General features: G+C 43.7%; 3 protein-coding genes and 1 long non-coding RNA gene across 6 annotated transcripts; 1 reads left to right on the plus strand and 3 right to left on the minus strand.

Annotated features, from left to right (window-relative positions):
- Nucleotides 1–2,855: 2,855 nt before the first annotated feature.
- Nucleotides 2,856–39,929, minus strand: LOC130195459 (uncharacterized). 2 transcript variants are annotated; one of them, XM_056416992.1, is made up of 6 exons: nt 38,800–39,929; nt 4,964–5,054; nt 4,468–4,533; nt 4,234–4,281; nt 3,391–4,158; nt 2,856–3,295 (listed from the first exon to the last, which is right to left on the minus strand). In XM_056416992.1, the coding sequence occupies exons 1-5, from the start codon at nt 38,929–38,931 to the stop codon at nt 3,809–3,811; spliced, it is 687 nt and encodes a 228-aa protein (XP_056272967.1). In that variant the 5' UTR covers nt 38,932–39,929; the 3' UTR covers nt 2,856–3,295; nt 3,391–3,808. The 2 variants fall into 2 exon arrangements, 1 of the variants encoding a protein (XP_056272967.1); XR_008832066.1 differs by lacking the exon at nt 38,800–39,929 and adding an exon at nt 5,205–5,348 and having other exon boundaries at nt 4,234–4,533.
- Nucleotides 15,032–91,917, plus strand: LOC130195453 (A disintegrin and metalloproteinase with thrombospondin motifs 20). 2 transcript variants are annotated; one of them, XM_056416985.1, is made up of 39 exons: nt 15,032–15,214; nt 15,390–15,754; nt 19,313–19,481; nt 28,594–28,847; nt 32,018–32,101; nt 32,613–32,737; nt 32,838–32,878; nt 33,192–33,297; nt 36,023–36,169; nt 39,838–39,979; nt 40,352–40,456; nt 49,279–49,424; nt 49,692–49,873; nt 51,375–51,511; nt 51,727–51,844; nt 54,890–54,985; nt 57,224–57,390; nt 57,545–57,674; nt 58,665–58,791; nt 58,899–59,109; nt 60,323–60,487; nt 60,672–60,842; nt 61,813–61,932; nt 62,934–63,038; nt 64,645–64,809; nt 65,374–65,643; nt 67,209–67,370; nt 67,747–67,923; nt 79,011–79,178; nt 82,794–82,973; nt 83,815–83,985; nt 84,769–84,975; nt 85,149–85,278; nt 86,419–86,513; nt 86,597–86,691; nt 86,812–86,945; nt 88,455–88,546; nt 88,816–88,920; nt 89,181–91,917. In XM_056416985.1, the coding sequence occupies exons 1-39, from the start codon at nt 15,124–15,126 to the stop codon at nt 89,268–89,270; spliced, it is 5,745 nt and encodes a 1,914-aa protein (XP_056272960.1). In that variant the 5' UTR covers nt 15,032–15,123; the 3' UTR covers nt 89,271–91,917. The 2 variants fall into 2 exon arrangements, with proteins under 2 accessions (XP_056272960.1, XP_056272959.1); XM_056416984.1 differs by lacking the exons at nt 88,455–88,546; nt 88,816–88,920; nt 89,181–91,917 and having other exon boundaries at nt 15,041–15,214; nt 86,424–86,513; nt 86,812–86,937.
- On the minus strand, nt 70,753–77,646 carry LOC130195460 (uncharacterized). The gene is made up of 3 exons (XR_008832067.1): nt 77,358–77,646; nt 76,505–76,553; nt 70,753–72,956 (listed from the first exon to the last, which is right to left on the minus strand). It is a non-coding gene; the product is annotated as an uncharacterized LOC130195460 (long non-coding RNA).
- Nucleotides 91,918–108,260: 16,343 nt separating the features above from the next.
- LOC130195490 (uncharacterized) lies at nt 108,261–109,857 on the minus strand. The gene has a single exon (XM_056417035.1). The coding sequence runs from the start codon at nt 109,653–109,655 to the stop codon at nt 108,654–108,656; it is 1,002 nt and encodes a 333-aa protein (XP_056273010.1). The 5' UTR covers nt 109,656–109,857; the 3' UTR covers nt 108,261–108,653.
- Nucleotides 109,858–144,179: the final 34,322 nt, after the last annotated feature.

The following is a 144,179-nucleotide window of genomic DNA, read 5'->3' on the forward strand; positions in this document are numbered from 1 at the left end:
GTGAGTGATGGATCATCGTCAAATGTATTCCTTTTTTTAAAACGTGCAATCCCCAATTCCAGGTTTAGATGAAGTGATCTGGAAAGGGACAGAAGGTTATTTTTTTACCAAGCTGTGGAACCACTCTTGTACAATTTTATAAGTTTCATATTCACATCTGTTTTGTTTTTTTGCCAAATCATATCCGTTATCAAGTCACGGGACCACTTGATACCACTGCAACTCCACATGACTGCGTAGAGAATGGAAGTCTTCATCGTGGTTGTGTTTAACCAAGATTAGATTTGTGAATACCGGATCTTTTTGAAGTTGCGTATTAGATAGTCCGATTTGACTTTGACTTTCACTGCACCAAATAGAAATCACAAACTACTACGTACTGCACTGGGATTGCACGCACAAACACACACACACACACACACGCAGATAACGTGATTAAATAAGCCACGGAGACTGGTTGTCTACATATGTCTCAAGATAAGGTGGAAGTGGACAGCTGACTGCCGTTTCCTGCTGGCAGCAGGTAGGCTCGGTCTCGACGAGAGTAAACAAAAAGCCAAATGGACCTCGACAGCCTTTGAACCTCTGATTCGATAATCAGTAGAAAAAATAAACGTAGAAACCCGATTACCTTTCTTGTGAACAGCCTAGTCTAATAGTGGAACAACCCAACGAGACTTTCAGTTTCCTCGTCTCGAGGTCGATGGGTTTTGTGTTTTGGGCTCGAGCTCTGCAGCTAAAGACATTTTGAAGGTTTTGTTCCGTAACATAAAATGCGTCAGTAAATATCAACGCACCGACTAATCCGCCTTCACGCGCTCACGCCACCGTGACGTCGTTCGTTCACAGCCCGAAGTTAACTTTTTACTTCTGCTGATTGCAGTCACGCTTCAGAAAGAAGCGCCACAATAGCCCTCATTGGTCCGGCCTCCTTCGGGATGCCTCCTGCCATGGCCCTGCTGATGCCCCCCCCACCCCTCCTCTCTACCTCCTTCTGTTTCATGGATTGTGGAGGTCTGGATCGTAATCCATGCCTACTACTAATTATTCATACATTCTGTCGTATTCATTGTAACGTTGTTCATTCTGTACATCCTGGAGAGGGATCCTCCTCTGTTGCTCTCCTGAAGGTTTCTTCACTTTTCCCCCCGTGAAAAGTTGTTTTCTGTTTTTTTGGGAGTTTTTCCTGATCTGATGTGAGGTCAAAGGTCAGGGATGTCGTATGTGTACAGATTGTAAAGCCCTCTAAGTGAAATTTGGGATATTGGGCTGTAAAAAATAAACTGAATTGAATTAGATGGGTACAATAGCTCCTGTTCTATTTCCCCCGACCATTTTTTTCATCCATGCACCACATTTACTTTTAGAGTGCTGGACATGCTAAACTTTTTTATATAAATCTTGAATATAATGCATGTTTCAAAAATGTTTTTGGTGGAAACATGCAGTAGTGTATTTATCTTATATTTCTAATGTGAGTGATTTCCACTGGGTTTGGGGCGTGATTTTGTTTGTGCGTATACTCGTGTCAGTGAGTTTAAAAAAAAGTATGCTATCCTGTGCTCAGTTTAACGCGTGCGTGTAAGTTTAAGTTTGAATTATGCACTACGGTCCCGCACACAGTCATGTGCACATTGATGACATTAAAACGCTCTGAACACACACATGACGGACACTCAGAGACACCAAATAACTCTTTTCAGTAACTGCATCTGTTGTGTGTCTCTCTGGCTCACTCGCCGACACACACACACACACACAAACTGTACTCACTCGGCAGCAGTGGGACCGGGACAAAGAGACCACCAGTGTGCAGTGTGAAATCTCAAACTTCCTTATCGAGGAAGGTTCTGACAACACTAATTTTAGATGTCCTAGTATCTCTGAGTTATCTGTGGCTGAACGTTCCCCGGGTCTCCTGAGAGCTGCCATCTTCCAGTCTGGGAGCACCAGGACTTCATCAAGGGACACCTTGGCACGCTGAAACCGTCCTGTGAAAGAGTGAGTTCCAGAATGAGCACAGTGTGATGTTGTGTGTGTGTGTGTTAACGTTTATCGGACAGTGTGGCATCCAACACTCGGCAGGAAAAATGTCTATTTTATTTTCAAAGTGTTGAACTGTTGCTTTAATTAAGGCTCTGAGTTAAAGACACAGGATGTGGTTCCAAGATACATTTTTCTGGTCATTAGCAGCAATAACAAAAATATACTTTGCGTGCGTGTGTGTGTGTGTGTGTGTGTGTGTGCTACACCTTTGTGCTACAAGGTCCTAATCCTGCTGTAAGGGAATGAAATGAGGCGAAAAGCTTTTCATGAGAGCGTCGACTAGCAGCGAGCTCAGTGAGTGTGTAAAAGGATGAGCCTGCTTTACAAAGACTGACAGTTAAAGCCGACAAATGATCTGCCATGCCCCATTTTCACTTGGTGGCCTCAAGTAATCACGATGATGATACGTATAGTAGCTTTTGAAAAGCTACATGTCATCGTTCCTTTTCTTATGCCAGTAATCTTAGTCATCGGAGGGAGTGGCACTTCATTCATCGATAGATTATTTAGTTTAAGACGATAAAAGCCTGGTTAATTAATTGACGCATAAACAATAAAAGCAGTGGTTTGAGGGGATTTGAACTTGGCTGTCGTGACCGTGCACCTGTTTTGTGTCTGAAACATTGTTTGCACATTGTTGGTGCGACGCGAGAGGAAGTTATTCACTGTGACACAATGTCACACTTCTAAACGCTTCTTAGAAATGCCTTCTCTTTTATTAATACAACACAGTAAAATATCTTGAATATGAATTACACATACAGACTTGACTGCCCATGCAGTATCTAAAAAATGATGGACTCTTATGTAGTTCAAAGATTTATTGAAAAAGAATATACAGTATGAAACAATACATAACTCAAAGACTTAAGCAATTGGGTCTCAACAAGCAGTAGGACCCGCTTTGGGCTGTGGCGTGTCAAGACTTCCTTTACTTGGGTGGCCCAGCAGAAGGCCTGATTTATGCCGGCTAAGCATGAAGTATGTGCACGCACACAAAAGCAAATCAATAGCATTTATTCACCATTTCTGTCTCCACTACTTGCTTATTACTGACATTACAGTATTTTACGGTTTCTAAAATTCCTGTGGTTGAATATAAAAGATGGCCAATCAGATTTCTTGGGTGGCACGTGCCACCCTAGGACCTCGCATAGCCCTAGCATGCGGTGTAATAACACTATATTCCGCTTGATCCAAGGAAGCGTACGTCTTCTCTTCACACGGTTCCGCCTGTTGAGTCTTAACCCTGAAAGTGGAGAATATAAAATGTAAAAATGTAATCCATTTGATTTCTGGACGTTAGTATTCGGGTGTGCGTTCAAGGTAATTTCACATTCTCACCGTCTGTAAGTGCAGCTGATCAGGGTGGCGAGGAGGGCCAGATTCACACTTAAAGACACGCCAGCTATTATCCAAGGAAGGGCTGCATCCGAATCGGGATTCATAGCGTCAGACCCATCGAAAGAAATTCATAGTTTGAACTTTTATTAAAAAACAATGTTACCAACAGCAGGTCAACAGCAAGTAAACATTTAGTGTCATCAATGAAATCTCTAAATCCTCTGGCTACCATTCTAGTATCAAACAACACAGTAGTTAATGTAGATAGTTTAAAACACTTTTACATGAGTGTCTACCACTCCTTGCCCTTTGCTGCATCATGCTTATTTTGGTATTTAAAAAAAGCAGCAATAACTTAAATTTGCCTTGCAACAAATAAGACATTCTGATATGAATCTTTAAAGTGTGAACTGTCTTGTTATGGATTTTCTTTAGAGGTAAAGTCTTGCATGGTGGCAACAGAAACAGAGAGGAAGCGGATATGAAAAAAAAATACTCCGTTGTCAGTGTAGTTCCGGAGCAGGATCACAGTACGGTTCTGGCCCAGTTCGTTAATGCTGACGCATTCGACGTCGTTGTGGTCGGCAGCGAGCATCGTGATGGTGCTGTGGACGGTGTGGCTGCGGCTCCAGCTGGTGACTGAGTAGTTTGTGAGAGAGGCACAATGCCAGTTGACCAGTGGGAGAGGATTCCCCCGACTGATGCACACGCAGACCACCAGCTTCCCTTTCACCATGCACTGGGCACCATTTTGGATCTGAGGCGGAACTGAAAGAAAGAAAGAAACGCACTTCAGAAATTACTTTTATGACCAGTATGGAGACGAGTTGGGGTTGGACTTACATCTCACGGTCAAGGTGAAAGTGTTCTTGACAACCATGCCATCATAATCTGCCACGCATGTGATGTTGGTGTTGTGGTCCTCGGCGATAGGAATGAGTTTTAATTTATTAACAGCTTTTGGACCAAAAATAAAATGCATCGACTTATTGCCATGTAGCAACATAGATTGTCCATCAGCTTTAGTCCACTCCCAGTGGAGCTGTGGGTTTCCACTGCACAATGTTTCAGCCGTACATGTCAGTCTGCCGGTTTGTCCCTCCGTCATGTCAGAAGCCCACACGTCTGGTCTGTTGGTTGGTTCTGAAAAATAAATATAAATGCTAACATTGTCTCCGGTTGCGAGCTACTTTCCTGTCAATGAACTGAGCTTTTTATAATGTGGTGTTTTTTTTCTTCAGAAATAGCTCAAAATGTTTGTAAGATAAATGTATTTGCTTTCTTCCTAAGTGTGAGATGAGCATATCGATACCGTTCTCATGTCGCGCATTAAATAATAAAATGTTGAACTATTCCTTTAAGTTACTTAAAACAGCAGAACTATTCCTTTAAGTTACTTAAAGGAATAGTTCTGCTGTTTTATTTAAAATGTTTAGGTTGACAGAATCCCCTTGAATGTGTGAACCAAAAGGAGTTGTCAATCAATTTGAATGCAAAATTACAACAATTCCCCAAATGGTTTAATGTGGAATGTATTCATATTTAATATATTTGAAGTAAAAATTCATCATACCTTTGCCACACGGAAACTTGGTGCTCCCAGCCTGAAAAAAGAGGCAGAGAATCACCGTGAAGATCAAAGCCATCCTTGTGTTCTGGAGGAACTGGGAAGCAAATGTTGATTAAATATTACATTTCATTCTCAAAATATATTTTCCACTCATTGTATTTTAGCACAGTGCTGTTATATATTTTTAAACATACATATCAACTATTAAGGAAACTTAGTGTTTGTCTATAATTCATGAACTCACCCTGCAGTCCGCACTGTGATCACTGTCGTACTCGAGATACGATAATATTTTCTTGTTAGCAGTCGGAAGTCAACTTTCCGAATTCTCAACTCAACAACCATCTGAAGCTGTTGCATCTCTTCACAGTTCACATGGACTTCTGCTATTTGTTTTTAGTGGTGCACTCTGTGCTCGTCACAGGAAACACCGCCTCCATTTATTTCGCTGCTTCCTGTGCCGTCTCTCACACAAACACACTATAGGATGGCAGAATGGGACATGGTCACAACAGGAGAGATCCTCCTTTAGTTTCTTTCCGTTCTACAGTACACGTTAAAATGTTGATCAGCCAACAAATACTGCTGCCTTTTTCAGTTCAGTAAAGATTGAGATCAACCATTGTGGAACATCCTCATTTCTGAGGCTCATGGGGCTGAGAGGAAGGAGAGTATTTGTATACACTGTCCGTGAGCTACATGATACAATGATGAGCAGTACTCTGTTTTTTAACGTAACAATCATACCGAAAAAAGGTTACGAGACCCCGAGGGAACTGACTTTTAAAATGAGAATCATCTTTTTTTAATCCAGTGTAATGGAGGACTTTAACTTAATGTGTGTCCTGAGAACCAGAGAGCTAGTTTATGTGTAACGCAACGCTCCAAGTGTAGGAATGGAGCATCGAGATCAAGTAACCCAGAAAGCAATCGCAGATTTTTCTCACTCGACCTCGTCCAGTGTCTGGGCGTCCGTGCAGGAAGTGAGCCCTCCCGCCACACTCTGATTGGGTGGCGTTATCTGTTTCCACCCCATGTGACCTCACTGTTATTTTTGGTTGCTGGTCTGGTCACAAAATAGTGCAACAGTTGTCCCAGCCTGTGGCCTCTGGGGATTCAAAGTAATCCTGTAAATGCTCCTCTTCCTTTCAAACAGGTGGATATCAATTATGAAATGACATAATGTGTCTGAGCACTTGTAAATGAATGCAGAGCTCGGTTATGTGCACAAAAAGGACAAGTGCTGGTTTGAAAACCGATCCTCACCAGAGTCGATGCCAAACCTCATGAGAGTAGTGGGGGAACAGGAACTGTAAGTGTGTGTGTGTGTGTGTGTGTGTCGTGTATATAAACAGAATAGATGTCATCTCGAGGGCGGGAAGCCTTCAAGTTCGAAGCCAGTGGTGTAAAGTAATCTCTGCGATGTATAAACGTCACCTGACCCATGCCAACGGATTGAAAAGAGAGGGCGGTGAGGTGAAAGAAGGAACTTATGAGGGATAAAGAGAAGACCAAGACAAGAAGAAGCTATCATTTGGGAAACCAGTCACTGTATTTCAGAATCGGCTTTATTGGCCATGAATGTTTACACGTTGCTCTCCTCGTACAGTTAATATCCAAATAAACAAGATAAATGTAATAAAAGAAATTGAAGACAACAGCGTAGTAACATTAACATTTAACACGTACGTACAATGGACTCTGTATTTCCTAAATCTAAGATTTAGAAGAAACTATTTGAATGTTTTTGAAGTACAAGGAGAAACGCTTTACTCTCTAGAAAAAGATGATCCACTTACCAGCTCTAAAGTCACTCGTTAACATGCTGTTTCTCATTGGTTTTAATCCAGACACAAACAGTCATTTACAAACATGATTGTTTGATTTAAGGCAGTTATGTGCTTTAACTTTTTATTTGCCACCAACAGCTGGACAAAGTCTCCTGTTCATCGAGATCGGGACACAGTCGCTCTCTAAACTACACATTGTCCTTTCTCCATCTACAGTATCATTGAGTACAGATGAAACAAACAGGTTATGATGTATTCATTAGTATCAGAGCTTCCACTTGCTTCCAGTTATTATGATAAGCATGGCTAATCACTTTCTGGCTTTTGCTCTATTCTTCAGACACAAATATAATCTTTACAAGATAACTCTAGGAAAGACAGTGACTCATTTGTTTCATGTATCCCAGGCAGCCCGTGGACTTCTATTAATTTCTATAATTCTTGAAAACCAACACAGGAGTCTATTATTTTCTCTTGACTAGTGTAGTCCATCGCAATATAAAGTCTGCATTGGGTGTAGTCGAATTTAAACTATTATGGTAAAACTGAAAATGCACACAATACATATGAACTAAAGAAATGCAAAACTACATGTCTCATTTCATTACCGTTTGTTACTCAAAACTATCTCTTGACAATAAATCCTCCACATTGTCACGACACATCTGTATTCAGCATGTATAGAAATAAAAAAACAATTGTATGATTTTTATCGAGTAAAGCACAACACTGGCCAGAAATATTTTGTTTGAAAAGAGAGCTCATAGCAACAAGGTTCTACTTCCCCGATGACCTCACATCCATGGCTCCATCTCCAGAATCGTATGTGTACACTAAACTATAAGTGGAAGATCCAAGGACCCCCCCCCCCCCCCCCTTACTGGACTGTCATCAAATCACATGAGTCACTGCCCACTTGGAGTGCACAGCTGTTAATATCCCAAATACTAGGCAGCTGTCTCTGGTATGGCCTGTGCCGATTATCACGGGCCGGATTAGTCCACTATGTGACACGTAGGGGAAAAGGCAGAGTGAAAGGGGTCAGCGTTTTGCCTCCTGGCCATACTTTGAGTCAAACCTGATGAATGCAGGTAATTGTGTTGCGGGAAGTTCTGGCATTTAGATGTTAGCTGGACACATCAAACTGAAAAGTGGATTCATAAATATATATATTTATAGGGGTCTATATGTCTGCTCCCATACAAATGCAGTAGTAATTCCCTGTTGTAAACACTTGCTGGTGAGAAAAATGTCAGAAGAAATTCAGCACCCAGTATTTCTCTGGTGGGGATAGATGCTCGATTTCCTGTAGACAACTGCAGAAACCTAATCACTCGGAGAGGAGCCGTGAGACGTTGAGTCGTGAGTGGGTACGTCCCGTCGGTGAAGCGCTCGCATAGCTCCTGTATTTATGAGTGTGGTGTCTTAATACAGTTTGTGACACCTCGAGTCAATTTAAAACATGATGTCACTTCGCTTGCTGTTAGTCATCTCTCCATTTTAGAGTAATTGATGCAATCGTTTTGAATTTGGTCTTCATGACGCATGATCTTTTTTCACACATTTCCCCCGGAACCCAAACATACTCACTTTTGGACTAAGCCCCACTTTTCTCTTTGTAAACCTATAATGTCAAATATTTGTGCTGTTTTTACAGTAACATTTCTGTATTCTCAACCGTTTCTTGAGTATGCTGTGTACAATACATTCTTGTCGATTTTCATTCTCAGAAAATATAGTAATACTGACTATCTTCAAATACATACTGTCTATATATATATATATATTCTTTTTTTTAAAAACTTTTTTTTGGATGATAAATGCAAAACCCATGAGGGGCCCAGCTGAGAATTCACAGTTACAGATGATGGATTTTGTAACAATGCATAGATATTTCAAATCAGGCAATTGCTTCCAAACTTCAACGTATTTATTGGCAGATACCGTTTACATATGGTGCAAATATGATCTGGAATAACACAGAGAACAGAGAGCAAAATGGAGGTTGGTTCTGGTTGTAAGACACTATTTTCAAATGGTAGAAACACATCACTGACATAAACAGTACTTTACAATCGGGGACAAAAAATGTGGAGTACCAATGGGAACACACTGATAATGAATGAATCACTAGGAACAAACTTCTCCAAGACAATGTATTAACACACCACCATGTAATCTGTTCCTAGACGTTAGAACATTGAATATGAGTCGTGCCTGATTAACTCTGATGCAGCAGAGTGGAGCATGGAGCGGGTCGGCGGAGACCCAAACTTTCTAGACAGAAAAATAACTGGTCAGCATGGCAGAGCGTAAGACCCAAATTAATTTCCCAAATGTTGGTGACTGAAAAAGCTGAATGATCCTGAATATTGGACTTCTGTTTGTCAGGTGGCCAGAAACAGGACCCCAACCGGATTGGTAATGTTGCTACGCAGCTCTACTGGGTGTGTAAAAGCGAGCCATAACGACTGCAAAAGGCCTTAAAAATACAAACCTATGATGTTCAGTTCATGGACATCTGCCCTCAAGAGACAATAACAAAGATGAATACATACGTCATTAAGATTGACAGTTACAGTATCTGTGATCTAATTGTTGGGTTCCTTCACGATGTATATTTTCTTCAATCCTCAGGAACTATTTGTGAACTCAGCGATGCTTTGATTATCATTTAGTTCTCAGTTTGTTCCTCGCTTGGTCCATAAGTAGTTCCGCAAGTACTTCTTTGTCCCATACGTGGTAACGTCTAACTGATCATTTTCTCTTCACTCAGCAGGCTTTTGCTCGTGATGTAACAACCTCAGCATTACGGTAATAAACCCTAAACCCTCCCATGAAAAGATACATGATCTGCATGTGCGACGGCAGCAAGACCACATCATATATTTACATGACTCCATTCACCACATAAAATATATAGCCTCATTGTTTTGTTCCTTTCGGGCGAACGGTAATCTTTCTTGTTTTCTGTCAACCTTTCTTGTTGTTTTGCCATAATATGACGATTCGCGGTGAGACGCTGAGAGAGCGCTGCTTTGACATTGTTTTACAGCCGTCTGCAGGCCTAAAACAGACAATGCCTCACTCAATGGGAGCAGGAAAGAGGTTCACAGACCACTGTGTTTAAAGGGCACTCGGAATTCAGCGGCTTATGAAGCCTCGTTGCGGCGACGGGGGGTGGAAGCCTCTTTAGAGGGGGGGGGGGGGGCTGGGGGCCTTAATCTGCAGTGCAAGCCAACACAAGTCTCAGGTGGCCGAGCTCCTTGATCACTGCACCATGAGAACCACCTGAACGGTCCTACAGGGGGGAGGGTGGGAGCAGAGATAGGATAGAAAGAGGGGGGGGGGAGGCATGTTATGGTAACTCCTTCAGTGACACAGTAACCTGCTTTATACACCCCAGTGATAAAAAAAATTAAAAAAAGTATCCTGAGAAGATTAAAGTCATCGCACCATGCAGATTATAAAGCAACAGGAGGAGTTTAACCCTTGTGTTGCCTTAGGGTCATTTTGACCCGAATCAATATTACACCCTCCCCCCGCCTTTGGGTCATTTTGACCCGATTCAATGTTTAACCCTCCTGTTACCTTTATATTTACTAACATAAATATAACCTTTCTTTTCAATTTCGTTGCTTCTGTACCTGTACTCTATGCAATGACAATAAAACCCATATCATATCATATCATATATCATATCATATCATATCATATTTTACCCTTTGGGTTCAATTTGACGCCAGCAATTACAACCTCCAGAAAATTATTAGAATTAATATTGTTTTCCAAGTTTAAGTGTGAGGCACTTTATGTTTGTTTGTTGACTACCGAAAGAACACCGACATTAAACATTGAATGGGGTCAAATTAATCCTAAGGCGGGGGGAGGGTGTAATATTGATTCGGGTCAAAATGACCCTAAAGCAACACAAGGGTTAATCCACGTATTTATCTCGTTGCAACACAACGCCTGCTGCTGCCTACGGCGTGTGTGTGTGTGTGTGACGTTCGAGGCTATTTCCCTGAGCTCTGCGGCCCGTCAAACACGACGACAACAAGGCGCTGTGACGGAGTGCCGTTTGCATCGGTCCCCCTCCCGTGAGCAGACTGGTTCTCCTGTCGCACATGCACACAACGCGGCAGAGGCAGCCGCGGTGCAGAGGAGCGTCCGCTGAAGGCCCCGGTGTGGATCAGGAGGAATAGATCGCTGTTATGACTGCGGAGCTCAAACCCAGTGAACCATGGGAGGGAGAGTGGCTCTGGAGCTGTTTGTTCTCTCAGGCCTGTGCTTTGCTCAAGTTTTTGGGTAAAGTAGAAGAGGGGAGGGGGGTTGGAGCCTAGATTATAAACCACCTGACATGTCAGTGGACAAGCTTCCACTGCTGCCTCCAGTTAGAGTGTACAGTACAGGCCGAGGGGTGCTTTGTACGGGGATTCTCGGAGAGCTCTAAACATATCTGGCTTCTGCTGTTGAATTTCCTAATTTGGATGTGGTTGCAATGTGATATTAGTTAGTGTGATGACATTACGTTTTGTTTCAGCTGTGTTCGTAGGGGTCAAACACCTTTTTTAATCCTTTGTCGAGTTAAGTTCCTGATGTATCTCCCTTAATCAAACATAGCAGAGTAGGTTCATTGATGGCAATAATGGAGTACAAGCACTGTATTTTAGTTATGGTGCAGTGTGAAACAGAAATAAATGATGAAGTGCAGAAACATTGGGGGAAATAAAATATGTTTTTAAGCTGCTGTCTTGTACAAACTGCATACAAGCCAAAAAAGCAAGAACACTGCCAAAGAAATTAGCCATGTTGTGCACAGTGAAAATAAAGTATTAAGGGAGGATAAGGCTTGAAATGTCATAAAATGGGTTGTGGTCAGCATCATAACCGACAAACGTCATAAAATACAATGTCTCATACTTGATGCATGATTGCTATTGATGCATCGTGGTTTCCCACAATTGATTGCTCCCTTAAGGTCACAAACCCTCGGCCGCATCTGGGTTTTTTTCCCTCCAAGTACAGCGCTCTGCTTTAGCCATTTATCAGTCAAAACACTAAGTGCACCCAGGTATAAAGACATGATGGAGCAGGATAAGAAGTGCTAGTATCATCGCCATAATGCCTCTTAATATTGTCGGTACGGGACTGTGGGAAAGAGCAATAATAACTCGTGCTCCTTTCACCAAACCTCAACCTCCCCTTTCTTCTGACCTCATCGGCTCAGCTGTGACCACGGGCCAAGCGAGAAGAGACCCAGTCCAGAAGATATCATTGCAGATTGGAGGCATCTGAGGTAATTACTTTGTTATTACGACCATGTCATTTATTGTGAAGTAAATGGCATCAAAAATGTGCACAATTAGAGGCTACTGTGGCCATAACTTCCTGTTGGACCTGTACGCGATGAAAGCATCATTGGCTTTATATCTTTTGATTTTTGATATATATTTTTACCCGAAAGGATTCCACAATGTGAAACGGCCTGAAGCAGAAACTGACTCATGCGCAGGGACCCGACTGTACATCTGGCAGAAATTGGGGATGTTTTATCCATTAACTTTGGCATCTGTGGAGAATTAATGAGTATGCGGGTAGCTGCACTAACCCTAAATCGGCTATGGCGAGAGTGGTCACATGGCTAACTTTTAAATGTCCCTACGGTGATAAAAGCCAGTTGGTGGCTGGCTGGGTGAAATTAATTAAAAGTGATCGCTCGAGGCCTTGGCACCTGTGTGCCATGCAGTGCACCATCCAATAGCCTCCCTGCAGTGGCTGTTACAGGCTGAGAAAGCTGCACATCTGGGGCTCATCATTATGTTCACCCCCAAAAAGGTTCTAGATAAGCTTTTCACAGTTATTTGCTTCCAATATTTTGAAAAACATATATTTGACAACATTAAAAAAAAATTTGTTTTATTATATACGGTCAATATCGCTGCCTTTTTCTTTCAACTGGTTTTACATTTGTCAAATCCAATGTTCTTTCTTTCAATCATTTTATTTTACGTTTGTACAAGTTACACCAGACAATCAAAACCGAATAAATAAAAAATTGCAAAACAACCAACTATAAATTCAATGTTCTCACGTTGCTCTTGATGATGAACCAACAGTGACAACGGTTAAGTGGAATGAATCGCCTCCCTGGAGGCCCGGAGGCCGAGTGGAAAACACATCGGGGAGGCATCAGATGAGTTACAGTGGGGAGATGAGTTACTTCATCTCAGGAGCTCTGAGCTTCAGATGCAGCTTCAACGCTGAGCTTTTCAGTCGACTCCATTCTTTTATAAAAAGTCGTAGACTGGAGGAAAGTGGAACATGTGAATCTTGTCGTTTTAGAAGCAAGTTTGAACTGTTTCCAGATGTCTGTGAGTGTGATCTCACTTGTTAAGGGTTTATTATAGCAGATGTTGACACATTTAGATAGAGACCTGGTTGGATCGCGATGAGGAAGCTTCTGAGCTGCATTTATCTCTCTATAGCAATAAACCCATAAAATGGTCCAATGTTAAAAGAAACAAAGCATCAATTAGTTTGAGGGTTTCTCTTATATATGTTAGCTGCAACTTCAGCGGGGACAAATAAAATATTCAGCAAAAACACAATGAGATTGATGTGGCAACCACCGACCACACTGTGGCTATAGCTGAAATGTGTCCATGAACGCACTAAGTTCAGAGAGAGAGAGAGGGGGAAATGGAGAGAAAAAGAAAAAAGAGCAAGAAAGAGAGACTTTTAAAAAGTAATAGCCATGACTTGGGCACTAGATGTGTTGTGTCAAAGAAAGAGCTCACAGGAACCAAAAGTGTTTCCGGTGAGCCCACCGCGTCTAATTACCCACAATGCTGTGACATTAGTCTTCAAAGGATGCGGAAAAACTAGACTCCTTTCACACGTCCATCAACTTTGCGGAAGACTTTACGTGCCCAAATGATTAACGAGAAGCTGACCACATCGCGGCCAAGGGAGTGGAGCTTCATCCAATAGGTGACAGTGAAGAATGGCTCATAACTAATTATTGTTGTGTTTCGCCTCATTTCCCACGAGTTAAAACAACATACTAGGTAGTAGACAAATCAATATATTAATGTACAACGCAGTTAAAACTCAAAATATAAAACTCAATTGGTGAAATTAACTATGGTCAGTATGCAGTACACTATCACAGACTTGCACTGGGGATATTGCTGCAGCAAAATATGCATATTTTACAATAACACGTATATTGGTGTAGCCTGTATTGAGACTATTATACCACTAGAGATATGCAAGAGGATGTTAAGCAGATCCCAGCTTATTAGGTTAACTTTCATTTGTTTATAACGCTCTTTACATTACATGTCTGCACCTCATAATACAGTGACCACTAAAACACAGCGCTTCATCTGAAGGGTGTTTTTATTTCATTTATTTCTATCCTGCCAATGGAAAAAAAAGGATCATCAGCTTGAGTAAACACTTCTCTGCCAGTTTCAACACGAGCTGATGATGGTAAAAGTGCCAGTCCGGAAAAAAAAGAAAGTACTGATGTTATTATATGCGGTCTATTATATATAGGACGACTCATACCAGATATGTATACAAAATCATCTCGGCCAATATATCGTTCTGGTGATAGTCTTTTGGATTATATATTTTGTGTAACACTATAAACTCACAATTTACTCAGACACCTCAAACAACTTTCACTAAATATGGCAACGTTATTCATTTTCACATATTATGATATAACATAAATGCATAGTATTTTATATCATCAATAATCACGATCGGGTACAAACCTCAAACCCAGAATTCAAGACGATCTCTCAGTCCATTTTTCATTTCCAGGCTTTTTTTCCTTCCTGACCCTGGAGCACTCGCGCCTGCCCCATGTGTGGTGGTCGAGGCGCCGCTCGCCATTGGCTGGGCGGCTCGTGGGGGCGTGGCCTCGCGGGTGGAGAGCGCTCAGGGCGCACACGGGGTGTTCAAGGGATGGCTAAGGGAAAGCGTAGCCTACTTGACACTGATCCCTCCTTGCAGTATAGGCTGCATTTTTCTTCTTCTTCTTCTTCTCCCATCAGGCAGCGAGTTTGTTTAGTGGGGGGTGGGGGAGGGGAGGAGAGGATGAATGTGTCGTAAATAGTTCTCGCGTTTTCCAGAAAGGGGCCGTGTGGATATGCGTTAGGTGTAGCGATGCGATGAGGCCAGTGCACTTTGCAAGACTCGCGCTGCAGAGAGCCTCCGCGGAGCCCGCGACCTGTTGCTGACAAGCCGGGGGTGGGGGTGGGAAGGCAGAGGGGAGAAGGGGGCAGCCGCTCGGGAGAGACAGAGGGGACTACTTGCCTTGGGAGACGACAGCCGGGCTTCCTTCGCGGAGGAAAAATCATGCAGTTTGCAATCTGGCTGGTTGGACTAATGTGTCATCTGTCAGCGCTGGTCCGGGACACTTTGCAACACCGATTGCATCCGAAACAAGGTAGTGTGTGTGTGTGTGTGTCTTTTTGTAATATGTTGCAGTTCCAGCATGTACAATGTGTGGGTTTTGAGAGGGATGCACGGCGCGGACGTGGGTGCTGTCAGCGTGCGTTTAGCCTGGACGCCTATAGCTGCTTTTCTCCCTTTAAAAAAAAAACACGTTGTTGTTGTTGCAGAAAGCTTCATCAAGCAGCTGTCATCGTACGAAATCATCACGCCGCTGCGCGTCAACGACTTCGGAGAGTCGTTCCCCCACAAGTTGCACTACAGGAGGAGGCGGCGCAGCCTGAGCGGGGACCTGTCGGGTCTGCGGGTCCACTACCGGATCGACGCGTTCGGGGACCGCTTCCACCTCAACCTGACCGCGGAGTCCGGCTTCATCGCCCCCTCGTACACCGTGACACACTTGGGAGCGGAGCAGCGCAGCGACGCCGCGGACTCCCACTTCCACGAGCCGGGCGACATGCGCCACTGCTTCTTCCGCGGCCAAGTGGACACCAGGAGCCAGTACCCGGCCGTCTTCAGCCTGTGCACCGGCCTCGTGAGTATGAAGCGTGGAGCTTTTAATTTCTTATTCATTTAGACGCTTTAATCGAGCGATGCTGACAGGTCTTCCACCCACATGCATGTCCCCCATAAACCACAAGGAAAAAAAGTGCAGTGTGTGCGCGTGTGTGTGTGTGAGTGCGCGCGTGTGTGTGTGTGTGTGTGTGTGTGTGTGCGCAACAAGAGCAAGTGTGACTGGACAAATGTCACCGGGGAGGAGAGAGCGCACGCAGCTATCTGTATCTTTAACGTCTGTGGGGAGATGATGTCTGTTTGGGCATCAGGGTTGTTGTAATTGTTTTGGTGGATTTGGTGGTGGTTAGAGAATGAGTTTGGTGTGACAGCAACCATCTGCGCTACTGAAGTGCCCTTGAGCATGACACTACTTTGACCGGCCCTGCTGTGTGTGACCTGCACTGAGATATAGGGCAGTGGAATTGAAGAGCGTGAGTGTCACTGTCATGGCTGTGCTTTGACTCTATCAACCACTTCTTCGCCGGCTATACAAGAAACCCCTAAATCCTCACATACAAAACAAAAAATCAGCAGACGAATGGTCAGTTAATTGATGAGGTGATCGACTGGAATGCCAAAATAATTTATGAGTCTCAAACGCCGAACATATGCTGGTTACGGCTTCCCAAATGTGCCGACTTCTTTAAATCACTGTAAGGTGAATACCTTTTGTATCGGAGACTGCTGGTCTGACAACACACGCTATGTGAAGATGTCACCTGAGTTTTCTGGGAACTTGTGATAGAAGTTTTATTTGTCATAGTTGTGTTTCACTCTTCAGAAGTAATTGATTTACGGGGGGGGGAATCCAATCAGTTGACATTATAAATCAGTCTAAAGCAGCTGTTTGCTTGTTGATTGCCCTTTCATCATATCTTTCAGATCTTATGGGGCTGTAATTGGGTAGTAATGAGTTTATGGTCCCCATTATACCATTTGAAGAGCCTAAAGTCATTGAGTTTGCAGACTCCTGTGTGAGAGAATCCGAGAAGTGTTGAAGGGGATGACTTCATGGGTCACATAAGGTTACTGGTCCAGGGGGCAGGGGGTTGACCTCGGTTGCGCCAGCCGGATCCTGCGTGGTTGGGGGTGTTTGGCTGGACTCGGCAATGCTGACGGCAGGATCATCCCCTTGGAGTCTCCCTCCCCTATCACTGACATCATCCTTATTTTAGATAGGTGCCCTCTGTACTGTACCAGGATAGCCTGTTGATCTAGTACATGCACAATGCATAACGTGATTGTACTACTGTTAAGACTTGGCATAATAAAACAAAACATGTGTTGTGCTCCATGCCATTGGGGGTTAACTGGCATTCAGTGTCGCTTTGGAGATCAGAGACCACCACCAAACCACCCCAAAGTTTTTTTTCATGTTTATATAACAATTTAAGGCATGACGTATGCTGGAATGATCAGGGTAATAAGCCTTTAATTGCCCCTCTGCACCAACTTTGATGTATGACTCGCTTATCCAAACATGTTTGCATCCTTTTTCAAGAAATCTTTGTTGCTTATCCGCATCATCACTCATTGAGAATGACAGGACAATGGAGACAGCACCAGAGGCTATAGGGTCATAAATGTGTCCGTATCTGATCACTGGTGCTCGATGGCCATGCACATTTTGTTAGGTTGAGGTCATTAAGGAATAATTAAGCCCTAAAACAAAGGGGGTCATTCTAGTAAAAAAAAAAAGCAGGTTCCCCTTTTGTCTAGAGTTGCTCAAAGCTGTCCCGAGGGGGGGGGGATCGGGTAGGGAGGCGGGGTTGAGGGGCTTTTTGGCCTTTTCAAAGTGAGCTGTGATGGCCAGAAGAAAAAAGAAAAGGGGAGCAATGCTGCGAAGAGGAGACAACTGCCAATGGAGGTTGCGAGGAGCTCGGGGTCCGCTCGCACCGTGGGAAATGTCCCCGAAGGAGCCTAATGGAAGTGTGCGGTGAGTCAGCCTTGTCCCGAGAAATAAGGCCGTCTTCATTCCGGCACCAAGTGATGCACCTCTGTGTAAAGATCAGGCTCATGACACCATTATGTCCAGTCGGCGATTGACTGCCACTGTTACCCAGCGCCCCCTCCCCCCACACACTGTGTTTGAAAGCGCTTTTTTTTGGTGGGGATTTGACTGAAACAGATGTGTGCCGACATCATTTCTTCCAATGCCACGGTGGCGACCCCGCTTCAAATAGGAGTCCCTCAGTTGTAAGGTCCAGTTCAGCACTCGCTACTGAACAGCAGCCATTGTGTCCGTCCAAACTTTTTGCCAGATTTGCTGCTGAGCTAATGCTGGGAAACCCTGAAACTTTGCCCCCTCCATTGACTCAACAGAACATTTGTCTGTTCAGCCTTCAAATTAACACCACATGAGAACTTCAGAGGGGCTCGACTATAATCGTCTAATTAAAGTGAACTCGCCGTGGATGGGGGTTTACAGGAGACAGGTAAACATGGCAGAATCACTCATTGCATACTAACGCATGTTAGTTTTTAAGCTGCAAAAACATCACAAAACACACACGCCCTGACCGGGTTCTGTCAATCCTCGGTGTGATTAATGCATGAAGCGGTTTGACTCATCCACGCTGGCCTGTCAGAACTGAATGATTGGTCGTATTCCAGGAAAGTCGGAGGCACATCGGAAACATGGAGGCTCTGAGCGCGGTGTTTCCTATCCGATGTCTTGTTTTCACAAGCTTATTATTACACTGCACCGCTGCACACGCGTCGCACTCCAGGCCTGTGGCGCTTTTGAGGAAGTTCGGCGGCATACGTGCACGCCAGCTAATCCTTCACCCTTTGAAAGGTGGCGTGGAAAGGCACACATACAGTTTGTACATGTTTCCCATATCCGATTTTTGTTTTCCATTGTCAGCCGTCCATCACTCGCGGCGGAAGGTTATGGAATAATGCTGCCGTAAAGATAACATTCCAGTGTCCAATGTCCTGTTTAAGTGTGCGCATGAAATTACCAGGCAAACACCATTGTGCCTCATGGCTGAGTGAGCGAAGAAGCTTTGTGAGGGGCTGAGCTGCCAAATCAATATTAGCATTCCTCTGTCAGCAGCTCTGTCCACGTATGATGTCACTCGTCCCAGTGTCAGGTCGGTCGGGAGGGGAGATGCATTTTCACAGTCGGAGCAAGCCCTCCGAATATCCCGTGCATTAGGGGTCAAATTATTGACTGGATCATGACGACTTGCTTATGAATTGATGTATAAAGGGCTTAAAATATCTCACGAGTGGTTGTTCTCATGGTTACAATTGCAACAATGAGCGATAGTGATTGTGATATTCTCTGACCTTTGGGAGTTATTTCCATGTGTCTGTCAAAAAAAAAAAAAAAAATTGCATGGAAGAAATGTGCACACTGGTACCCAAAGGCAACACAGAAGGACTGCAATTATACTGCAACCTCTTTGAATGAAACTATGCCTTCATCTGTAAGTGAAACCCACACACATACACACATACGGTGCTGTGAGCGCCGACTTCATACCAGAGCCATCAATGACGTCCCCTTTTTCTTTTCTTTTTCCTGCTCTAGATTGGAACATTTACGACGCAACACGGTGAATACTTCTTGGAGCCGCTTTTAAACGCCGCGGGGGAGGAATATGACGAAGAGCACAACAAACCTCATCTCGTCTACCGGCACGAGAGGAAGAGGAACGTCTCGCATACCGACAACCACACAGAGCCCTGTGCTGCCTCAGGTAACAGACTACAGACGACGGCATGAACGTGACCTGCCTGTAACCACCGTCTGTCTGACTTTCACCCACAAACACTGACTGTACCTCCCGATGACCTGCATTCACTCTCTGAGCCAGAGCAAGAAACAATGAATCCTCAAATCAAGATCTTTAGCTTGCGGGATTACCCAAAAAGTTGTTTTAGCGGAGAGGTTTCTTTTCCGGCATTGGGAGGCTGCTTGAAAGTTCCCCCAATTTCATTAGAATGTTTACGTTTGAGGCCTTTGGGTGGTGGAGAGGCCCTGAAGAGAAAGCGGGCCGGAGTCCACCGCGATGGAAGTCGCCTTTGCAGGGAGCTCCATGGGCGGCCTTTGTGCCGTGATGCAATAAATCTTGTATGTGCAGCCCACTTGATTTGCTTGTTGTCTGAAACCAGCCATTGTCGCCCGGTGGCGGCTATTGTGTGTGGCGGCGGTTTAAAGAACTTGGAGTGACCTGATGGGCGAGGTCAATACCTCCTTAATATGCTTTGCCCTTTCACTCTCTGTCTGTGTGTGGTAAACGGAGACGGAGAAATCTGGAGGGTCTCTCAGCCCCCCCACTCTGAGGCACTTTTAAGTATATACTCCCCCCTTCAGAACCGAGAGTGGAGGCGTGGTGAATGACCCTGACTGGATCTCCCAAGAACCTCCATATTCATCATTGAGTCTCAGCCAGCTTTGATATCCACTTCATCGTGAATGAGAAACATCCCGACTATGAGCCGGAGAGGGTGTTCAGCTCGACATAGCAGGGAGGAAGTTGCGTACATGCACGAGACACCTGTAGGTCGAGATCAAAGGGCTGCAGGTAAACAATAAGCAGCAGGATTCAAAGATCCAGTCGGGCCCGGGTAGGACTGTGAGGTGTCCCCGGCTGCGGCTCCTCCGCTTTATCAGATAGGCCGCTCTCCAGATGCGGTGATAAATGTGCTCTTTGAAGGCCGTACGAAGCCAAGACTAACAGGCCCGTCCTGTCTTTTTATGGGAAGGAGCGCAGTGCACGTTGCTACTAGCCGGTTGGATGTAAACACTGGCTTGGCACGTGTTGTTCAGCGAGCAAAACATTTGTAGTGGGTGCTCCTGGTCTTTGATTTTGGGAATTTGCCTCTTGGCTTTGGACTTTTAAATATGCTTGTGTTAAAAGGTGTTTGAGATAACATGCAGCATACATTTAGCTATGCTCTCTTCTCTGAAGGTCTTCCTTTTCTCTTGTGTCCAATACACGCCACATGTGTACGGTTCTTCTGTTCTTTATGTTCTGACCCGTGTCCCAATATGGGGCTCCGTCCGGACCACAGCCCGATTGCGGAGAGTGAAAGAAGTGTAGAGAAAGTAGAATCCTTGTTGGCAGGGGAAGAGATCCCAAAGCTATTTTATGAAGATACAATAGTAGATTATGAGTGTAACCAATAAAATGTACTGTTTTTACAGGTGGATATAAACCAGGTATACAGAGTTGCCAGCTGGTACTGGAGCTACTACAAGATGTTTCTCACAATACAACATGTTTAAAATAGCTTTCCTTTCATAATAATGCAATACATTTAAACATCACCATACAAAAGGACCCCAGAGACGAATCCACAGCTCTCGGACGAACAATACAAGCCTCTGAAAGGTTGATTCCTGGCGGGGCTGCATTTGACTTCAACTGATGAACCGATAACTCGGTTAACAAAGAAGATGCGTTTGTCTACAACAGTTTTATATTTCAGTTCAGTGCATTTCTGTCCTCAGTAGAACCATCCAAAGCAATTTAATTTATAGTAATTTAAGAAACAAAAAAACTCAGATTTATCTCATCATGTCGATGATAGACTGCAGAACTTGTGGAGGGAGAGGGGGGGGGGGGGTGGATTCCTTTCCCAGTATCTCCTCTTTTTGAGGAGCTATAAAAGCACTCTTTGTCAGGGTCAGTCATCTTATGGCCCTCTCTCTCTCTCTCTTTCTCTTTCTCTCCACTTTATGTTCCCGTGAAGAGAACTCTCGCCTTAAATCAAAATTGGTTGTGCTAAGGGGTTTGGCAGGTTTGGTACTTTGAAGAGGTCTGAAGCTTTATGGGCCTTGTCGCTCTGAAGCATGCTAACTATCACGGTCAATCCGAACACATGGGAGTGCTGAATGGCCAACAAAGCCTTCTAATCTGCTCGCCAGACAGCGTTTTGCCTATTTAGTGCCCGTGATTGATTATTATTCTTCAGCTGCTGCCTTTGCAGAAGAAAACATCATTTTGAACATGGCGAAGATGAAACGAGCTGCGGTTTTTTTTTATCAAGCAGCCCTCCAGGGAACAGAATGTATATCACCACCGAGATACCTTTTGTGAGATAAGCTTTTCCCCCAGGAATGATGTGTTCTATTTCTGCTTTAATGCACTGCAGACAGAGCCAGAACAATAACGGGGACTTCTGTACGTATTGAGGCCGTACGACTTTTCCAGAGTTTGTACAGCTCGTGTTGAAAGGAGAGGAAGGCGTTGTTTCAACATGAATACAACAAAACAAGGAACTTTTGTTTTGTTAACTCTGCGCTTGTCATCTCTGACATGTACGCATACATATGCCGTCACCACAGAAACTGAAGTGCAATGATAAGAGCTTTTAAAGTGTTACATTGAAGGAAAATGAGCTTTTGTTTTTGCAGCCGTCATGACGATTCCTTTTCTCCTGATGCTTTTCCCCACCGCGCGTGTTCATTCAGTCGTATGAGCAGTTAAATGGATGTGAGTTTAACTTATAGTAAAAAAAAAAAAAAAAAGAAGCGAAACGTGAGAGTAAATCAAAGACTCTGAGCATTTGATTTCATCTCACTGACGGACATTTGGAGCAACTGTGTCAGCCTCCTGCCTGTGGACAGCCAACCTGGGTGGCTTCCCTGCTGTTTAGAATATCTCCAGTGCAGATAGCTGTTGAGTGGGTGATTAATGTTTTAACGTCACAGAGGGCCTTGTTGTGCCTGGTTCTGGCTTTTAAAAGCACCCGGGGGAAGTAGCTTACTGGGCTCGAATCACAACACAGCTCCGACCTTTAATGACACATTCTACGGGGTATCTGTCTTCGGGCTGGCATGTGAATCCCTGCGTCGTCCTTCGATATAGATAGCCACGGGGGATGAGGGTGGCTACAGATAGGGGCAGATTCTTCCCGCTCCGTCTCTTCCCCTTTGCTCTCTAAAAAAAATCCATGTGAAGACAAGCAAGAGACGGAGGTATCTCTTCCTCGCAGTCGCTGGCTGTGTGTCTGCAGTCGTGGGGTGTCATATTTTGTCTGAATTGGAGATAGTGAATGGCACACAGACGGGCTTGACAGCGAACGTTGCCGGCCGTAAACCCAAACACCGGTGCTCCAGCGCTCCAGTTCTCCGGCGCCGGCTCTCTCGCGCTTCACCCGATTTCCTGACGGCTGACTGAGGGCAGCTGGGACGTGATTGGCTTTGATGCGGCGATACTTGGCACACATGGCCTCTGTGCCCCGTCCGACCCTCGACACAATGATTGTGTAGGATTCCCCCCTCGGTGCCCGCTGTGTATACATGGTAGTTCAAATGCTAGCATCGGGTTTTTTGGTCAATGGGCTCATTTACATGGAAAATGCCCTCCCGCCCCCGACCCGGGGTTTGAACCAGCCGACTTGAATCGCTGCCCGCGCTCCCTTTGCGCTTTCATGTATGTGAATGGAAGCACTTGTTGGCCTCACTTCCCTCTTTGTTTGGAGTCACTGACTGGACGAGTGGATGTGACCTTGAGTTCTCCCCCTCGTAGAGGTGCGTGGTGACTGGACTTCCCGACTTGTTTGCTGGGCCTCACTCGCAACTATGTACTCGTTAAGCTCTTTGTTTTCCTCTCGGCTCCGGCTCTCGACAGGGGTCAGGGAAGGTGGCCGGTCAAGGGAGTGATGGACGGGTGTTGATCATTCGGACAACCTCTCTCACCTTTAGGGTCTTGGCTTTAGATGGTGCTAAGCTTCTGAAATGTCAGATGGCTCCAAAAGGCTTAGGCTTGCTTTGTGCCCCCTATGCCCCCTGGATAGACTGGACGTCCCCCCATTCCAGGAAGTACCGATTGTTGCCATGCACAAACAAAAAGGGTTGTTTTGGGCCTTTTGTGTGCATCTATAGATGTGGTTTGCATGTGTGTCAGGAGTGCATTTCATCTCCCTGGCCTGTCAGTGGACCAAGGCTCCCGCTGAGTGTTGGGAATGGCTGTGCAAAGCAGTCCAGTGGGATGGAGAAAGGAGATTCTTTCTTCATGTGTTGGAGCCGTCCTGGCCAGCGCTAAATGTGCCCGTCGGTTTTGCTGCAGCGCTTGGCAGAGGCCCCAGCCTTTTCCTCAACTCCCACTGCCTGCTTTTTTCTCTTTTACACCTGCTTCTCAAAAGTAGCTTTTCTGCTTTTCGATTGGCCTACATAGAAGAAAAGATTTCATGACACTGCATGATGACAGCGCTAATAATATGGCCCATTGCACTCATTGGCATCCTATTTTAGAATAACAGATACTCTGGACAAGGCTGGGCAACTACAGACAGTCTATAACTTTAATAGCTGCCATGTGTCTGCTGGCCCTGAGGCCTCAACCCCATTGAACCCAATGCGTTGTGTTGTCTCTGGAGTTCCCGTGACAGATTCCAGCTGGGGCTATTTTCTGCCTACTGTCTACTGTCTGGCCATTCTTAACAGATGGGGGCTGATTGGGATGGAGAAAGCAACTTGAGTGACAGTGACTGACTGCGTGGTGGCATGGGTGGCGTTCAGAGGTGAGAGGGGGTGACAGATGAACGACAGTTTCCCACCGAGGTGGACCGGGGAGAGGCCGTGCTGGGAGCTGGCCAGTCGCCTGTGGCTCTTGCTGTTTATCATCCGAGAGGCCAGAAATCACTCGCAACTGCAGACATGCTTTGTATTTGTCAAGGCGGAACTTTTTGCCTCTGGGTTTTAAGTAGTTTTTGGGGATATTTGAAAATATTAAAATGACGGCGACTGCATTGGAGGAACATTGTTCACAGTTATGTCCATCCTCTATGATAACATACGCACCTATGTACGTTCTGAGATCGAGTAGCATGGTAACATTGCAGCTTGAAAGTACATTTGAAGCGATGCTGTTCCCAGGAGTCAATCAGTGCAACGCCATTATTACTGACGGCCAGACTTTAGAAAATATGATCCAAGTTGTGATGAACTGGAATTATGTTTTAAGTGCCTCTGTTTGTGTTCTCGTTAGATGGCAAAGTCAGGTGCTATGTTAATTGTTGGTTTTATGATGCTGTGGTTTTCAAAAGCCTCTCACCTTAATTTTAAACCATAAATCCATAGTCATCCCAAAGTGCTTTCCCTTCGCAATAAATAACGACTAGAAATGAGGAGCCCTGTTTTCCAAATAGTCTTAAATCACGTCGGCAGTCAAGCACTCGCATATAGTGTCCTTTTAAGAAATTGCATTTGGTTACCTCCACCGAGGAGGGGACGTTTCAGCCCATTTGAGAAAGGTACTATTATTATAACAGCAGTTGTTGAGGATATCTGGCTCTCAGTCATCCATAAATCATGTAATCTACAATCTGTGAGGATGAATTTCTTCAAATCGGAGAGTCAGAAACTCTCTTTGAGTTTGAGTGTGCCGAATGAAAACACTCCAGGCCCCTGCCCATCGTGGGATTCCTCATCCGTAAGTAGTGTTTTGTCTCCACAGAGGAGGTCTGCTACTCCAAACACATTCTTCAGCTCACGACCGTGCTGTCTTAAGCAAGTCTGTGAACTGAAAACAACAACTGAACTCTGAGAGCACTGTTAGTGTACAAAGCCCACCGTCTCCCAAATGAGGTCAAAAGCCGTGCCACTTCACTTTAAAAGCCTTCTTCAGCAACAACAATTAGCTGCCTTTGCTTCTCTCTGTCTCGCCACAGAATCGCACTTAATTGTGCCTCTGTCTACAGGAGTTTCAACATGTTCCCCCCCTTGAGTCTTACTGTCAGGAACCAGAGTGTATGACCTCGTATAGAACCGGGGCAGTACCAATACTCGATGTAAAGTATACTGTCCATTTAATTGGCACCCGGGGAAAAGGGCGCTTTAACTCCCAGCGGGCCATTGTAAAAGAATGTTAATTAGTTCGACAATGAAATGTGTGTTCCCCATTGTTGGGTTCTTGGCATTGATACTTTTGACAGAGAGCTGAAGGAGAGTCAAAGAGCAACTCTTTGATCTAGATTGAAATCTCAATGAGATCCTTTAGGACCGGCTGTGTTTACATGAATGGGCTCCAACAGAAAGCACGGAAATGCTTCCATACTTATTAAAAATGTTCACGAATGAAAGTAAATAAGTGGAGACACACACATGTACACACATGTACGCGTTGGAACCAATGCTGGGATCTTGATATACGTATGAAACTGTTCACCCCTAAATGTGCGGGTTGCCTGCGGTGTGATTGGACACGTTACTGAGTCGATGCGTCGACATTGTTTATGATGTGCTTTGTGGTTGATTATCTTCGGCACGCAAGTTTACAAGTCGAGCAGGAGATTGAGCAGAAATGTGAAAGTGCTGGAGTCAACCAAATTATAATATCTATGAAAGCCTCCACTCCTCTCTGCTCCTTGGATTGTTTTCTGTTATGAAGAATTTATGAACTTGTGTTTTTATTTTTGCGAGTGTAAAAATGTCTCACGTCTCACATTTAGATGTCTGGTAAAAGAAAACTCAGACGCGGATGGATGTGTAGGTGGAGGCTGACTTGATGCCCTGACGGAGATGTCATGTGTGTGTGTGTGTGTCCGGCGGGTCAGGGCAGTCACCCCTGTCTTCTCATGGTGTAAGTAGCAGCTCACTACCGAGTGAGAGGGGGATTTGGACCTAAGGCGATTTGGGAAAGGTTGTGTGTGGCTAATCTTCACTGATTCAAAGGCTATTACAACAGGGACCATATTTCCTCCTCCTCCTCCTCCTCTTCTTCTTCCTCTCTTTTTTTTTCATCTCACACTCGCTCTGAGACTTAACACCAATTTCTGTTGATGTCGACGCTCTTCTGTGCTTTGATAATCCCTTTGATGTCGGACTGTCTGCGGTGATGAGTCTGTTTAAGGGGTTTAGTGTCGTGGGTTTTGGCGTTGGAGAGATTTTTCCTGGAAAATACAAAGCTCTATCCTGGCCCAGCTGCCCGGGCGGTGTGCACTGACAGTCTTGGCGCTGACTTGCATGCTGGCACCGGCGTGGGGCCGGGCCTCACGGCAGCAAGAGTTGTGCGTCTTCGTGCCAGGGAGTCACGCTCCGCCTCGTGTGCCCACTGGGGGCATCACTTGAATAATCTCGGCACGCTCAGCAAGTTTACTTTTCTTTTTTTTGTTGCTTTCCTCTGACCTAACGGTTGGACACAATCTGTCTCTCTGTTACTGTCTGGAAAGATTGAGTTTACAGAAGACAATAGAAGTCTTCACTATAGCCGGGTTATCCAAAGTTGAGTAGGTTGTTTAGGATGACGGACTGCAAACTATGCGTGGCTCGTAAATACTGACATTCACACAAATGCTAAATGTCATTTTATGTTTCATTCATTCCTCAAAAATGTTCATTCCCATGAATATCCATGTTTCCTTCAAAGCAACACAAACACTGGAGAATGCTATGACGGTTGATGTGAATATAACCGTGCTGGGTGCATTTGGGGCACATCAATTTAAGTATGTGGATAACAATAGATGGGAAAAATACCCCGCCCATTTTTTAGAAAATTACAGTAATGCATTTTAGTCACAAAGGAATACGAGCTTATCAAATAACTACGACTGTGCCTTTCCAGCTGTCTGTGTATTTGCATGATTTACCATTCACTCCTGCTACATTTATCTGTCCCATTGTCGGGTAGCCTCTTCAATTCGTTCTGTGGCTGAGAGATGGCAGCCACTGCTGCAAGTAGTCCTTTTTTACACCACATCACATATGGCGAAGCATTGCTGCAAATCTGGACAACACAATAGCTTGCATGCGTGCAAATACTCGGTCCTCAGATGTTACAACACAAAACTGTTATTGAAATCCTTCCAATGTTAATAAATAGTTGATTGCGGTTGAAACATGTTGCCGTTTCCAAATACGCAGATGATTTTTGATGTGTTTGTCATTAACTTGATCAATGGTGTTGAAGAGATTTCTCTTCATAAAAAAATCCGTCAGTGTGTTTTCCAGCGCGGGCTGATTTGCTGGTCAGTTACAGAATAATGCCGCAGCTATTTGTCCCAAACTAATTTATGATTTCATGCTTTCATTACCTTTTTAAAGCAATTCGAAGCTTGCCTGTGTGGAGACCAGAAATCCCCTCCTTCTCCCTGTGGTTTTGCCAAACACTTTTCAAAAGGCGACAGTCTTAGGAAACACATATGTGTACATGTAATTAAATCCACCTTAACCCCTGCAGATTTGTCTACATGAAACAATCTCTGAACGCGTTCTGTGTCTCAGCCTCTATCTACATCTTTAAACTTCCCTCTGTCATGGTGAAGGAATCCACTGCTCATGGCCAGCTCAACACATGCACTTCAGCTGAGAGTATCCACAGTATATCTTCTATGTGGCTGGTGGTGAAAGTGTTGCTCACACAGCCTATGAAGGGACATGTTTCAATCTGGCTTTTCCTAGAATCACGGTGGACCACATGTTTACTTAATTTTCAGATGATACGTTTCCAGGCTCAGAGAGGTGGGATAAATCGAGTATTTTTTATATCCGGCAAGTCTCTGGGATTTTCTGTTTTTTTTTCATGCATATTGCCTGACCTGGAAACCCGTATTCTCAAAGCTCACCACTGACCTCGTGTCTCTTGGTACAATTGTTTCCCCTAGCACTGGAATGATTTAATTTATGATGGATTTTTTTGCCATAGAAGTCCAGCGTGCTTTGTTATGTCATTGGAATTCAGCTAAGCTAAAAACCCTCGGCTTTTAACCGTATATGTGCCACGCTCTCTCCTGAAATGCCTTCGTGGAAGAATTTTAGTCTTTAATCATACAACTCACCCAAATGATCTTTATTTTAAATGATCCAATAAATATCTTCCTCTCCACGTCATCACTCACCAGTTTTCTTTCTTCAAACAGAAAACTCCAAGAAGCCGGTTGCTTTTGAGAATATATGGAGTATGGGAGAGGAGCTGGACTCTCTCAGAGCCACCATCGATGATCAGCACGTTCACGACAACAGCTCCACCAGCACGCCGCCCAAAGCCCCACGCAGACGCAAGCGCTTCCTCTCCTACCCTCGCTACGTCGAGCTGATGGTGACGGCGGATGCCAAGATGGTGCGTCACCATGGGCGCAACCTAGAACACTACATCCTAACAATCATGTCAGTAGTAAGTGAAACAATGTTTTCTAAAAAATATTTTTTGTCTCAATGTTGATATGAGTTTGGGGAAATGTGTATACACCCACGCTCGTGTGTCATTCGTACACAGATGGATGTGCATCATCATTTTGAATGGTCTCAAAAAACAAACGTGCATTTTTACCTTCGCATTGAAAATGCGGAAGGTTATGTTTTGAGCGCCGTGTATTTATTTATTTATTTATTTGTATGCGTGTTACTCGCATAACTAAAAAAGTATTAAACCGAATCGCATGAAATTTGGTGGGATGGTTGGTTATTATCCGCGGACCATTTGATTAGATTTTGGGATCGATCGGGTCAAAGGTCAAGGTCATGAAAAGGTCAAAATCTTCTTTTTACCATAGCGCGGTCAATTTTTATCCAATTGGCATGCAACTAATGCCAAAATGTTCATAATTCAATGCCCAATCTTGTGATATGCGAAGGTATGCGCTCTACCGAGTGTCCGTTCTAGTTCTACCTGCATTGGTGTCTAGCCGTGCAGCTAGGCTCGTTTTTGTCGCGTCTGTCCATGTTTCCTGAGACCTCCTCCATTGTAAAGACCTGAACACAAGAGAAAGTGGCACAGCACAATTCATCCTGTCTTCTTTGTGAAATAAATGATGCTTAAAGCTCTGACATCACGACGAGTTTCAGGCTAGTTGGTTAACTGGCCAGCTAACTGCTAGCACGCCAGCCACCTCAGAACATGCTAATGCTAGCCTGTTACCGTACATTCACGTTTTATTGTCAGGGCTCTCAAGTGTCACGCATTGAGCGTGAGACTCACGCATTTCGGTCTTAAGTCACGCACTCCCGCCACACATCGTATTTCTCACGCTGAAAAAAACTCTCGGCTATTTAATGTTTTAATGTGCCGCAGTGCGCCAATATGAGCTGGCCGCGCTGCCCTCACCGTGGAGGAATCAAGCGCTCCCCTGGAGTTCTGCTGTGAGGAGCCACTTATCAGCCAATCAGAAAAAAACCCGTATCTGTTGTATCTGGGTAAGATTTAATCCGGCAACCAATGAAAATAAAGCATCCTGGAATTGCGCGCGACTGACTGATATCCGAAAATTTCGTTCTGTGTGTGTGGGGGGAGGGGGGGGGGGTGCTGATGGAAATGTCACTCTTGCCTGTCTTCAAAACTTGAGAGCCCCGTATTGTGGACCAAAGTTGAACTCAAACTGATTATTTGCTGGCTACAAAATTTGAAACGCAACAAACATCCGATGGAGGGGAAGTAATTTATTCCACACAGTTGGAAACATTTAACGCAAATATTCCAGACTTCATTGCTCTCAGGAACGAGTGAAAACAGTGAAATATTTAAATTTGTGGCCAAAATATCAGAAACTGACACCTCAAAACCTGCAGCAAATAAAACCCAAGCTGTCTCATAACGGCATAACGGAGGCAAGATGTGTTATGAAATTTGGTTAAGAAATATGGAACTAAATCCCCCGGTCCAGGTCTGTGTTTTTCCAGCCTCAGATGTTACTCTTTGACGTTTTGGTCGTAAACCCTAATGTGACCCGAGCATGCTGCTGCTTCAACGACAGTGGTCCAGTTAATTGGTCAAATCCTGACTCAGCACCTTGACCTCATTGTGAGCCCCATATCTGACTGAGAGAGCAGCCTGGAAATGCAGTCAGTAACAAATTGACTGTCTCTGCATATATGAGAGTAGTCGTGTCAAAGCACGATAGGTTATAAATTGCAGTGGACTGTGTGTACCTTCTGCTTTGTGTCTCGCTCTAGGATGACAGACCGCTCAAAGCACTCATTGACAAACGAGGGAGTAATGATTGTCCGTAGTGTTAAATAAGTTTGTGAGGGTTCAGTCTGTGTTGAATGTGCCAGCCCAGTTTTTAGTGCCATGTTTAAAGTCAAAACATTAATTCTGCTCTCTTTAAGTCTGCAGAACAGTGGTTTAGACATATATACACACACACACACAGCAGCTTGGATTTTAGAAATACGTCATCACAGGGGTGTAAGGAGATATTAAAACAGCACATTGACAATCCATTTAAAGTTGACATTCAATTGATATTAGATTAAAAACATTGCAATATAGCGCCCTGCTTTCAGTATTGCATTATATTGAATAACAACAAGTGTCATGATGATACACATCACGAGGTTGTCTCTGCCTCATGGAGCGGAATCTCTTTTCTTCACATTATAATGAATGTTTTCCTTGATCCATGAAGATCTCTTTCTTAAAATCAGCCCATTTTTGTCATATTTTCTTTCAAAAATATCAGCCATCCTTAAACAACGCACAACATGTAGCAACGTGTGTTATCGAACAACGTGAGCCTTGAATCCTTTTCATGTAATTTCTCCCCAAAGATTCACAGAAGTATTAACAATAATACCCTCCCCCCCGTGTCCTTGATGGTTTGGCCCTGCTGACATTACTTTGTACCGTCAGAGCTTGTTTTGAGCTCACGGGCTGAGTGAGATACTGTAGTGGTGGTCCGTCGTAGACTCCCTTCTGGCTCTCGCACTGATCACACAATAACATACGTGAGGGCGAGAGGATACAGAACAATGTCCTGTGTTGCAGCTGGACTTTGAGCATTGCAAAGGCAGACTCCCTTTGCCCACACTGGACAGGCCTGCACCACGTTCGCCTCCCCCAGGCTAAGACAAGCTAAATGTTTATAGTGGCCTAATGAGTTCCTGTTAGGAGGCCTCAGGAGACTGCTGGCCGACCGTGACAGGGGTGCACGAGAAAGGCAAGACAAGTGGAGGGGAAAGACTACAGAGGGAATGTGTTGCTGTCCTCACAGAGGGGCTCTGTGCTTCAGCTTTACTGGGGGTTTTACGTTTGTTGCTGGGTCCAGATTTCAGTTGATCTTTTCCATGCCAAGGTCTGTGGGGGAATTGGTATTGGTTGTATTACCCTGTTGATTTAACATACCCTGAAGGAGACTTTTTCTTTTGTTTCTTGAATTAACTGTTGCTATTTTGATTAGACCTCATGGAGCTTAAGCAGAAAAAAAACCAAAAAAGCAATCGCTGTATTTTCTCACTCCGCGTATTGAGTGAAGAGAAGTAGACTTTCAGACCGTCCCTATCTGTGCTCTGGTTCAGGTCAGTGGAGGTTTTGCATTTTTTTGTCTGTGTGTTTTGTCTTTGTTACAGGTAGCAGCAGTGTACAGGGACCCCAGCGTCGGAAACCTCATCAACATCATGATTGTCAAGCTCGTCATCGTCCACAATGAACAGGTGAGTGCCGGGCTTGAATGCTACCTGTATCAAGCTCTCCCCGATATGGCTGACGTCAGTGCAGGTGTCCCTGGCCTGGCCTTTTCTCCGAGGGGCTCGTTTTGAAAGGACACTGCCTGCCTTGTCAGTTTCAAGTCTCAAGAGAGGTCTCCATGGAGGACAAACAATACTATAGTGAGGCAGCTAGCCACCTGCGAACCAGAGGTTGCCTGAGAGACTCACTGTAGTGGGTTTGATTCTTAAATAGTTCAATTAAAGGGAACTGAAATTGTTTGGAAAGCCCTAAGAGGGCTCCTGATCTTAACCCATGTTGATTAATGAAGTAAGTCAAACTTTATCATGTCCAGTATCTCCAAATTACTGAAATTAGATCATAAAACAGGTTAAAAAATATGAGATATCCCTATTTTTATCCTTTTTATTTTTTTATTTGAAGATTACTCGGCTACATTACAATATGTTTTCCCGCTTTTTTTTGGTCACGTCCGCAATGTTGTTTCACCAAAAACAGGAAGGGCCCACGGTGAGCTTCAATGCCGCCACGACGCTCCACAACTTCTGTGTGTGGCAGCAGACCCAAAACTTCAAGGATGACAGCCATCCCTCGCACCATGACACGGCACTCCTCATCACCAGGTACACACTCGTCTCCCATCCTCGCTTTTCAAAGCCAATTTGATAAAACGAAAACCCGAAAAGTGTCTCACAGCGTTGCGTTTGTTTTTACTTGTTTCAGGGAGGACATCTGCCGCGCCAAAGATAAATGTGACACGTTAGGTAAACTTTTGCCTTTCACTTTTACAAATATATCTCCACCTCAAGCCCTTTCCAATTAACTTTTCGCTCCTGTAAGCACCGCTCGTATACTGTGTGGTAATGACTTTATGACAAGCTGTCAGCTAATACTATTCTAGAGACAGAACAGAGGGTGAGAAACAAGGGGATGGAGGGAGCTACTCTCTTATAGAATACACATTTTGATGGTTTCTTTGCCTTTGGCGATCGAGCATCAGGAAATATTTTTCAAACGGTTCTGTTTGTGTTCATGTGCATGTGTGTTTTTTTTCTGGGTGTCTACGTGTCCCTGTAGGGCTTGCAGAGCTGGGGACCATGTGCGACCAATTCCGGAGCTGCTCCATCAGTGAGGAAAATGGAATTAGTGCCTCCTTCACCATCGCTCATGAGCTGGGCCATGTGTAAGTTGCAGCACAGAACACACACACAGACAGACACACACACTCACACTCAAACTCGGCCCTCGCAGCGTGCTTCGACTAACAAAAGCCCTCTTATCAAGAGACGTAGGGCGCAGCAGTCACAGGTGCAAAACATAATAAAGTGAAAACTGGACTTTTAATAACATGCCAGCCTTTAATACCTTCCTGTACAGCTCCAATAAGTTAACCCTTAAGGTGTCGGAGCTTTGTCTTGAGTGGACGACCGCTCGGATGAAACTCATTGTGGAGACGTGGCACAAAATGCAAGGTTGCAGGTTTTCTGTTACTCTATGTACAGTAAATACTTCGTTGACTTTATCAGACGGAGCAAGGCTAAATATTCTGTTTAGTATTCGGGAGCTCGCTGGTTTCCTGGTATCAGCCGCAAAGACTGATAAAACCGCCCGAGGATGTCACAGTGCCGTCATATGTATCTGGTGTGTTCTCTCAACACGCCTGTCTGACTGATTTTTCACAACAAGCTAATAATTCCACTTTTGTGAAGTGTAAAAAAAGACTCCTATGTATCCAAATGACCAAGCCGTGCACTTTCATCACGGTATCTCTCTTATGAGAGGTGTGTCTGCCAAACATCCATTAGACGGAATTATTGACTAATGCGATAACTTGTAATCCAGTTCAGTTAAATGAGGTGCAATTAAGAAGCACTGCGAGCCTGAGATGTGAAGTGTAACGCGCCTGCAGCTTCTTCGGCGAGGGCATGTGTTACAAACAAATTAAAGATGAACCGTGGAAGCGAGTGAGAGATTTTCTTTTCCGGTCCGTGGGTGTCGGCGACTGAACGGGATCAGTGTCGTGTGAGCCAATGGTGAAGAATGAAAGATATTCTTCTTCCTCCTCTGTCTCCGCTCACACATTCTTCCAGTGGAGAGAGTTGTCACTGAGCTCCGACTCTGTTGATGTGCTGATAATTGCTGTTCCTGCAGACTGCGCTGTTTGCTCCAACTCGTACTTTACTCGATATTTATGGGCATTTCAGCTCAGAAATACGTCGTTGTCGTACAGAAAATCCCATTGCATGACGGCATGGCATGAAGGATGGACAGAAAACAAAGCAGCTTGTATTGTTGAGAGCTCTCACTATACGTGAGTGGACCCTAACTCATCACATTTCAGCCTGGATGATAATAATTAAGTGCTGGGGTAGGATCCATCCAGCTGGAATGGACTCCTCTATTGATCTGGCCCTTGAGGATGCCCAACAGGGAGCCACAAAATATCCTGACTTACGACCTAATTACACTAAAAGGGTCTCTTCTCAGGATTTTCAGTCCATATCCTCATTTCTTCCCATCAGATCAGGGTCAACTAAATCTTCATAATGTGTGAAAAGAGTACAAGTTGTTTGTCACAAATACATTTTTACGATAATGAGAAAACCTAAAAAGAAGAAAGTAGCGAGCTGTTTGTTGTCATTTTAAACTTGTTCCAAAGAACAGTTCGTAGTTAACAGTGCAAATACCATCTGAGCCCGGTTTGATGTTGTCGGCATTAGCCAGCAGCTCGGTGTATGTGCAGAGCTCATTACTCTGCCAGGGGCTTAATTATTCCCTGGGTGTTTGCCTTCAGGCCCTCGGCCCCTGTAGGGTGGGCCTCATGCCAGCATTGCTAGTTCTTGTTCGTGTGGCGGCATGGATTGACCCTCGGCCACAGTCTAGAGCCCAGGACTGGCCCTCATCCTGTTGTAAACATCTTAGACATCGTACAGCTGCATGGGTCCCTGTGTGTGTGTACATAGACATGTACTTATGGTAATACGCCAAACCGCAGCACAACACAGCACATCTGCTTTGGTCCGTGCTATTCTGGACGTGATCAACTTGCTTTATGAGACGGCCAAACTCCATTCAGCGTGCCGTAATTCATTAATCTGCAGATGCCATGCTGTGTTCTTTAAATTACACAGCTGTTTCTCTGTGAAGACTCTTGTCTTAATGTTTATAACGCTGAAACAATCTGCTGATTAACTGATTAGTGAATCAACAGAAAATTAACTGCCTACTACTTTGATAAGCTTGTAAGCTTTAGAAGTAATTTATTATAAATAACAAACATTTGCTGGTTCCAGCTTCTCAAATCTGAGGAATTGTCATTGTTCGTACTTTTACATGTTTCAATTCAAGTAACATTTCCTTGCGTGTGTGTGTTGATGCACATTGTTTCTGCCCCTATTGGAGGTATTAGAGGGGCATGGCCATCAAATACTGCAGATGCCCTAAAAAAGACAAAAATGGGTCACTGATAAAGAGGGGTGGCTTCAAATATATAAGCTCTTTGAGAATGTCAGAGGGTGACCTTTGACCTCTCTGATGTGGTTCTCACTAGCATGTTGGCCATGATGATCAAAGAATGCTTTTTACCTGAAAAGCCGCACCAACAACTGGCCAGTAGGAGTTTTATTTAAGCCTTTTTGTTTTTTCTACTGTATACAGCTTTGGGTGAGACCAAAACATGGGTGTATATATAGAAATAAAACAAGAAAAAGACCGATACAGAGTAAGCTGTGTGCATGGTGTTATTCACACGCGTCTGTGGCGGCCCGACGGGTCTGAATGTAAATCCTGTGACATGTATCCTCCGTGTTACGGCTGAGCCATTAAGCAGCTGATAATCACTGTGTGTATTCCCTGTATCCCTCTCGACCCAACCGACCCCCCCTCTGGTTTTTCCCTCTCCGCACCAGGTTCAACATGCCTCACGATGACAACCCAAAGTGTCGGGAGGCGGGCATGAAGCACCAGTACCACGTCATGGCTCCCACCCTCAACTATGACACCAATCCCTGGTCGTGGTCCAAGTGCAGCCGCAAGTACATCACGGAGTTTCTAGAGTAGGTACCTGCTTACCTCAGTTTTAAACCTGATTTATCATCGAAACATTTCAGAAAAGTATATATATTTCTCCTCCAATCTCATATTATCACGTCCACACTTTGAGTTTGCCATTAACTTTCTCACTTGTTGTGACGTGGCCGACTAAACAAACTGCTGCAACGTCTCTCGCGGTGCTCTGTCGGCAGGTCAGTGCAACGTAAACTGTGTCGACTTGTTATTGCCTGCTGTTGAAAGAGTATTTCCTGTTTGAATCCGAGGGGTCTTCTCCAGATGACCTGAGCAATGGATCTTCTCGCAGCCCCTCGGCCGTCTCCCCCGCGCCGACAGGGCCGTGCTCTCAAGACGCCGGGCAAACAGTAATCCAGTCACTCGCCTGCTTTCCACACACGAAACCCCCGTAGCACGGGGCAACGGCTCATTCAGCAATTCCTAACCTGCGCTGTGGTCACTGATCCCGGTGAAAGGCTTCCCTTTAAGATGGGAAATGTCAGTTATAATTATATCTTCCCAGGACACGACCCTTCAATCTTTGCCTCCTTTCCTCTGTTAATTGTGGAGGCCTTCACAAAGGACGGCCTTGTTGACCACATGCATCACTGTCGGGCAGCGCCTCGTATTGGAGCTTTACGGTTGTGTTTAACAGCGTTTCCAGCCACTATGATTGGGCAGAACTTTCGCTTTTATTAGTTGGCACGGTCCATGACAGCTGTGGGGGTTTTTTTTCCTCTTTTTTTTCGTGGAAATTACTGCACCAAACCAAGAGTGCGACGTAAATATGAAAATGCGTTCATGATACACTTCAACATTTGTTTAACCATATGGGATATATATCAAACAATGCAGGTATGAAGAGAGCGTTTCAGTGTGGGAGCCACAGCGGTGGGAAAAGACCCACGAGAGCGTCATCCAAGTGCTTTTGAAATCCGTCCCCGGGCCGACAAAGAGGAGCATTGATTCAAAGTGCTCCTTCTCCAGCACTGGTCCCGCTCACTGGGCCAACCGATGGTCAAGTATGTCAGTGTTGTGACTGGCCATTCTCCCTGAAGAGCAAATTCAATCTGCACAACTCTGCTACCAGTTAAAAAAGAAAAGAAAAGAGAAAGGCCGCGGCGCCGCTCAAACGTCCCCCCTCGTTCAAAAGGATTCCCCCCCCCCCCCCCCCATTCTATCCCACTGTTGCTGTAATAATGTGCACTGAACTCCTGCACCTGAGCGCTGATGAAAAGCGTCCTGCTGTTGTGCGGCGTTATTTTTGCATCAACTGCTACATAAAGCAACCATTCATTTCCCTTTCTCACAGATCCGTTTGATTTAAGCCTCAAAATCCAAATATAAAAGTAAAATGAAAATCTTTGGCTGTTGCCACACACTAATTGTTGTGTTGGCTGGGTTTTAAAACCACGTAATCAGTGGTAGGGGGCAAGCCCTATCATTTTCCATTACACGCCTCAAAAATTAGCCAAACTGCTACTTTTATGAACTTCCATGTGAAGTACATTTTAAATACTTAATCCGACAAGTGAAAATGGTAAGAAAACTGGACTAATAGATGTTGCCATGTAACTTCCACAGTGGATTACTTACGGTAATACAGTTACACGTTTACTGAAAAGGTTTGAATATGCAAGTGAGGCAGGTTTTTACAGAGGGAAGTTCAAGTATCTCTTTTTATCACAACATACATCTGAAAATACTGTCAACAGCCATTCAAAATACATTTTCGCCATGTTTTTATCAATACAATGTTGTCATGGTGATATACTGTATGCACAAACCCCTCATTTAAAAAGCTTTAAAGAACACAGATAGGAAGTTACAGGGTGTAAGTGCTACTGAAGTGGAGGTTTCAGGGTAATTATTACCCTGACACCTACCCAGTTGATCACTCACATTTAGACAAATGTTCTTTTTGCAAATATGCAAATGAGGCAATATCTAATGCAAACTTTTTGTAAACTCAGGATAGATCTACAGAAGTCAATAGTGTAGTAAAATAAACACCTGGATGTGTATTTAGGAAGTTTTCTTTCCACTAGTCTGAGAGAACGACCAGACGTAGTGTGAAAGCAAAATAGCCCTAAATCTCCAAAAAGTGCATTATAAAACAATATTTCTGATGAGTGTCTCGCCTGAATAAAATCAAGATAGATCTTTATTGTCGGGATGCTGCTCCAAATTCAACTAAACCTCGGTCATTACCCTGTCCTATATCTCTCTGTGCTATAATCGGTCCACTCTGTCAGAGACAAAACTCAAACATGACCGCATGGCTGCAGTTTACTTGGAGCCGTTTGATCAAGTGATGCTCCGAGTCGTTTCCTCTGCAAAATAACATCAATCTGACATCGGAGTCGTCTTCTCGCACTGCTTGCGGAAGGAAACCCAGTATGGCGTGCATGGAAACTATTATTGTTTAGTCTCTTTTACGACGAGCGCACAACAGCCCGCTAAAAGTCATCTTATAAATAAACTGACTTTCAAGTTTCCCCCAATGGCTGCCAGGTGTGCAATCTTCTCTCGTGCCAGAGAGGAATTGCTTCGCTATCTCAAATCCAAACGGCCAATATTCTTTTTTCTTTTTCGTTTCATTTTAAAAAAAAAATAATTACAAAATGACCACACTGACCCTTTCTTCCTCCGTCTGTCTGTCCGTCCTGGTCTTAATAATCATTCCATTAGGTTCCAGATTAGACAGATGACCAACTGATGAAAGATGCTGTAATATGGGAATGTCTGTAGGCTGCTCCATGGTTTTCATTCACAGTCTCCTCCACTGTGGGTTTATTCCTCTCATGCGATCTCTCCCCTGACTGTTTGCTGCAGTTTATGACATTATGGAAATAAACGTGGAAAGAAGCAAGTCACCGTAACCGTGGAGAATCCGGTGTAAATATTGGCCCGTCACGTTAGCCGGCCCGTGCGTGGAGCAGGTGTTTTAGAAGCGGATCAAATTTGTCCGAGCGGCGCAGGCATGTTGTGTAATTGCACATCAATACGCGTCTCATCAGCCAGTCTCCTTTCTCAAAAGTAAACAAGAGATCCTTTTGAGCTCCGCTAACGTGTTTGACTTTGTGCCTTTTCACCGGCGTGACGGCCGACGCCTTTACACGCAGGACGTCGGCGCAAACATTCGGTCCAGCTGTGCTTTTGTTGTCTCCGCTGCTGCGTCGTGGCTCAGGGTGCGGCGCCGCGCACTCTGTCATTACGCCGCAATGCTGGCGCTGGCTACGATTTATGTAACTTAATCAGGTGCTGTAGGATTCTCCAAATTCTGCTTTTTTTATCCTTCTTCTGCACAGATAAAAACGCGGACGGCGTGCAGAATCTTTTCAGTCTGTGTCAAAACGCTTTTGTATTCAGTCCGTGGCGCCGGACTCCAGTTTCATAGTGGCAGCATTTACTCACAGGCCATTGAGGGGAAGTGATATCAGTCGCTCTGTTGGGTAACTTCACAGACCACCCACAGGGGGAAAACACATCTGAGGATGGTTTACTTTGCCCTCTTATGAAAGAGATGACACGTTTTGATACTTTTTTTGGGTTAGAAAATACTGGATTATCCTGAAAATGTTAAAATGAAAGTGTGGCTTGTGTGTGTGTGTGCGTCTTCTATTAATATTTTCTTCATCTACTGTACCCGCATTCTTACTTTTTGTTTTTTCAGCACCGGCTATGGGGAGTGCCTCCTCGATGAGCCCGGAGGCAGGACGTACGAGCTGCCCACCCTCCTCCCTGGTCAAATCTACAACGCCAACAGACAGTGTGAACTGATGTTTGGACCCGGTTCCCAAATCTGCCCTTACATGGTAAGTTGGCTCGCTATCAAAGCGAGCAAAACCACGCTTTAAAAAAAAAATGAATTAAGACTTCAGGTGGAAGTAGATCTAAGATAGTCGTCGTCTGCTCTGAGATACAGTTGTCCATGAAGGCCAACAGATATGAAACCAGTCAGTTATTTGCATTTGTTTTGTATTTCCTCTTAGTTGTAATATAGAGTAGAAAAAAGATAATCGGTAAATGGCCACGCAGAATGTATGGCATGCATTTTCGACTGAAATACTGTTTGAAGAAACCAAAAAACAATCACACACTCTTTTCCCCAAAAGCTTAAGAGTGTCACAGTATGAACAATCTCTTTTGCTGATATGGCAAGAAATCAAATCTGTTCCCCCCCACAGAAACAGTGCAAGAGGCTCTGGTGTACCAGCGCAGAGGGGGACCACAAAGGATGTCGCACACAGCACATGCCGCTGGCTGATGGGACCGACTGTGGAAATGGAATGGTGAGTCAGTCCACATGTGGATCTGTGTGGATTAATGAACCGATCATAGGCGGGCTTTTTTTCCCCCCTACATTAACATGTTTTATGACACTTGTCGCGCTGCAGTTGATGTTCCAGGCCTGTGGGTTTGGGGGCGTCGGCTTAGCTCTCAGTCCAGCAGCACAGTTAAGCTGTTGGAAAATTCTGCTGAACTCTAATCGCTCCTTCACTCACGCCTAAATAAAGATGTTCTCCACGACTTCTTGTGGGAGGAAATGCATCTCACAAAGGATTCCTATTTTGCTTTATTATTATGACCCTGAAGTAGTAAAGCCCACCCATCGAGTATTTGAAGTCGAGTCGAAAAAACACAACACATGATTAATTGTTTGCAGCTACCGTGAAAACAGATTTTATTTTTTGCTTCGAACACAAATTATGGATCGGATTAAAATTTCGGTTTGGATCCGCACATTGCAACACTGAATGTATTTCATCTTCCTGTGTCCCTCTGCCTCGATCCAGTTGAGACTAAATGCATTGCAGACACAAGTCAAGCCTCCCATGTGGGGCTGCTTGGAATTCTGATGCCTTCACCCTCCAGTTCACCTCCTCTACCAAGAAAAAGGAATAATTTATCATGCATTACATTCTGGTTGCAGAAACCCATGTAAATGTGGTCAGGTGATGGCCCCAGTTAGAAACTTGAAGCTTTACCCTCTGTGTTGTTACGGGGCCCCAACCCCCATTAGCCCTCATGTTCTCCTCGCTCTGGGATGCTATGCTAATTAGAGCCGAGACGGCGGGTCAGTCACTGAGGATACACGGAAAGAAGGGCTGCAGGGCAGGGGGGCGGAAAGAGAAGGAGAGCAAGAAAGGAGAGAGAGAGAGAGAGTCTTGAGAGGGAAAGGTGAAGACGTGGGCCCTTTGAAAGAGGATGCCACCCGCCGTTCACAGTTGAGTCACCTTGTTGTGAACCCATGACCCTAAAACCTCTTAGAAAGGCGGGTGAGTGGGTCAGTGGTCAGGCCGTAACAGAGCCGTGGCGGAGGCCGGCCAGCGCTCTCACAAAAGACCTCACATCAGTGATTCTGCAGTGCAGGAGGTGGGAGAGAAGGAGGAGGAGGAGGGAGGAGGAGGAGGAGGAGGAGGAGGAGGAGGAGGAGGAGGAGGAGGACGTAGAAGGGGATGAGAATTTGGTGAGCGGCATGGTGTTTAGCATTCGGAACATGCATGAGGGAAGGAGAAAGAGAAGGAGGGTTCTCTACTCTCTTTAACCTTCTGCCCTCCGGGAGTCTTTTTTTTTATTTTATTTTTATTTATTTTGTATTAACAAAAAATGTTGTTTTACAGAATATTTGGAGTGAAATAGCATTTACAGTTTGTTTTGCTGAAAATATTATTTTACAAAAGAAAATATACAAATGTATAACCTTGTAGAAATCACCACACAAGGATGATGGTTGTTTTTTTTTAACATAAGATGAAAACAAGGAGAAAAAATACACCAAAAAACAAGGCAAAACAAAACAAAAACATTACACAACTTTTTCCCCGTCCCACCCCTCCCCTTGTATGGCTCTCAGTTTCCTTTCATTTATACATCTACAGTCTCTACACAGTTTACCTACACCCATCCGTACACATTTGTATCTACATAAACCAATACAGCACTCACAACAAAATAAAACCAAAAAATAAATAACCTGCAGCGGGCTTAATTTGGCGCCGGTCTCACACCACCACGATCAGCCGAGTCCAAGTCTTCTATCCCTTTTTTTAATATCCTTTCATCTGGCTCCGTCTCCCTCCTCACCATGTTAGGTCCGGGATCAGCCCCGTCTAGGGAGAAGAGGTTAACGGGGGATAGCTAACATCTTAATCCAACTACAACAACCGGGCTAAACTGTAATGGCCCTGGGATCGCAGCCCCCACACCGCTCTCAGCCCGTATGTGGGAGAAACCTGAGGAGTCGTGGTGATGGTTTAATCACAGCGAGTGCTTTGCTTTAATAAGCTGCGAACCCGTAACCCAATTTCAGCTGACTTGGCTAGATTGAAATAGATGTTGGAGCCCTGTAAACATTGATTAGGTCATTTGCCGGTTCAAAGAGGGCTGGACATTCAAAAAAAAGCTCTAAGTATTATTAAGTTACATATAACTACTTGTAATACAGACCTACTTATAGTCAAGGAAAGGCTGCAACAACACTTGCTTGTTACTTTTTAACCACATCGATGCCAGTATCCTTCCCATCTGAACGTCTGTCGATCCCCAAATCAAATTGAAAGGTAAATTCAGGGATCCTCCTCTGGGGAACACGGTCTGAACAAATTGTATCCAAATGCAACCAATATGTGTCAAAAAATCAAACAATGCTCGTCTCATTGTAGCGTTAGAGGAAAAGGGATCCTCAAGGCCATGAGAAACGATCCTCATGTCTGCACAGACTTTCCTGGTGGTCCATCTAATTGCGGTTGAGATCAGAACCAACCAACAAATGTCCCTCCAGCCTTATAAAACCACAACAATAATATGAGATCCTTAGTAGTGTAAAAAAATAAATATGTAAATGACCAAATGCACAAACGGTTGTCCTTTATTTCGGTGTGTGTCTGAGCGGAGGCCCCGCCTTCTGTTTGTGGCGCTGAGGGCCCAGTGTCCCCGTCATGCAGGGGGCTGTTTGAAGTAGCGCGAGTTGAAAGAGATTGAGACCCTGCACCGACAGTCAGCTGCCCATACAAGAGCTCTTTTATGTGGTGTTGTGGCACGGCGTGTTTGTGTGTGTGTCTCAAAAGTCTGACAATCTACAAAACCCATATCGTTCTTCCTCCCTCTCTTGCGTCAGCGTTGCGTTGTTCCTTCTTTGTATCTCTCGGTTGACTCTCTTGCATTTCTCCGTCTCTTCTCAGACGACTTCGGTGCAACGATCGCGCCTCTTCTGCCGACTGCTTTGCTCGCTCCTTCTTCAAAGAAGTCATGGGGTTCAGGTCTGAGGCTTTACAGGGTCTCGGGTCGAGCTTCCTGGCTCTGAGGTGTTTGCAGAGCCCGGAGGGGGAGTGTGTGTGTGTGTGTGTGTGGGGGGGGTGCCCGATCTGGAGGATTACAACTATGTATCTATCTATGGGGGAAACTAGCAGCAGATATTGTCTTGGTAACCACAGCTCTCCTTTGAAGATCTCTTTGGAAGCATGTCATTAGACCAAAGCCCGCCATGTCGTTCACGCGATGACGCGGGGAAACGTCATCTCTTGTTAAAAAAAAAAAAAACCCAAAGTGGGTTTTCTCACCGGCCCGGCTGTCACCCGTTGGGACCGCGTTGTCTGCACAGAGTTTTTTGTTCAGTTGGGTTTATGAAACAGAGTTGGGACCGCATTGGGTAATTGAGGTCAGTGCCAAAAAAGTGGGAGAGAGAGAGAGAGAGGCGCGTCCTCTGGAGGAAGAGTGCAAACAAGTTTGTTTGTATCCAGCTCAGCTGAAATCGGGCAACGGGCCCTGCAGGGTTCGTGGGTCGTGTTCTCCCCCTCTGTTCCCTTCTCTTCTGACTCCCTCTGATTCTCCACTTCGTCCTATCTCTCTCTCTCTCGCTCTCTTCCCCGCTTCCTCTCTGTTGCTCAACAGTCCCTCTCACAGGGCGCCGCAGTGAGTAATGCGGTCACATGACCTTTGGCGGCGCGTCTGTCATCTGGCTCAGTGGGCCGTGCACTAACCAGGGCATCCCATCACTTGTTGTCTATAAATACCACCACCACCCTCCCTTCCCTCCATCCTCTCTTCTCTTTTCTCCCGTACTGCCCCCCCTTTTTTTCTTCGGTCGCTCTCTCTCTTCAAAAGGATCCTGTGTCTGTGTGTGTGTGTGTGTGTGTGTGTGTTTGTGGGATTCGACTGTGTGTGCATACGTGCATGTAGTACTTGTGTGTGTTGCATCTATATTTTTGCAGAATGATCTACATTTATCGTAAAGACATGCACAGTTGTGTGTGTGTGTGTGTGTGTGTGTGTGTGTGTGTAGATTAGGGGCGAGTCAGCATGGTCAATAAGGGCCTGTCGAGCCAAATCCGGGGAGCGCTTAGCCCTGAGTCCACATCCCCACCGCCGCTGCTCGGTGGGTGGCGGAGGGGGAAAGCCGCGGCAGAGCTTGAATAAACTTGTGTTTTGTTGCCAAAGTCTTTGTTGTTCTCACGTGTGACCATTTCACTGTCAGTTTGAACGAGGCCTCGACTAAAATAAAATCTCCCTTGACAACTTTTTGGGGGAATTTGTTGAAAAATGACAAACGTGATGTTTTAGATTTCATTCCATTTCAGGCGAGTGCTGGCTGAGCTTTAATTTACACGTAAAAAAAAACAAAGCTTCACAGATTCTCTCAATATAGGGCTTAATTGAGTTGTTGGTGTAAGTTAACGAAATGGGAAGTTGTTTTTGGATTTCCAAAGCATTCCTCTGAAAAGAATGACAACCTGCTCTGTTTTCAGCCAATTAGATGATAGTGAGATAGTGAAGTCTTGAAAAGTGGAGCCGGGGCAGAACGGAGTTTGCTGGCGGAGGCGGAGAGTGTTGGCTGGAACTCCCTGGCAGCCGGACAGACTTGTCGTATGATGCGGGGACGGGGTGTTTGTGTGCAAGTGTGTGTGTGTGTGTGTGCTGGAGTTTGGGATTGTGAGACTGGAATCAGTGTCGCTCTCTGCTAATCTCTGGATATTTCTGTGGATTTGGGGCGGATTGTTGTGTTGACGTTCGCATGGAATTACTGTGTCCAGTAGCCAGTGAGTGGAGCTTTCTTTGCTGGCCGTGGCGAGGGAGGAAGATGTATCTGCACAATTAAGGTGTGGTTTTAACATGAGTTTAACATACGCAGTTATTGAAATCAAAATAGTGCATGCAAGGTTATGGATTCAATGCATATCGGCAATATCTACTTTATATGTTGACTATATGTCAATGTAGTGTTTCCAATTTTCTTTTGCCCAAGTGGACCAAAAAATAAAATAGGTTTAAAAACAAAACTAGAATGGGCACTCGGTACAGCACATGCCTTCGCATATCACAAGATTGGTCATTGAATTATGAACATTTTGGCATTACTTGCATGCCAATTGGACAAAAATGTATCATGCTATGGTAAAAAAAAAGATGTTGACCTTTCCATGACCTTGACCTTTGACCCGATTGATCCCAAAATCTAATCAAATGGTCCCCGGATAATAACCAATCCTCCCACCAAATTTCATGCGATTCAAGAAGATTTTGACCTGTTCATGACCTTTGACTTTGACCCGATCGATCCCAAAATCTAATCAAATGGTCCCCGTATAATAACCAATCATCCCACCAAATTTCATGCGATTCGGTTCAATACTTTTTGAGTTTTGCGAATAACACGCATACAAATAAATAAATAAACAAATACACGGCGATCAAAACATAACCTTCCGCATTTTCAATGCGAAGCTAAAAAGCAAAAAAATCGACTAAGTTCGACTCAGCTGGACGATACACTTTTCTTCTTATAGGTGAGGATTTTGTCCGTTTTATATTGAAAATAATTATATTGATGAAGGCTAGTTCTACTAGATTACAAGAGCTAAGTGTGTCTGTACAGAGCTGTTGATGGTGCACGTGAATGGAATGGGTGGAGGGGCGGCGGTAGACTGGAATAAGAGGAAACAAATTCCAGTGAGAAGAGAGGTTGGTTGGGGTCACGGTTGCATCATGTCGTCTCTCTCGCTCTCTCTTTCTCACCATCCCCTCCCTCGTGTCATGTCTCTTCCTGCTTTTTTCCCACCTCTTTCAACTCAAAGGAAATATGAAACGGGGGAAACATGAATGCCTTGGCTAAAAAATAAATCTGTATAAATCCAGTCTGTCATAGTAGATGCCATTTGACTCATTATGAGTGCACACACATAATGATGGACCACTGAATAGCTTCATGGTCTCTCTATATTCTCTTACCTGCAGGTCAAGTTATTCGATTAGTAACAGAGCGCCATGACTTATTGCAATTCAACAGCGGTGGTCCATGTTGCACAACAGGTGACCTCAGATGTTTCAGTTTTTCTTGCAGTCCATCTTAATTAAGCATTGTGGAGGTTGACTCATCCCCCCCCCCCCCTCCCCCACAGAGCCATAAGAATAGACACCGCAACATGAAAGGTGAAGCCTTTTGGAAATGTCCGTGTTAAAATGAAAGAGCGGAGGAGCTTTTTGAATCGGTCCTCTGCCTTCTCATTCCTGCAGTGATGTATGGCCTTGTGTTCAGAAATGAGGTGCTCTCTGCAACCGTTTCCTGGCAATTACAGGGCAACTAACTTCCAAACCAGCCAGCGGAGGAGCTCAGAGCAGATGCTGCCGTCCTGAGAGACGGTTTCCCACTGCTGGGGGTTCGTGTGCTGGGGACTCCTCTCTGTGTGGCTGACTGGGAGAGCGCAGTGGCTCAAAAGTATGGCTGCAGTTTGTGTATGTGTTTGCAGACATGCACTTGTTGAGTTGGTGAGCCAGCGTGCGTCTTTGTGGAATTCCTGATTTGAAACGCAGCTGCACAGCTTTTTCTCACAAGACCTTCAAATGTCGCACCGCATTCCCAATTGAGGGCACGTTTTGACAATCTTTTCCCGGAGTGAGTCTGCCGCTGTCCTTAATGCTGGTTTGAGCTTTGCCTTTCACCCTCTGCGTCTTCCAAGTCTGTGTTTATGCACTTTGGAAAGAGAGGCTAATTGGAATTGAGCGTGGCCCCCAGATGCCTCCAGACTCTAAGCAATCACTCTCACGCTTAATGCACATTCACAGGTACACACACACACACACACATGCATCATCTCACACAGATGTTTTTTTTCTTCTCCTTCCACTCCCCCCTTTCCTTCTTTCTTCTTTTCACCCACATCACCTTTTCAAGCCAAACAAAACGGTTGTAAACACAGGGTGGCAGCGGGGGGAGTGGAATGCCTCAGAGGCTTACACAGGCGTTGGTCCTCTCTGACAGACAGTCCTGCTTGTGTTTGACAGTTCCTCGGGTTCCTGCCGCCTGGCTGCACTGTGGTGGTCGGGGGGGGGGGGGGGGTCGGGGTATATAAGGGATGCCCAGGTCCCGGTTGACAGTCCCTAAGCTAAGGAGGAGGGAAAATCCGTGTCGGCTCAAAGGAAACCGCCGAGTAAATGTTTTATGACAAATCTTTAAAAGTTTTTCTTTGACGGTTCCATAAACTCTGATTGTTTAGCTCTTTTGTCTCGAGGCGGTTCCTCAACCAACAAGAACCCTCGTGGCCTTTTTTTGTGTCCTTTAACCGCATTCCTTTCAGTCACTTTTATTTGAATAGTTCTTTCCAAATCCATTGTTTGCGCTCCAACAACGAAACTGAAACCAGGTCTGCATTATGTAACCGTGTGTGGCTTGTTTAGGAAAGACCCCGCAGCTGCTCACACCCGTCTCCACAGACTCTACATTCCAACTGCAAACTGGGCCGGGAGAGGAGAGGCGGCCCGGCCACATCTTCCGTTTGTTTACAAGTGTTTGTCTGCATGACTTTTGCAGGTGTTCACCAAAGGTAACGGCTGAAGCGGACACTGGTCAGATTAGCTATTGTCCAGCAGATGACTGGATGCCCTCCCTGGTTTATTAGCGCAATGATGAAAACCCACTGAAGCGGATCCCACACGGTTCTGTTCTCAGGTCGCAAGAGTCTTTATTTATCTGGAGAATGAGTATCGTGTCGTGGAACGGGCCTGTGGCCAGTTGAAATTATAGGGAGTTGCATTTCTCCTCTGGAAAGAACTGGTAATTGAAGTAACAACGTGTGCATGAACCTCACAGACCTGTGGGAATGAGGTGTCCTCCTCCCCGGGCGAGAGGTTTAAAAGCTTTGTATCTGAGCAGATGGAGACAGCCCAACAGCAGAAGGGAGGTCCTGATTTCCAGCCAGTCAGAAACGTTGTTCTTCTTGTTATCACAACTCTAGAGTTTCCTTATCGCGGTGCCACTGCTCCCCGTGCCTGTGTGCCCGGACGGCTGGCTACGTACCCAGACAGACGGCGTCTTGTCCTGCATTCTTTCAGTGAACAGGACCCTCCGATATCTTTAGCCACCGAGGAGGGGATTCGGTTACACACAAAGGGAAATGGGCTTGCCGTGCTTTGCTTATGAAAGCAGTGTTGGCGCTTCTTGGCAAAAAGGTGCTTGGTGGGTTCACACTGCTTGATACCGGGCGCCTTATTTTCTATGTCAAAGTGGGTCTGCTCTACTGTGTGAAAGATATTATGCAATGCTGTATTCACACACCCAGCTACGAAAAAAATGGCATTGCAAAAGGTTTTTCATTTTTGTGAAGTGTCTTGGACATTTTTGTGTTTCAATGTCAATGACTTCAGGCTTATTTACCCCTGATGAGAAACAGAGAGCACGCGTGGAAAACAGTGTGCCTTCATGCAAATAATAACATCCTCTGATTTTTAGAAGAAAAGAACACCCCCAATTAAATGATATATTTGGTTTGACATGAAGGAAGTATCCCTCCCCACATACTGTGCATTTCAGGTTGTGGTTTTCCCTCATTGACACTTCCTGTCTTCCACTATCTCTATTTGTGTCTGTATCACTACCGTTCCTTCCATCTCCCATTTCTCTTTGGACAGCTTGAGGAGTTGGACGCCTTCCTCAAGGGTAAACAAAAGCCCGATTAGGATTTATAAAAAAAATATATATATAGCTTGAGATCTAAACAGAGGTTGAAGAAGCAACAGATGAACCCCGCTCACTTTTATCCTGCAGTCTGTGTTCGTCTTCAGGTCTGTAGCAGTCGCAGTCATGTGTTGTGTGTGTGTGTGTGTGTCTGTTCACATGCAGTACTGCAGACACGGGATGTGTGTAAACAAGGAGCTGGACCTGAAGCCAGTCAACGGGGAGTGGGGGCCATGGGGGCCCTACAGTGTTTGCTCCAGGTCCTGTGGTGGAGGAACCCGGAGCAATGGCAGAGACTGCAACAAACCCGAGTAAGAAAGCATCCGGCAGTCATGACAATCAAACTGATCACAGACTGTTGATTTGTGTTCGACTCGTGCCTCAATAAGAGTTGTAAACAAGTGAGTTTGAAAGTAATTCAGCCAGTCGGAGAGGGCTTGGTTTCCTACGTGTGAAGTTAAGCGTACACAGTGTGGGGTTTGAAGTGATAAAGTCAAACGAGGAACCGACACGGCCCTCTTCTGAATTGAAAATAATTGCCGTGCTCTTGCGTTTTTCCCGTCCCGCGTTTGCTCCAGGCCCAGAAACGGCGGGAAGTTCTGCGTCGGTCGCCGGATGAAGTTCCGCTCCTGCAACACGGATCCGTGTCCGCGAGGACAGAAGGACTTCCGCGAAGAGCAGTGCTCCCACTTCGACGGCAAGCACTTCAACATCAACGGCCTCCCCCCCGCCGTCCGCTGGGTCCCCAAGTACAGCGGCAGTGAGTACACCGATGTCCTCCCGGAGCGCGCCGTCTGAACGCTCGGCCTGAGCTGCGACATCAAAGATGGATGCTATTTACATCCGAGTGTACGGTGCAGTTGGAAGCCAGTGTGTTTGGTGCATTCAACCAAACCACGATGCACGTGGGAGGCATGTGGAGACCGATTCAAGGTTCAAGGTTTTTTATTTGCCATCTGTGCCTAGACCAGCAGTCCAGACACATCGGAATTATTTTTGCAGGGTTCTCCGAGTAAACAGAGGTACAAAAAAAAAACACTATAATAATAATAATAGTAACCGTAATAATAATAGAAATATGAAACATACACTACCGTTCAAAAGTTTGGGGTCATCCAGACAATTTTGTGTCTTTATCAAATTAATTGAAAATTGAATAGACAATATAGTCAAGACATTGACAAGGTTAGAAATAATGATTAATATTTGAAGTATTAATTTTGTTCTTCAAGCTCAAAGGAAGGCCAGTTGTATAGCTTATATCACCAGCATAACTGTTTTCAGCTGTGCTAACATAATTGCACAAGGGTTTTCTAATCAGATATTAGTCTTCTAAGGCGATTAGCAAACACAATGTACCATTAGAACACTGGAGTGATAGTTGATGGAAATGGGCCTCTATACACCTATGGAGATATTTCATTAGAAACCAGACGTTTCCACCTAGAATAGTCATTTACCACATTAACAATGTATAGTGTGTATTTTTGATTAATGTTATCTTTATTGAAAAAACAGTGCTTTTCTTTGAAAAATAAAGACATTTCTAAGTGACCCCAAACTTTTGAACGGTAGTGTATATTTAAAAAAACACTGTACAAAAAACACACTGTACATAATGTGGTAAAGTGTATGCAGTATTTACAGGATTAACAGTATTAAGTACAGGAAGTAGTGAGTAGAAAAAGACAAATAAATAAGTTGCCGATGCATGCGACATGGTGACGTCTGTGTCGACTGCACGAGGGGAGAAGACGGACGAGCTTCTTGCTACTTTCTTTGTCCGACCTTGTGAACCCCACGATAAGAGTTGAACGGGTTGAATCTTCTACGCGAAACGACGGCAACATTAAAGCAACACGCAGCCCTTCCATATGGACCTCCTGGCAGCTCTCCTTCCCCCAGACAAATCTCATTCCTTTTCCCCCGAGATGGGCCGCTCGGCTCCACGAGATGACCATCTGGCACGGACCACCTTGCCTAACTTCCAGAAAGTGACTCATCTTTTGTAATTGATGCTACACAAGCAAACAGGCCGAGCCCCGGAGCCGGCGGGCTGTCGGATGCTGAAGTGATTGTTTTAAACAAATTTGACGATTCTATAGCAAGAGCTATAGGTACAGGATGAAATACGTGTTCTTCATCAGCACGTGCAAGTCATCTTGAGGCGTTTCATCTGGCACAGGATTTCAGTTGTATTAATCTCATGAGCTATATTGCAGCTTTTTCACCTTTTTGAATTTGATTTTCTCTCCGTGCAGTACTCATGAAGGACCGCTGTAAGCTCTTCTGCCGGGTGGCTGGGACGATGGCGTACTATCAGCTGAAGGACCGCGTCACCGACGGCACGGCATGCGGGCCAGACACTTACGACATCTGCGTTCAAGGCCTCTGCAGGGTATAGTGAACCTACGTGCACACACACACACACACACACACACACACACGCTTCAACATCATGTCAGCCAAGTCATGCTTACACAACATTCACATTTTGTGACGAATGAATTTTGTGATTAATGGAAAGGATGGAGCTTGAGTTTACAATCCAAGCGAATATTTTTTAAGTCGGTTGTACATCAAGTCAACAAATCCTTTCCCTCGCTTCTTCAGCAAGCCGGCTGCGACCACGTTCTCAACTCCAAGGCCAGAAATGACAAGTGCGGCGTGTGTGGCGGGGACAACTCGTCTTGTAAAACCATGGCGGGGACCTTCAACGACGCCCAGTATGGTAAGTCGACGCTCAGATTAAGGCGTCGCTATGAAACGGACTGCATGTCAGCACCTCTCCGATACGCAGAAGAGCTGAGGAAGACCTCAGTTCCACGTGGCTGCAGCGCTGATGTCATGTCTGGTTATGTTTGAACGTATTGGGCTGTATTTTCAGCTACGATACGTGCTTCGGCCGGATCTGGGAGAAGATGCAGAGCGTCAATCTTCCGCAGAGCTTTAGAAAACGGAATAACTCTCTCGGGTCTTCAGAAAGCGAAGCACAAACTCGACACCCTTTGAACTGTCCGGCATAATGCCGGTGCCTCGGCGTGGGCCAACTGCTGATTGCATCAAATCCTTTTCTTTTTTTTCCGGGGGTCTGGGCAGCGAAACAGCAGAAGCATTTACATAAAAGCCCTGGGAGTGGCCTTCATCATGTTTACTCCGTATTAGTTTGGCGCTGAGTTTGAAGCGTCTCTATCCATCTGCTTTCTTTCTGCCCTCGGTGAGCTGTTGGGGGGGGGGGGGGGGGGTAAAGGGTTTGAGGATTGTATTGAGCCTGGACCTGGCACTGAGCTCAGCCCTGGTAATTTGGCCTGACCTCAGGAAACTCGAGCGGGAGTGCAGCCCAGCCAGGATACCCCCTCTGCTCCTGGGTCTTGGCCTGTCTTTCTGTCTTTCACCCTTTTGTCCTTTTCTTGTTTGATGTCTCTCTATTTCTTACTTTCTTCCTTTGTCTCTCTCTCTCTCTTCACATCAAACCAGAGTGTTTCTTTTTAGTTTGGTTGGGGATAGTCGAAGTCGATTCACATCTTCAGAAGTCAATTGCACGTTTCTGAACGTTGACCATTGACTTGACGCAGCATTTGAACATATTCCTTGTATGTTTTAATGTGTCAATGGTATTTCTATTATTGCCATTTTTTCCGAGTATTAAAACACATATAAACTTGCTTGCTTGGTCTCTCTATCTTTATAGATAGATAGTTTTGACCTAAAGCTGACCTGAGATGTGGGCTCAGATTTTCTATTTTTTCTGGTTTCTTTCCTTGATTAAAGCAATGAAAACTTTCAATGGAAACAAGAAAAACTAACTCTAGGGTTAAATGTTCCAGAATGGAAAACATTATAATCTAATCACAGTAAATGCAAAGCAAGCAGATGTTTGTCATCAGCTTAGTCAGGACTGTCTGACAACTTGCATCAGGGGGAGCTTGTGACGCCTTCTAATTCTCCCCTGCAGGCTGTTAATACATCATCTTCTTTCTTGCTCGCGGAGTGTAGAGGGAAGCATGTTTGAGGTGAACACCGGCGTTCCCGGAGTTCAGTTTCTTTCCCCCAGGGTGCTGTGTTTACTGTTCATCCCTGGGTCACCCTGTGGTGGCAGAGGATTGTGTGTGTGATCATGTATTAAGCTGGGGGATCTCCGAGGCCTCAGATGGCATGTTTTCTCAGAGCATTTTTTTTTTTTATGAGCTTATCCTGTCTCCAGTATTTAGTGAGGGGATTTGACATGACACACAAAACAGTAAGTTGTGTACAGAATGTTTGGGTTGTGGTGAAAAAGGTTGATTGTGGAGGAATAAAGGTGCATCGTAGTCGTCGGAGTAGCTTCCTGTTCAGTATTAAATCAAATGGAAACGTCTTTCAGGCACGGTTTACATGGCTTATGATGACTTGTGTGTGTGGATTTACGTGGCTGATGAGAGGTAGATATGTAAACCAAGTGCTGCCCCCGAGTGGCTCAAGGTGTCAGGCTAACCGTCTCGTCACACCAACACACACCTTTCCTCTCTTGCCTTTCAGGTTGTTCTTTTGAAGGCAGCAGTGAGTAGTTGGAGGGCCAATTTCTCAAGCTGAAATCTCATATTGAAACATACGATGACATTGTAATTCACAAAAGAATATGTTCTCATTCATCTGATTGAATAGCAGTTAACCCTCCTGTTACCTTAGGGTCAATTTGACCCCATTCAATGTTTAACCCTCCTGTTACCTTTATATTTCCTGACATATTTTACCCTTGGGGTCAATTTGACCCCAGCAATTAAAACCTCCAGAAAATTATTAGAATTGATATTGTTTTCCAAGTTTAAGTGTGAGGTACTTTATGTTTGTTTGTTGACTCCTAAACAGCCCTTTAAATATATAAAAAAGTTGATATTTCTTATATGTTTGACACAGTGAAAAACAGCCTGGGGTCAAATTGACCCCAAGGTAACAGGAGGGTTAAAAGGTAACTGTGTCTTTGAGTTGTGTCTCCTTTTTTCACCAGAAAAAGGATAGATTTGTTATTTATCTTGAGATTAGGAGAGAATCTGTAGCAACTACGCTGACAAGAAGAACCGGTCGTCTTTTGATACTCGATATGAGAATTTCTTGTCTGTACCAAAATGTTACATTTAATTTCAAAAGCTTACCCTTGCACATTCATATTTTTTTCCCTGCAAAATTAAAACAAGATTTAATTAAAAGAAGCTAAAATCATCAAATGTTGAATGATGTCTAAACTGTCATCAAATCTTGAAGAGTATTTAAATACACAACAGTAGGATCAAAGTGTAAGTAAAGAAGAGTACGAATCTCCAACAGCATTCAGTGTCGTATGGCAGTTTTTAACACAAGTTCATAACAAGTGTTTATCTTACATCCCCTGCCCGCTGTTCAGTCTCCATCTTCACGTCTTGGCTTTCACATGCTCGCTCGTTTTGTGTGTTAGTTTATCATGGGACAACAGGCGTCGTGTAGTAATTACAGGCCAAAGGTAGGTCAAGGCAATAATTACATATCATTTCACGGTCGGGCCTCTGAGACTAAAACAAGGCCTCCTGCAGGTTATTTGAGAGGACTAGACCTTTTTTTTTCCTTTCTTTTTTAAGTGTGATATTTAAATCCCCAGTGGTTGGAACCGGACTTCCCTGACTAGGATTTCGGTGTAGCATAGTGAAGCTATTATGGAAACCACGGTGGGACCACTCACGGCTGTTATTGTGGCTACTTTGTTCCCTTTTGAGACTTCATACAATTAGTTGTGACTCTCTTTCCCTCCACTTTTCTTCTTCAGGTTACAACACGGTGGTGCGGATCCCCGCCGGAGCCACCAACATCGATATCAAGCAGGTCAGCTACTCCGGAAAGTCAGAGGACGACAACTACCTCGGTGAGTGTGTCAGCGTAACGATTGTGTGTGTGTGTGTGTGTGTAAGCGTAACAATGTGGTTTTACGCAACACTGTATCGAATTGCAGGTTTTCTTGGGAGAATCAAACCAAAGTGGAAGCAGTCCAGCCTAATAAGATGTATACATTACACCCCCTTCAGCTCTCATCTCATAGGTCAATGCCATTATCCCCTAACATGACCATAAAGCACCCAGGCTTGGTGACCCAGCGCTGTAGAGGCAGGCTTTCAGTGAAGGAGGGTGAGGGAAACGTGGGCCAAACTGTTGTCAAACTGTTTTCATAAAGGAAAGGAAACTGTCATTTGTACTGAGTTTATATGGTGGAAACTCGGAGGGGCGTTGGTCCATCTGGTCGTGACAGAGAGGGTTGCTTGGGAAAGCAAATGGAGTGTCAGCCCCTGAGAAAGATAAATGAGACAGCAATAGGTGCTAATTAGAGGCATGTGGAGCCCAGGCCGCATGAAAGTGGATATAGGGGTGTGTGTGTGTGTGTGTGTGTTCTGTCTGCGTATGTGCTTGCATGTGAGAGAGAGAGAGGGAGAGAGACACAGACAGAGAGGGGGGAAAAAACGCTAAAAAGAAGTGTTGCCTATGTTGTCAGGGCGGGCGCCCATTTCCCGATGGTTCAATTCAGGTTCAAGATGTTTAAAGTGAGATTGTCAGAAAACACATCTGGCCGGGGCCTCGTTGCCATGCCGCTGTGAAAAGCTTGACTCGCGCAGCTGCTGAGAGCCACAACCACACATTGAGCGAGCGGTGCCCGTCTTACACATGGCCGGTATTTGAAGGCATCTTCTTGGAGGAGATCACCGCACTCATGGCTTAACTTTGAAGCTCTCTCCTGTTGGGCTTCAGAAAGCAGCTCAACGCTCAACTGTCTGATTGGTTTGTTACCTTCGCATTGAAAATGCGGAAGGTTATGTTTTGATCGCCATTTATTTGTATGCGTGTTACCGATAAAAAAAAAAAAAATAAAAACCCATCGCATGAATTTTGGTGGGATGATTGGTTATTACCTGGGGACCATTTGATTAGATTTTGGGAGATCGAAGGTCAAAGTCAAAGTAATGAAAAAAAGGTCATCTTCTTTTTTTTACCGCGTGTCAATTTGTGTCCAATTGGCATGCAAACTACAACATGTTCATATAATTCATCAAATGATTTGCTGTGATTTATGTATGGTATGCTATTTATTCATTTTTTTATCTCTTTCATATTCACCTTTTTCAGGGAAAGTATAAAACATATCCATATTTCGTGGAGCATTTGGAGATTTTGTACTTTCTTTTTCTATTTTTCTAGAAGCGCATTGTGGCGCAAAACCTTTTTAAGACCCACTGCTTCTCTCCTCGCTGCTTTCCCTCTTATTTTTCACCCACATGTATCAACACACACAGGTATTGAGGACAGCCTGTTTATCTTGTCATCTGCCTCCAAGTCACATTGACTCATTTTCTCAAAAAGGTTTACATTTTTTTAAAAAGCCTCCAGAATAAGCTGCTCCTTGTTCAGCACCGGGCTTAAAAAAAAACATGAATCTGTCCGTTTGAGTTCATTTGGTGCTTGTAGCTCTGTGGCTGCGCATGTTTTAAGGCTTTTCTTAAAGTCAGTGATGACAACTATAGTTTATAGAGTATTTACAAAGCCCCACGGTCATCCTCGGGCTAAAGATAACTAGCTGGCATCCAACCATGTGTATTACATGTAAACACAGTGGCTTTTCTTGGAACTTAATCACATACATTGCTTCAGCATGCTCTTTCAGATCATAATGAACTGCATGTTTCTCGGGACCTTAATGTTCAAGAGAGAAAACGAGAGCGAGAGAGAGAGATCATTTTGAGTTTATTTGCTCGTTTGCCAACTTTGTGCGTTTATCCATGTGTTCCTGTGTGTTATTTGCGTGTGTATGTGTACGTACTTGTTTGTATTTGCAGTCAGCTGAGATCTTTTGTTTGCCTTTTAATGTCCGTCATTACGAAGAGTCACGGAGTCTAACTCCAAATAACTGCAATTTGGTGTCGCCAGTGTTTCAGCACACTGCAACACTGGCTTTGCCGAACAATAGTTTGGCAGCTCAAAGACAATTTACTTAACTTATAGACTGAAATAATAAGTGCCATGTCTCATAAACATTCCCCAAATCTGCGAGAATCAAACATTTCTTTATTGTGCGGAGTTGTTGTTGTTCATGGTTTGTGTCCATGTCTCATTGCAGCGTTATCTGACGACCAGTCCAACTCCCTCCTGAACGGGAACTTTGTGGTGGCCATGTTCAAAAGGGAAATCACCTTCAAGGGAATCGTCATCGACTACAGCGGCTCGGACACAAAAGTGGAGCGCATCAACTGCACCGACCGCATCGATGACGTGCTGGTTCTGCAGGTCTCGAATGAATCCATCCCTCCTCTTGTTATCCTGTTAAACCACAACACCGAGCGAGATATCCGTCGATAAAGTGTGATATCTGGGTCGGATGTAGACAAAATAAGGGCTGTTAAGTCTTTTGACCTTGGCTTTCCCACCATTGTTTCCACAGGTCTTGTGTGTGGGAAACCTCCACAACCCAGATGTCCGGTACTCCTTCAACATACCCATCGAGGAACACAGGGAGCAGTTTGTGTGGGATCCTTCAGGCTCCTGGCTCGAGTGCAACCGCATCTGTCAGGGTAAGACCTCAGCTGGGCTCCCGGATTCACACACACATGAAGAATGGGATTGTTTCTCTTTGGCTTTAGTGGATCTCAAAAAAAGCTTTATAAAAGCAAGACAAATATCTGGAGGATGTTGTGCAGTTCTGAATGAGATATTCCATGTGATTTAAGGCCCAAGGTTACTTCACAAATTGGAAAATGTGTTCTTTGGGAATAAAGGGGGTGTCCAACTCGCAAGCAATTCTACAGCTACTCATGACGTGGCGGCAACAATCACATACCAGCGATGGTCCAAAAAGAAACAGGAGGAAACAATTATGCTAATGAACGTATAGAACACACACAATGAATGTTGTTCTTCTGCAAATGAAAGAGACCCTCATCCGGACTTTGCACCGATGTACGAGTGAAACCGTGTCACATCAGGACTTTGACTCCCTGTTGAACTCCTGTTGCGAATCCCCAAGTTATTAACATACACTCTAAAACAAGTGGGACATTTATATGAACCATGATGTGTCTTTGAGCTCTTATTACACGACACAGTATTACATGGACATGGATACATAAAAAGTGTCAGGGCACATTAGGATACATTTGTCTCTTGCATCACTTAAACTCACCTCTGGATTTAAAAATACACACATGTATCCTTTTCTTTCATAACCCCCCCCCCCCGGCAACCCCGATGTGACCCCTGGCCCTCAACCCAACTTAGCCCCTCAAATTTCTCTTTTAGAAGCACGCTAGTCAGGCCCCCAGCGGGTCAGAGGGCACAGTGGGTTCCAGTAAAGAGATGTATTTGTGGGGTGTAAATCTGACATGGACCCCCCCCCCCCCCCCAGGCTGCATGTTGAAAGACTGGATGTCAGAAAGCTAGTCAGACTTGTTAAAGGTGAAGAAATGTGATATTTAGCCATCGAGATGTCTGCCAGATGTTTTCTGATGTGAAACCTGCTTTTGCCCACGTGTCTATTGTGTGTGTGTGTGTGTGTGCGTGCGCAGGTGAGCGAAGACGAAAGGTGGTATGTGTGCGTAAGAGTGATCACCTCGAGGTATCGGACCAGCGCTGTGAACATTTACCTCGTCCCGTTGCCGTGGCTGAGCCTTGCAACGCCGAGTGTGAAGTCAGGTGAGCATGAAAGCACAAAAACACACACACACACACACAGACACGCACACACGTGCACCCACAAAACAAATTTCACAAACAGATGTTGACACCTCCAATCCCGCAAGGTGGCACGTCGCCGGAAAGAGCGAATGCACCGCTAAGTGCGGCGCGGGCTACCGCAGTCTGGACGTCCAGTGCATGAAGTACAGCCTGGTGAAGAGGCAGAGCGACCGGATGGAGGCCGGCGCCTGTGGTGACGCCGGCAAGCCTCAGACCCGAGAGGCCTGCCACGGGGACTGTCTGCTCAAGAGCTGGCAGTACAGCGCCTGGTCCCAGGTACAGACTAGTTACAGGCATATTTAATCAATATTTATGTGTTATTTATATATTTCTAATGCCTGATAATGTATTTACTGTGTACAAGGTGCCAGAAACTACATTTATAATGATAGTTTTTTTTTTTTAAACAGACACTGTGGAGCAAAACCTTCAAATTCAATTTAAAATAATTAATTTTGGCCTGTTATTGTTCACTTATATCTGTTTCTTCTATCAGTGTGAACAGATTCCCTAAAATTCATAGGAAATCCATCGTAAAAACGACATGTTTAGCCAAAAAAAGGCTGACAGACCACCGGCGAGGGGGCAGTTAACTGAGGAGTGATGGTTGGAAACATCTGTAATTATAGAAAGATAATTGCAGAATGCAGTCCTGATTGGCCAGAAGTATGATTCAACTTGAAATGGTTTTGACTTTTCAGCTTTTTGAGTGAGTTCAGCCTGATTTCATCGGGTTGTGTCGGCTACTCGCTTCTGATTAGCTGACAGATGGATTTACAATGTGAATCAAACACACATATTTGGGGTTGGTGAATCAGTTTCATAATCTTCGCATTCTGCGGAAGGTTATGTTTTGATCGCTGTGTATTTATTTGTGTGTGTATGTGTTTGTGTGTTATTCGCATAACTCAAAAAGTATTAAACCGAATCGCATGCAATTTGGTGGGATGATTGATTATTATCCGGGGACCATTTGATTAGATTTTGGGATCGATCGGGTCAAAGGTCAAGGTTAAGGTCATGAAAAGGTCAAAATCTTCTTTTTGCCATAGCACGGTCAATTTTTATCCAATTGGCGTGCAACTAATGCCAACATGTTCACATGACATCAAGCTCCCCACACTCTCATGCGGCGAAGGTATGCGCTCTACCGAGTGCCCGTTCTAGTTAAAGTATATTTTCATCTCAGATGTTTTAGGGGTTGTGTCAATATAGGAAGAAAATGAGCGGTATGCTGGATATATCTAATAATGGACTATTATTGCTGCATATTTTTTTTTGCATTTGTATTCCTGTGTATTTATTATTTTTTTGCAATGCATAAATAAAGTATGTTGTACTTTCCAAACAGGAACAAATCTAAATGATTTGGACAAATATTTCTCATTTCCACTCTTAATTTCATTCCCATGTCATCATCGGAGAAAGGTCGCCGTCGATGAAGGCGTGTTGCGTGTGCTGACCGTGTTCCGTGTGCCCTTGTCTGCAGTGCTCCAAGACGTGTGGCCGCGGGAGCCGGAGCAGAGAGTCCTACTGCATGAACAACCTGGGCCGACGGCTGGTGGACCGGGAGTGCAACGAGTACCAGAGGGCGCTCACGGAGACCTGCGGAGACCAGCCGTGTCCCAAGTGGACCTTTAACGAGTGGAGTGAGGTGGGGAACTCTCATGCACATCCAACACACACACACACACACACACACACAGCCAAAGCAGCAAGAAGGTTTGAATGCGTCTTCGTCAGTCCTTGGAAATGGGCCGCGGATCATCAAACTTAATATTACGGAATCTTTCCTTTACCTTTTCGACCATCACCCCCCACTCTTTGCCCCCCCTCAGTGCCTGGTGACTTGTGGTAAGGGGATGACACACAGACGAGTGTCCTGCAGCTTGGGAGCCGGGGAGGAAAAGCTGAGCGAGCACCTCTGCGACCCGTCCAACAAACCTCCGGCTGTGGGGAGCTGCGAGCTGCCCGTCTGTGCGTCCTGGCAGGTTGGCGTCTGGGGAGCGGTGAGTCCTGCACACACACACACACACACACACACACACACACACACACACACACACACACACACTGATCAGACATCGACACACTGCGGCGAGGCAACTTGATGCAGTGTTTCCCCGGAAATGAGCTTCATGTGTTGCTTGCTGTCTAGGATCCTGACTCGTATCTGTTACTCTGTGTGTGTGTGTGTGTGTGTGTGTGTGTGTGTGTGTGTGTGTGTGTGTGTGTGTGTGTTGCGTGTGTGTGTGGCAGGGACGGTGTGTATTTCAAGTGTGTCTATTTAAGCGTGAGTGTGTAACCAGATATACCGGCAAGTTACGGAGGAGTGTGCTCTGAGTCCAGCTGCCATTTGCTCCATGGTGCTTTCACTTTGCCCCTTACATCCTGTCACACTAAATATGACACTCACACACACACACACACACACACACCTTCATATGCATTCAATCTTCTAAGTTTCCAAATATGTCTATATAGATAGAGTCCTGTTCGGGCGAAGCACACATTGAATGCCATTCATGGTCTAGTTTATACGTGTAGGTCTAATGCCCCGCCACCTGTTTCTAGGAAGTCAGATAGTAGTATTTACAGAGCTGGAATATATCAGCTCCTCAATGCCTGTGTAAATATAATTTGCTGCTCAAATAAACCTACGCCGTGGCACTTCCTCTGCTCTCGCGTTGTACCTGAATGTGGCACGAGCGCCTCGTATGCGAGTTCAGATTTGGGTAAAGGGTCGAGTTAAGACTATGGGTGTGTATGTGGACGCATATGCTCATTAATGTGTGTGTGTGTGTGTGTGTGTGTGTCAGTGTGTCAGTCTTACCCAGGAATCTTGAACCAGGCCCCGTCTACGATATCAACCTTGACATACTTAGATAGAGTCTGAGATGGCTCGCGGTCGACCGGTCTTCTCTCTTCTTATGTTTACATGCGTGTGTGTGTGTGTGTGTGTGCGTGTTTGTCTTCCAGTGTACAGTGACCTGCGGCCATGGCTACCAGATGAGAGCCGTGAGGTGTGTGTCGGGGGGCTACGGTGACACGGTCCACGACAGAGAGTGCAACGCTGCAGCGAGGCCGAGAGACAATCAGGTGAGAAGAAACGACGACTCGTTCTCTTTTTCAGACCAAAGGTTATTTTCACCTCGATGTAACGCGTCCAATAAGATTAGAGGTCGCTGTTTACAATAATACGGTTATAAAGAACTGCGAATGAGTAATGCAAGATTTAAATCAGTGTTGAACAAAAAGTTTAGGCTTCATCCAATGTTATGTTCACCGTAATATCAATCCTAAAACGGCAACACGTTTTTTGCCACTTGGGGAAGTGGAACAAGCGGCCAACACAAGATTAGTCCATCATTTTTCATTTCCGTCCGACATTTCCTTTTCACCTCGTGTTTTTAGTCTCCACTAACTCCGATGAGGGAAATTTCTGGTTTCAAAGAACTCGATGTTCACCGGACAGGTAGCGTGCCGTAGAGCCGCTCGGCGAGCAGCTGCCTGCTGCGGCCGGAAAAAAGAGGCGGGGAACCAAAAGCAAAGAGAGACTAAAAGGCTTTTTACGGCTGAGCAGAACTGCAAAGGGGATTCAGCCACATGCATCCAGTTACTGTCGAGCGCTTGTCCGTCATTGGTTGAAGGCCGCGAGCCACTCGCCTGCATCGCGTCCTTTAAATTAACTCTTTGACGATGCTCCTACGACATCAAGCACGTGACCTTCCACGCACACTTTTAAAAGTTTGTTCGTATCAGCAGCTTCTTGCTTCGACCTCGACGTCTACATCTGCGTCCCGGTGGATGCGCATGGGGCTGCACCTGAGCGCTTTAAGGGGCTCCGAGACACTGATGGACAGACAGTTAAACTCGTGAACTTTCAGGCTTCTGATGTCTGTCTCAGCTGTTGGAATGGAAGTCACCAAAAATATTCAGGCATTGCATTTTATTTTATTTTATTTTTTACACATCCTCAACCTGGATCTTTTGAATCCAAGGGCGTGTGCGGCATATTTTTTGGGGATATTTACTCCTTCAATGTTGGGGATGCATGACTCAAGGGCTCATTTGACTTTATTCACGTGCTTTTCTTTTAGGACTGTGAGATGCAGGCGTGTCCCTGGGCTCCGGTGCAAAGCACACCTCGTCCTAACAACTCGGCTCAACTCCTGACCCAGTGGCGATACGGCTCCTGGACTGCGGTGAGGACACACATTTGGGTTTATTCGGTCGACAGTCTCTGGGTTCACCTTATGCACTCAGAAGAATATTCAAAAGTGACATTATTTGTTGAATGGAAAAGACATTATTGTACTGTGTCGTTCATCTTTCTGTGTGTAGCTTGAGAGAACTGATCCGCCCGGCTTTGGATTCTGACTTACCTCTCAAAGCGTGAACAATAAGAATACTGATGAAAAAGTTTGTATAAATATGTGTCGTGTTTCTGTGTGTGTAATAGAAGAAAACCACACTCCAGTAATGAAGTCTCTCCTGCATTTATTAGATCGACATTTTAAACTTCATTGCATATCCCAACCGTCCTTCAGATGGCACATACTGTACAGGATCATGATCCTCTTTGGCATTGTCTATTTTACCCCCTGCTGCATCCACACACACACACGGGCACACACACACACACACACACACAGGCTCCACTGTCTGGGCTGAGAGGCCCCTCTGTCTCTCTGATACTTTGCATTGTTACTCGTCGCAAATGAAAACCAGATTTCATCTAAACACGAGTCTACGGTTTCTCAGATTGAACCCCGTCTGTCAATCTGGAAGTCGGTGTGAGCTCACATGTCAAAGAGGCCAGCGCCAGTGTGGTCTTACAGACACACACACGCACACACAGATTATACACACACACACCTCGTGCACACGTACACATCCATACAATCCCCCCCCCGAGCAGCGGAACTGCCATCCTCTTTAGGGTCATTGATACGAGAGGGGTATTAACATGCCTGTTGGAGCTGGAGCCTTTTTGATTGCATTAGGTATTCATCCCCCTGTTCTCTGGGATGTCCCGTTGACACGGCAGGGGCACAGCTACAATAGAGTCACTTCAGGACACCAGCAGCATTTGAAGTTATCGTAAACGCCTTTGTTTGTGACGCGAGGTCAAGAATCCACAAACACGTCGCCTCATCCGTCACGGAGGGAGACAAGTCAGTTACTTACTGCGATGTCAGGAAGTATACCTGAAGTACAGAGGAGGAGCATAATATTGCGTAATCCAGAAGGATCCAGGTGTATTTGTCATCAAGGCTGTTCGCTTGAAACAAGTGTTCATTCAATCGAATCATCCGAATACCAGATATTACAACTTTCTTGAATTGAGCTTTTTTCCATTTGGCTTGGAAATATTGTCAACCCACAGAAAGTGACCAAGCGTTTTCTCACTGCACGTAACCCTTATGACTCGAAAGCATTCGGGAGGCCGACATATTGATTATGCATTTATTGATTCGTTATTTATAAGAAACAAAAAGCTCTTTGGTAACTTCAAACTGAACATAATTGCAACTTAACAATGCCACTTCATCGTATAAGATATCTGGGTAATTATCTGTGTACTACAGGTACAATAGACCCATAGATGCGTGATGTGTACCGTACACAATCTCACAAGCAGTCACCTTTGTGGTGCATTGTACAAACAGTCGCACAACTATGGCAGTTGATGTTATCAGTTTAACAACCGCACAACACCAAGAATGTGCTATTCCATATCAAACAAATATTGACCTCAGCTCTGCGTGTGTGTGTGTGTGTGTGTGTGTGTGCGTGCGTGTCCTCCAGTGCTCGGTGTCCTGCGGCAAGGGGAAGCGGGCGCGCTACGTCAGCTGCAGAGATGCCCAGGGAGGAGTCGCCGACGAGTCCCACTGCACCCACCTGCCCCGGCCCCCGGAGTCCTCGGCCTGCTTCAGCCCCTGTGGCCAATGGCGGGCCGGGGAGTGGTCTCCTGTGAGTAACAACAACAACAACAAAAAACCCGCTGTGTCCAATCAATGCAGATGTTTTCCACTGCGGAGACATTCAGATCTCGACCACAATGTGAAAAAATCACCCTGAAACAAAATGGGCTCCGAGTCGAGTGAATCGAGGACAGTTTTTACCGTGGGTGTCGCGATGACGAGAGAAAGACCAGTGGCGGGTTTATCTTTTTTTAAATGTCAAAGCCAGAATTTAATTTCTCAGAGGGCAAAGTCTGAAGTTAATTCAGTCCATGTCATATTTAGTTCTCTACTCCAGCTGTGTTCATAGTTACTCGTGGGGGGGGGGCTTCATATCTCAAGGCTTCACATCATGACGCAATACATGGCAGGCAATCTGCTCCAGTCACATTGTCACGAAACATCCCGTCAGTTTAGTGCACAGATCTCATAACAATGCAAACCATAAAGTCGAATCTACCGCTCATGCAAGACGTCTACGTTTAGGGGTAGAAATCCAGAACTCGAGAATTGGCAAAATTAGAGTAATGTTACGACATCTGTATTCTGTAACACCGCGGCTCTCCGTCCCCAGTGCCCAGTGACTTGTGGCGTTGGAAGAACCACCAGGCAGGTGATCTGCTCCAACTACCACCAGCCGGTGGACCAGTCCTTCTGTGACCCGGATGAGAAGCTGGCGACGGAACAAGAGTGCAGCGCTGCCCCGTGCCCCTCCATCTCCCACCGCCAGCGCATCAACGATCAGCCCTACGGATACCCCCAGGACCCCGGACGCCATCCCGGACACAGCAGCTGGAATGTGCCCTCGGCAGACAACCAGTGGAGGACCGGACCCTGGGGCGCAGTATGTTCAGCACATCGTCTTTTTTTTGGGGGGGGGGGGGGCAGGACATAGTTGTGCATGAGCATTTTGTCTGGCGGTAGAATCAGTTGAGTTGTAGAGTCTGGATTTCTTTGGGCTGAAATTAATTTGGCAGTAACAAACTCAAATAGTTTAGTGGGAGTTCAGGCTTCTAATTATCTTAATGTCCTTGGCCTTGGATCAAATTGTCCAAAAAAGCAGGCTGCAGTTAATTTCTTTTTTTTGTGTTTAACTGTGTTTGGTATTTTAAGGTCTGCAAGGAATCCTAAAATATGTGCATTGCTGCAGTTAGGGTTGTGTAGTTGTGTTTGCGTGATGTTATTCCGGCCTGTGGACCCAGACCTTATCGCAGAGAGATATTTGGGGATTTACATGGTCGGTAGCACCTGAGTTCATTACTTGTTGATTCTTACCACTAATCTCATCCACAATCACTCGTTAATCACTTTTAGTTGATTGAATCTATGTAGACATTATATGGAATTTGCTCTTTCACCCTGAATTTGTGCTTTATCTTGAGGGTACGCCCAGTTTTTAAAAAAAATAGTAGCACAAAGCATGTTGTATCACAGAGAAACTCTGCTCCATGCTTCAGGATAATTGACAACATTTTGCAACAACATTTTATTTTTCACCTAATCACCTAATAGGCCAAATCAGTTATTAAATGTCTCTTTCTTCATCAAAACCTGAATATTTTTTACTGTGAAATTCTCTTTTGGAGATCAGTTTTTTTTCAGATGACATGTGTTTTTCTGGGTTTTTTATTTATTTAGTTTTTCTGAAAGCCACAAGAAGAACATTGCTCTTTTTTCCAAACCCCCACCAGCAGAGCCATTCATCCCAGTGCCCTGTTCAGTCTCACATGGCGCACATTGACTGGAAGCTGTTCAGGCTCACGTACCGTCCAGAGCAGTGACGGTGGGGATGTGTCTAATTGGATGCAGAGTGCACCTACTGCTCCGTGCACGCCCGCGTGGTTCAGTGTTTGAGAACGACCTTCACGGAATGATATTTTCCATCTTCAGAAGATCCTTTTGAACGTCGCACCTGGGATTGGTCTCTTTGCTTTGGTACATTTAGCAAAACAAGCTTGTGATGTGTATTTTTGTTTTTGTTTGTGTGTGCCAGATTTCTCTCTGCTTCGTGAACACTTAAACCACCGCATTTAAGTTTAAATCCGTGGAATCTGTAACAATTATGACCACACTATAACATGTTAGTTGAAAGACGAGTGTTTCTGAGCTTGCAACCACATCCCGTGGCCCCACTCGGCAAATAGAACTCGCTCAAGTGTCACACATTGTGACTTAGAAGAACACTTCAGTGATACAAAATCAAGAGGTCATATATTACGGATAGATTGTTGTTTCAAGGAATTTTTATTTTTGTTGTTTCACATCTGTGTTCGCCAAAAACATAAGCATGAAGTCCAAAAATCCATCTGTGTTTTGTTATTCATAATAGGCCTTTTATGCATAAAGTAGGTGTTGTATCTCCGTGCGTGCGTATGCATCATCCTCATCGGCGCTCCGTGTGCTCGGCAGTGTTCCAGCACCTGTGCGGGAGGTTTCCAGAGGCGAGTGGTGGTGTGCCAGGACGCCGACGGGCGCAGCAGCACCTACTGCGATGAGAGGGTCAAACCGGCCGAGTCCAAGGGATGCGACTCCGGGCCCTGTCCTCTGTGGAACTTCGGCGTCTGGGGAGAGGTGAGCTTACAGTGACAGTTCGAAATGCAGGGTTTTTTTCTGATCCGATATGAGGTCCTGGGACGGGGATGTCGTGTGTGTACAGATTGTAAAGCTCTCTGAGGCAAATTTGTGATATTGGGCTGTATAAAATAAACTGCATTTTATTTTATTTTATCGAAGTTGATTTCACTACTTGTGAGCTTCTTTGAATCTCCCACACGTTTTGTATGTTCTTCCTTATTGTCTGGTGGTCCTCCTCATCTCCTTCTTGTACAAAACAATGGGATGTGTTCAGAACCACCCCCCCCCCCATTAAAGCTCAATATAAGACACATTACTATATAGTTTCTGTATTATGTAATAAATACATTGTTATTTTGTTTGCTCCCCTCAGTGCACACAGACGTGTGGCGGTGGAAGGACGACCCGCCTGGTGGTATGTCAGCGGCCCAACGGCCAGAGGCTAAACGACTACAACTGCGACATCCTGGACAAGCCGCCCGACATGGAGCAATGCAACCTGCAGCCCTGCCCGGGCTCTGCCTCCTGGCACCGCCAACCATGGAAGCCGGTACGATAGTACTAACTCGTTTTCCTCCAACACTTACCTTCCTCACTGAGGGCGCCGCACTGTGAGTAGATGTGGCGTGGGCTAAAATGACTTCAGACATGTGTCCCGAAGGGGTTTTTTTTAGCCTAAAAAACTGTGGGAGATCCTGAAGTGAGCGGCGGGTATCGAGGGCCACTGTTGTTTAGCCAGCGCCAGCCCACCCAGGTCGGCCCTGCAGGGGCACAGTGCTGATTAGAATCAGGAAAAGAAATACACAAAAACACAATGCTGCTCCACTGAGGGGATCATTAAAAACACATGAATCCCATTTTTGAGCCAAGGCTCCAGATTAAGACCTATAAGTCAGAACAGTGTTGTCCAACAATGCCATATATCATTAAAGAGGCAGAACTCTAGAAAATATTTATTTCATATATGAGGCGTGAAGTAAATGTTCTTTTTTGTTGTTGCTTTCTTTTTTCCCCCCTGTATCCGAAGTACACAAGTGTATATTTGTGTATAAGAGTTAATATTATGACCTTTTATGGAACAGCAACAAATGACTGTCGGTGTATTTTGTATGTGTTTCTTTGTACAGTATGATTTTATTTTTCAAGTAGCTAGTTTTGGTTACTGAATATTTTATTTAATATTTTTGCTGGTGCTCTTGGTCAGACCTCTCGTATCTCTCTATGAGTAAATACAGTTTGTACAGAGGAAAATATTTTCAAAACATGTTCCATTTGTGTTTTTGATCATGTGTTTTTTTACTAAAGTTGAAATGCAATTTAAAATGGCTTCATCTCTGTCAGGTTAAACTATTTGAAATAATCTACATTATCACAAAAGCAAATAAACCAATAAACAAAACATACAAACAATATCCCAACATGTTACTTAAAATGCCTTAAAATGCAACGGGGTTGAACAAAATAAGCATTATAGGAAAACATTTTTCTTATAGATATTAATTATTTTAAGTATTAATAAAGTATATTGGATAATATATGATGTAGTCTTCGTCACATAGGAAAACAGGCATAAATGCTTATAAACTATTAAAATACCTTTTGTCATATGTCACAACAACAATGGTTTGTCAAAATGTATCATCCAATGTGTTGATTAAAACGGTGGGAGTTTTGGATATAATCCTAACGTCATATCTGTGAAAGGAAGTCAGTTGTTCTGCAAACAGCCACATTAAAATGCAATTCATAATCATATTGTTATTCATTATGATAAGGTGCTATTAAACTTTCTATAACATTTTATAATGGTGCATTATCAGTATCGTGAAGATAGAGTGTCATCATATTTCCAGACTAAGAATGAATGAGTTTATTCTATTAAGGTAGGCAGCATCAGTGCAGCCTATTAAATATAATACAACACGGTGCAGTATGTCGGGGTTATCATTGAGCGGTTCTTAAAGCACACAGATACCTCCTCCTTTTTAAAGTCAGAGTCATTTGTTGCTGTGTCTCTTTATTCCTTTGGCCAGTTTTTGTATTTCTGAAGGATTTTTTTTTCTTTTCTCAAATTAAACTTATTTATTTGTTTACAAAAGATTATTAACTGTTGCAACTTTAATGTTTTGTTCCAGTTTCGATCGATGTAACACTTTACTTGAATTATTTGTCATTACACACGAGCGCACACACACACACACACACGTAACCTGAACACTACTGGTTGGGGCCTTTTTATATAGTAATCTTAAAGAATGCCTGCTGGCCATTTCCATGATATAACTTACATATTGAGTCCCATACATGTTCAGGGTATGAGGCCAGCTTAGTTTCTAATCCATACTTAACACATTATACTCCCGGGAATTCTGGCAGATTGAAAACTTTTGTTCTTGGAAGTTTACAGGATCACAACATCATAAACATCTAAATCCCCTTGGCACGGTCATAAGGTTTCACGTTGCCGCGGCGATGTAGAGGCGTCCTCCGAGGTGTGTCGGTACACAATGACATCACCGATGGGCGTGGTTATCGATGTAACGAGGCAGTGTAGATATCACTATTCAGCCGGGTATTAAGTTACATTTTAAGGATAGTTCAGGGTTTAAAAGCGCTGTGAAAACGTCGAACTCGATCTGTGCAACTGTAAAGCTCGATGCAGGAGCTGCCGTACTTTTGCCATATAAAGTCTTGAGTATGTGTTGAACTCTAGGTCAGGCACTGTGCGGATTTGCAGATTCAGGCTCTTCTAAATATAACATGTGAGCACCTTGAATTATATTCCGCTTAAAGCAACGTGACATTATCATGACACATATTCCAGGTGAAGTGTTGCAGCTGGCTCTAGATTTACGGCCACGTCCTCTCAGTCCGGATGTGTGCGCTCTCCTTTTTTTTCTTTTTTCTTTTGCTTCTCTCGTGTGTCATTCTCAACCCAGACTTTCACTGCAACCAAGACTCCTCAGCCATGGCAGTTTCACTCCCCCCTCCTTTTTTTTATTTTTTTTAAACCCCTGTGGTGCAAAAAATGCCCAACTCGAAGGCGCAATTCAATTTTATTTTTCATATTTTTGGTTGGTTGTTGTTCTTATTGCTATTTATTTCATTCACATGCAAAAAAAAATACGTAAACATGTTGAATTAGCTTTTTTCCCCATTGTAAAGATTATTAAAGAAACATAACTGTGGAATTTGTGTTGTTTCTAAATGCAATATTTTGCTGGCAAACAAAACACAGGTCTGTGCCTTTAACAACCTCTGTTCTCACTCTCTGCTCGGGAGGAAGAGCTCAAGGTTATGAGCACATGTAAAACCTACGGACGTCTCTCTAGGGAACTCGATGGGAAAACAAAATAAGAAACAGTTCACTGCATAAGAATAACACTTGGAAATATAGTTTATTGCTTTCAGTTGTTGATACAGCAGTATACAGTAGTTTCATAGTCCACTAATATGCTGTGGTAAACCATGGGCATGCAATATATACAGGTCTTTGCACTATTATAGCGTGCTGGTGAATTACTACAAACTCATAGAAAAGACTTGACTTGTCGGTCATTATGTGGTATTTTGGTATTTGACCCTCAATTGACTTCATTCTATTTAGCCCCCCCCCCCCTTTTTTTATAACCCTTCTATAATAATTTAGTCTTTGGGGGCATATTTAAAAGATCTGTAATACTTCACATACCTCTGCATAATGTCATGTAAAAGCGCTGCAGGCCTTTTCCTTTTACGCAATTTAACATTTCATGTTCTAACGTCCCTGGAGAAAACAGACGGTGCGCAGTCCTAATCCAACTTTGCCGCTGGGTGGCACATCTGTTTACGCTTGCATTATTGGAGCACTCTGTAATGCATTTGGCAGGAGACCTGCAGAGTATTACTTTTACTACAACAATAATTGGTATTAATGCGTGCTGGCAAGGTTTGTTTAGTTGAGGAGATCCAAATGCAAGCCCTGGAAAGCCAGTATTTACAGAACACTGCTGATTTAATCATTTGATATTCTCCTGAGGTCAATCTTTGAATTAAAGCACATGTGAGAAGTAATATTAGGCGGAATATTCGAATAATGAAGCGATTCCAGTGACTTTAACACGCTCTTCGAGCAACTCGAAGTAGACCACATCATAATATAGCTACGTATAACCGTATGAAGCAACAGTGAAACACTACATTGATTAACATAAAATGGTTAAATCAGAGGATAGCAATGATTATATAAGTACTTTCACAAATATGTCCTCTATCACATTTTGCAGGAGGCCTCTGTGCCATTTAAACAATGTATTGTAATGCCAATGTTTAGGAGCTGATGATCCAAGATTCTTGCATTAAATAACTTTGTCAAAATATTTCTCATGGCTTCAAATTGCATCTTACCTTATGTAATGGCCTCTTCGGTTAGGACCCTCAAAATATGTTTCTAAGCCAAAAAAACACACTTTTACAGCAGTAATATAAATCACACCCGTTTGCAGTAGTAGCTAATTAATTAAATCCTTTAAATCTAAATATATATCAAATTCTCAAATACATTTCACAAATTGTCTACATTCTCCCTAAATATCTCATATTATTATTTATTTACCCTACAAATAGCATTACTTGTAAAGCAGCCACGCCTTTGTGCTTCAGCTCATGTTTCAGAGGTTGGCTACATTCCTGGAAATAAACCAAAATACTGTTTAACAAGGAAATAACTTTAACATTGATGATGTACTACCATTTTACAATATTTCTAAATGTGTATTGCTGCCTGACAACATTTGATTATCAATAGTCATATTTTTTTTTGCCGTTCAATATTAGAAGGACATTAAAAAAAAATGTTTCAATGAAATCAATAAGAACCATTTAAAATGGTATTAAATCAATAGTTTAGTTTATCCCTCAAAAATATTCTGCTGCTATTTTAATCCCTGGACCTTTAAACATTTCTTTGAGACACCTTCAAAATGAATGAATGATTGCCAAAGCTATATTAATTTCCCAAACACTCATAATCAAAACACATGTGTCATGTATAAAGAAGAAAAGACACAAAACAATTTATTGCAGATATTTATGGTTTCAGACACAGTGCAACATATACGACACAACAAGTAAATGCAAATATCATGAACTAATAACACACCTTAAAATAAATCTCAACGTGGTGTGTGCCAGTCGCAACAATAATACATGGGCGACCGAGGCATCATTTGAGTGATTTATGCCTGTTTGTTGCGAACCAAAACAAACCGTTTCCTGTCGAGAGGGGCTTTCCCATGCGGGGGGATCGCAGTTGAGCATCTGTGACCTAACCACGCCGCTTCAAATGAAACCCACATGCACAACATTGACATACTTGACCTTGGCCTCGGGGCAGTGGGCAAGAACACTCTGCAAACCTGTCACCCTGGGGTCAGTTGGCCGTGACATCATCGGCCTCGTGTTTCCTGATCCTGCACATGTGCCAGTGGAGTGTGAGCCGGCGAAGCGGAGGCCAGACGGTCCCCTGTGGTCCTCACGAGCACGGCTCTTGTCACGGCTTTGATTTTAAATCTGAGTCGTAGGGAGATATTGTCTCAATTCGGCCTTTAAGAGAAAGCACAATAGTTCAGTTGCTGGGTTAAGACGCTCTGGGTTAAGAGTCTCGCACTAGGGCCGACAGATTTTGGCAAACCATTAACGCTTTGGAGGCAAAAAAACCACTTTAATAATCTTTTTTTTAATATATATATTTTTTATATAGCGCTTCTCAAGACACTTTTGAGAGTTATCTACAAATTCTGAATATATCGATCCCGGCATGGCTTTCTCATTAGGAATTGAAGCCTCTTTTGGGTCAAGTAGTTGAAATACACGAAGATAAGCTTCACATATTATCTGCTATAATGTAGATTGTGTTGGCCAGAACTTGCACAGTCATCCTCTAAATGTCTTGAAGCATCACGAGCAGTTAAATGATGATATTAGTGCTGTCCCCGTCGAAAAAAAGCACCATCTGGAAGTTAATCCGAGTTCACTCCGAACCACAATGAGTTTGTGTAGGGCATTGGAGAAAATTAATAGATGAGCCCATTGAGAAAAGGTCGATGTTATTTTGTGGGTGATCCAAGGTGGGAGCAGATGCAGTGAGATGGAATGAAAAGAGACAAGCCCTGAACGTCTGGCAGCATTTAGATCGCTCTACCCGGGGCTCAGAGGGAACTTGGCCTCACTCTGACTCGGGTTGAGTGGGCCTGCTTTTCCTCAACTCGTTGGTCAAGTTTTATAAAGTGGTTGAAGGCCTCTAGGAGCCACTTCATAGACTCTACTTAAATGGATATTCTTCTCACAGGTTACCACATCAGACTTGATGGGGCCCGGACCTGTTTGGGCCCGTCGGCGCTAACACGTTGATGGAGTCAAATGGAGTTTGTGGGGGGACTCGACGTCTCTGCCAAAGAGCTTTTCCCCCTCTTGTTGAAGGGACAGTGATAGATTGGATGTTCAAGCCCACTTTAAGTAACAGGGGGATAATAGTCCTTAATTTAAACTTTAGCATAGGGCTGTTTTAGCTACTCTGAAAGAGCTAGAGATGAAGCGGTACTTGTATCGTACTATTTGACTGTCAGGTCTGTTTCTCATGGTTATATGTTGGCAGGGCTACTGGTCCACAGATGTTCAGGAATTTTATTATCTGAAACAATGAAATGTTTGCCATTCTTGCTTGAAAATTTGATTAATTTAACAATTGCCAAAATGATTGCTGATACATTTTTCTCTTGACTTGTTTTTCCAGCTCAATACAAGCCTTTTTTATTTGTATTGTTATTATTACGCATACCTTCAGGACTCACTTCAACTTGTTGTTGTTCTTTTCATTTGTTAAAGTGACAAAAGCTGTCTCGGATTGGCGGTATTTTGCATTACGAACCGCTGCATTATGCATTCGGGTGGACTGAGACAAATCTTCATGCTGAGTTCAAGGAGCTGAAACCAAAACCTGATGTTTATTTCTGACGTTTCAAACCCTTTTGCTCTTGTTCTGGAAATGTGTCGACCAGGCAGTGCACAGCAGGAATCATTTTGTTTTTTTCTCTCACTGATAAAAGGTTTTCGGGTTCATCAGATGGAGACATGTGTCCACTGTCAAGGCCCAATGGACTCGGCTGAAATCAGACACAGGTTTAGCAGAGCTTCAGAAACAGACTCAGTGGACAAAGGGATGTGGGTGGTTAGGTATACAAAGCAGTAGCGATTTTGCTGAACACTGCACTTTGCACTTCAATACCAACAGAGCCCTCTATCGCCTCTATAATGCTATGAAAGGAATCATGTAACTAATGCTTTGCTTGTGCATATGTGGTTATGAGATACATGCATACCAGGTGTGGATTGCTCTCTTTTAACTATATAATTCTCTCCTTGCATCATTTTATTGATGGACTTAGACTCTTTTTAACTACTTTCTAAGTTTCCTGTTGGGTTGCTGTATTTTTAAGTTCTATTTTTTAAGTTTTGTCATCAAATCCCGCCTCCCCAAACCCACCCACCCACCTATTCCTCATTTCCATCTGCAGCAGAGTACAAATTTGAGCGGTGCTGGATGTTTCAGGATAACATAGTAATGGAAAAAAGCTTTCAGTGGAATGTTTAGACAAGCGGGAAAACTTTTTTTTGTCATCTCGTTCTGACTTATGGTTTCTTGGTGTATCTTTCCTGAGTGGTGTTGACTTAAAAAGGAAACCGTGTTGGAGAAACTGTATATGCCTACTCAACCGGTTGTTTATTTAACTCTTGAAACATGGCAAAGTGCAGGAACTGCATTGATGGAGACAGTGACATGTTTCTATAGCATGCCATCTCCTTTTCTCAAATGAATAACAAAGAACAATCTACACCTCATATCTCAAATTCCTCTGTAGTGTAGAACCAGATCTGGATTTTTAACCTGGATATCGAGGCATGTATTTTTTTTGTTTTCATGTTTTTTTATAGCTCCAATCGCGGTAAAATGAATAAAGGTAAGCGTGAGGCGAGTTGGATCTGATCATTTCACTGCTCCTGTGCGTGGTTTCAAACGAGCCTGCATAGCTATTATGGCCTGATGGATAAAAGATCTATGACTCTTGACATTCCTCTGCCCCATGACGCCGCTCTTACCAGCTGTTCCCATGTTTACAACATGTGTTGTTTTGACTCCTGTCTTTGAAACGGATAAAAGAAGAAAAAAAGCGGCCTGAATGTCCTCGTTCCCTCTTGTCTCCTTCTCCGATTTACAGTTTAATACATGCACCCGAGGACATTGCGATAACGATTAGCTATCGCAAAAGACATGACAATGTCGTGAAGGGCATTCGGTTCCCAACTATTACTCCAGGCATTGGAGTGCAGATTAATGAAGATTGAATGAGCATGGTTCACCGTGGATACCGTAGATCTGTACTGTATCTCACGACCTTGACGAGATGTAGCCCAGGGTACGATTCTACTTCACAGTTTTCACTTGCAAGTTTGTTCTTGCTCCGGGTCAACACAGATCTCCTTTGAAGAGTCTGTGCAACTACAGTTACCAGATGCTTGGTATTACCATCCTCTTGCATTGCGAGCGTGCTGCAATTGGATTGGAATTCGACCTTGGCTCTCACATTTTAAGATATGGTCTCACTTGGAACCACTAAATATAGGACACGTATAACAACAAGAAAACTAATTTGTGGTCTGAACTTTATACTTAATGCATTATTTATTCTAAATGTTCACATTAGTAACTTGGCTTTAGTCCTGTTTGCAGATGGTGTTCCCTAATACAATATCTTTCATCATCAAGATGATGAAAGATACGATGATAGATGATGTTTACGATGGTCTTTCTGATTTCTGAGCCCCGACATAGTTTTCAAAACACTCAATTATGGACACAAGTGTAATTATAGTTAGCACATTACCACAGTTTCCATGGGATCATTAATCAAACACAAGCACATTTACACACCAGGCCGTTTTGATCCGCGTTGGCTTTTGTGGAACCTTCTCTGCGTGAGGTACTGCTCAGAATTAGCTGCTCCGATAGCCACGTTGGCTGAGTGACAGATATTTAAACTCTCGTCAAGTTCCTCTCGGATGCCTAACAGTTTCCATGTGTCCTATTGGCTTACCTGTTCACAGACATGCACTGGGCGGGGTCATCTCCAGGTTGACGCCTCCCTGGCCGAGACAAAGACATTAACGCTCAACAGAAAATGATCTCCTATCAGTCTGATTATGCGGGTAGAAGTTATCTGTCGGAGACATGTCTGTACGCACGTTCCATCACGTTTTGTTAATTTAGTCAACGTCTGACGTCTGTTTAAAACTCCCCGGGCTCTTTCAGAAAAGGCATGAATTAGCTGCCTCTCGTTTATCACTCAATTATGTGATTATGTGATTTGTTCCAGAAACTATCAAATCAAGAAAGCCACTAAGTATAGAATCATTTAGAGCTGCCTGTTCATTACGTATCAATTATATCTTTCTCTGGAGAAGTTCTGCTCTGCTTGGAACAAACTTGTCTAACACAGAAGCGGTTGAGCCGTCCCATTTTATGGTAATCCACATAACGGCTCGAGGAACCTCAACGGGATTATATGAGCTCTAACGCGCCTAATCATGTGAAATTAATTACTGCGACAACATGGGCGGGCAGGTCCGTCTCAAGCGTATTTCATTTCCCTTGTGACCCATTGATGTATGTGTTTTTCTGAAGAAGTTCCTCTCCTTCATGTAAAAGTGAGAAGCCCAAAACACTTCAAAGCACCAACATAACTGAATATCACGTAGATATAGTTCAGATGAAGTACATACACCAAAATACTTTCATGTTACAACATATGCTTTTTTAATCATCCGGCACCAGCCTTCAAAGGGACATGCAAACATCCATTTTAAATTTGACATTCCGCATTCCCGCATTATTATTATATCTAAAGGAGAATAAAGCATAGGCGTAGGTGATAAGTGGAAGAGTCTTACCTGAGTGGGTGCTGGTGAGTGAAGCAGCCCAGCTGTGGACCGAGGAGCAGGGGTCCCTGAGTCCTTGCCCTCTTCTTGCTCTCAAGAGGTGAAGCTGTCCTCTGGTCCCACAAGCCGTGCCAGCTCTCTGTGCTCCGTGTGACCAGCCCTGATTAACTAATGGCTGACAGATGAGGCTGGCAGGGTGGAGGGAGGAGCACTTTGCCATGCAGCGTCTTTTCTCGCACCGCTAAAAACGCAGATACAGTTCAGCTGAGGGAGCACAGCCCGTTTGTGGCTGCGATTTCCTTTCTTCCTCCCTTTTTTTCCCCTCTTTTTTTTCTTTCCTCTTCCACCCCCCCCCCCCCAACCCACCCACCACCCTCCTGCTTTTACAGCAGTAAGGAGGGGCCAGCTCTCCGCCTCCAACATGTGTTGCCGGTCTCTGCTCTTGTCTGAGGTAGAGCAGGGGGAGTTGTGTTATCATTTTTGAGTGCGTGTGCAAAGCGGGTGTGTGAATCCTCCCGTGCTCACGACTACTCACTCGGCTCCGGCCCTCGGCTTTGATGTTTCTCCGTCAGCTGAGGCAAACCTGTGTTTAAAATGCCTCCGTAATTGACATGTGTGTGCAGTGTCAAACCAGTGGCCCCCGCACCACACTTAAAAAAGAAAAGGCCGGAGGTGGCTTTGTTGGAAGGGTTCCAATGGACACTCGATCTGTGAATTATTTTTTTTAACGTTCAATAAACGCCTTTCAGCAACGAGAAACTGAAGAAAGAAAAGCCCAAATCCTCAAGACGTTTGCAAATTGAGGATTCCGCGTTGCATCAGCTGTAGAGAGATCAGCGCTACGAGCAAATATACTGTGTGTGTTTGGCGTTATGCAACATTCTGACATCATAATTTGAGCACAATGCAATATTCTGTTTATTATCTGGACTGGAAAATATGCCAAGACAAAATGCAACTCTCCTCGTCTTGTGTATTCGAAATCCAGCACCCCATTTTTAGAGCTGCTCTGAATGGGGGCGCTCACTCGTCAAGAAGAAATAGCGGGCATGCTAATTGCCGTCTGGCCTCACGAGGACCGAATTCTGAATATTTCCATCGACAATCTCAGAGCCGTCAGGGTGTCACGCACCGTCTTCGCCCGTCTCTCTCTGGCTTTCCCAAAGTATTTCTGGTTCATTCGTACCAGACGACGGTCTTGCCGTGTGCATGCATCTGTGTTTCGCTCTCCACCTTCTCTTCCGCCTCGGCCTCGACTTCACGGCAGCTCTTTAAAATAATTCCTCTGTTTACAGGTTCAAATCGAGTGTTTGACAAAAGCTTTTGGGCGAAATCCATTTCAGTCGCTCGGTTCCATTTGTTTGCGGTGCGTTCACTTGGCCATGAAATCCAACGAGGGTGCGCCGAGAGCTCTTGTGTCGAGGTCTAAAGGGTCTTCATGTTGCGAGAGAAACATTGAGTTATACTCCGCATGCTACGGCTCTGCTCATTCCCCTTTGGTGTCTACGTTCTGTGGAGGGGGGGGGTCTGTTGTGCCGTTTTCTAACACCTCTTTGTAACCATGACTGTGCTCCCCAATCGGTAGAGGTCGAGCGCTGCGTTCCCCAGCAGAGCTTTGCTAACATCCTTCCTACCCATCCCCCTTCTCTGCCCATCCCTCTCCAGTGTTCGGTGAGTTGTGGCCGGGGGACCAAGCAGCGAGACGTCGCCTGCGTTCACCAGAACCAAACCGAAATAGAAGAGGAACACTGCGGTCATCTTCCTCGGCCGCGGACGCAGAAGGCCTGTCGGGCGCGGGGGTGTCCCGGTTGGAAGGCCAACAGGTGGACGGAGGTATGTTTGCTCTTCTTCTTCCTCCCCATCTCCTCTATCGCTCCCCGTTGGGGACCGCTCTCACAGTAACTCCCGCTAGCAGCTGACGCACAACCCCCCCAACACAGCTGACGGGTCCCCAGAGGTTGCAGATGCAGGACGTGTACACACAGCAATCACCACTCGGGGTATTCTCGGTTCCAGAGTGATGTGTCTTTTCAACAAGTGTGAGCTAAACACAGCAGGCGAGTTTTGTAGAAGTGTTTATGCTGTGCACCCGGCGTGAAGATAGATACAGGCTTAAATGATTCAGACCAAGTGTTGGAATGATTGTGAAGATGAATCTGACATACAGCTTCTCCTCAGACCACACACTGACCGGCATGTTTGTAAAAGAATTGCACGCTGCAAGTCGCATGCTTTGCATGAAATAATTAGGGGGGGGGGGGGTTGCTCGAAAATACGCTCTCCTAATGGAACACAGGAGCATGGAGATCCGGGGTGCGGGGCCTCCCATACAAATGAAAGCATGATGTGAAGAACGACACATGTCCTGACGCACAGCCGGTTTCTGTACCACTGCACACTGGGGGGGGGGGGTAAAGGCCACGCATAGGGGTGTCGCTAGGGGGGGTGAAGGCACAGTCAACGCGGAGCCAACCACACAGCCACGATAGCTGTCAGCGGAAAGAGATGCACGCAACACAGCTTTGGCTCAAAGTCACGTCGAGATCCCACGGGGACGAAAAATGCGCGGAGCCAAATTCATCTGGAGCCGAAGAGCCGACTGAGAGGAGGACTGCCGGGTTGTCCTTTGGCCTGCTCTGTCAGATTACTCTGAAGAGCAAGCGGACACCATCTCAAGACAAAGAGCTTGCCCTGGTTGCCTCTCAAAGCTGCAATCAGGGCTTGTTGTTGTTGGCCATTGTTGCTCGGGAAACATCTGGAACTCAGAAACTGACGTGTTATCGACTCATACGTTTATATTTCTAAGTCGGAGCCAGAATGAGCCAACCCAGTGTAGTCGGGGAGCTGCGGCACTAAAACTATGATTAAAAGACACCGTAAAGCTCTTTAATTATGTGTGGGGTCGACATTGTTAGTGACCACAATCACAAACAAGTCATGTGAACCATTGTTAAAGACGCACATCGTCACAGTGTCTATCTTCATCCTCACGGGAGGAGTCACATGGCACATAGTTGACTATTCATCCCGGTCAAGTTGAATTTGCGACTAGGTTGAGCAATATTTCCTGAAAAATTTGATAATTATACATAAGATATTCTTAAGGGCAGCACGGTGGGGTAGTGGCTAGCACTGTCGCCTCACAGCAAGAGGGCCGTGGGTTCAATTCCCCGTCGGGGCGGTCCTTCTGTGTGGAGTTTGCATGTTCTCCCCGTGGCAGCGTGGGTTCCCTCCGGGTTCTCCGGCTTCCTCCCACAGACCAAACACATGCAGTCAGGTTAATTGATGTCTAAATTGCCCATAGGTGTGAATGTGAGAGTGAATGGTTGTGCGTCTCTCTGTGTGCCCTGAGATGGACTGGCGGCCTGTCCAGGGTGTCCCCTGCCTTCGCCCTGTCAGCTGGGATCGGCTCCAGCGCCCCCGCGACCCTAATGAGGATGAAGTGGTATTGATAATGGATGGATGGATATTCTTAAGATCTACCATATAGCTCCTGCTTGCCAAGTAGCAGTTGAATCCCAAAAAGTCAAGACCCACGCCCTCCTCCTCCTTCCACAAGTCTCTCTCTCATCTGGAAGCAATCATCTTCCTCTGCATACCACCAGCAACCATAACATTTTCAACTCGGGCATAAATACATGTTTTATGTCTTAATATCCATGCATGTGACAACTTTGAAACCTCAACACCCACTGTTAGTTATTCCACAGCGACCCGAGCCGCTCATTCACCTCTAAGTGGGGGTGTAATATACAACATGTTAGAGCACTGCCTATTGAGCCAAGGACACAATAATATTATCCATCATTTGATGTGCACTCATATATTCAGTGACATATTTTAGATTGCTGTCACAGAGTTTTCTCATCCGATTTACTTTAAATTAATTTCTAATTTGTGTCCCGAGCTATGTCGCAATGCAGATAGAGTTGTGGCTTTGTTCACACATGTTTCTCAGATATCCGATTCTTAAAATATTTGCCTCTCGTGAGGGGAATGGCATTTTGTTTGTGTTTTTAAATGCATGATAAAAAAAAGAATATTCCTGTTTCAGTGAATAATCCGCCGAAATAGGGTGTATCTCTTCAGTAGAATACATTTTGTTTTGTAGATTATCGGATGTAAAATGGACAGTTTGGTCACCTGTGAGCATCACGAATACAAATCCATCAAAAGCCATTGTCTCAAAGGTGGATAGATTACTTCCTGTGCAAAAGAAAAACAAGGGGGAAAAGGCTGATATGGTCTGGTGGGACTCAGTCACCACCACGATGAAATCATATCGCATCTGATAGAAGGACTGCTCGTCTTTTGGAGGATTACAGAATCCGGTTTCACAGTGAACATTTATGTTCATGTTTTGTAGGATTTTTCTTTTCTTTTCTTAAAGCCATTTTTGGGTATTTTAAGGTCAGATTTCCTGTTGTGATTACCCCTTCATATTCAACCACACACACTCCGTAATGATAACACACAACCACAGCTAGAAACAAACAACGTAAATACATCTGGACGTTTTGGTGAAATTTGATATCTGCTGAATAATGCACAGATTATCTGACTTTGTGAAATGGCTGAGACAATAAAAACTGTTCTTTGAGGTCTTGAGGAGAGAAATCAGGCTGATCAGTTCAAGCCTTCCAAAGCGCTTCCTCCGTATGCAGGTATGCTTCTCAAAGCACATCAAAGAGATGTTTAAGATAGACCTCCGTGTGACCCCAGATATACGTCGCACAAAGAAGCGACAAACTTCCTTTTGGATCTATTAGGTACATTGTTCAGGGGCATCAAAGCGGTACAACCGACACTGCAAACCACACAAACATGTGGCAACACAATTCTTCTCTTGCAAAACGACAACTTCAGTTCACAAGCATTAAAACACTCCGGTACTTAATGAACACACTCAGTGATTTTGCTAATGTTGCCTAGTTTGGCCTGCAGTAGTTCATCTCAAAATACTTCACATTACTGAGTCATTTCGCTGACTTTATGACTCTTTTTCTTGTGCCACCGTGTTTTAGCACATCAAAGATAAACAATTAAAAAAGAACTATCAGACTTGTTTATTTTGGGCCACATTATTCTTCGTGTTGCAGTACCGTAGTTAGCCACTTGGAAATAATTGCCGCAAATACAGACGGACGAAAGTCAAAGCAGCAGAGGCCGCAGCATCCTGACTTAAACTGCCAAAACACAGGATACTACATTCCTGATTATGCACCCTGGCCTTCGAAGCGGCCGCTTATTTTAAACCTTTCTGTCGCGCCGTGGAGATATCTGGCTCTGCGAGACACGACGAGCAAACTGAACTTCGGGTGTGACGTGAGCGGAGGGAGAGAAATGAGGTTGGCTTGGTGTCCGAATAAGGATACTTACCTGTTATATATCCTGCTAAGATGCATTCACTGCCCTTTTCTCATTCTGATGTGTGTTTCGCTTCATCAGTGTTCTGTCACCTGTGGGGTCGGAGTGCAGAAGCGAGACGTTTACTGCCGACTCAAAGGCACCGGTCAGGTCAGGGCGGATCTGTGCGACGCTCGCCAGCGTCTCGCCCTCGTCCAGCCTTGCCAGTCTGAAGAATGCCTCCTCGCCCATTACACTTGGGTCGCCGGTGAATGGGAAGAAGTGAGTACTGACTCATTCTCCTTCTTTACAAGTTCACCACGAACAGATGTCTAACCATCTCATTAAGGTTTTTGTTGGCTGAGATCTCAGCTCTCTCGCTCTCTCTCTGTACTGTTAAAAGGACGACCTGCATGTACCCCTTCTCTCTCTCTCTCTCTCTCTCACATCAATCGCGAGGGCTTTGGTGATAACCATCAGTCGGCAAATCCTATCAAACCTCTGAGCACCCGTGGCCGTCATCCCTTTTGTGCTGCTGGATATCGCTGCTCCGTGTCACGCGAGCAGATTGCTGTTTTCTTTGCTCATCGGTCTTTAATGTCCCGGGCTTTGTCCTCGACTGTGAGGCATAAAAAGAGGGGGCACCATGTAGGGACATAGCGGCGTGTCCTCCCGCTGCAGAATGTTTGCAGTGCTCAGATTCCCGTCTGCGTTGCCTCAGAGAACCGTCCCGCCTTCTGTCTTGTCACAGTACGGCCATGACTTTTTTTTCTTCTTTTTTTCATGAATAAACTTTAAGAATCTTGTCCATATCGTGACTTCTAAATGATCCTATAACCCCTTACGGTCCCCAAGGGAGAACAGCTTAACTTTTATCTTTTTATGGCAGCATTTTGAACCTGAACACGTGTTCGGGTTTGCGCCTCTTGCGAGCGCTAATCTCGGCAATGCCACACAAACACTTAATTTGCTCTCCTCGTTTCAGCCGCCAAATAATGAGACGTGTTTATTTGGAGAGCTTAGGAGGCGAGCGGGAGTCTGAGGAGAAGTCAAAGATGTTGTACAACACTGCCCCCCCTCTGCCAACTCTTCCTCACTCGGACTGATTTCTCTTCCCCCGTAGTGTAATGCGACGTGTGGAGAAGGCACGAGGAGCAGGAAGGTGGGGTGCATGGGCCCGGGGATGACACCGGTCCGGGAGGATTACTGTACACCGTCGCCCCGGCCTCCATCACGCCAGGCCTGCGAAGGCGCCGCCTGCCACTACGCGTGGATGACGGGGGAATGGTCACAGGTAAGGAAGAGAAGAAGCAATAAAGACCGAGCGTTGTTCTACGACAAATACAGCGGAGAAAGACGACAGTGGGAAAATGCTCATTTAAATTTTCAGAGCCAAATGTGACCTCATCGGTTTGCTTGTTTCATGAAAAGTTGACATTCTGGGGATATAAAGGATTTATACATTACAATCAGTTTATATTTCAACTGAAATCGGCCTAGGAAACGGAAGAAATCACGGACACTGAGTCAGACAGTATATTCTTCATTATTTCTCAGTCACATTTCTATCATTTGGGTGAACGGTGTGACAGACCAAAGTTCTACTTAAAAAAACGAAAATAAAATATGGTTTTAGACATTTATTTACATGTAGCTACAATTGTATTCATATATTATGATGCTTTTGTAAACCCCCAACTTTTGGTAAACTAATTTAAAACACTAAAAGCAGTTTGTCCACATGGGAAAAGGTACGTTTAAAAAAATCGAACTACAATTTTCAGATTTACGGCCGTATTATCTCTTTACACTTTTGTCTTAGGACTCTTGTGCCTCATTATATCGAGAGTTGAGATTGTTCTGCAATTGTTTATGCAAAACACATGAATATATGTCATATGCAAGTGCCTTTAAAAGATAAATTTAAAAAATATTGTAAAATCGAGAAAATGACCCCAGAGCCCACAGGGAGCACGTTAGTATCATTGAGGCCGATAAGAAAAAAATCACTTTTGTATTTGACCTTCCTGCTCTGTGCACACATGTCCTCATATGTCCTTGTGTCCGCGTGGCTCAGTGCTCCGCCAGCTGCGCGGTGGGCTACCAGCAGCGGTTGGTCTCCTGCTCCGCGACGCCCTCCTCTCGGGCTCGGCGGCCCTATGCCGCGGCCCGGTCCTCTTCTACCGGCACCCTCTGCGCCGAGCCCCACCCTCCCGGCTCCCGGCCTTGCCTCCTCGGGGACTGCCCACACACGACCTACTGGAAAGTTGGCCCGTGGAGCAAGGTGAAACCCGAAAAGCAAATCCTCTCGAGCTTAATTCTCTACTTCCACAAAACAACTTGTGCGTTCCGATGATAGGCGGCTTTGGCTCCGGCCGCAGCTTATTTAAATCGTTGTTTTTGCTGCTGTGGGATTGAATGTTTCTCTGTGTGTGTGTGTGTGTGTGTGTGTGCCAGTGTTCGCAGACCTGTGGGGCAGGAGTGATGGAGCGCAGAGTGGAGTGTGTGACCTCCAAAGGTCAACCATCCAAACATTGCCGACCTTCAGAGAGGCCGGAGTCTCAAGCTGCATGTCAAGCCAGAGAATGTGAGTGGAAACCCACTCCCTCTTCTTCCTCCCCCCTCTCCTCTCCTCTCACCCGTAAGAGGTATTTTTAAGCTGTTAAGTACATAACTCTAAAAGTCTATCATCTGATCCAGGGTAGTGGAGAGTCGTGCCTGCAAGCAACCAGGAGTGTGTAGAGTGATGCTATGTAATTGACTGTGCTGTATATGGCAACCAGCACCGTGTCTGATTGTGTTTTTGCTTCGTTTGAACACATTAAGCGGAACAGCGCCCTCCACTTGAAGCCTCTTGGAGTGATTTCTTATTGAAACAATAAATAGGCGGTTTGCAACATCGTGTGAAATGGCCAGTCTGTCAAAAGGTCCCAGGGGTGTGTGCGCCGGGCGGCCGAGGCAGCCTTCATTGTGCACTTGCGAGCTCGGCAGAACCCCGGCAGCAGGCCAAAGGTCGTCGGCTCGGTCCCCCCACGTTTCAGATGTGTTTTGGCGTACTTGCGCATTGGGTTGTTCATTGCCGACTTGGCTTCGGCCAAATCAGGCACTGGCGAAATTAAAACGATATGCTCGGGTGACAGCCAGTTCTGCGGTCAAGTATGAATGCTAATCAGCTCGAGATGAGCTCCACAGCACTCTGGGAAACAGAGGAGGCGACACAATGAGGTGTTTACGGTAGCTCTCATTTAACCCTCCTGTTACCTTTATATTTACTGACATATTTTACCCTCGGGGTCAATTTGACCCCAGCAATTAAAACCTCCAGAAAATTATTAGAATTAATATTGTTTCCCAAGTTTAAGTGTGAGGTACTTTATGTTTGTTTGTTGACTACCTAAATAGCCCTTTAAATATATAAAAAAAGTTGATATTTCTTATATGTTTGACACAGTGAAAAACAGCCTGGGGTCAAATTGACCCGAAAGAACACCGACATTAAACATTGAATGGGTTCAAATTGACCCTAAAGGTAACAGGAGGGTTAAGAAGACGAGAGCCAGGATGCAGTTGCTGCTCGTGTAGATGTGTTTCATGCATCGTACAATCCGTCGCATTACATTTGTTGACGCCAGAGCTGCTGACCTTGAGTTTCTCTCAAAGTTTCTCGTTTCCTTGCAGTTGAACTGAAACCTCTCCTTCCTTCCTGCCTTCCTATGTCTTCACCCAGGCCAGTTATTCGCTTCGTGCCGAGAGATCCAGATGAGGCTGGGCGTGAAGATGGACGGGGAATACCATCTCAAAGTGAAGTCCCGGATACTACAGGTATGCCTGTCCTGTCAGAAATGTGCTCCTCCCTTGGCTTCCCCGCAGCCTCTCGTTCATTGTCTCAATGTGCTTGGCTTCAGATTTACTGTGCCGAGATGCACACCGATTTCCCCAAGGAGTACGTGACCTTGCGCAGCGGTCAGACGGACAACTACTCCGAGGTGTACGGGCACAGGTGCGTACCATGCAGCGACGCCGGTCATGTGACCTGTCGATCAGAACGACTGCGCTGCACGTGAATACGGTGTCTGCCGGAGCGTTCGGTCTCCTGATGCTTCTTGTTTTTCAAACGAAGGTTGCTGAACCCCTTCGAGTGTCCGTTTAACGGCAGCCGGAGGCGGGACTGCGACTGCAGGAACGACTACTCGGCCGCCGGGTACACGCTCTTCCACAAAGTCCGTCTGGACCTGAGCTCCCTGAGGATAATGAGTGAGTAACTCCTGTGCGATTGCCTTCCTCGGGCGACTGTAACGAGACATCGGTGGCGTTTTAACCCTCGGACGCCGCCGTCGTCTTAGTGCTTCGCACCCCCTCGTCCCAACGCTGCATGCGCTGCTCTCTCTCTGCGGAGGTCAAACCGATGACCTTTCAGCGCTCGGCGTACACGCCGCCGGGCGAGGACTAGAAACCGGGCCTCTCGGGCAGATCCACGTGAGCGCCAGAATAAAGGAATGCGTGCAACGTGCAGACATGCGTGCCTGCTCTGAAAGCACGGACAGATCATGTGCGGCCTCGCACATTTCTTTCTTTGGCGAACGCGCGCACACACACACACACCCGTGCATGCAGTTGCATCACGGTTAAACACTTACTCAGACGAGCGATCACACGTTCACAGACACGCAAATATACTCACATCTTCAGGCCAGACGTCTTTGCTCGTTATTGGCGTCTGCTCCACCTTCCCTGTTGCGTCTGAGTATGCCTTTGATTTGAGTGTGTGTGTGTGTGTGTGTGTGTGTGTGTGTGTGTGTGTGTGTGTGTGTGTGTGTGTGTGTGTGTGTGTGTGTGTGTGTGTGTGTGTGTGTGTGTGTGTGTGTGTGTGTGTGTGTGTGTGTGTGTGTGTGTGTGTGTGTGTGCTGAGGGGAAGTTGGATCAGAACCTACACACTCATCCTCCCATCCTCCTCGTCTGGTCTGGGTCCTGACAGCACATGTTCCCACCCCCCTCTGCATGATACTCATTTGGCTTTCAGGCAGAAGAGAACTGAGGGGGGGGGGGGATAATGAGTTCAAGATGAAGGGAAGCCTCTCGTGAACTTCATAATCATTTTATACAGGCCCACGTGGGGGGGGGGGGGGGGGGGGTTACCGGTCATGTTTTTCATGTGTGACAATGCCGGGTAAATGATAATGAACAAGAGAGTCGCGGAAACAAGGTCTAGGTTGAATCGCAGGTTTTTAAAATGTAAAACCGAGATTTGATTGACACATAACCAGATCCTCACACATCTGCTGTAGCTCATCATGGATCTGTTTCCGTGTTCAGTAAATCATAAACTCAAAGGAAACGCGTCTTTTATCGAATGTTTTATTATGCATTTTGGACGAAACATTTAGTTGGTCAATATATAATTGATACACCAGATCGCAAATATGACTTTGAAGGTCATTCATTCTGTGATATTTAAATGTGGAATTTCACAATATTTCGAACTTTGTAAAGGAATTTGCACGGTGATTTTGAGGTTTACACTATTCAAATATTCAAAAGCTCAAAGGAAGAAGTGTTGTGTTGTAGACTGATGTCTTAGAAAGAGAGAAACATCTGGCGATGTGACAGAAGTAACATCAACCCTGCTATAAAAACGGACTTGCATAAACTGCAACTGCAGATGCTCTGTGTGGTTGTTTACCTTCGAGCAGCTGTCTAACCGTCTATGTTTACTTCTGCTGTTGCACATCGTGACTCTAGATTTGTATCTTTGCTGTTTATCAGTCACGGACCTCCAGTTTTCCCAGACTCTTCTTGGTCGACCTGTGCCCTTTGCTACGGCGGGAGATTGTTATAGTGCAGCCAAGTGTCCCCAGGTTGGTGAAATACTTCATATTATAAGCTCATAGAAATGTTTCATGCGTCCCATTTTGTTCCATATGTGTGTTAGTGACCTGAAAGTCAAAGAAGAGACCTCTACACATGTTTTCTCCTATAAGCCCCTGTAACACCATGTCCTGGGCAATAACATCATTATTACTCTAATAATGACTCTATTCAAGCTGCTCACCACATAGTAGTATGCATGTTGGCCCTTCCTTCAGCAGTATAAGAGCAAAAACTCAAATCCGATGTGTGTTTTCAGGGCCAGTTCAGCATTAATCTGATCGGCACTGGTCTCAAAGTGGCTGAAGAAACCAAGTGGACGACGCAGGGAAACTATGTTTCCATCAAAGTTCACAGATCTGAGGTAAGAGGCTCACGGGAGAATTATATAACGGATGTCTTCTCTATGCCCGAGGCTATTTGACTCTTAAGGAATGGATTATGTAATAAATAGTGTTGGAATTGGGCTTCATGTCGGGAGATGGTTGAAATGTCATCGGAATTTCCGTGTTGTATTTCTGTCTGATTCACTAAAGGGGAATCCCCAATGACATTTATGAAGTGTCCATTCTCCGTGTAAAAAGCTGCCCTTTGCCCACTCTTTCCTTTCTCATTTGTCCGTAGGACGGAGCAAGAATCTACGGCCGCTGTGGTGGTTTCTGTGGGAAGTGCATTCCCCAGGTTCACAACGGCCTACTCCTTCAAGTCCACTGAGGGCCATGCAGGGACCAAACTCCTGAACTATTCTGAAGACCAGCCCAGAAACATGCAATAACAGTGATTCGTTGGACCTCGTCGTCATCTGTAAGTGTGGTGGTGGCGGAGCATTTAACAGCGATCATCCTACTGAGACATACCCACTTCCCAAATGGCAGCTAACGCATACAAGACCCTATGTCCAGTCCTGTGCAGTGCTACAAGGCCACTGCCTGGTCCTTCATCCAAACGGCTAACTTTGAAGAAGAGCTATATCTGCATGACACCAGTGTTGCAATCGCTATCAAAAACGTCTGTGCTTTGGAACCTACAACGTTATTTTTTTTTGGACACTTTTGTGCATAATACAAAGGGATAAAACATTTCAAAACACTGGGAAAGCAACTACAGGAGAAACACGTAGTACTTTAAGTTCCTCATATTTGGAAAAAAATAAAAAAAGGCCTACAGCTATCCTGTGAAGTGAAGCATAATCTATGAAAGAAAATATGTCTGGTAAAACACATTTTTACAGAATTAACTTTCAATCAATAAGACAATGTAACAATTGATGTACTGTATGTTTGTATTAACCGATGCAATCCTCTGGTCAAAGAAGTGCGGGATGGTTGTTGTATTTTACAGTGTAAAGGTCATTTGGTTAATTTATCAAAAAGGAAGTAATACAAAAACATTGTATTTTTTAAGACTAAAAACTTCAGATATTCTTGGCCTTTAAAAGGCTTAAAGGAAAGGTTTGACACGTTGCTATTTTATCTCTACTTCTTTGTCTGGAGATATCACTCTGTTTACGGTAAATGTAAAGTGACCACCAGCAGCCGCTCAGCTTAGCTTCATCGACTGGATACAGATAGCCTGGCTCCGTTTCAAGTTACAAAAGCTGTGTACCAGCAGCTCTAAATGTCATTAATTAGCATGTTGTATGTCATATGTTTAATCTGAACCAAAACCATTTAGTTTTATTGGGCTGCTATTAAAATATTATGTGCGGGACCAACTAAGATTACCACTGTTCCAAGTCTTTTTGCTAAACTAACTGGCTACTGGCTGTAGCTTCACATTTAGCATGCAGACACGAGTGTGGCATTAATATGATCATCTTCCGCAAGTAAGTGAATCTGTGTTTTCTAAAATGTTGAACTTTTCATTTGGGGGCGCAAAACTTAAAGAAAGAGTAAGCTAGCAACTAACTACTGATATGACCTGCCTTCTGTCCGAGGTCAAACTTTAGGAGAGCACGAGGAGCCTTTAGAACAACTGCAGATCATTTTAGTTTTCAATGTTATGTATTTCTAAAGTGTCTGCTGTCATCTGTTGCCAGGTATTTCACAAAACTAATACTGCGAATACACTGACTGACGTATAACTGTCACATAGAGACAGAATAAACACCAGCGCTGTGAGGAGGAAATAGCTGAAATATTTCAATATTTCCTGTCGTTTAAGTACATTCTAAAAGTCTTTTGTGGCTTTTTTAAACTCTGAGGATTGTTTTTTCTTTCTAGTGACGCCACATAAACACGTTATCTGTTACACCGTGACACAGTATCAGGTGTGAAGTCTCATCTAACACCCTCCGTTGGGCCTACTGTAGGTACCTGCAACTCCTACCTCTTACAAATATCCATACTCTACTGAGATATGCGTGGTAATATATTTATGTTGACCATATTTATTCTGTAATGACTGTAGATATGTTCTATGTTTTAAGGTACAATGACTACTACCAGCAGAGAAGACATTGTCGTTTTTTTGTTCTTTGTCTGCTTTGCTAAAAAAGTATTAGCCTACTACTATATGTCGTGTTTAACCACTAACCTGAAATGAGGATCTTTTAAATGGTGCTTTAGAACTACTGGAATTACTTTTGATCTTCAGAAGAAAAACACTGGCTTTTGTTTTTTTTGGCAGATGTAGGATCTGCCTCTAATGCATGTAACGGTCCTCTCATTAATGTAGCTGTAATCTAGCTGTAAGGTTGCCAGATATGTCAGATATACCCCTGCATGAGGAAATCTGCCCTTCAGTCGTACCCAACTCATCACAAGTGACTTTCAACATGACCGCTCCAGCTACCAACCTAACATGCTGGTACACTGACGTGAAGCTTTAACCAAAGTTAGAACGTAGATGCAGATGTTTCTCTTCTCAGACAATGCAGCTTCTTTTTGATTTAAAGGATGGCTAAAAAATAAATAAGTCAATGAGCAGCTAGAAAACCTTTGGCCATCATTTGTTTTTATGATGGGCAATTGTTCTATGAGGTCTGTATCAGAAATTTAAAGAATACTTGATGCACTATGTGCCATACATGTTGTAGAAATGTAATCCTTTTTTGTAATAACCGTTAAGATTTGTAACTTATGATATATGTGTATTTTTAATATTCCTACTTGAATTGTAAACAGTGTGGTATATTGAATGGGCATTAGTACTGATAGAGAAACGGTGTGCTTGTTTGCCATGCTTTATCCAAAGATGTTTTTAAGATTCATATGTACCTACAGTATGTATGTAGCATGTGTAAAAGAAATGAATGATTGATTCTGGTGCTATGCTTTCTAATCGTTCCTATACTGTATGTCTTGCTACAATACTAACGCTGTTAAAAATAAGTAATAATAAAAAAATGCTTTTCAGCTGACTCACAAGTTCATTTTTTATGTGAAATATCTTAACATGGATTTCCACAATTGCTTGTAAAGACATTATCCTGGTCCCCAGAGGAGGAATCCTATTGCTTTTTGTGTTCCCTTGACTTTTCCTCTTACGCCATCATGAGGGTGACATTTTAGTATTGTGTGGAACGACTTGCTGGATTAAAACCCGCTACAAATACCAATGTTCCCCACATTAATATCACTGGTGAAACTCAGCATGAAGTCAAAACACAGCAAACACTGTTCTTGCTAAACATTAGCACGTTAGCCGGCTGTTGTTAGCATTTAGCTAGCAACCGCTAGCATGGCTTTAATCTTTAGTCTTAACATAAGATTACTACATGCTTTAACCCTCCTGTTACCTTTAGGGTCAATTTGACCCCATGCAATGTTAAATGTCGGTGTTCTTTGGGGTCAATTTGACCCCATGCTGTTTTTCACTGTCAAACATATAAGAAATATCAACTTTTTTATATATTTAAAGGGCTATTTAGGTAGTCAACAAACAAACATAAAGTACCTCACACTTAAACTTGGGAAACAATATGAATTCTAATAATTTTCTGGAGGTTTTAATTGCTGGGGTCAAATTGACCCCGAGGGTAAAATATGTTAGTAAATGTGAAGGTAACAGGAGGGTTAAGAAACATAAAAATGATGTGTTTGAATAATAATTAGTGTCCGACATATTTTTTATTCACACATTTCACTTAAAACGATTTAAAATATACTACTTTGCCGTCATTAACAACATAGAATCTTTGAATATACAAATACTGTTTATTTCAAAAGTTTTACCGACATACAACTTGTCTCCTACTTTCCTGAAAAGCCCATTTAAGGTTGCACATCACACTTGTGTAAGTAAGTTGCATAATGGACCTCAAGTAGTTGTGATGTCACCCTGCACTCTGCTCCAGATCAGATCTTAAACTATAAGCACATTCTCAGGTAACCAAAGAGAAAATCCCCGTTTACCACAGACCAAAAAGACCCTGCACACATCATTCTGGGCAGTGAAGGTCAAACATCCAAGTGATGTCACAAAAGGAAAATGGTTTTCAACGGAGGGGGCCACATTACACTGAAAAATTGTTGTGAGTAAACCCTTTTTTCTTTGTTATCACCACAGCAAAGTTTCTTCAAACCACAGGGAGGCCATTTGATTAATAAAGACGGGCAGCAGGTCACACTGGCTGGGTGCTTGTGCTCACCACATTGTGGCTCCATGTGGATTCACTTAGTGGTGCAGGTTGCATTTCCACAACACAAGCTCAGCTCTATTTAGGAGACATATAAACAGAGCAAATACCTTTAAATCCACTTCTCACCATAGTACATATTCTTGAGTTCTGGAAACGGCTCAAGCAGTCAACTGCCCGATGGCTCACCGAATTGATATGTCAAATGAACGTGTGAGGTACGTTTTGAAAACGTCACCAAGAGGTGGAAAGTACCATTCCACCAAGGAATGATGTCACCAAATTGAGTGAGAGATAAAGGTGCAGGTACTTCAGGCTGTTAAAAGGCAGACTGTTAGTAACTCTTTCGGGGCTCATTGCACTGAGATAACTTTGTACATTAAATGAAAGCAGATACTTCGGATCCCTCAAGAACTGCTTTGATTTCTTGCCAGAAACGTGCCTTGGTTCCTCAAATCTAATCTAAGGATTTAGAAAATGTCCTGAAAAACGACAACAACTCCCCTCAAAAGAAGTTTTCCGGTGGAACCAAGCTGTGCTTAGGCCCTTCCAGATTCTCCAGGTTATAGACAAGTTTGATAAAAAGCTGGCCTGTTTGCTGTGAGCATAAACCAGACACCTTTAATGACTTTGCTGAAAAACACAAACCTGCTCAGAGAATCCTCATAAAAGACTCTAATGATTGATGTTTACCATGAAGTGCTTTGAGGTAACGGGGCAGACATTCCACTGCAATCTGCAGCTGCAACCTGCACGACAGAGTGAATCCACAAAAACACCGTTCACCTGGTTCGCACCGACGTACTGCGGCAACACACTTAATCGCTCAGGCACATTATGTTTGTTTATTTACTTTGTATTAAACTGACCTACATGCCAGAGGTTTTCTGTGTTGTTGACAGGTTAAATTGCAATATCATACCTGCCGTTAAAATGTGTACAGTAGAATCTACAGATGTTATACAACTACTACAGCAAAATGACAACCACTTAAAATACAGGTGTGCGGCTAACTGGTTCACATTCAGTCCATCTAATAGCCGCAGGATGACATTATCGTAATATTTCTGGTGATTTATGTTCTGCAAGATATCTAACCAATGAAACATGTATTTATTTTAACTGAGAAAACAGTGACCCCTATTGTGGTAAACGAGATAGTACATTCCCTGTGCCTGTTTGATAAGTGGGTTATATGCTATGCTAAATACATCATGAGTTTCTTTTATTGTTGTTTCATAGGATTATGATCTGTTGAAGGTGTTATTGATGTTCTGTGTAGACCAGCTGCTCAATCAGGGATACTGCAAACAGGTTAGCATCAAGTTGTCTTCTTAGCGGTGAAGAGCTGAGCTTTGATGTAGGAGGATATAGATCAGATATTTCTGCAGTAAATTACATGGTATTATATTGATCAAATGACAGGAGAGATAAGGGGGAAGGTGGCAGTTTGCGTAGAAACTTTTATTGTGTTTTTTCTGTTGTTATAGTTGCTTTTTGCTCCAGTTTAATTTATCTTTCTTAATATAATCTTACTTGTTTTCCACATCTTTTATAAGGTTTACCGGTACAGCATTACCTGCCACATGGTGGAGTGGGGCGACATTTAAATAGTTTGTCAGCTGTGTAGCAGGTCTTGTAACGTGCAGTTGCATTAAATCCATCACTGCTAATTGACCCTGGAGCCTTTGGACGAGTTACGACCCCAATGTCGTAGAATGACATTGTGCTTGTATATTAGCGTATTATGTGTTTGACACTCTCTCTCTCTCTCGTTATCTCTCTCTGCTTCTCTTAGGTGAACGTCTGAGGTTTTAAGGAATGTATTGTTCTCATGATGTTCATTTTTGTTCGAGTGTGTAGACTAATCTCAGGTTGATTCTTATAGTTATATTTTATTTGTTATGCTGCCGTTAGTACATCGTAAAGTTAAAATATCCCTTTGAAACTATAGCTCAATATTTCTACACTGTCCCTTTTACTGGGACACTTGAATAGAAAGGAGCCATCGTTAATGTGATTGGAAACACCTGTGCTATCCAGTCAAAAGGTCTGCTTGACTATTGATTGAGATATGCATATTTAACCATTGTAATGATTGTTGCTGGTAGTTCTTGGATGCATGTGAGGAGTAAATGTTTTCTGAATGTCGGACCAAAAGAGCATAGAGCTGGTGATAAAATACAGGCTGAAGTGGTTTGTTAGCGGCATTATCTCACAATAAAGAGCATTAAAGGTTTACGATGGGGCTCCTGCTGATTCAATAAGCAGGTTAAGGTTTAGCACAAGGACAGTACCAGACATCCTCAGATTCTCCACCTACAGTCGACTACGGCCAGTCCTGGTGCTGCCTGATGGACCTACTGAGTATCCATTAAAAAGACTGAAAGAAAAAAACATTATTTTCCTCTTTCAATATGTGATTTGCTGTATTTTATCCTTACGAGCTCTATTGAGAACAATGAGTTTCTGTGTGTTTCATTATACAATGTAGAGCTTTACCACAGCAGACATAAAGACTTATGACTGTAGGAAAAGCACAAGCTTTATTAATAACATTAACCACGGCTCCGTTATATTTGCATCAATGAGCCGTGACAGTGTGCAGTGATCCAGCACCCTGTCACCAACGCAGGTCAGCCATCGCTTACGTTATTGTTTTGTGCTTCTCTAACTTCTGAAATGTTAACATGCCATCTGTAAAAAGACATTACAGGGATTTGCAAGAAGATTAATTATGTTTGAGTTCATATATTTGAAAATAGCATGGTCTTAATCACAGTCTTTATGAATTTACTTTAAAAGGAAATTGCAATTTCTCTTAACCCTTGTGTTGCCTTAGGGTCATTTTGACCCGAATCAATATTACACCCTCCCCCCGCCTTTGGGTCATTTTGACCCGATTCAATGTTTCACCCTCCTGTTACCTTTATATTTACTAACATATTTTACCCTTTGGGTTCAATTTGACGCCAGCAATTAAAACCTACAGAAAATTATTAGAATTAATATTGTTTTCCAAGTTTAAGTGTGAGGCACTTTATGTTTGTTTGTTGACTACCGAAAGAACACCGACATTAAACATTGAATGGGGTCAAATTAATCCTAAGGCGGGGGGCGGGTGTAATATTGATTAGGGTCAAAATGACCCTAAGGCAACACAAGGGTTAACTTCTCATTAAAGTTCAACACAGTAGCATTTGCTTTCAATTGAACTGGACATAGTAGTAATATGGTGAGTGCATCTCTGTTGCCGACCAGGAGATGGCAACAAAGCACCACCCGACCACTGGCTGGACGTCCTCCATTGTTCTGTAGCTGCCCATGAGACCAAAGACACACACAAGGTAATGATCATGCTTCAGTCTTTTGTCTTTTAGTAGTTATTCTTATAAATGTCTTTCATACTGTTAACCATGTGTCATTTCACTGATATGATATTTGTGAGGTCATATTGTCAGAGTACAGTGTTCTGCATAAACATGATTTATGAGTGTGCATATCATAAGGGATTGAAAGATTGGTTACTGGTGGATAATGCCTTCCAATTTGTTTGTTTTTCTATATTCCAGCCTTTTTTTAAAGCTTCCCTTCGGAGCTCTACTGTATCGAGGCCTGTATAAACAGCAGTGAGCAGAACCATCAACTTTCTAGTTTAACTGTTCTCAAAAACAAATGTTCCCCGTGGGAAGTCTCAGCAGTACGAGAAGGTTGTTTAGGCAAGCTTAACTCCTTGTGTACCTCACACGTACACACATCTCCCACTCCCTGCCATCCCTCACTCTCTTACTAACACATCCATCTTATCGTGGAACAGTTGGCCTTGAGCCGTATCATTTTCATCTTTTCATGCATAATGTCTGCTTTAAAATCCATGAAAAGTACCCGGTTATCTCCCCTGCCGAAGCCGTTGGCACTTTGCCCCACGGGCTGTACAAACTGTCCCGTCAGCCTGGCTGCCAGCGCTTTTTGAAGGAAATAGTGTCAGCTTTGACTTTAACTGGCTCCGATTGAATGAGGTCATTTGTAGGTATTGTGTTACATGTGTAGAGTGTCCATTTTGTAACAGCTGCATGCGATGTGTGGCCGACTGCAGCCCTGGTCCAAAGCTGACCGCCTTCTTTACCGCACATGGTCGAGCAGTTTCGTGTCCGTCAAGAGACCGGAGGAGGTATGAAGGGGGTGGGGGGTTGGTGTTGGACCCCAGGGGTCCCCATGAATGTGCCAAGATCCCATATGCACATGTGGTGTGGTGAAAAAATGGACTCGTATTGTTTAATCCATGAGTGTGACAATGCGGCGTGAATCACACTTAAGCATCGCGGTGAACAGACTCTCAGGATGTTAATATCTGCTCAGGGGTCTTTGTGACGACGGACGATATCTGGCATGTTGAAGCTATTATTCAGTTTAAATGCTCTTTGTTTCACAAGCAACGCGGTGGTTCTCACAGTGAACAAATCAAAATAGGCGTAAAAGCCGAGTGACGGTCATTTTGGAAATGCACACGTTACGACCAGTGGCAGAGTTTCCCTTGCAGAACATACTTTCCCCCATTGTAAAACTTTATGCCGCTTTCGCAACCTGGGAAATGTTGCCCGATGTCAGCGCGAATGAGGCGAAGGCGAGACGCGGCTATAGCCGTGAGAAGTGGTCGTCGAAGAAAGACACTGGATAACAAGTTGGGAGGGGGGGTAATTATTTTTAACAGCTTAACACTCCAATCGAATGAGCTTTCTGGAGATTTTTATTCTCTGTTGTGGCTCACGTCACCAGGTTATAATGAACCTCATGACAGAATGCTGCCTTTGTTCGCCTGCTGTTCACACTAAGCGAAGAGGCCCGTGAGGCATACAGTACAATTTAGTTCCTCGCACACACACACACACACACACATACACGCCCTGTCGTTAGCTGACATAGACAAAACGGCATACAAGCAAAATAAATCCTCCCCCATACAAATAAATACAATTTTCTTTCTTGTGGAGGCTTGACACTGTGTGAAAAAGAAGAAGTGACAAGCTATTCAGTGGAAAAGTTTGCAGAGCTTGTAGAGGAGACATTAGCGGTCATGAAGGAGTTCTTGTCGAGATAGCTCGGAGTAGATTACATTTTTTCCCGTACCCAGTTGTTTTCCTTCTGCCGAAGACCAGAGATATGTTTAAACTAGATGAATTAAACTTAAAACAATGAATAAATGAAAAAAGAAAAGTCTTCAGCATCCACAATGCAACTAAAGTGAATGATGCGTTAACCCTCGTGTTCTGCTCGAGGTCACAGACACAGGCCCGAAATAACACCGAACATTGTGTTTTGATTTTTTGAAATTTGAAATCCTAAGAAACAAACTGGAAATGGTGCCCTCACTTCGAAGCTAAAAGGAGTGCACTGTTTTCATTAGCAAGTGTGTATATAATCAACCTCTCTCTACCATTTTAACTGCTTGTATACACCTTTTTAAATGGTAGATTGCTAAACACATATTCCAGGCTTAGAGGCAGTAAAGAGAGCAAAGAGTGATCAGTCGGATCAAACACTGGAAAGTAAGACCATTGGGAAGGGATTTACGTCCCATGTTGCACTGATCCATAAACCTAAACGTTGCGGGGTCAACTCCCATCAATCACTTCTCTGACGGTCCTCTGCTCTCACAAGCCACTCTTTCTCGCTTGCGCTTGACTAAATACTAGGTTCTGGTTTCTCGTACCCGAGAGTTATGCAGACTACCCCTCATCTGTCAAGGGCAGATACGATCTCTGGACAAGAAAAATGGGAAATTCCTAGACACCTAAACACTCAATGAAAAACCCTCTGTTAAGATTATCAGTCTTTTTCACATGAGGGTGTGATCTTATTTAACCCACAAGAAAGGCCCGCTATTGTCAAGCCATACTTCATCCTTCATACTTCAGACCTTCAAAACCCCAACAATGTCCTTCCCCCCTAACACATCTCCACCTCTCTGTCTTCTTGCTTTAATCAATAAGAGCCAGTCTAAGTGCTGCTGTCTTGTCTAGCAGCACTTCCTGTCTGGGCTAGAGACAGTGAGTGTGTCCAGTTATCTCTTTTGTATACGTCTATATGTGTCATTATGTTACACACTCAAATATGCGCGTCTATTAGTGTGGCAAAGGGGCACTCCATCCAGTCCGTCTCATGGTGGTGCTACTCAAAGACAGACACAACCACTTCTACAGACCAGCACAATGAGAAGCTTTTATCCCACTACAGTCCCTTACAAAGCTCTCCATTTAGAATCTGAAGATGTTTTAATTTCATCACCGAGTGTGCAGTTATATTATGTTCAAGGACTGTTTTGGCCATCCACAGTGCCTGTAATAATGAGCAGAGAGATGAGGATTTCTGGGAGCAATAGATTAGTATTATCGTATTTTATGAACTTCAGTTAAGGATGAGCAGAGAGGCTCTTTAACGGTCCATAGACAACACATCTTTATTCAAAACATCTCTGCTTTTGAAGCAGCTTTTGATTTATTTGTGAAAATGCTGAAATAAATCTTGACATGATGAAGCGGACAATTTAAGGAATGCATCAAACTCTGTATGCATCTGCATTGGTGGCTGGCATTACAGTCGCATAGTAGTGGCTTACTCAAGCCTCCAGGAAAACCGTTGGGCTTGGAAGCGAATTCGACATATTTCGGGTCCGTCATATTCATTGTGTGAAAGCAAGTTCTGGATGTAAGGTGAGTAGCTATGTGCGGCTCTTTAGAGGATTTGTGGAAGACAAATCCATTTACTCAAGCTAAACTAATTTCCCGACAGTCATAATGTTCCCCAAACTCTGTCGGCCCTCATCCTCAAAACTTCCTATAATAATAGGCCTATTTAGAAATAAGATAAATAAAGCATAAATCAACCAAACTTGTATTTGTTTCCCTTCTCTGGAAGTCATTGGTTTTTTGGTTAGATGCCTGAAATGAGGTCTATAGTTAAAACAAGCTTAACATATGTAACATTTTTTTCTGCAATACCTTTTCTCATTAATTTTGCAGCATTTACTTTTGAGAAATTGGCCTACAAAACATCATTGTGCTGCCAAGGTTGCCTTCACAGCCTCAGTGTGTATACTTGTGCTCTGCTGATTGCATTAATACTTAAAACATCATCAAAGTAGTATTCGTCATTGAAGATTATCCTGCTGAACAACTGTGTAACTATCATAAATGTCTATTTGGCACGGAGCTTATCATCATTGACCATCAAAATCCAATGGAAAAATCCCATTGGCTTTTAGTAGAGTGACCGTGTCATGACTCGGAGTTTCTGTCTCGTTTTGTGTCTTATTTTGAAGTCCTTGTGTCGCCTGTCTCCCTGTGATTGTCTGCCCTGGTCCTGATTGTTTCCTTCTGTGTGATTGCTGGTCCCGCCCTCATTGTGTCCACCTGTGTCTCGTTCCCCGTTGTCCAATCACCTCCGCCTGTCTGTGTATTTAAACCCTGTTCATCTCTTTCACGCTGTGGCTTTGTACCGTTTGGTTTGTGTTTGACCTTCTGTGTTACCTGTAAATTCAGAATTAAATATTGGTTTGGCAGAAGTTGTCGGCATTTGGGTCTCTCTCTCGCTCCCGCTACGATAAACACCTAACAGAGTATGAATCTACTAAGTTCAATGGTCGGCCTACACAAACAGGCCATCCCTGCAGCACTTGTCATTCAGCTGACACAACGGGTGGTTGTCCATGAGGAACCGGATTTTACCTCTGAGCTCTAAAAAATGACCACGCGTTTGTAAACGGCACATGCACGTGATACTTGAGTGGGAATATCTGGCGTGTGAGGACTGCATCTTTCAAGGGGATTAACATTGTTGCTTTAAAAAAAAAAAGCTAATATCCAGTCATCTGCATAGATGAACAGAAACAAAATACGTTTTTGGATCTCATAATCCGACTGCTGTGACGGTATGTTCTTATAAACAAGGATTAGGCCGACTCCAAGTGGTGGCTGCTCTGAAAAGTCCACTTCCAATGTCCCCGTTTTGCACTCGGACATCCCAAAAAGTAAATGTGTCCTGGAAGAAAGATCCATGAGCTTCTCACGTGCCATGATGGCAGCAGGATCTCTGATTGAGTTTTAGCACTCCATATGGTACCACAGCTCAACAGCGTAGGCCACACCACCCAGCTGCTTGCGACACATTTATTGGCTCACAGTGCAGCGTCGGTGGCCACTTAGACCAGACTGCCTGTCAGTCGCCATAAGGACGCGATAAGACTCGAGTCAATTGGCCCAAAAGACTTGTTAGACACATGATTAGATGGATTGTAATTAAACAGCTTGGATCAACCCTTCCATGCTTTCTTTGTAAGTCGCTCTAATCATGTTGTAGTGCATACTATGTATGAATGCAATATAGAGACGTTTTATTGTTATATTTTCTATTTATTTGTCCTCTCTGACTACTCCTGACCGCAGACGGCTAAATAAACACTTTAAAGTGGCGAGTAGGTAATGCTGCGTTGAGGACTAAATGCAAAGACTGAAAAGACGTGTCGCATACCAACATAATCTCATGGAAAAGGCGTATGCATAGCAGAATATTTTCAGGACATTCTGCTTATCGTGACTTTTTTCACCCAACTGTGGCGAAATGGGCACATTTGAGTTTAGGCAAGACAACATTTCGAATTACATTTATGGTAGGGCTTGAAATAAGTATGTTAACTAAGTACAACAAACACGTCACAAACATTACACGCGTACCGTCATAATAACTCCAACACCGGGACACAGACATTGATCTTGAACACTAGCCTCCTGGTTGAAGTTTTTTTAACTGGGTTTATTAAATAAGGGACAGTGCACATTGATAAAACATTGCAGTAAATGTGCCAGAGTTAGCCAAGAGGCTATTTTTCATCTGTAGTCCCAGTTAGTGTGCCATGGGTCTTCTTGGTCACGTTTTAATACGATGCAACTTACTCTTTTACATTGTGTACATGATCAAAAATGACGAGCAAAAATCAGGAAATACGTTAATATTTCAAGCGAGTGGATTAGTCATTTGGTCGGGCTGCTCAAACAATATAAACGTAATTCTTTTCTACTCATATTTGATATTTTTATGTCTATTTTCTTATATTTTCTTGTCTTTGTCAACTTTAATTGGTATAATTATTTCTTTGTTTTCCTTAGTAATTCACTCAACTGTTTTGTCTCCATGGCAACAGTAAATAACCTGCAAACACACATTTTTCCAAAGCTCTTATCTATTTGGATGGTAAATTACTTTTCAACTGTACTTTCACGTGCGAGGCCACTGCAAGAAACCTTGTTGTTGTTCCCTTTTGAGTAAACCAAGGCCACACAGAGCGGCCATTGGAGTGTCGCGTTGATGCTCTGCTCCGTGGCATAGCCACAGCAAAACCCTGTGATGGAAGCCCTCTGTCGCACCCTCACGCTTCTCTCGTCTTCAACTATTGTTGCTCGGCCCGTCACCGACATGCTGTTATCGCCGCGTGAATCCACACGCACAATGAGGCTTAAGGGATCCTTTTTTTCTGGGAGGAGATAGGCCCGTAGACCAGGACAAAGGCTTCAAACTATCCATATCATCTCTTCTGGGTGTTCCTCAAAAGGTATTATAGTTATCTGGGAGAACCATCTTAAATGCTTTTGCTGCACATGTCAAAGCAAAAAAGTCTTATTGTACAAAATACACATACATTACGCTGTAAGAAAAACACAAACATTTTTAGTCTTTTTGCAGGTTGCAATTTTGTGTAGGCGCACACACGCCTCATATGTCTAAGAATGTTACAGAAAGGTTTGATCTCTTTATGAATGTTGAGTCTGTGCACACAAGATGCTTATTAAAGCAGGAGGTGTAATCTTTCTTCCATCTGATTCATATCAGATGCAAACCCATGATGGGTAATTTGGCTGATAGAAGCATTTTTATTACAGAGCTCAGGTTGTAGTGGAAATGATAGGCCTGCTTTACAGCATTTGCGGACTGGAGTTTACCCCTCTCTTTTGTCTACAGCTGATTCTACTGGAATGTTTGTTTAGACTCATCCCCTAAACGAGAGCTTCACCTCAGCAGCTCCCAAGATGGAGACAAGCTGTCAGATATACCTGGAGCCAGATGTAGAGGTTCTACATCCATGTAGGGCTAACTGTGGCACCTATGGTTCCACAATTATTAAGGTCCATAAACAGAATAGTTTGGAAGCAAATAATGTGTGTGTGTGTGTGTGCATATGTATATATATATATATATGTTTTAGTCATGAATTGTAAGTGTTATTCATCTAACAAATGGACACCGTGAACCACCTTTATCAATGTATCCTTTGCACCACTGCAGAGACCTCTAGCCACAGTCAAACCAAGTGAAGCAATAGAGTACAATAAAACTAAAATGAATGCTAAATAAAGACTGGCTGGGGAAACTTATTAAAAGAGAGGGAAGCTAAAACAGCTGTGAATGTGAAACTTTCACTCCTATTTCTTCTGATGACATAATCCATTTTAGGAATGATGGGGGAGATAGCGGGAACCTCCTGTAGTTACAACGGGCCTCACTGTAAGGTCCTGTTCTGCCACTCTCGTCTCGTTACTGTCTCATGTCATACACCTGTTTCCCCCCCTATATATTGTGCCACGCTTTCCCTTGTGTGTTGCTGGATTGTTGTCTTGTTTCCATCATCTTATCTTTCGTGCATATTCCTGATTCTGCCTGTTTCAACCCTGTCTGCCTGCCCTGAACCCTGATTCTCTGCCTGCCCCTTTTTTGACTTTTTCAAAAAAACAACCTTTTGGCTCAGTAAAGTGTTTTTTTGTTAATCCAAAAAAACAAAACACAAAAACAAAGTTTAAAGTGGCATAATATATAGGGGGGGGGGGAACAGGTGTACGACATGAGATGGCAAAGAGACGAGAGTGGCTGAGGGCAGGTGCAGGGAATGAAACCAATCAAGGAGACACAGTAGACACCGAGTAAACAGAGTAAACACAGAACAGGACTTTACTCATACACAAATAAATCTGGGCTTAATCAATATTTTCTTAACTAAATAGGTCAGTACTCTGCGTTCAAAATTAGAACTGCCTCGGACCATACAAACCTTCATGCATTGCATATTAAAATTGCGTTCATTAAAAAATACTTTAGACGACAAGATCAAAACCATTATTTACTAATGAATTGGCCATCTGTATTGAATAACTTTGAAATTGACGCCCTTTCATCCACATCATTACCCATACAATACTATATAACTGACTGACCCAGTCCTGGCTGACAATGAATCCGAACATGTCCTTATCGACAGTTTAGGTTTTCTTTAGCCCGCAATGATCGGCTCTCCTCCCATTTTCTAGTGCTGCACAATTGTTCACGTATTGAATGAGGCCCATTGTCCTCATGAAGCATCTTACTGGTAGCTGAACAGAAGACAGCACTGGTATTTCCGCAGCTCTAAAGTGTTACTCCGTGTTCCCAGAGGACGCATACCGTATCTTCATGTTTTCAGAAGTGTCTGCTGGTGATGCTCGGTGTCTGTCGACCTTGGTGCTGTCGCATTCCTTCATTGGCTACAAATGGCAGCAGTGCTCCCCGTCTGTGTCTTTTCGCAGCCATTTCGCTTTTCTCACGCCAGCCTCCTTTTGGCTCGGAGCAGTTGGCGATAGGCATTAAACTGACATTTTGGGAAAATCATTTCCCCTTTCTGACATCATCAGTGTGGCCTGAACATTGATTATGTCCATCTATTCTTTCTGTACATCGCCCCACGTTTAATTTCCTGGCCATCCGAGATGGTGCATTTGCCCCTCAAGAGGAGAAGCAGTACACGGAGAAGTGGCCTGTTTTGCGTGTTTATATTTGTCCTCCATGAACTCAATTTGAATGACCTATTTTAGAAGTGCGATCATTAGAAATAACTTTGGGTAGATTATCGGAAGGTATTGATTTAGGTTGAATCTGATGTGTTAGGCTTGTGTGCAATGTAAATACGATGCAAGACTATTTAAAAGTGTTCTACCTGAAGTTAGGTTTTGAGGGGATAGCTTTTGTGTCTTAGCATATTTAAGGGAGGGAATGGTTTAAAGTAAATTACATCTGCGTATTGGAGGCTGTATATAACCTGATGCCCTTGGCTATTACGGGGGAAAAGGAAACATTACTGTGTAGCTGTGTGCATGTGAGGTTATGTATAATCCAGGTTACCTTTATTCAGTTCAGTTAAACTTTTTGTTTGTATTGTTTGGTTCACGTGTAGCATATTTGTTTTGTAAATAAACATCTTTGGTTTTTCGACAAAATATCTCATGACTGCTTCCTACCACTTTCCAGAGCCACTCCGGTCAGGCTTCACCACAGGCGGCTGTGGCTCATGGGGAGAGCGGTCGTCCTGAAACCGACGGTTCAATCCGTGGTCTCCACATATTTCACATTTCAAAGTGTCCTTGAGCAAGACCCGGTTAATTACTAAGGATGAGTTCAAATGCAGAGACCAAGAAAATGTCATCTCTAAATATGTTTCATGATGTTTGTAAATTTCTCCACATCAATAAAGAATTATTACTGTTTACTGGGTTAAGAACAGGTTGCACCCATGGTGGATGTATCATAGGACTCAAAGATGGCACCAATTCACTTGAATGAGAATTGGCGCATAAAAGGTCTAGCTTCTGTGTTGTGCAGCCCGTTGAACATACATATTTCCCCAACTAGCCACGCCCACGCGTTCCTACTCCGCCTATGGACTTTAATTTGGGATGTCACGCAAATAAAAAAATTGCTCTGGGAACATTTTACAGATATAAATTAATTTTTATGGATTACAAACGAATAATCCAAAAGCATTAATATCCATATGTTTGCTGTTCAAGGTGTCCTGACGGTTTTAATATCAGGACTTAATAATAATTTTTCTTCAATGCAATATTACGAGTGCCCACTGGAGCACATTTGCACCCAGGCTGAGTTACTCTGCATCATATTAAAAGCTTGTTTAATACATCTGTGGTTGTAGCACATGAACCAGTTCCTAAACAAAGATTGATTGTTTTGGTGCAACTGCTACGTAGCTAACTGAACCAATGAACTCGGCTAAAGTTAATTTGCAGCATCACAAGATTACTTCCAAAAACAACATGATAGGATTTACTTTCTTTTTAAATTTATTTTTGACTGGTCCTTCTTGCTATTTTTTTTTTTTTAACTAACTAGCAGTTATTAAAAACCATGGACCAACTTCACATACAAACTGTGTAAATATATTTTTTTAAAGCAAGCCCAATTCAGAGGTGGAAGTAAAATGTCCCTTCAAAGACACACTCTATGTACAGTGAGATTAGAGTCAGATGTTAGAAACTCCTTCCCACAAAGCACTGTGTTGGCCTCAGCCATCCAGTGTCTGGGAGGTGCTAAACATTGCTGACGTCTGGAAAGTATTCTGCCTCCATTAAAAGTCTGAGGCAGCCTGATTCCTCTACAAATTTATGAAAGTGATTTGGTGTGTTGCAGACGGCCACAGACAAGTCGCATCTAAAGTGAAAAAGAAAACGTGAGATGAACTGATGAGGAAGATCGAATAAATAACACTGGCAACAGATGGTGTGAAATCGATTCTTAATGGGACATTTGAAAAATAATGTAGCACTTTTTAATACAGTGCTAATGTGTTGCGCAAGACCACAACACAATCACTCTACACATCTTCCATGTAATGCATTTTAAAAGCTATTACTTTAAAACACAGTCAAAGTCATCATATCTGTTTGGTTCTCAAGACTAATTGGCAACATGGCTTTGTCAATAAACTTGTGACTGATTGGGCCTTAACTCACTCACTGCTTTGTATGCTTTAAGTTTCAGAAAGAGGACTGAGGTCAAGGAGTGCTAACTTGGTTCAAGAATGTTAATAGGTCATAATCATCTCTGTATTTTCAGACAAATCTGATAAAAAGGCCACTGCGCTGGCTGACCTCCTGATTCTCTGATTTGGTTTGTAGACTGCTTTCCCCGGACTCGGCAACCCATGATAATAAGAGAACTGGAATAAGAATGATCTGACATGAGTACACATACTTTCCATGGGTAATTGACCCTTTTCCTGTAGATCAAAAGGCTACATCCTCTGGACTCAAAGAGCCACTGATTGAACACATTTCAGAGGTATTTCCCTTTCATTTCCAGGGCAGATCTGGCAAAGGCCTATGAGATGTGTGTCATTTAGTTGTATCTTGAAATATAGTCCTGTGTGTGCCTACGGTAAGCAATAATACATTATATACACATGTATGGGTTGGTCTGTCTTTGTGGTGCACTTTTTTGGCTGGTGAGGGGAAGTCATGCGGCCTGTTGCCAGCCAAGTCTGTGTGTTTCTCAAGAAAGACATGTGGCATTGTTCCAGGACCAGATACCAGCTTTACTGCCAAATCCTTGCCGGCTGGACTGAAATGTCTGCCGTGTAAAGAGAGCAGGAGAGGAGCACGGCCCGACAAAAGATGACATTGGCTTGTAAGTTTTAGGCGATGACCAGTTGGCGATGACGCTTATGGGGATTCCATTATGTTGCTGTCACACAGCATTAGGCGGGACAGCTAACACTTTCAAGTGTGGATTACCATTTAGCCATTGGAGATAATAGATATTTGCCTTAGCTAATCCATTCCTCTATTGATTCCCCCCCACCCCCTTTTAATAACTTCTTGCAAGCAAGCACATTTTGAGAAGTGCAAGAATGCTGACGAGTAAGAAGCTGGAACAAAAGGCAGTTTTTGGACCCGGAAAAATATAAGATCATTACAACAACCACATTTCTTTCAACCGCCATATGTTTAAACTACAGAAAATATTGCAGAAACTAAATTGATAATCTAGAGAGAGGAAAGTGGAGAGAATAATCGTCATTCAATACAATGCTTCAATGAGGTCAGATGTGAAAAGTCAGGTCTCGGTTGTATTTGTGTCCATTACGTCATTGTTAAGATCCAATAGTTCTCACACAATACTTAAAACATATCTTTTTTTACATTCATATCTTTTTTTAAATATTCATCTCTTCAGTTCGTAACAATCAATTTTTGGCTGAGTGCAACACACAGGCTTAACGCTTTTGGAAAGTGTTGAAAGACACACTAAATCTGTTGGTTTGGTCATTTCATGCTTTTATTGCTTTATTTATAAGACAGACGTACATTGAATCTGCAGACAAGTCATAATAAAGCTGATAGGTCCCCTTTATACTCCCATCCAACCATTTACCCCCACCACTATAAAGGCAAAATTGAAAACATTAACAATAAAACCTTAACAAAGATCAGCCATGAAATCACATTTAACGTTTCTGGGTAAATAAAGATGCTACTATTTACAATTCTGCCTCGCAGGCCCACAGTGTGTCATGATATAATATAATTTCAAATTGGGAACAGAAACAGAACATTTTATGAAGCAATTTATTTAATTTTGGTTTGTTAAAAAAAGCACGGACAAAAAAAATAAAAAAGTTCCAAGGACAGTAAGAGAGGGAGGTAGACTCAGATGTTTGGCATGTGGGGGCTCTTCGTCCTCGGCTTCGGCACAGGTGACGGTTCTGCTGCAGCATCTGTGGACGGCTGTGCGGGCCTGTTTTCAGTCTGCGCTTCAGGCTGGGAAACCTTCTCGTAACAGGCTACGGGGGAAGAATTGTGTCTCAGGGGTGGAGAGTCCTCAGTTGGGAGTATAGTCTCATACTCTGAGTCAGGCACTCGCTTGTTTAGAGAAAGCATCGCCATCTCCCCTCCATGCCTGCGTCGCATTTGGGTTTTGATGCGTATGTGGCAGATGCATAACACGATGATTATGATGAGCATAAACAGAATCAGACCCGCTCCTCCCGCCAGCACTGCGACAAGAGTTTTGGATTTAAAACAGATTGTTGGTGCTGGTGGTGGACTTTTACAAGTCGGGCGGACAGTGTCACTCTTTTCCTTGCTGACTTTGTTTTCCACACTACATGTAAAGCTCATCTCGCCTTTCAGCCGAGTCAGCGATATGCTCAGCGTTGGCCTCGTCTCGCTGGTTAAGGTCTTTTCATTGAGTGTCCATGAAAACATCCAATTCTGAGGTTTAGCTACGTGACAATTGAGATTAACGGCACCAGACTTGGGGTCACACGTGTAGACGAGTTGAGGTTTTATTACCTTGTCCATCACACAGAGACGACCACTCCATGCCTTAGCCAGTGTACCGTTGGGATTCAACAACTGCGCTTGGTATACCCCTGCACTTGAGTATTGTAGGTTCTTCAGCAAAAGAGATCCGGTTGCAGATAAGTCCTCCAACTTTCCAATGGACACTTTGCCTTGTCTGTATAAAATGATCGTGCGGTTATGAGTCCATCTCAGCACATGTGAGTTTACCAGTTCCTCGTAGACAAATGGCAGAGTCAGACTCTGTCCAACTACGGCATGAAGATCACAAGTGTCTTTGTTTGCTGCTGTGAGGTCGATGAATCCCGACAGGATGACGACACAGAGTGTGGCAGCAAAACGAGCCATGGTACACAGGAGTGGACAAAGGTGTCCGTATCACAACCGCTTGACCGCCTCTTTGGTTTATCCTTTGGTCGTCGAGAAGCAGTCCCGTCAAGAAGAGTCGTTACAATGTATAACTGCCCCAAAAACGACAGACTTTGAGTCCTTCAAGAGAAGTGAATCTTGAGTGGGAAGGAAACTTTGTTAGTCAAGAGTCTGCTTTCGGTTCTCTGAAGATGACGAAAAGCATCGTCACTGACGTGTTCAGCCCACGTGAGGAAATCTTAGGAATATGTATTTAGAATTTGCTGCAACAAGCACGACCTGATGGCAACACAATCGTGGTTAAAACACTGCTAAATAAACCCGAGTTAAGTACGTTTTGCTGTATTGTGAAATGCTTGTCTACATCCTGTTTCTGGTTTGTTAATTTGAGAGTTGTTGAGGCTGACACGCATGTATAAATGAGGAAAAAATAACAAGAAGAATAGTAAAGAGTGAAGAGGTTTGGAAAAGGGGTTTAGGCTAAAGACAGCAGAATATATATATATATATATATATAGTCTGTTCTTTTCAATAACTCATAATGAATGTGTTCTGCTAACAGAACACAGGCCCAGTTTAATATATATCAAGTTAAGATACAGACTATATTAAGTTACCAAAATGAAAAGATATGAAAGGAGTTCCAAGATTTATCATCAGTCAGTTATTTCCCTGCTGACTTTTGCATTATTCATCCTGGTTATTGTTTTCAAATTAAAACAAATGGTTTTTATTTGTCACCTCTAAATTGGTTGAGACAGGGCTGCATTTTCTGATAAAGAAATTGAAAAATGAGACGCCACCACTTCTTTTAAATATCTGTTGCAAATGCTTTTGTTCTGGTGCCTTCAGTGGAGCTACTCAACTATAGAGTACGTTATTAGATATGGGGCGAGGCAGTCAATTAAAAAATGTAATTAAGTAATTTCAATAAATCTCCTCATGAGAAAAGAGCTGTTCTACAGAAAGCCTCCCAACAGTATTTTACTTTTTAACAAACGATAAACAATGCTGCTGCCAGACCTAGTAGACCTCATTTGGCTCGGTGGTTTTAATCCAAAAAGTCCCCAAGTGGCACATTCTCTCTCGGTTTTTAATTTGCTGGATCTGAAACTGTTGGCATTTTTTCACGCTATTAAATCAAACAATTTGCTCTTGAAATGTACCTCAATCATCATAATTAAGTACGCTCTCTATAAATGTCCTTCCAGTAAAGCAGAGTCATTGTTCAGTTTCCATCTAGAAATACCCTTGTCATTTGATAATTCATGGCTTCTATAATTCAATACTAGAATGAGTTCATTTTAAACCCCACAACTATAATTTCATGCAATTAGCAGTGATTCACAAACTCTCTGTAACTCTCAGCACTTTCTAAGATAGCCATAGCACAGACATTACACTTGTTCCTACCCTGAGGGAATGGATTGATGGAGGGGGGCGTGCTGAGAGCGGAATGCAGGGGAATCATAGTTATAAATGTTGTAAAGATCTCCAAGAAATCTCCTCGCCAGCTCACAAATAAGAACATGTGTTTAATCTGCATGTGTGCTGAGCTGAAAGCAGAAAGTATATGCAAGAAAAAAGCAGAACAGACATGAGCTGGAAGAGTTTAAAAATCTAGCGTTTACGTCTCAGCAACCCCTGCAGTTTTGTAAATCGGCCATTAAATAATGGTCCATCTTCCCATAAACTGTTCTTAATGGTTCTTATTTATCTTATTGAACACTTTTCACTTATAAATCACTGCTGTAAAGAAGATTGCTCTGCAGAAAACCAACCTTCTGAATTTGAGTGGCTTCAGGAACTGAACATCCAATAAAATGTGCATTGTATAACATTGTATGTGCAAGCCAACTTTCATCTTTAACTTATTTATTTCCATATCTAACTAGAATGGGCACTCGGTAGAGCGCATACCTTCGCATATCACAAGATTGGGCATTGAATTATGAACATGTTGGCATTAGTTGCACGCCAATTGGATATAAATTGACCGCGCTATGGTAAAAAAAAGATGTTGACCTTTTCATGACCTTGACCATGACCTTTGACCCGATCGATCCCAAAATCAAATCAAATGGTCCCCGGATAATAACCAATCATCCCACCAAATTTCATGCGATTCGGTTTAATACTTTTTTACTTATGCGAATAACACGCATACAAATAAATAAATAATAAATACACGGCGATAAAAACTTTACCTTCCGCATTTTCAATGCGAAGGTAATAAACCATTTATAAAGAAATAACCTTCTCTATTTTCCCCAAAGGTAAAATGCCAAGAAATGTTCCTCCAATGTCGAGTGGACACACAACCTCATAGCAAGTGTTTCATTTCAAATGCAATGTGCTGGAAGAGAGCCACAACAATGAAATGTATATCACTGTCCTAATACTTACAGTCTGCCCAGTACAAAGATAAATTCTAGAAAAATCTAAATCAACCACAGTCTCCATCATGTTAAACTCCAAATGTGTTTCCCATTCACAATCCATGGAAACTGGTGTTTCCACCTCAAAGGTCCTCTAGAAAAAAGCTTATCAATGATGAGGCTTCTTTAGTGACATTATTTGCACAATAGTGCATTTTATAGTGAAATATAGCAACACACCAGGCTATTGGACTGGAAGCTTTGGATTGGGCCACATCTGTGATTATCTGTTCCAACTGTGTCCTGATTCTGTTCACCTCTGCTCCTGCATTTTGTGTTTCCTCTCTTCTAATATGCAGAAGTATCTCATAAAAAGAGGAACCAAGCTGTAGTAAAGATAAACTTGTGTCTGATGCCATCGTGACATCATGTGACACAGAGCCAGATGTCGAGGCAAGAGTTTCCATGTTCAGTGTGCAACAGCAGCTATTGTTGGAGCTCTTGGAGGCTTTAGGGAAACAATAGATTGGATAGGCCTAGTTGGTATAAGTAATTATCCAGGGCATTATGAAATGGTGTCGCTTATGATGACTGCAATCATTGCCAAGGGCTCCCCTTCAGTCGATATAATTTCATGCAAAAAGTCCACTTTGTGCCTGATGTCAACTCAAACCCAACCGTTTTATCATCCGTTCTGATCCCCTTCTGTAATATGCCCTCTTAATTGGCTACAAAGTAAGGTCTGAATAGACCGGGCATGGGTTAATTGGCCCCAGTTCCGGGTCCCTGAAGCCTTCTGGCAGGGAGACTGTCTGCCGAGCTGATGTTTAATTCAGAGTCTCAGATGGAGGCGTAGCAGCCTGGCTGTGAGATCCCTGACTCACACTTTCACCAGACGTGGCCGTGGCTCTGTATGGACCCCGGGGGGGGGGGGACAAAGGGGGTCCGGCTCGCCCCTCCTGCTCTTCAAAGTCAATATCTCTGGGGACAGTAATATCGCTCCGAGCTTTAAAAGTACTTTGAAGTGGGTGAACAGATGCTTTCTATGGGCCATGGTCACACCAACATGTAGAGTTAATCCAACTTGATAGATTGCAATGCAGGCAAAGGCCAAGGTCACACTCCATGACAAGTCACCAGAACCAGATCGCTTGTATCGCTTGTACTTAATGTCAGTCTGGAGTTTTGAAGTGGTGCTGGCACGCTACAAGATATTTCATTGGCTGTAGCTCCCTGACAAGCTCCCCAACAATTCAAATTATTAGGCATGCTAGATATTTGGAATTTGTCTGCAATGCACTGGCAAACCTCTCGAATGCCTCATCGGGTCATTCACACATACCGTTTCAGCAAAGATGTGGATTTGCCTCTGATCTAAGGGATTTGGTCCAGGTCTGGTAATGGAAAACCAGCGCTAAACTTCTTGTGAACGAAGCAGATGATAAGCTTCGCATACCCTTTTGACATTTGAGGACAGTGGAAGCGAACATATTGTGTTCATTGTTCATCTAATTTAGGATAACCTGCTCTCCAAAAGTATAAACTACGTCACAGAGGGGGGAGGTTTATAGTCAGTCGCAAGACAGTAATTTTGTATGATAAATATATTTCTCGAAGAAATGCGGCGGGCATGCTGCTGGCTAGCTAACTTGTTACCGGTTAGGTTTCCAACGTAGTAAATGTATCCCCGAGCTATTTCACGATGAGGTGCATATATATTTCACAGAATAAAAAAAAACTGCATCCTTTGTTTTCCTTACTTGAAATTACGGAAGAAGTCACACCCTCAGGCCAGCAATTTGCAACATGGAAATTCATGACCAAAGATCATTCTTAATATAACGTATAAGAAAATTATTCACCATCCAATACTAAAAGTAATCTCATCGGATAACAATAATGCACATGCTAACAATTTTAGCCCTTTCATTTGCATGCTTCCATTCCATCGTGTCATTCGTTTGAAACCCGAGTGATAATGGACTAAACTTGTATCCTGTTCACTTAGGGGACCAAAATAACTGATTATTCCTCTTTAGAAAAAGTAAATAAATCATGTGTGCTACCAAGACTTCAAAAATAAGAACTTTTGTTCTTGGCTTGGGAACCTTTTGAAGTTTGGTCCTTGGCCAGGCCTTGAGCAAAGTCGGCTTAATCCAAAGGGAAATTGTACATCCCATTAAAATGTTTACCTCCGCCTTGGGTACCGTCCAGGAAAAAAAAAGGTCCTTTCCATATGTAAGGTCTGCATTCACCACAGCCTGTACCGTTTTTCTCAGTGTGAGTTATTTGAGAAACCGAAATGTTGTTTGTGTCTTTGACACTGCTGCAGTTTGTCATGTAAAATGAGCTCTCCCTATCTTTGACACATGCTACAGAAGTACAAGGACACAATTTGTCAGGCTTTTAGCTCAAGAGCAGAATCTTTTCAGATGTACATCATATTTATGTCCAATCTCATCTGGCAAAGCTCCATTTCATTTCCCCTATTCTCCCTTTCTGCATGTTTGAATGCTTTAACAGATCACAGTCGCTGCAACTTAAAGTCTCTCCCACTACTTCCCCAAAATGGTTGTAGAGACAAAAGCCAGACCTTTTTTTTTTTGACAGAGTTCAAGAGATCACCATTTATATTTCCTCTTGCATTACACGGGTCTCTGAATCGTCTGGTTTCGGTGGTGCTGGTGGATACTGCGCTTTAAACACAACAGAGGCTGGGGCTTATCATCGTTGATGCCACCGAGGAGGAAGCCGCTTATATCATTTGTTTTGCTCTGGCCCAGCTGTTTTTGCTCACTGGGTTGACCAGTTATCTGCTCATGCTGAGAATCTTTGATGTATGCATAAGAGGGGAATCACTCTGGCACCGATGACCCCAAAACCCACCTCCCAACAGACTGGTAGAGTTCAAGTTCAAACAACCGAGGAAGATTGTTTTTGTTTCCCCTTTTCCTCTTTTGTATGGCTGCAGGGCATCTGTTCTCTGGTGTCTTACTAGACAATGAAAACTGAGTAGGATATTTAGGCGAGACGTTTAGTGGCTGACCATAAGCTCCGAACATGAATGACTCGCCATTATGTTAATGTAGTTCAACCAGAAAAGTTACATTCCTTCCTCTTCTAAGTTTACACAAAAGACAAGCCCGTAAAAACATTTAACGCAACATGTGTAGCTCGTCTAATGCAAACACGAGAAATTGTGTTAAAACAAGGGTTGTTAAACAGCTGCGGCGAATGAACAAACACTTGTTTTCAAAGATTACATCATTGGTATTCGCCTGAAGGTTATCCTGTGTTCGGCACTTTGATTTTATGACCAATGAACTGTTAATCCACCACAGATGAAGCATCTAACTGTTCCAGGGCTTTTCCTTTTGTTTTCTGTGTGCTAACAATGCTGCTAAAACTGGATGTTATAATAAAAGGACATTCTTCTGCCAAGTGATTTGGGCTTTTGTTCCTTTTATCTCTCCTTTTATTCCCCTGGCTCTGCACTTCTTCTGTGTAAAACGCATTCTGTTTTTAATTGAATGGCTTTGTTTATCATTTTATATTACACAACACGTGTTTACTGAGCAATATCCATCAGATCTGTAATGTATGTAATTATGTACCTGCAGATTAATGCTGTGGAACTTTTCTTTAAAAAAATGAAGAAAAGACACACGCAACTGCACCATGGGTGATAGTGATAAAGGGTGTGATGGAATAAATCAGGATTACCTGTGATTACATGCTTGTATATCTGTTAAAATGAACATGCTGCTATGCAGAGGGGGTCAGACTAGTCCAAATAGACACAGCACAGGGCTGTAACTCACTGCACAGCTGGAATAGCAGCCTGACTAAGCGCAATGACAAATGGACAGTTTCATCATGTTGACAACCTACAATTGTAAGATCTATTAAACTCAAATGTCTGGGACTACTGCTTTGCCGGCAAGCGAGCTGAGAAAATCAGAAATTCTTTCAAAATGGTCCTTCTGTAATTTGTACAGTTCCTACCATCACCATTTGTTGTTTCAATAAACAGTGGAGTGCTCTTTACATTGGAAAGGTAATTAAAATAATCCAGTTCGTCTTCATTCTCGTTGATCTTGAGTTTTTCTTTATGTATTTATTACATCATTCCCTCTTTTTTTTTTTACTGAGCTAACGTATAATGCCAACAAGAGCCTGGTGGCTTTCAGGTGCTTTTTAAACACCTGCCCACTAATTGGGAGTGGCGTTTATAAAGGTGAGTAGTTCAATGTTTTTTTTGGGAGGCCTGAGACAGACTGTCTTACTTTTGAAACAGAAGGAATTGTTAAAGGGAAGAAAGATTTCTAGCCTCAATAGTTTATAAGTATTTGGTATAGAGATACATGATGGATTAGAGCCGCTGATAGTTTGACTCACTGTTGCAGAGGGACTTGGTATTAAACCAACGCAAAGCTCCCTTTAGCCTGATACCTTGGTGGTGTCTTTCAGTTAATTACATTTTGTTGACAAATGTACGTATGCTACAATATTTCTCAACACTTGACACTTCATCGCTATTTATCTATAGTGCTTTTAGAAAAAACATTTATCGTTGCTTTTATAACAGTGGAATTGTGATGACTACATTTGAATTTATGTGAACACAAAGATATTGAAGATAAAAAGTGAAGCTATTTCCTGAGGATTTAGATGTGCAAAAATCGACACATTCATACACAAGACACACATAAAAGTGGCTGAAATATAGCACAGTGACAGGAATTTTTAAATGGTCTACAATGCATGACGGGTCTGGCAATGCCAGGAGCTATGTCTGTATGTCAGACCATTTATCAGGCTTGATTCCTTTCTTCTGCCTCCGCCTGGCTTGGATTAGGTCACATGACGACAGGATGCCATATTCTCCACCTTCTTTGAATAGCTTAAAGCCTTTGATGTGGGTTTCAGATGTGAGAAAAGATCAAGAGATCAAAAAACCTACTCGCATCCAGAAGATAAAGCTGTCGGTCATGTCTTTCAGTTGAATCTGACAGATTAATGGAAAGACTATGTTCTTGGTTTGGTGATAATGTTGCAAGGATTTCAGTGAGACGAGACAGTTTGGCTTGTGCAATGGAGGGGTGTGGTCAAAACTGATCAAATCCGCGAAAACAGCTATTTACATTCAAGACATTCTCAGCAGAGGGGATAAGCCAAAAGGAAACCACTAATTCTGAAAGTGATTGTTCTCCTCCCAATGCTTTGAAGTGTCTGGCCGATGTCTTCTTATGTCTGTAATGTGAGGACAACAAGGACGGAGCCTTTCCAGAGATTAGTTTGTATCGGGTTCAACATCGTCTAACCCTCTCAATCTTACTGCTGGCAGACATCCAGGCTCTCCCGTTTTTGTTTTTTAAATCAAATCTTATTTTCTCATTGGTTTCCACAATGAGGTATTTCAAAAGTTCAGGGAAATCCAAATTAACTTTCGTGACTAAGGTGAATCAAGATTCAGAGGAATTGTCTAACAGCCGGGGGAAAAAAGGAAAATGTGCTCTAACCAAAATATTTACTTAAACTTCACACAAATGTATTTTGTCTTTGATGGTTTATATTCTCAAAAAAGCTAATCTGCATTTTGAGGTACCCGACACAATTTTTATCATCAAACCCACAAAGCCGTCGAAACGTCTCCTGTGGAGTACATCTTATCTGAGCAGACCAGAGATTCATATAGCACAAAGCTTAATGTCAAATGATTTTTGAGAAGGATATGGTGACCAGAGAGATGGGTTCATCCTTTCTATTCAGCCGTGACACTTTCATCTAGGTTAAACAGCTTACCGCACCATGGTGTGGTGCCCAGCCCCTGGCAGCACAGACTTGGCTGTCTGTGGATACAAAGAAAGATAGAAAAGGGGGATTTAATTAAATGCAGGAAGAAGGCCGTTCTGTCAGTTCCTTGTAATCCTCCTGCTCTTTAACTCATGGGTTGTAATCGCGCCGCAGCATCAACCTCGCCAAACATTCCTTGAATACTGCAGCTTCTGTGTTTCGTTGGTGGATAAAGTTAAAAGACGGAGGAAGAGCCAGTTGGCTGCATGGATGGCTTGAAAGAGGATAGTTTGTTGGTCCTTGGCCCAACAGAAAAAGGGAACAGTAGAAGGACATGGAACAAACTAGAATTGGGAGATGTTGTTGCCTGCTCTAGCGAAATCATTTTGAACCATCAATTTGAAGAGTTTGCCCTGATCCATACATACATGCTTCTTGAAGATGTATATCTAAATTGATATGGACATCTTGTTAACCATTTGTCCCGGTAAAGACTCTCATGAAGCAAAAAGGAGATAGAGATCTAAAAGCTACAGATTTTAGACAATGATACCTTTTGATTGACAGGGGGGCGTGCAAAAGTCCACACCAAGCAAATTCCTAAACATATTTCTGCCTTGTGTTGTGCCAGAAGGACCAGAGGTACAGTAATGGTAGGTATGGGAGAATTCCAAAGTGGGTTGTAACAACAAATCACAGAGATAGCGGGCGCAATAGTAAATCTTGTCACTGGAGTGTTGAAAAATGTGACAATACTGTCCAGCGGAACGATAAGAGTCTCACTGTAAAGCCGGCACATGCCATGGGGGAAGAGGCCTTGGAGCTATTGCTAATCTAATGATACAGTACACTTTTATAATGCTCATTTGACAAAAGTGAGTGCTAGAAAGAGAGGGAAAGTTTGTTTCGAAAAGCATCATTTAGAAAGGTCACTGCAGCAACACAGAATATTTCTGCCTCACGTAAAATGTATGTTTACAGCAGATGTTTTACTGTAGTTGCAGACATTTAACAAGTACATTTGTATTCAGGTAATCACCTGCCATTTATCGTCAAAACTAATGAGTGACATAGAAGGAATGAAATCCCTCTCTAATCTGGAATGATACTGTAACATGTGTGTCATATAACCTACCTCAGTGTCAGGCATGGCCGCTAAGTATAGCTTACCAACCCCAGGTAACATAGAGTTCAAGGATAATCTGGGGATAGCAGAGGTTTTATAAACTCTGAGTGTGCTTTGTTTGTGATAACATTCACAAAAGCCTTGACAAAATACCACCTATAGTTACAAAATCGGCCTACAGCGATTTAAAGTAAATTGGTGTTTTCTTTTACGCAGTGTCAAAGATCTCAGGATACTCAAAATACAATCAAATTTGTCTCGTTTATAAAGGCTTTGCAAAATGTTGGCCGATACTACACTGCAAGTGCGGAGGCATTAGCTCCACACTTGCTATGATTCCAGGTCTTTCCATGTGGAGGTGTCGAGGACAGCTCGTGGAACTTGTGAGATGTGGTACTAGGAAGTGGATGATAAGCAATCAAATCTGATTGGCCAAATGAAGGACGAATATACTGGAGAGCAGTAGATAGGGTTCAGCACATCTGCTGAATAACCACCCGAGTCTTATTACCAGAGGGCCAGATACCTTTTTCTGACAAGGCGTCCTTTAGCATCTGTATGTGACGTATCAGGGTTTAAACAGACAAGATTAGACACTCAGAGCAAGTGCTGAGGAGGTCTGGTGACGTGGAACCAAGAGTGATTAGTCCGCTGCGAGCGAGCAGGACAAACGCATAACCAGAGGACCTTCACTCGGACGATTTCTGTTCGGTGTGGAAACAAAACTCGGCGTCGACTTATTTCAATAGACGATTCAAGTAGTTTTATTGCCTAAATGTATCCAAGTACTTTTGTGAGACGTCAAAACATTAACCATGTGTTCACTGCGACAATAGTGGAAGGTCATAGTTTGATACATAGGGCCAACGAGTGGGTTGATGCCTGGGGATCCGGACCAAACGTCTGTATTCTATGAGTTGGGATGAGAATGTTTTGGACGAATGGAATATGAAGCCAAATGCTTGTTTTGGTCATCAACCCAGAATTTTACTTTTGCACCCACATGAAATTTGATTCACATTCCATTATAATGCTTGCATACTAGGAAACATGGTTTTTTAAAAACATTTGTCATTGTATTATGTTCTGTCTCTAGCTAGGATGGAAGTAACTTTTTTCCAAATGGTCATTCTTGGAGATGGAGTGAAATGTCTGACATTCTTAAAAAAAGGGCAGGATGCGTTGAACCCCACCAATCATTCACTGAAAAGGTATGGCAGGATAGATTTTCAGACTGATCCAATAAGCACTTTGAATAAAATCCCCTATTTCTTCCCCCCAGCATGACAACTATTGCAAGATGTTTACTCATGCAGTCGCTGATAAACCGCTGTCAACAAACACTTTCTATATTTACATCCCAATTTTGCCAAACTGTCAGCTTTTTGTGGCTTCTGTGGGCGCGCCGGGTAAATATAGAGCTATTATTTACATATTTCCCGCCAGTCATCTTTGTGAGTTTATCCAAAACGCTGTTGGTCTGCTTGTTGCTGATTTGATTTCTGTTGATATGAACAACATAAGCATTTTCTTCTGAGGATCAATGCTGCTCGGCCAGCTGAAAGCACTCACTCCAAGTGGAAAACATTCTTGGGACTGAATCATTTTGTGGCATAATCAGACCCGACGGGAGTGTTGTTGATTATGCCGATGCTGCGTATTCACCGACAAACCCTGCCGAGTCGGGATTTTGAGGGGCGACTCAGAGATTTATAGGAGACAACATATCTTACACAAGCATATTTAACAGAAGAAACATGCTCCACAAGCTGGTTGATTAGCAAGCAAACTTGGCAGGATGTATTGAACTCAACACAGCTGGTGGCAGTTTAAGACCCAGTCCTGCTTTGCACAAACTAATCTTGAAGCATAACATCAAAATGGATCGCAGGGTTTCCCCTCAATTTTCAGTGTCCTGACCCGGTGAATTAAGCCTGCGAGCCGGTGAATCAGTGGCCTGACCCTCACCACTCTAATAAAAGTCAAATGGTATCTGGCTCTTAAGCTCGGCCATGCGATCCTTCCCACTTCCATGTTTACAGGTACGTTGACCCTGCTCTGACCTTGCAGACATTTGGTGAGTAGCCTTAGTTTACATGAGGTCAAGAGTGCGGAAAGGAAGATGGGTCAAAGGTCAACATGTTGATTTCATGCTGTAATTTAGACTGTCACACACGTATTATGATTAGAGACAACTATAAATTTATTTTAAGCAAACTTGTCTACGATTCTTTTTCTTTACCGCGGCTCAGAATGGCCTGTGACCCACCATGTGTAAAACTGTAGTTTATCTCTAAGCAAATGAATTGAAATGAAAAAGATGCTGTTACAGGGTCCCACATGTGTGTAGTGTTACAGTGCTATCAATAGATTAAACCTGACATTGATCTATGAAGGAGAATTTACAATACACATGTACAAATGTGTCAGGTATAAATCCAGCTTTAGATGTGTTGTTCAGCCAGAAAATTATGGAATTACAACCGTGACCATATTTTATCATTTTGTTTTTTAACATTTAAAGTTCCATGATGTCATATCATTTGTGTATTGTTAAAATTAATTCAACTCATTTTGTAATCAAACAAAGCGTATATCCTCCTAAAATAAAAAATAAATAAAAACAATACATTTACAGCCCTTGAGAGGAAATCTTCTATTTACAGGAATAAGGCAGCGCACTTAGAATTCAATTAGATAATCCTTTGGGGATAACATATCACATTTACAGTAAATCTGTGATGCATCTACAACAAGACGACTCAACCTGCAGCTATTTGGGGGGAATTGTCTGTCCCCCGGGAAAAACAATAAGAGCAAAGCACCGCACTGAGATATCGTTGCATTTGAACCCGATCTGAGCAGCTCTCCTAAGACCTACCCACCCACAGGCCAACAGTCTCCCACTTTGGCCCACCCTGGTCACTTCCTGTTGGGCCACTCCTCTCCCCTTTAGTTGTGGGGGGAATGCTGGATCTCAGTGGAGTCTAGGAGAGTTGTACTTAGGCAGCCTTGCATGGTGTGATTGTGGCAAAGCTTGAAGAAGTGGAAGTGGGTTTGATGTTATCAAAGGTCCTGGTCGGTTGGGGTCCGGTGGGAGGGGGGTTTGAGTTGTCTGGAACGTGGGCAGCAGCCCTATGTCTAATGACCCTCTGTCGGCTGGTAATTGTTGCCTTGGCTTATGCTCGAGACTTTGTGCGTTCCAGGAGCCAGCAGTCATGATCAGAGTTGCTCTTAACCTAGCAATACCTTAAGCCCCTCAGTGATAAAAAAAACAAGGCCGCTCTGGTTTCACCGTGGATTAAAGCAGCCGTCCATAGCTCCGGTTACTTTATTGATACCCCGCGCATTGCCTTTAGCCCGATAGAACACTGGAATTTCCTCGGCCCGATCAGAAATCAAGTCCTACCTGGATCTGAGCCATGTTGGTTTGCGACTCCTATCTTAATGACGAATGACAGATGCTGTGGTCAGCAGAGGGACTCCGCGGCTTTAGACCGTATCCCTCTCACTGACGAGATGAATGGGGCTATTCTTTATATCACCTGAGATGGTTGGACACATGTTCTCTGAGTGGGATTACAGATGGATCAAGGCAATCTCATCGGAACTTCAACACACCGTTTAGCCATTCCATAGATTCCACTGATACCTGGGGAGGTATGGTTCTGTAAAGCAAAGGGATGGAGATGGAGAGGTTTTCACAGTGAAAAGGTCTTCGGTGGATTTGAGACGCAACTCTGATTTTTCTGAAACGGGCATCAATGCTTTTTGGATTCGATTGTTTTGATTAAAGATGTTTAATGAGACATAAGTACCGTATTTTGACATTCTGATTAATATGCTAAAGTTCCTTCCACTATATGATGGGATCATTTGAGAACATTGATAATGATCATGCCTGCCATATTCTATAGGATGTGTTGTGTTCTAGTAAATAACTGCTGTATGCAAGTAACCATACCCACCGGACACTTTTTTCTACTTACTTCGCTTACAATGTGGTGTTTTATGATTTGTGAAGTTATACATGTTTCATTATGATGTGAGTTCCAGTGTGTTGAAACGGTGCAACTGTCCCTTCTCCATAATGTTAGGTGGCCTTGAAAAAGTGACATGACCTTTAACTGCTTTAGCAGAGCTCTTTATTGGAGGAGGACTGGGTTGTAACGGGCAACTCAAAAATGAAAATGTTTGAAACTCTATGAATAAGGGAAAAAGAAGTGCTGACCACATTCACATTCAACCAAATATTTGTTATTCAAAGTTTGAAACTATGTCTTTTCTGCATTTAATTATCTGGCTCTCCAAAAATGCTCAATAATCACAAATCTTTCAGTGAAACAAGCCAGTTTTCTCTCGTAGCCATATAGTTGTTCCTTTCCACAGTGTAAACATGTTATTGAAAAAGACACGCATGCTGGCTATCTGATATGATTGACAGTTGTGGTATGGGCACAAGCGCCAATTTACAACTCAGAATATCACACAAAAATGCCGCAATACCCTGAGGGTCGTCACAATGTTTCCCTGTGGAATATGGTGTCTTTCACTGTCGCAGAAACAAAAGTCATCTCTTGTAAATACATACTTGTTTATGTCTCGTATGATACCAACAGTAACGCTGGTCAAGATTATATATCATCAAACAATTTCCCAAACTTTTAGAAAGCAAAGCAATGTGTAAGCTATCGTAGTTCACGAGATTGAATTGCAGTAGACGTAGAAAGAATCTTCTAAACACTCTGCGTGCATAGATACAGACATAATGTAGACAATGTATGTCTCCATTCCAGCCACAGCTCTGGACACCTGTTTTCACTTGCACAACATACCAGTATCCACTTGCTTCAGCCAATAAACAGATTAAGTGAATTATTGTACCGTAAAAGTTGGAGCAGTCAGAATGTGAATGGTAATCGTTTTCCACCTCTCTGATTTTGTTTGTGAAAAATCTTAACACAGAAAGCCATTTTATGACCATCGTGGTGTGGACATGAAGGACACGGAATGGAGAAATGACTGCTGCTACTTTGCATAGACAATGCAGCACCGATGCATGCACCAGTCAATCATGGTGTTAAGCAGTGGTCCCCAAACTAAGGTCCACATTTGAACAATACCAGAGACGCATTATGATTTTTTTTTAGTCTGGCCACGCAAATCCTAGACTAGACCCTGTCAAATAGAATGGAATAATGGCGAAAAGTTGAGGTAAGATCCCGGAAAGGGTTATTAATATTTGGTTATGTGTGGCTTTCTGGAAAACAATAAATGTTTACATTTAGGCACCCCTGCGATCGTCACACTTTTTCTGTTACAAACTGACCCCAGCCCCCATCAGAGAAGGGAAAAGTTATGTGGCCCTCAGGAAAAATTTGGGGATCCCTGGTGTTGAGTATTAAACCATTTTTTTTTTAAAGCCATTTTAAACTGTGCAAAAGTGAATAATCTGCAAAATGGTTCCCATGTCATTCTTTTTTGGAGCACGAGTTTTAAAAGGTGATTCACTCCGATGAACAAAAGTAAACACAGACACCATCCTGTGAGCATCATCTACAACCGCAGATAGGAATGAATTTAAGATCATTACACACTCTCCATTCCACAATAAATGCATTGTTGTGCAATGGGTGGCGCTCTTCTTTCATCTCGCTTGCTCCATATAGAGCCTGATGTTCTTGGTGGATTTGGTCCTGTCTCACGAGCACGCTGTCACAACCATCATCGCTCCAGAACAAAAGGCGTAAACAGCCAACTCTTTGGTATATTTCTGTGTTCCAGTCCTTATGATTTATTATACAGCTGCCCTCAAATATGTTCCAGTTTGGCAGCGACTTCTGCCGAGGATTAGCAGCAGCCGCGGCTAACAGGGAATTGAATATTTATATACTGCTGAGCAGCGGCACACAAACCCCCTTTTGAGGGTCAGCAGTGCGAGCTGTGAAATTGTGCTATTTATGCGCCTGTTGACACAACTCTTACAACATTTTCATGGTGAACGAATGCAAATTCTATTTCGATCGTGACCTAGCTCACGGGGTTAAGTGGTGACGAAATGCATACGTAAAGTGCAAAGGGACGAGTCAAACAATCTGTTCATTCTCCATAAAGGGCTTTGAAATAGGGGTGGTCACCCCTCTGGTCAAAATGTCCACAGCCAATGAGGTCAGTGAAGGCCGCATGTTGTTCGCAAACAGCAGACAGGCTTCGAGGCCACAGAGCAGGGATCTTCCTCTCGTCCCTAACCTTGAAGGTGTGCATGCATATTAACTTTGTCTGGCTAATCCTTATGCCATAGAGAATAAAGGAGGATTAAGACCCTAACCCCTCCAGAGAGAGAGGGAGAAAGGGCCCTCAGCCAGCGTCTCTCTGCTGGAGCTCCTCTCGGTCTCATTGTCCCATCACGAAGGCCAGCTGTCAGTGTCCTGGGGTTGACGAGATGAATGAGGAGCCCTTGAGCAGCGCGTCTGCTCCCTCTGTTTACCGAGGGGCCTCTCGCTGTGTAAATCACAACGTCGGGGCAGAGAAGGGTTTTTACGCAAGAAAAAACAACCACATGAAATCGTTTTCTTATCTTTAAAACGAGACTCAAATGCAGAATAATTCATTGTTTATTGATCCAAGGAAGAATAATTCATTGTTTATTGATCCCCATGACCTTTAACAATCAACCTTTTACGCTGCCTCCGAGAATTTACGCCTGCAATAATAACAACCAACGTGTTTTCGGAGAATGATAATCCCACCTGAATTATTATTTGTGTATGATTTTTTTTAATGGTGTTTTATGGTTACATTCAGTAACAATGTTTTTCATAAAAGAAAATGAAAAAAATATATATATACATTACAATATCCCCTCATTGCAACTAAAGCATGATTAACGTTTCTTATGGTTATGTTTAAACACTGAAAGCACTTGGTTAAAGTTAGAAACTTTAAATATTGAAAAAGTCCAGATGGATGTGGAACATGAGTCACTGTGTTTTACTTTATAAACATAAAACCAAAATCAGAATATTTCACTCTGCATAATGGAAGTGCTTTTCTTTCCGACCACATGCAAAGTTCAACGCACAACTAGTTTCTAACAGCACTTCACTCCGTAGATCAGTATTGATTGTAACGCCTGTTAAAGCTAGGGTTGCTCATCTTAAAAAACTAAGAGTAAGCTAGTTTATAAAAATGATATTACTGAAAAACGCAACCCACTTTTAACTCTTTTCAATAAAATTACCCAGCAGCACTTGCTCCAAAAGTCCCTAAATCTAGAAAGGAAGTCAGAAACATAGACAGGGGATCATTTCAGGCCTCCTTCCAAACCACTCCCCCAAAATATACAGAAGGAACTGGGTCGTGTTCACTCTGAAATGTATTCAAAGAAAACAGGAAAACCTATTGAACTGGTTGAACTGGTCACATCCAGTAAACGACGAGGGGTTGCAAGTAGCTTTTGTTTATAATTTCTTCGTTAAGAAGTTAAACCAGATACAAACCATGTTTCGTCTCTTTTAAATATTGGATTATAAGTCAATGTCACTGCCAGAGATGAAGGCTTTGCAGCCACTTATTTACTATCTGTTGACCCTTTCTCAGTTCTACCTATCAAGTGGGAAATATTGTCGCCGTTTAAAATCCCCAATATCTCCAACTCTCACCCGCTCCTATAATTATGGTCTAAATGATAATGACGAGAATGCCCTGCAGGATGAGGGGTCACATGATGGTTTGGAAACACTGCTCTTTACCCACATGCTTGTACAAAACCAGTTTAATAATTGGGTGTTACATGGAGATGTGAAGACGGAAAGCGAGATGGGAGGAGTTCACACGACTTGGAGCTGAGTCTCGGTACACCTGCACTGTTTACGGGGCACTGGGAAGGGAATGTTCAACGTCGCGTCCTCTCGGCTCCAACTAGGTGGTCCGCTCTTCACACCTGCCTTCTGGACTCGTCAGCCACGCAGCTGCAGCCCGGCGCGGTCGCTCACTTAACACCATGTCCTCGGAGTGTTTCTGCATCACAGGTATGCACCCCCTTGGGCTCATATGATGTGGAACCCGCGGGGGACCCACTGAGTGATCGATGATCAAAACACACGCTGAATAGGGTGCCGGGTCACTTCGATGTAGAGCTCATGTGTAATGTTTCGCCTCACTGCGGTGTTATTGGTGGACCTCACTTCCCTTACTTCTTACACCTTTTTATGATTTTTCAGACTACTTCACTATCTATCGGGCCACCTGAGACCCCGCATGCGCCTGCATGATCCGGCCTCTCACCGTCGCTCTCTCTGGTTCAACACACGGCCAAGAAAATGCCCCCGACAGGAGGATTTCTCCCAAACAGATGTCCTGAGAATTCTCTCACGTAGGCTCTCAGTCACCCTACAATCATCCAAGACTGTCAAAGCTCCCATTGATGGTGTCAGCTTGAGATAACAATAAACCGTCTGGGATTGTGGTCGGCGGTGAGGGGAGTGTCCACTTCATGGAGTTGACTCGGCACTTACTCGATGGGATAAGTGACAGAGGATGGGTGGAAGGAGAGCCCAGAGACCAGCTGTTCTCCTAGGCGGTTACCGCAAAGGTCTGGACCCCGTGGATGAGCCTAACCTGGGAGTCAGTTCTGCTGTCAACAGCTCCGGGGAATAAACATGTTCACCCCCTTTCATCCCCTTTCGTCTGCGTGAGATTGGCAGCACCTTCTCATCCCGGCAGCTTCAGTGAATCAGCAACTGTTGCCCTCGGGGGCAAAGCAAGCTGATCCTGCATGTTGTCAGCTGAGCAAGATGTTCATGTGTTTCTTCATTGAGCTTTCTTTTCACAACAATGACGAAATGATCAATATCTCCATTGATGACTATATTGAATACAAATTGCATCTTCCAGATGCAGCCACCCCTCCACACATTCAGACTAAAGTTACTGGAAAACGCCTGAAGTAATGTCAGCGACACCTTCAGGATGGTTAACCATGATAGCTCCCCCTCCCCCAGACAGTCTGCCCACCGTTTCCAGTGCAAGTGCTCTCCATTTGTCTCTGGAGCTCAAATGTCCCAGCGACTGCTCTGTTGATCAGCGAGCCTCCTTATAAGGTCTGAGCAGAGAGAGCACGGCCTTAGAGATCCTACCAGCCCTTTCCCTTTTATTTACGCAGACTCTGGGTGCACACGAGCATGGAAAATCCACCCGATCAGATTCTTCACCAGTTCCAGGAATATGTTTACTGTTGAACACCGCGAATGTGGCACAGCCAATCTTCTGATCCTTTCCTCTCAATTTTGTACCAGGCGATACGATTTACACAAAGTTACATTTTTATTTTTTAAACGGGCAGTTTCATTGCCGTTCCATTAAAAAGGGTCGTGAATGCATGTGTGGGGATCAGTATTTCAACCGTATATGAGATGGCAAACGTCTGACATGTTGCCAAACAGCATAGGAACTCTCCGGTCTGTGAGACTTTAACGACTGATTTGATTTCATGTACATTAAATTTTACCTTCACCGAGGTCGTTACAGCACGGGTCAGAATTCACATTGTGGCAAACGCTGCAACGACAAGTCCCTCAGAGCATGTGAAGCAGGAATTTCCTACGCTTGAGGGCTTGTTAACCTGAATTTTAGGGTTAATCTGTCTGGAAACAGTAATATGGCTTTTTTTTCCTGCCTATATTTGACCATGTGACCGGTTGAGTAAACATGTATTCAGAGAGGGCCTTGCGTGAACAGTACCTACATTCAGCTCGGCAGTTACCCCGAGTCCTTTTTAAACCACTTGCTACAGCACGTGGTAACATAGCTTCTTCATAGATCTATTCTGAAGAGTTGTTAATCTTATTTAAATGTTTTAGAATTAAACAAATCTGACAAGGAATTAAACTATTTTCTTCTTCTTCTTCTCTTTTCTTTTTTAGACGGACGTTTTTTCCAGCTCCTCTCCAGATAGTTAACACGCTTAAAGGCTTAGCGCATTGGTAAAACACGAATAGACTTAAGGTAGCGGGATTGTGGGGCTTTGCCGGAGTAGCAGATAATTTGCGGGTGTTTTAATTGTCACCATCCAAGTTCCAGTCGACCACAGCCAATTAAAAATGATGTATGGTTTTAAGTTCCGACGAGTGCTGGCTCTCAGGAAACGCACATGCATTAAGCTAACAACGCGTTCATTTACCGTTTAGGCTGGAGCACCGGGTCACTCTGATGAGCTGAAATGGGGTGAATTTGAAGAAGTTCTTCGGGTTTACATTTTTGTCTTAATAAATGCATAAATTTTCTGACACTAGATTTGCAGATAAGGCACATTCATAATAATTGGTTTTCTGTACAGCCCTGCCTCGTCAAAAATGTAAATCCTCATTGCATTTTAATTGGGCCACCCAGACTTGGTATCATCTTTCCAGGATTATTCACTCGATGTTCCAACCCCCCCCCCCCTCCCCTCACCCACTGTGAATCACCTGCTTAAAGGGAGTCAGGATCTTGGGACTCATACAAATCTTGAGCCTTGCACAACATGCTAACTTTACTTAATTGCAGTCATGACGATAAAGCAACATTCAAATAGACGTATTATGAGACTCTTAAATTTAATTAACATGAGAAAAACTAGTGAGGTCAGAAAAACACACATGCCCCAAAGGTGAATTATCATGGCTGGGATGTTTGTCCTCATTGTGGAGACTTTGCTAAACGTCTCAGACATGCAGTTATACAGATAATGAGGGAGCGGTGCCGGACAGAGGACAATCAGACCTGTGTGAGTGTGAGTGTGTGTGTGTGTGCAAGAAAGTGTGTGAGCACATGGGTCAAAATCGGTGCGTCAGTCCAGCATCAAGGCTGGCAGACTGCAACCGACGGCAGCCTTCAGCGGTCAACACACCTTCATGAATGTATGCAAGGAAGCGCAGAAGCTCCTGTAATTCACTGAGTTGACACATCTGGGTTGGTGACATTTCTCATGCAAAAAAATAGTTGCACAAGATTGGAAAAATCTGCACACGTACATTAAAACACATACCAGCTGCTTTCCTGCTTTGAGTCTGTTTTTTTTTTTATAAAGGTGGGTTTACAAGCACCTTATGAATGCACCTCGATTCATTAATATAGAGTAAACCAGTTAGCAAATGTTTCTTTGTATGTCTGCTTGCTAGTAAACTCCGGCCGGCCAGCCAGTTAGCCAGCCAGGCAGCGAGCAAAGCCCTGGGGCACTGTGGGTAATTACTGGCAAGTCATGAAGGCCAAATGGAATGTTTACTCTATCCCGGGGTCAACAGGCATTATGAGAGCTCTTCAAAAAGCCTTGACAAGATTTGCAATGAAACACTTAGTTGTCCCTCTTTAAGAGATAATTAGCTTTTCAACATAGCTAGTTTTAAAAAGTTTAAAACCTTTCCTGATATTTCCATCATTCATGACCTGGAGATACTTGTGTATTGAAAAGGCTGTTATGCAAATTGGAATATTGCGTCACCTTTCTGTAAGTCGGTTAACCGAAACTTCCTGTCATCGACGTTAAATATCCTGTGTGTTGTCGTATTAAAAATCGACTATAAATGATGTTCTAGGGGCGGGGCACAGGTAAACACTTGGGTAATAAACGGCTTTTGTTTGACACTCCGGCCCATATTCTACGTTAACCTCACAAATCAGCTTGCCGAGTATGATCTTGAAGCGAAACTGTCAGCTGCTGAGGCTGTGGCCTGTCCCTGGGCTCTTGACCCTTGACCCCTAGACACCGAGTTCACTGAGCGGTGAACCTTGTGACTCAGAGGGCAGAACCTCCACAACTGGTTGGGAACCAGGCAGACGCCTCAAGGGCTCGGGGGAGACATCAGCTTCTGTGTCCATAGGAGTCGGGACTACATAAACATCAGGTTAGCAACAGGCTCCAACCTTTCACACGTTACTGCGGAGACGCGGCGATATCTCGACAGGAGGTCAAACGTTTCTCTCGCCTCTGCACAGGGAGTGTTGCTGACTGAAAGGCATCACGATGCTTATCTGAGCCCTCACGCAAACCCGTCAAACTCATGCCTGTGCTTCAGATGTTATCCTGTCCGAAGCAGAGGGTTCATATTTATGGGAGAATATCATGTGGCAAGGCCTCCCTTCCAGTGACTTATGTTCTGCGAGTATTGCACTGCGTTCATCCACGTTACGATCCAGTAAAACTTCAATTTATTCTCAATTCCATTTGGTCAGTAAGTAGCTTGCTCCGTGAGAGCAGGGGGCTCGTTGGTTCTCGTTTCCTCGGCTGAGTTGCTGTTCTTGGCAGTAAACAACCAGTCACGTCCAAGCCAACGTCCTTGCGGTCGTAATCATTTCCCCTTCATTCCGAGCCGCCGCTTTAGCCTTCAGCTGGCTTTCAACACTTTGTCCAACTCCTGGAGTCAAGTGAGTGTTTGAAATGCTTTTCTTTCTCTGCTCACGATTTGGTATTTTCCCTTTTTTTTAGTCGAGCCCAAACTTTAACAAAGTCTTTCGGATGTGATGTGGTGTACTATCTTGGTGTGTGGGAAGGTTTCATCTTTTCTGAGTAACATTATTTATCTCTCTCCATCTGCTCCATATGATGTAATGATGTGAGTCACTATTGCCTCTGCAAACCGTCAACTGGTGGAATTAAATAAATATGGGTTGAGTTACCCCAACGATAAGGGAAGATAGGATCTGTTTCCGCCGGGTAAGGTATAGGGGGGGGAAGCACGGTGGTACAGTAGCAACCCCGTTCAGGGGATTTCATATGAAAGCCCCTCTTGTTGGCTTTCCTGCCATCCGAAATCCATGTGACAGAGATTTCTATTGGGATAGCAGCGCTGCCTCCCACCACAACAAAGCACTGTGGGGCCTCCTGCTTAAAGGCCAGTACTCCAGCAAAAACCGTGCTCGCACATATCCGCTGGAAACTGAGCTGTGAATCATATCAAGATCTTGCAAGAAGGGAATGTATTTTAGCTCCCAGAGCTGGACTATTCAATGGTCTGTGGAAAACTGGCCAGGCTCAGGCTTTGGGAATAAGATGGAAAAGTGGAGACAAGACCAGTGGAAGACGACCTATATGTGAGGTCCTGGGACAGGGATGTCGTATGTGTACAGATTGTAAAGCCCTCTGAGGCAAATTTGTAATTTGTGATAATGGGCTACACAAAATAAACTGAATTGAATTGAATATGCTGCGTAACGTTAAAGTCTGGCAGCGTTGTTTTGAAAGCTTGTTCGGGGGCTGTTTGTTTGGTGCTAGAATCTCAGCTCCACGCCAGTACAGCGCATCTCTCTGGTATGAGGTCGTCTGTGTGATCCAGGGTGCCATAGGGGCAAATACCCATCTATGAGACAGCCATCCATGCTTTTGGAAATGTGATATGAAAAGGGTTTACTTCTTTATCGCACCAGCAATCGTGAAAAAATCATTCAGTAAATATGCTTCAGTAACACAAACATATGACAACACAATTACACATCGAGTAGTCTTTTCATGCGTTTGTGGTGAGAAGTATAAGGATTTAAATGCTTTACTTGGAGGCGACCTTTGTATTTCTATCCAGTAAACTCGATTGAAGTAGATTAATAATCAGAATGGTCGACAAATGCTTAGGAAGTAACTCAAGTTATCTAGTGGAGAAGAGCTAAAATCATATATTGATGCTGCTAATGTATAATAGGAAATAACCCACCACCTTCCAGAGATGATATGCCAACATGAGAGAAATTATACATATGCTTCCAGGAGCGTATAACATAAGAAGACTAATAATCTACAACCCTAGCAGTTCTGTGAGGCTGTGCTTCAGCACAAAGGCAGTATACAAGCAGTATACAAGCTTTGAACATAAACGTGCTAACTTGCTTCCAATGAAGACGCCAGCATGATGTTTTACAGACATAGTTTTTGTCCCGAGAGTCAGAGGCCACCAAAGTTTTCATAATGCATCCTGAGGGGAACGTGCATATCCAAATTTCATGGCAATCCATCTGATAGCAATCGAGACTTTTTAAATTTAAAACCACAAATGTCGTGCTCATGGTGCCGCGAGAGGAAAAGTCAGGGGATCACCAAATATCTTCAGGTTCGTCGTTTGGGAGCCATGCAGGTCTGTTCAAAAATATTGTGCCAGATACATTAACAACTGTGGACTTTTTTTTTAAAGGATACGGAAAAAGTTATATTATAAATATTTGCATATTTGTGGTGCTTAAACTCACAATGGAAGTAAGTGTGAGGGTAAACATTAACTGAGGCTGGATTATAGAGGCTGATGGCACATTACTGATAATATAAACTGATCAAACTCAAACTAAACCAACAATGTTGCTCACATATAGTTGAATATTGAAACCCGCAGAAAAGTTAAATATATATATGACTCAGAATTCTTGAGGCCACACTGTATTTCTATACAAAGAAAGGTACATGTGTGATTAAAAGTAACAGAAATTAAACAGACAGATGCATAACATACATTTCCCAAAAGCAATACGGGCTTCGCCCCAAAAAACCAGAACGACACTGTAATTGTCGACGGTGAATGAATGATGGTACGGTTTTCTGAGGGCAGGAGGTGTTCAGCCATGTCTCATTCCGGTAAAAAGGGCTGTGAGATGACACAACACGTTCAGCTCAAACCATCTGCGGTGCCAGACTCGGGATGTGCCAGAGCATGCCAACTGCTGCCTGTCGGCTGCCCAGTCCCAGAATGTCAAAGGATCAAAGCAAGAGGCCGTCGAAGGGTCATTAGCATCAACATGGAATACCAATGTTATGCCGCGCTTGATGAAACCACGATGTGTGTGTTTACAGAGTGGTTGGTCATGGTGTGTTGTGGCGAGTGTTCTCGTTAGCTTTACGCTGAAAGCCGACGGTTCAGATCCTGACCCTGAGGTTGCCTACAAAAGGAGAAGAAAACCGTAAACTGCTTCTTGGAAAATCTGTGTAGCTTTATTTGGGGAAGGATCAAAACCGAGGGTGAATTCACTAATGAAAAGCTAATAAATGAATGTGTTCTGGAGGAAGTCTCGTGTGTCGACTATCCAGGCTGCCCTCTGATCAGGAATGTTTGTTCACTTCCTTACCTTCTGTATCTGACTGTAATTACAGGCCTTGATATTTCCTGCTCCAGTTTACAGCGCTAACGGAGTGATAGGGCCCCTCTCGTGAGGGAAAAGCATCAGATTCATACGGTTATTTTCAGCAACACTAATGGCCAAGATGAATGTAGATTTCTCTGATAAATGAAGGATAAGGCAATATGCGGTTAATCACGGTTCACCTACAGTTTGTCTGTGCCAACACAGCTTAGCACAAAAGAAGAAACGGTTCATAATTGTTCGGCTGTGCTGCATAATTGAAAAACGTTGGGGATCAAATGAAAGGCTACGATCCAGATGTGTGTGTGTGTAGAAGTAAATGCTCTCGCACTTTTTCTGGGGGGGAGGGTGGAATGCAAAGTCTTGAGAAAACAATTTTTGTGCACCTAGCGAAGGTGGGGGAATGAAAACAACATGGAATGAATGCAGGGCCTCAGAGCGCCGTGTCCGGCATGTGCTGACGAGAGCCAGAGACCAGACCTAATCCACTCAGCCGGCTCGGACGAGCACAAGCACAGGCATACACGCAGAAAAGTGCCCAGTCATGCACAAACATCCCAGAAAACTGCTCTAAACAGTCCAATAGTATGCAGGTCAAAATGGGACAAACCTTTTTTATGCTAATTAAATAATTCCCAAACGGGACTGTACTCAAATACTGTATGGAGGTATATCTACTTAAAGTATTTAAATTGAGTGATACTACATATATGTCAACCCCAGTACTATTTGCAGGAAGATATTGTACGGTTCACTCGACTATAATCCGTTTACAGCTCCAGTTCAGACTTATTTTTCCGAAAAATAAGTTCATTTTTAGAAATGATAGAGATAAAGGTAACCAACACTCATAACAATCTGGATTAGGCCAGTTTGCAAAATGAATAGTTTTAGTAAGATATTGAATGCAGGTCTTTTACTTTAATTTATCCTTGAGAAAAGATCGCAATACTGTATCCAATAGTATTTTAAGGATTGAGGTTAACGTTTATGTTGCGTTTTGCTTCGTGAGAACCGAGAAAAATGGGTTGCTTAACATCTGCTGGTAGTTTTGTGGTTTGGAGAGCATTCCAGCAAGGTGATGTTCAGAGGATGACACACCAGGAACTGGAATAGTCACAAAGTAGTGAAATCACTCTCTTTCCATGTAAAATAAAGGTGAGACTAGAGACCATCTTGCACCAACCACAACGCCAAACCAAGCGAGTAGTACAGTGTTTGGAGGGGGCAATGGCCCCTTCCCCACTTCTTGCGTCCTTGCTAATCTCACGTACTCACTTGTAAAGTTTACAGTTGTGATGCTTTTGTCCCCAGAACGACTCAAACCCGTTAGTTCCCGCGACAGTAGGTATCTCCAGGACCGCGTGTCGCCATTATGACACACACACACACACACACACTGACTCACAAGGGGGAAACGATACCAGCCACTCGTTGTCGCAGCTGGTAAAAATCCCACGTGTCCCCCCCTGAGGACCAGACAAGAACACATGCAGGGTTCTTTCTAAATTCCACAGACTGTGGTTTAATGTAACAAACTCGCTCACAAACCATATTTAATGAGACTTGCTCTCTGCAGTTTTGGAATAAGCTACAGTGCCGCAGTGCATGACTGCCAACCCGGCAGGACCGGAGGCCATAAAGCATCTTTTTTTATTCAGCGGAGAGAGCTGTCCACGGGGTTTGAGTGGGAGCTCTGGCTGGACTGCCAATATACTGGCTGGCCTTAACTCATGGATCCTCTGCCGTCGTCCTCCGCACGTGCATTTTTTTTTTTTTTCCACGGATGAAAAACTATTTGGTATGTAGCTCATGATAACCTGATGAAGAGTTGAGCATGTTTGGTTCAGATTCGTTCCTAGAACTGAATAAACTCGCCTTTGAAACACCAATTTCCTTTAATTTCTCAACATGAATATCATCAAATTCTTGATCGGACATGTTGGAGCATTTCGCCTAATTTATTTTAAGTATAATGTACTAAGTCAAGTATCTTTTGTTCCCGAAATGAAGCAGTCACAGTCGTGCCTCCCGTGTAAAAGTGCGCTGACTCGCTCCATATCAATCAGCGTGCAGTTCATTAAAACCCTCCCTCACATGAATACACAGGGAATTCCTCTCCTCTGAGTTCTGTTGTGACCTAAATAGAAGACCACACCTACTAAAAATGGAAACGGGAGCTTTTCAGAGAGCATGTTGGAAAGTATATTACTGAAAGTGAAACCATATGACCCAATGTCTCGCTATGTTTTTAGCTGCAACATCGACAGTCTGGGGAAAGGTGTTGGGGGGGGAAACGGAACTTTTCTCATTACGCAGCCGACTGTAAGGTTATTATGGTCTGAGCTCGGTCCTTTTGCTTTTTTTCAGTTACTAATACAGTACCGCCAGATCCCAGTGTGACGGGAGATTAGACTCGGACGAGGTTTTGCCCAATCACAGCCACAACTTTCTGTGTTTACATAGTTTACAAAGACGTTGAAAGATTACTGTCAAACACCATAGAGGGACAAAGCCACCATGCATGTTTAGCGAACGCATGACCAGAGGGTGTCTGTACGACACGGGCCTGTGCAAAATCTGAATATCCGTGGCCACTATATAGTCTGAAGGCATGGTCCCGTTCCAGTTGTCTGGGAAAAGTTAGGGTCGTCAAGTTGGTATTTGTCAGAGCATTTGATTTATTCATTCATTTTTTAAAAGATTTTCTAAAATACACTACATCATACACAATAGTGTTCTCCAAAAATAGTCAGAAACCGTCGTTGCTAATTATTGGATACAAATATTTTTTCTGCTGCACCAAAATTGTAACCTTTCCTTTTGAAATAAGTAAATTGCAAAGCTGAAATTTGGCATTCAGTATTTTAGGTAGCCCCCCCCCCCTCCACTCCCCTCCCCCTGTAATGCACCATTGAATTTGGAGCAAATGAGTCCGTCGTTTCCTGTCACGATCTCTCTCTTCCAAGCCTCGTTGCCATTACTCATCGGTGGCATTCAATTTGTCAATGTAGTTCTCGGAGTCGTCTATTAGCGTCTGGCTGCAGATGCTGCGCAGCCCCCTGAGCGGGGATTGCCTGTTCTGCCTCCTCAAAGGACACTCGGTCCCTTATCTATGAAGACACGCCATCTGCACTGTAACATCTCTCTTCTCTCTTCCAGATTTCTCCTTCAGTCGCTCCACCGGCTCCTGACTGAGGATCTGTGTGATGTTGAACACACTTTTATTGAGCCAGCTTGCACACTGAGGATTGTTTTTATGATATCACTCAACGTGCATAGCCTATTTAACTTTGCAAAGACAGTCAAAGAGTGACTGAACCGAGAGTTTCAGGAGTTTGTTCTACAAATACTGTGTTTCCACTGTGTCGCTTTTGCTGAATAGTTGTTATTGCTCCAGTATTTGTACATAACACTTATTATGGCTCGTACTTTGATGCCATTGTGTTACGTTGACGTTTGACTCGTGCTGTATTTTACAAACCCAGTGTCACTGCTGGGTTTGGGAATCAAGACTGTTCCAGGAGCTTGCTGTGCCAAGAAATAGATTTCTATAAATACAAAGAATGTCACAGATTATGACTCTGAAGCAGCGGGCTTACTCAAAATCGTTTTACCTTCCCGTCTGTATGAATAGCCGGGGAGGATGGATGAGTTCGGGGCCTCCACATGTCAAAAGCAGAAGTTACTGTAGCGTGGAGAGGGGGAGCTTTTTGGTCCACGCTGAGATGACCCACACCCTCGCCTCCCTCCCACCACCTCCAGCTCGAGTCATTGCTCCCAGACACAAGGAGTGGGTTGGCTGTGGGTTGTTTGGACACAGCTGGTGGACAGACCGCGGGCTCTGACAAAGATCAGTAGAATCAAGCATCACATGGTAAAACACAAAATACAAACCCTCTTCTGCTCGTGTCTCAATGACATATCGCTGTATTCTCGTCATTTCCTGCAAAGATGACACCGCGTGTGTCTTTTTCGTCTTCTTACAGCACATTAAAAGTGAATGTTCCGTATAATTCTTGCTACTTTCTTGCACTCCATAAAGTGGCGCTGACGGCTTGAGGGTTGAGGGTTTGGACCGCTCGGGGTTATTTCAGCTGCGGCTTTTGCTCAGGCAAGATGGTGTAAATCCTCCCAAGCACAAACGTTCACATAAATCTAAGTGTCAGACTTTCTTGTGTTTCCAATTTGGCTTTATGACACAGTGCACTTGCTTTTCATTTTATTATGGACAACCAAGAAATAACCTGCAGGGTTTCCCACAGCGGGGATGATTTAAGTTTAATCATCAAAATTCTTTTGATGATGAACTTTTTTCATTCATTCGTTCCAAAAGTTTTTTTTGCTAATTTGTATTTAAATTCCAACCTTTGTTCTATTTTTCTCTTCACAGTATGGTGCAATCGATACTCATCAGGAAGATAGAACAAACATTCAGTTCAGACACAGTCACCTCTTTTCTCTTTCGCTGTCTTTGTTTCACACACACACCCACACACAAACACACACACACACTCGCTACTTCAGCGTTTTTTTATACCCTACCAGCCCAGAACTATGTTGTTGGGGCAAAGGAGCCCGTCGGATGGCCGAGTCTGAGAAACAACCGTGAGCAAAACAGTCTGCAGAGTGACTCATGTCTCTTAAACTATGTCATTCATGACACGGCTTCCATCTTCTCATCATAGCTTGTCTCATCCCCAGTGACATCTGTCTGGCATTGTTCTGTGGTACAACCATAATGACAGACTGGAACCAGTCTCATTTTACTCTGAAGCATTATTGTAATGTTCACCAGAGTTTAACTGCCCTGAAGGGAAGTCATGAATAGACGTTCACATCGGCTTGAACTTGAAGAGTCTCTTTTTTATGTGCAGCTCAGCAACTTTTAAGACATGAGTATCAGTGCAGTGTTGGCGGGGGAAAGTAACCAATGAGCTAAAAGACACTGCAGATTTATCCCTATACGCAACTCACTTCACATTGCACATAGCCACTGTTATTCTAAAATCATTGATTTGATTTTAAAGCTTCCTGCCCCAGTTTTTTTTTTTTAGGACATCAAGAAGAGCCAAATAAGTGAGTGTATGTAGGACTTAGTCTAAACATAGTGTTTCCCTTCAAGCAAGTGATAAAAATGGGTGATCAAATGGGTTTTTAAAAGAATGTTTTCCTTTCAAAGACCTTTCTTGCAGCGTGATCCTCTCTTGGCCTGCGCTTACTCCCTGGAATAAACCGCCGCCTAATATAACCCAGAACAATATGTGTGCCCTGACAATGAATTATGCTCTTAGTTTACCCTGTATTTATATCCTCGTACTGGTCTGATCGGCCCCATTGTCCAACTCAATTGCTGTTTCTGTGCGGGCTGAAAGAGGATCATTTGTCTCCATCAAAAGTGCCGTGCAGAAAATGTGAACTCTGAAACTAGCCGGCTGCGTCGCACCTCCCTCCCTGCATGTTGAAATCCCACGCCATTATGGCGGTGACAGACTATATCCACGGTGATGGACACAGCCCCGACACTCCGAACGTCACCTCAGTGACCTGAGAGCATGTAGCTGTCGTGTGTGTGTGTGAGACAGTGCATATATGATCCATAGCACAGCGTCTTAAAGGCTTCATGCCTGAAGTAGGAAGAGGAGGGCGATGACACTCTCGGCTGTCGGTCGCCTCGGGGCTCGGATCACTCGTCGCCGTGCCGATTATAAAGCAGACAGTGAGGGAGTGTTGGGTTAAACTGATGGATGAGCACTTGAGCGAGAGAAAGAGGGCAGTTGACAGGGGTATATACACAAAGGTTATGGTACACCCTCTGAGTGGCAACACCCTTTCTTTCCATGACAGCTCTTCAGACTTCGCTATAACTGATCTCCAAGTGGCTGCTGCCTCTTTTGTATGACGAGCTCATGAACTAAAAAACTCAGGGTCAGGGATTTTTGAAGGTTGATTCCACAACTACGCCGCACGCCTATTGTGGTAATGTAGAGCGACGCTTTAGTGAGCATGTGTGACTTCAGTTGATTGTCACAGGACACTGACATGAGGCTATCTTAAAGGGACAGGTCACTCTCTTACTGTATGTATCGAGATGGTGTTCTTTCAACCAGAGCTCACAACAAGGCCGGGGGATTATCTTGAGCAACCGGGTCACGATTTCTGGAAAAAGACATTGCTGTTGAGTAAATGTATTTCTTGGGGCAATTGAGCACAAATACAGGACTCTAATATATTCCCTTTATATTTCTCCAAAACTAGGAAAACTCACACCAAAACAATACAGCTCACAGCTCCTATATTTTATTTTTATTTTGGGGTGAACTGTCTACCTCAGACAACACGTTCTCTTTCCAACACATACTGACCCTTTGTCAGAACCCACTTCCAAACCGCATGTCGCAGTTAACACATGGTTAACATTGCTTATTCAAACAAAACCCCTAAGTTTGGTTTAGGAAAAACCGAATGTTTTGCCTTTTAACCCTCCTGTTACCTTTACATTTACTAACATATTTTACCCTCGGGGTCAATTTGACCCCAGCAATTAAAACCTCCAGAAAATTATTTGAATTAATATTGTTTTCCAAGTTTAAGTGTGAGGTACTTTATGTTTGTTTGTTGACTACCTAAATAGCCCTTTAAATATATAAAAAAGTTGATATTTCTTATGTGTTTGACACAGTGAAAAACAGCCTGGGGTCAAATTGACCCCAAGGAACACCGACATTAAACATTGAATGGGGTCAAATTGACCTGAAAGGTAACAGGAGGGTTAAATAAATAGGTACCATATGTAACATAAGTTTGGAAAACACACAAACATGACATCCAAATAACTCCACACCTATCTGCTGGTCCTTTTACGACATCATCACACTCCCTGAGCTACATTTTCTCTGAGCGTCTCATCGGGACTTGATGGGTTCGTCCTGATGTGAAAGCCCGCTGCGTCTCATACGGACACCCAGGGGTGCCATGTGCGTTGGTATCAGGCGCAGAGGGGCGTGACTTAAGGTCGGTATTTGACGCCCGGGAATGAGAACCGGCTGAACCAGCGGTTAAATACAAGTCTTCTATGAAATCAAGGTGCAAGTTGTAAGTATGAATATGTAGAAATGCAAGGTCATCCTTTATAAAGACTGTGCAGGGAAACTACAGCGGGACTGATCCGATCACATCGAGGTTCTTAGAAACAACAGGAAACCCCCGTCTGGGATTCATAGCTTATTACATGCACATGTTATGGACTGAATCACAAAGCGAGGGATTGTTGGAGAACGTTATGTCTCCGGTTAATGGTAACTTCATTAGTTTTCTTTGACCTTTTATGACTCGACACTTCATTTCGTGATTGTTTTAATTGATATGCAAACATCATTTTGCAGGGTTGGCGCATACAAAAAGACTCAAATTCAGCTTGTTATGGACATGCTGACACACCTTGACTTTCAGCTTCCTGTCAAGGTTGGACTCAAACTGAAATATGAAGAAACATTATTCATCTCTAGTGTGAAACAACAAATATTTAAGTTACCATCAGCTCTGTTTGAAGAGAATCAACAGCAGCTTCTCTGAAGCAACGCCTCCATGTTGCTGTAGGCTGCACTGCATGAGTAGTATTCAGTGTGGCAAACTAAAACCAGCTTTTGATTGATTCATTTTACCAGTTAGTCACAATCCATCACTGTTGCCTCTGTCGCATTCATTGAGGTCTCATTTCCCCGGAAAACATTTATCTAATTTTCTCACACATGGCATCTTTTGAAAATAAGTCATATATATCATAATAGTGTTTGTCTCTGAATGTCACATAAGTCTGGATGTTATTGTGTGTGTGTGTGTGTGTGTGTGTGTCCGGCCTCCTGCAATACAAGACCTTCTATTTACATCTGAACACGCATGCACAAACACATGCGAGATCGCATTAGTGCTCCTTTGGATATCAGATTCAATTCCCTGCCCGGCACAGGTGCTGGATTGTTTCCCAAAAAGTCAAGAGTGTGTGTTCAGAAGTTGATCTCGGGGGGGTAAATCCTGTTTCTGGGCTAATTACACAGATCCTTCTCTCAAAGTCTGCTTATTTGAGGCTTAAGAAGGGACATCTCTCCTGTGACACTTTTAATGAGCCCAGTGTACAATAGAAATCACACATTGGGAATGGTAATGATGTGCTGTGACAATAGCAATAGCCGGGTCATTAAGAGTAGCACATGATGCAGCTTTCTTTCATTGTCACCCACCTCATTAAATTCAAACTAAGCGAGAGACGCAGATCGTTTTTCTTTTTTAAGGCGAAGAGGATCAAATGAAACCAGACGGCATTCACAGATACAGTGTTTCTACTTAGGGACGCGTTGATTGACAGGCAAAGTGTCGTTGTGAGGAGACATTCATTCCCACTCATGCGGTTGATACCAGCAGCCTGGAAGACGGTGCGCTGGGCCGTGTCACACGTCTCTATTCTGGGCTCCTTCCAAATCACGCATCTGGTCTTTGGCGGTTTGTTGGCGAAAACACATCACGACAATCAAATGTGAGAAACGGCACTCGGCCATCATGAAGGAACCAGACTGCTCAGCGACACTTTTTTTAAACATATTTTATGGCTCCGTCAACTGGAGGAGAAAATCCTCATCAGAGAAATAACAGCGTTATCAGTTTGCTTGAGTTGGATGAGCCTATTGAAAGTCGTAGATTGTACAAAACAGCACACAACTATTCTTGAAGTGACATGTGGGCTTATTTTATTTGTTTGGTAGAGTAAGAAAAAGCACACAAAAAATGTTTTTTAATCTCAAGCACACATGCTTCACATATTCTCATCTGCTAATAGAGAGAGCTGAAATGAATTAACACTTTTTTTTCTTACAACCTTTGGAGGCCTTTGGTGGCCGTGCCTTCTGGGTAATGTAGTGCAGTTTCAGAGTAAGACAGGGCCCCGAGTGGAACTGGCCCTCTCTGGAGACTCGTGCAGCCTGTTTGTCCCCAGCCAAGGAGGGAAGGAAAGGTGACACCCCTTGCACACAGTCTTTCCATTCACCTCCACCATATAATCCTACCAGCAAGGACAAGCGGGCAGTTCTCGTCCTCTACATGTGTGATATTCAGAGTCTTCGTCCATGAAATGCCTGTGTCCATCTGTCTTCAACTTCCTCACTTGCAAATTTTTTTTTATCCCCTTTTTGTCTCACTTTCTCAGTGTTTTACTTCCTCTCCTTTTTACTTGTCCGAGGGTTGTTTTGACATTTCCGCTGCGTATGTCCTCCACAGGCGCACAACCATCTCCATGTGTGGCTGACCCCGACCACAGCGCGTTGTCCCCCAGGCACGGACCCATGTTATTATCATCCGGGGCAAGATTCGTGGAGTGGAAAAGGATTGTCACTACCGCAAATACACCAGTTTCACATTAGAGCTGCAGAGCCGGAGAGAGAAGCGCACACAAATCCCTCATCCTGGCTCAGCGCTTGGTCAGTGAAATAAAACAAAGGCGAGCGACGAGCCCGAGCAGGGACGGGGCTGTCGATAAAGATCTGTCAATGGCGCATTTCCACGAGAACGGGGGAGAGAGAAAAAGAGAGAGAGAGAGAGAGAGGGAGAAAGAAAGGAGAGTTAAAGCGATAATGGAAAGGGGTGCAAAAAGCAAGGGCCCTCAGTTTTCCAGAATTGCGGAAAAACTCAACGGCAAGCGAGCACCTCCAATTGAAACATGTTCCTCGGAAGCAGGTTGCCTTCTGAGGAATTTAGGGAATGGTGCAGATTCCTCCGAGAGACCGCTACCCTCAGACTACCTTTCGAAGAGACCCCCACCCCCACCACCCACAGAAAAAACATTCCCCCATCAGCCTGTCGGTCTGGCAGAGGTGCAGACAGAGCGGTACTGGCGCGGCCCCAGGTTGATGATCCTCAGGATACTGATCTGCAGAAAAAGAAACGTAAAAGCCTTCGACGGAGAGACGCCTGTCATCAGAGCAAATTCCACGATCACGGTGATGTCGAATTAAATTTCAGAACCCTCCGCCTGCTAGTGCTGATGCTTAAACCTGTGCTGTAAATCTGGTTATCTGGCTTTTTTCAGCCTTCCAACAAGTCTGTAAAAAAGTGATGGGA

The sequence above is a fragment of the Pseudoliparis swirei genome, chromosome 6 (assembly GCF_029220125.1).
Source record: "Pseudoliparis swirei isolate HS2019 ecotype Mariana Trench chromosome 6, NWPU_hadal_v1, whole genome shotgun sequence".
Taxonomy (NCBI): Eukaryota; Metazoa; Chordata; class Actinopteri; order Perciformes; family Liparidae; genus Pseudoliparis; species Pseudoliparis swirei.

Excerpts from the sequence above, each read along its gene's own strand:
- LOC130195490 (XM_056417035.1), bottom strand. The coding sequence starts at position 109,655 with ATGGCTCGTTTTGCTGCCACACTCTGTGTCGTCATCCTGTCGGGATTC.
- LOC130195459 (XM_056416992.1), bottom strand. The coding sequence starts at position 38,931 with ATGAAAACCATGGAGCAGCCTACAGACATTCCCATATTACAGCATCTT. Across the intron at positions 4,282-4,467 it reads ACAAACCGGCAGACTGACAT|ATTATGATGGCATGGTTGTC; the intron begins GTACGGCTGAAA and ends CATGCGTGGCAG. Across the intron at positions 4,159-4,233 it reads TTTCACCTTGACCGTGAGAT|TTCCGCCTCAGATCCAAAAT; the intron begins GTAAGTCCAACC and ends TCTTTCTTTCAG.
- LOC130195453 (XM_056416985.1), top strand. The coding sequence starts at position 15,124 with ATGCAGTTTGCAATCTGGCTGGTTGGACTAATGTGTCATCTGTCAGCG. Across the intron at positions 60,843-61,812 it reads AGGTTGGCGTCTGGGGAGCG|TGTACAGTGACCTGCGGCCA; the intron begins GTGAGTCCTGCA and ends TTTGTCTTCCAG. Across the intron at positions 86,946-88,454 it reads GAGCTCCCTGAGGATAATGA|TCACGGACCTCCAGTTTTCC; the intron begins GTGAGTAACTCC and ends GCTGTTTATCAG.